The following is a 144179-nucleotide window of genomic DNA, read 5'->3' as shown; positions in this document are numbered from 1 at the left end:
AATCGGCCTCAAGTTTTGTGGGTTCAAAAATATGCCTACTCCTAAATGTTCCGACAATCTAAATTTAGTAGGAGTCGGTGCATTGTTTGCTGACTCCGACTCCAGGTGCCCAAAATTTCCTCTGACTCCACAGCCCTGTTTAAATGGAAACCAATGGGGGTTATTTACTAAAGGCAAAGTGCACTTGGAAGTGCAGTCGCTGTAGATCCGAGGGGGACATACAAGAAAAATAAACAGCATTTTGGCTTGCCCATGATTGGATAATAAAATCAGCAGAGCTTCCCCTCATTTCAGAGATACCCCTCAGATCTACAGCTACTGCACTTCAGTGTAATTTGCACTTGTAGTGCAAAGTGGATTTGTCTTTCGTAAATAACCCCCCATGTTTATGAACTGAAACAGGTTTAGCTAAACCAGCTACTGCTGAGACCTGTGACTGGTAGAACAACTAAAAATACTATTAACTATTAAGTTAATGTACATCGTTTTCCATTGCAAGCCATAATGAATGCGTCTTTTCTTGGACCTACGAAACGCATTGGCTTCCCCTTTTGACCTTTTTATCTGGCACTATACTAGAATAGAATGGTATCTGGACTATCAATCGGATGTAGCACTTTAATTTTAGATCTGCTGAAATACAAAAAAAAAGCACCATAGATGAGCGTGACACGCCACTCGTTGTCTGTGGTCTGTTTCTGCTTTAGTCAGGTGTTCAGTGGTGACAGTCTTTCTTATAAGTAACGTTTTTTTTATCGAAAACCTACTCTGTACTGCATCTTTCTCCTTTTTTTTTTTTTTTTTTTCTTATATACATAAAGAGCAGCAGTGGGAGAACAAAAACCACCATATATGTATCTGGTAATCTCCTTCTTTTGAAAAATATTTGCAAAGAAAATAAATCCTTTCAATACCTTTTTATGTATAACACTTGCAAACCAGACATTGATCCCAGTGCCTTTTTTCACTACATATATTGTCCTACCATACTGGATAAGATTTTTTTATTTAAACTGAAGTTAAACACAAATTGTAACTATTATTATTATAAACCGATACCAAGAGCCTATGAACTGTAAATCCAGAAGTGTGTGTGTATGTTGAAAGGCCGCTAAATGAAAAACCTAAAATTTTAACATTCATTTTTTTTTTTTTTTTTTTTTACTTGAACTATTGTTTACTCTTGTTGTTGTGTTATGTTGGCATCATAGGAGTCGGCAAGCTATCTGAAGAATCCAGGAGTCCAATCTAGGAGGCAGTAAGCAGTTTTTAAAAGCCAAGTTCACGTTTGTGGTGTTACACCTACTCCCTTTCTTACCTGAATATCGGGGTGCTTCCTTCTAGATTTTAGAAAAAAAAATCTGCTTTTTTTTTTTTAATTTTAAACTCTGTTCACGTTTTTTTTTTTTTTTTTTTCTTGGACACCGCGCCGGTCCTAAGTTTTTAGGTGATCCTGGGTAAGGGCCTATGCCGAAGCCACGGCCTCGCCTAAAAAAACCCTGCTCGCCGCGATCCTGGAAAAGGCTGCGAGCGGCGTCTGGCCTCGCGCCCTTTTTCCAGGTGAGCTGCGGGCAGGATTTTTTAGGCGAGGCCCCGGCTTCGGCCTAGTCCGCTGCCATCCTGTGAAAAGGCAGCAGACTAGGCCGAAGCCACAGCCTCGCCTAAAAAATCCTGCCTGCCGCGATCCTGGAAAAGGCTGCGAGCGGCGTCTGGCCTCGCGCCCTTTTTCCAGGATCGCGGTGAGCTGCGGGCAGCATTTTTTAGGCGAGGCCCCGGCTTTGGCCTATTTCGCTGCGATCCTGGGAAAAGGCAGCGGACTAGGCCAAAGCCACAGCCTTGCCTAAAAAATCCTGCCCGCCACAATCCTGGGAAAAGGCCGCAAGCAGCCTTTTCCCAGGAACGTGGCAAGCTGCGGGCAGGATTTTTAGGCGAGCCCGCGGCTTCGGGTCTAGTCCGCGGAGCGCCGACTTATGGAAACAAATCGATTTGATCAAAATTTGAATAGATTTGCCCTCGCATTTGCAAATAGATTTTTTTCCCAGCCCTACTTTCTCCTGCAGAAGTCGCACACGGTCGTATTGTCCAGCCTGGGATTGTAAACTGTTATTGCAAGTGCCACTACAGTAGAGGGACTATGCACAATGTGCTCCGATTCCTACTGCATTAAAGTGTATTTGTACTGTCTTCCCTCAGGTTGTAAAGCTCTGCATAAACTGTTGGTGCTATATAAATCCTGTGTAATAATAATGTGCTGGCAATCCCACCTCCCTTTTCCATGGTTTTAGCTGCACTTCCTCCAGCATGTACCTACCTCTATTCAGATCTGAGGCTGGGGGAAGACTTTAAAAAAAAACTGCAACCATGAGGTGCTGATCGTAGGGCAACACCCTTCTGGCTTCATTGCACCAAATTGGTAAATGCACACTGATAGTTCACATTTGCTGCAGTGTTTTTTTTTTTCAAAGATTTAAGGTAACCAATCGCAGCCTGGACGCTGTAGCTGCGGCCTCGCCTAAAAACTCCTGGCCGCAGCCCCTCGAGACTGGCGCGGTGTCAGCGCAAGTCCTGGTGAAAAAAAAATCGAACAAATCGTGTGGTTTTTTTTTGTTTTTTTGTTTTTTTAAATATGAATCGATTTGACCTACCAACTCGATTTTAAAATCAAATCGATTTTTTTTCCAGCCCTAAGTAAACCACCAAAAAAGTCATACTGTACTAGTCAACGCAGACATGGCTTCCACCTTCACCTGGGAATTGCATGACCTGAAGACATTTAAAAAAGGAAAGTTAAACACAAAAAGCATCTGGGGGGAACCTGGAATTTTGCTTTTATCTTGCTTTTTATATTTTTTGGGCTGTAGTTTTCTAAAAACAGGACTGCCCATAATTACAAACTTATGCAGGAGGCATTCACATCTTTCATTTCCTTGGCACTTAAAGTGGCTGTAAACCCTCCAAGTGAACAGCCTCAGATGATACACAGCGATAAACCAAATCTCCCTACATTTACATTTATATCTATCTTCACATTTATATACTGTTTAGAAAGTTCAGATTGTGTTAGGAAATGTTCTCTTCCTGCTGAACAGAGTGTGATTTCTGGGCACCCGAGGTGGCTAACATTGCTGATTAGAGGAAAGGCACACACCCCCTCTTATCATAGGCAGAGACTCTCAGAGGTGTTTTATTATAGGGCCAGCTCCCTGCTAATCTATTTTAGCAACCTCCCCTGATAGAAATGTCGGGCTGCTTTTATCTGATGTGTCTTGAGAATTTGTCAGGAGTTATCAGGCTGATAACAGAGGAACAGTTCAGGAGAGAGCTAAGGGACTTGGCTCTTTGAAGAGAGATAACAAAACACTGCAGATATATGTGCTCAGCTCAAATGTCATAAATTGGAGTTAAATCCACTTTAATATTAGCCATTCTTATTGATGGAGATGCCTGTATGTTTAATCAGGTAGTGGTCATACAAAACAATAATGCATGTTACAGGTGTTGCAATGCCGATCATTCTGAAAGGAACTCCAGTGAGGCAACACACCTGCAGTACAGTGCCCTGCGTTGCACGGTAAGTAGTGCGTTTAACATGTTTTAGCCCCAAAAATGTAATTCAAGAGGTTGTAAAGGCAGAAGTTTTTTTTTTTTTTATCTTAATGCATTAAGATAAAATTCCTTCTGAGTGCACCACCCCTCCCCACCACCTGAGGCCCCTCTCTGTCCAGCAATGTCCACAAGTGTCTCAACCATCCAGATTCTCCTTCCTGATTAGCTGAGACACATCAAAGTCAACTAGCCAACCAGGGGAGAGGGGGGCGTGGTGTGTGGGCACAGGGAGCTGTGACTTAACTCGGGTGCCCCCATAGCAAGGTGCTTGCTGTGTGGACACTGAATAGGAGGGATTGGCCAGGAGCAGCGAAGAGGGACCTGAGAAGTGGAAGATCCGGGCTGCTCTGTGCAAATCCATTGCAACAGGGCAGGTAAGTATAACATGTTTATTTTTAAAGGGAAAAAAATAGATTTTACAATCACTTTAAGCCCTCAAAAAGCTTTTAATCAGGTGGATGAAGCAACAAAAATAAGAATTGTACTTAGGGTGGTGCTGGATCATAAACTATCAGAATTCAATATCCCTGAAGTATGAGGGACAACATGCCGTTTGGCTCCTGGATTCTTCAGTAGGCTTCCCATTTCCAACAAATTGGTAGAAAGGTCTTGAAAACGTAAACTGACTTAAACTTAGTGTTAACTTATGTTTTGGTTTATGTCTTTTTCTGCTCAGATTTCAATTGACCATTACAGATCTTCCCATTGTTTTTATTTACAGGGGTTGACTTGTTCTTATATTTTTGAAGGTTTTGATTGTATTTCCTATTTGGCAGCCCTGCTTACATTGTACGCCTGGGAGAAGTGGATCTGGTTCTCGTTGAGTGTACCAAAACATTTCTATAGGACCCTCTACTGATATTTCTTTAGTCTTTTCTAAGCCAGTAACGGGCTGTTTGCCATAATCTTTCAGTTTATTTTGCTGTTGTATCTATTCTTTTTGATATGGAATTTAAAAGCGAAACTACGCCCAAAACATTCTTTTTGCAGTAAGGTTGGGTTGCTCCATTGGGGATCTCTCTTGCTGTCCTGGGAGGTGACGTCTTGGTGTCCCTGATTCTACCCTGAAAGCCTTGCCTCTGTCTTTTATGAGTTAATCCTCTTTGCTGCCTCATCGAGTCCACATACCAGTGGGCCAGCTCTGACTCCTTAAGACATCCCTTTCCTAGGGTGAAATAACCCTCATTCCTTGTGTTCCTATCTGAAATCATGATGGGACATTTAGGGAAGGTAAAATTTGCTGAAGGGAGAACCCGGGACAGAAATTATGTCAGGTGCCACCTAGGAAAACCAGAAGTACCCTGCGCTCATGTACAGTGGATCTTAATACCAAGTTGGAGAGCAGAGGGGGGAGTGACTGTAGTAATGGGATATAACAGGACTGCCATACTTGGAGGAACAAAGCAGAGGGGCAAGAGACAGACGTAATAAAGATTTATCACCCTCCTTCTGTGTTGCTTTTTTTCTGTGTTGATAGAAAAACTTTTGATAAAATATTCCGCCCTACAGTATTCCCCCCCATCATGTGTGTTGCTCACCTGAGTGAAAGACCTGGTAGGTAATAGTAAATCTCCTTGATCCAGGGTGCCCTCTATGTGCTGGGGTGGTGAACACAAGCCTGACCTCAAATGGTGGCCAATGGTTGCATGCATGTCATGATGGCTCCAGTATATAACCTTTGCCTCTTCTCTCTTTCTCTAAGACTTTTCAGCTTTGGTCAGTCTTGGTATATCTCCATTACCAGGGTGCTTTCCAGCTTTGTTCCTTGAAGTATGGCGGCTCTGGTATATTATCATTGCCCCATCTTCTCTCTTTGCTCTCCAGCTTTGTACCCTGAAGTATGGCAGCCCTGGTATATTATCATTGCACTGTCTACTTCTCTCTGCTATCCAGCTTTGTTCCCTGAAGTATGGCAGCCCTGGTATATTATCATTGCCCTGTCTACTTCTCTCTGCTCTCCAGCTTTGTTCCCTGAAGTATGGCAGCCCTGGTATATTATCATTGCCCTGTCTACTTCTCTCTGCTCTCCAGCTTTGTTCCCTGAAGTATGGCAGCCCTGGTATATTATCATTGCACTGTCTACTTCTCTCTGCTCTCCAGCTTTGTTCCCTGAAGTATGGCAGCCCTATTATATTATCATTGCCCTGTCTACTTCTCTCTGCTCTCCAGCTTTGTACCCTGAAGTATGGCAGCCCTGGTATATTATCATTGCCCTGTCTACTTCTCTCTGCTCTCCAGCTTTGTTCCCTGAAGTATGGCAGCCCTATTATATTATCATTGCCCTGTCTACTTCTCTCTGCTCTCCAGCTTTGTACCCTGAAGTATGGCAGCCCTGGTATATTATCATTGCCTTGTCTACTTCTCTCTGCTCTCCAGCTTTGTACCCTGAAGTATGGTGGCTTTGGTATATTATCATTGCCCCATCTTTTCCCCCTCTGCTTTCCAGCTTTGTTCCCTGAAGTAATGGCGGTCCTGGTATATTATCATTGCCCCGTCGTCTTCCTCTCTGCTCTCCAGCTTGGTGCGCAGGCTTTTCTGTTCTCAGGAGGAATCGACATTTGTTTCTGCCTCACCTCAGGTCAGCATAATTTATTTTTTTTACCCTTCCTGACTTGTCTTCTCATAATTCCAGATGGGAACACAGGGAAGGAAAGTGATTATTTTATTTTTTACCTCTTTTATAGTCTAAGAAATGTTTGTCCTAAGGGGACGGGATGGAGCTGAACCATTGGTATGCAAACAAGGATAGAATGGATCCACAAGGGTAAAAAGATCTCCTCGTCCAGGGTGATGGACCGTATTAGACCCTGGAGGGTTCAGTCCAACCTCACATGACTCCAAAATTAAAAAAAAAATAATGTTTTGGGTTGAGTTTCATTTTAAGGATGGTCTTTGCAATGTCCAAAGTATTTCAGTGTTTGAGGTAGCTGCTACTAGTTCTACATATAAAGTATCTCCCCTTTTTACTATCCATGGAAGCAGTATACGTTGTATATCTCATTTTGTTCTGTCGGAGCTTCAGTGCCGGGACAATGCTTTTAAATATGGCTTAATATGAATTCAAAAAAGAACTCTACTATGGACAGAATGTTACATTGCCGAGTTTCAGTATGTTGCCCGCCTGCCGCCTGGGCTGCAACAGTTCTCGTCATTGGCTTCACGGGTTGCTATGTAACCGAACTTTCACTGTAAGAGCTAATGTATAAAATGTCATCCAAAATAAAGAGTGAACAACTTCTTATATGTAACGGTTCTGAGTGTTCTGGTGTTCCGAGTTATTGGTTGTATCTTTGCCTACTGTGGGCTCACCCAGCACATGTTGGTACCTGTCTCTTAAAGGGGACCTGTAAGGCATTGCTGACTCCTTTTTAATAAGTGTAAAAGCAGAGATCTTCATTAGGCAATACACAAAACTGAACTCCGGGCTGAATACAATGCACTAAGAAATACATTTAAGGGAGCGGTTTTACCTGACAAAGGATTTGAGTTTCTGACATGCAGAGCTCTGCCCCACAGACCTGATTTTCTCTGCTGCATTTCAGTAACAATTACAGATCTTGTCCCTCTTTCAGCCTGTTAATGGACAGTAAAAGTAAACCTAGCAGTTGAATGAGCTTCTCTCTCTCCCACTCTCCTTGTTTTTAAGTTTTTTTTTTTTTTCCTTAATGCATTCTCTGCATTGGTGATAAAAAAAAACCTTCTGTGTCCAGGATTCCCAGCCCTGAGCCAGATCTCAATCCGACGCTGTGCATGAAAGCAATGGCGCTCTCCCAGGGCAGATTGACGGCAGCGGGTGGCATTGTCTCCTGCTGCTGTCAATCGAATTCTTTGACGGGGGCGGGGGTTCGAGAATGAGCCCACACGAGTACCCCCTCTTAGAGGAAGGAACCAGAAGTGGCAACAAAGTTTCGGGGCTGCTCTGTGCAAAATCATTTTACACATTAGTTAGAAATAACATGTTTGACTTTGCATTTAAAAAAAAGTTTAAAATCACTTTTTTTTTCTTTGAACCACGTGGCTTCTGGAGGATTTACCCCCAAAAATAACCAGGCCATTTTTTGGCTATACAGCACTGACAATTGCGCGGTCCTTTCTCCACGCTGTCACATCCTGATGAGAGTTGAGCTTGCACCCAGTCAGTGTTGACGGGACATCTACACTGATAATCGGGGGTCTGATGATCAATTCAGCCTCATAAGTGCAGTGAAGGAGAAAAATTACTTGTTTGCAAAATGTTATAGCAGAAACTAAGAAAGATGCGTTTGTTTTTTTTTTTTTCCTGCAAAAAAAAAAAAATGGTATCTGAATACCACCAAAAGAAAGCGCTATTTACAATAACAATTTCATATGAGTACAGTGTTGCTTGACCATGCAATTGTCATTCAAAAGTGTGACGTGCTTAATAGATTTTACCACCTATCTGACCAGAGCACTTTTTACAATTTGGCACTACATGACTTTAACGGACAATTGCGCAGTCGTGCAATGCTGTACCCAAGTTGAAAATTTTCTCCACAAATTGAGCTTTCTTTGATATTTGATCACCTCTACGGTTTTTATTTTATGCGCTATAAACAAAAAAAGCATACATTTTGAAAGCACAATTATTTTGTACTTTTTGCTATAATATCCCAAAAAAGTTTTAAAAAAATCGCAATAAGCATATATTGATTGGTTTGCGCAAAAGTTTAAGCATCTACAAAATAGGGGATAGATTTATAGCATTTTTATAAAAAGAAAAAAATGTATTACTAGTAATGGCGGTGATCAAGGATTTTTATCGGACACTATTGACAAATTTTGGGACCATTAACATTTTACACGGTGATCAGAGCTAAAAAATAGCCACTGATTACTGTATAAATGTCATTGGCAGGGAGGGGACTGTGTTCCCTAAGTGTGTTCTAACTGTACGGGGGTGGAACGGACTAGGGGAGAAGACTGATCAGTGTTCCTACTTAGGAATCTGTCTCCTCTCCCTTGAGAGAACAGGGATTTGTGTGTTTGCTGTCACGACCGCTTGCGGGTTCCCGGCGGTCATTGCGCCCGCCTGGCACATGCATTGGCGCTGAGGTCACGCTGCGGCTGAAAGAGTCAACATACAGCCAAGACAGCTCGTGCAGGGGAGCCATCCTGCCGCAGTATAACTGCGGCGGCTGGTCCGGAAACGGTTAAAGCTATAAATTGGCCTGGGCAGGAAGGGAGTAAAAGTGATGGTTAAATTTAACAAATTGAAGCCAAACCCCAAGCTCCCGCCTGTTACAGTAAAGGTTTTTTCTCCTTTTTTAGGATAAAGGTTTTACATAAATAGCTGGTCATTGTAAGCACCCCTATGAGTGGTAAAAGGTTTGTCTCATCCCTGTTAACCAATGTTTCTGGAACAGAGCTTGTCCTTTTGAAAAGCAGACCTACTTGCTGGATCACCAGGTGAAAAAAGGAAGGGGAAAAGGGCCTAAAAAAGAACAAATTCAGCCATCACATCTAAGAATTGGTAAGCGGCCAAATAATAAATATTTACTTTTGGGTTTAATACTGCTTTAAAGAGGATCTTCAGTCTTAAAAAAAAAAGTAAAGTTAGCAGCTACAAATACTGTAGCTGTTAACATTTAAAAAAAAGGCAAACACCTGTCCAAAGATGCAGTGCTGTCCTCATCGGGCCGCTATTTTGCCAGTCTTTAGTAAACATGCCAGCACCAGGGACCTAAAAGAAGCTGGCTGTGACTTCTTGCAGCCGGCTTCCTAGTGCCTCTCTGTGTGCCGCATTGCACTGAATGAATGGTCCTGTGACGTGTCTCAGAAGGTTGTGTTTGGGGGAGAACTTCCTTTCCCCTCTGATTGCCTAGGTGTTGGGAGCGGGTACCTGCTAAAACAAAGTACCCGCTCTCCCTAGAAAAAAAAGGGTGAGGAGGTGTGAAGTTTCACTTTGAGTATATAGGCTGCCCCCAGGCTAAGCTGTTTGTCAGGATTTGTGCAGTAAAAATCACATGAAAGGAATATCCACTAGAGGGCATGCTTACTCCTTTGAGCTTCTTTTTTGGTACGTCTTGTATTTTGAGTTCATTCTTTGATTCTGCTGTTCCTATTACTCTATGGAACCTAGGCTATGGATAATCATGCCTTAGTATGTCCCATCCTCTATATACTGTATTAATGTGGGCTTCCTAAGTAACCAGACAAGGCCGCGCAATGTAAAATTATGGCATTTATGTAGAAATATTTAATTCTGATGGTAATGACTATATTCTACAAAATATACTTCTTTATTAACATCTCTTGTATAGGATGAATACAAATTCTTATCGGATCTTAAATTCTTCCTATGTACATAATTGTAGGTGACCTGAGGCTACAGATGAAGTGAACAGCTTGCATTTCCCTCTGTCCCCTATTTTTCCTTTTTCTTTTTCTTTTTCTTTTTCTTTTTGGATTTCATGAGGGAGGTTAGAACATGCCCATAAAGGGATCATGTCATCAGCAATAATACAAAGCTAATTAGTGGAAATCTAAATGTTTGGTTTTAACGTCAGCGTAACTCGAAGCTGCACCCCTAAGAAAGGGATTGTGGAAAATTAAATCAAAGCTGTTACTCCAGGCCTTTATAAATTACACAAATTATTGCAGTTTTGTAATGTATCATTAAGGCCTCATGCCCACGGACATTTTTACAGCCGCTTTTATGAGCGTTTTTTGCAGCTTAAAAATGCCTCTCCATGTTGGCCTATGGCCTCATGCCCACCATGATGTTTTTGAACTGCCCTGGACCATACCAAGCCACATGCCGTCACAATGGGCGGTTGGTGCTTTGAGGCAGGGGGGCACTGTGCCCCTACCCCAAAGCAGCTTGCCCCCCATGTTGATGAGGATAAGGGCCTCTTCCCGACAACCCTGGCCGTTGGTTGTCGGGGTCTGCAGGCGGGGGCTTATCGGAATAAGGGGCCCCCAGATCCCGGACCCCCACCCTATGTGAGTATGGGGTACATCGTAGCCCTACCAATTCACCTAGGGGGAAAGAAAGTGTCAAAACACACTACAAAGTAATTTATTAGGCAGCTTAGGGGGTCTCTTCCGACTTTGGGGGTCTCTCCGGCCTCTTCTCCGCTGTCCTCTGCAGGGCTGTTCTGCTATCTCCTGCTCTTTTGCTAGCGGTTGCCCGGTCTTTTCCGTCTTCTCTTCTTCCGATGTTCACTTGACGCTCTCCCGCTGTAATGCCGTGTGCGTGGAGCACAATGACTTTTATATAGGCATGGGGCATGGTCACTGGGTGATGTCATCTGGTGACCCCACCCCTTGTAACATCACCATCCCATCATGCCTCTGGATGGTGACGTCATAAGGGGTGGGGTCACTGGATGACATCACCCGGTGACCCCGCCCCTTATGACATCGCCATCCTATCATGCCCCAGGATGGCGACATAAGGGGCGGGGTCACCGGATGACATCACCTGGTGACTGCGCCCCATGCCTATATAACTTGTTGCGCACAGGGCATTGCCGCGGAAGAGGATGATGGAGAAGACCGGGCACAAGAGCAGAAGATAGCGGAGGAGCCCAGCAGAAGACACCGGATAGCGGGAGAAGAGACCGGGGAATGTGGAGAAGAGGCCGGAGAGACCCCCCGGAGCTGCCTAATAAATTACTTTAAAAAACCTTTTGCAGTGTGTTTTATTTTATACACTTTTTTTCCCCAGGTAATTGGGTGGGGGGACCTCATGCCAATTTTTTTTTTTTTTTTTTTTGTGGAGTTCCCCCTCAAGAGTCTCAGCACACAAGTCGCAGTGGGATCCTCTTGATCTAAATTCTGGTGCGACTTCTATTCAAGTCAATGGACTCCCATAGGGATCCATTGATTTTTGAATAGAGACAGAGAAACGTGACTGAAAGCCGGTGCGGCTAAACGTGCATTGAATTCAATGCAAAACGTGGATAAAATCGCATTTTTTAATGTCGCTTTTTTCCTGGTGTCTGTACTAGCTTTACAGCCTGTTTTTTTTAAAAAACGGCCATGGGCATGAGGCCTAAATGTAAAAACAAAAAAAGTGATCTGACCTGGTATTGCAGTTCCTGTACAGCAGAGCTTGGACTATAGAAGGAAGAAGCAGCACAAGGAGCCAATCGGGTGTTCTGCAGTGCTCATGGGCTAACATGGGACATGCTGATGGGTGGGAAGGGCAGGGTGAGACAGAAAGGCAAATCTATCTGCTACTTCTCCCTGCAGTGTCTATTCACAGGCTGGGGAAGGGCAAGACCTGTGAGGCTCCATTCACACTAACGTGTGTTTTTCATGCTTGTTGTAGAAATGCAGGACATTTTTTTTAACATGGGTTCCTATGGAAAATGTTCCCATCGATGCATTTTTGTACCTCTGTGTTTCTGGAAAGGGTCAGGGAATTTTTTTTTAAATACAAAACTGTGTTTTTTTTTTTTTGGTTCAATAGTCCTCAGTGGAGAAGCTGCAGAAAAGCATGTAGTGCGTTTTTACCACGATTTGCGTTTTTATGTTTTTTTGGGGGGGAAATTTGTTGTTGGGCAGGTTTAAAAAATGCAAATCAACAAATTTTCCCCCTAAAAAATGCTAATCTTGGTAAAAAAATGCGGAAAGCGCAGCAAAAAGCACTGCAGAAATGCTCAAAAGCTACATGCATAGATGTAAATCAAGCCTGAGTTGTACAGCAGAGAAAACTCGGGTCTCCTGCCCAGCCTGGGCACGGGCATTGTGTAAATGTCAGGACAGGATGAACAGAGGGAGATTTTATATTTTTCCCTTGATCTAGGGATATCAAGTAATAGAATAGCCGTCGGTCCGTCTTCTAGAGACACTCCTGTTATTGTTTTCAAAGTTTCTATCACCGTTCTCCAGAACTCCTTAACCACTTAAGACCCGGACCAAAATGCAGCTAAAGGACCTTGCCCCTTTTTGCGATTCGGCTCTGCGTCGCTTTAACTTACAATTGCGCGGTCATGCGACGTGGCTCCCAAACAAAATTGGCGTCCTTTTTTCCCCACAAAAATAGAGCGACAATTTTCAAAAAAATTCAATATTTTTTACTTTTTGCTATAATAAATATCCCCCCAAAAATATATAAAAAAAAAATTTCCTCGGTTTAGGCCGATACGTATTCTTCTACCTAATTTTGGTAAAAAAAATCGCAATAAGCGTTTATCGATTGGTTTGTGCAAAATGTATAGCGTTTACAAAATAGGGGATAGTTTTATTGCATTTTTATTAATTTTTTTTTTTTTACTACTAATGGTGGCGATCAGCGATTTTTTTCGTGACTGAGACATTATGGTGGACACATTTTTGGGACCATTGTCATTTTCACAGCAAAAAATGCATTTAAAAAGCATTGTTTATTGTGAAAATGACAATTGCAGTTTGGGAGTTAAGGGCGCTGATGGGGTTAAGTGTGACCTCAAGCGTGTTTACAACTGTAGGGGGGTGTGGCTGTAGGTGTGACATCATCGATTGTGTCTCCCTATAAAAGGGAACACACGATCGATGATGCCGCCACAGTGAAGAACGGGGAAGCCGTGTTTACACACAGCTGTCCCCGTTCTTCAGCTCCGGGGACTGATCGCCAGTCCCACAGCCGAGGTCACGGAGCTTCGGACTGGGTCGCGGGGGCGCTCCCGCGACCCACAGCTGGGCATTATACAATCACGTACAGGTACGTGATTGTGCCCAGCAGTGCCATTCTGCCGACGTATATCGGCAGTAGGCGGTCCTTAAGTGGTTAACAACCATACTTTCTGTGCCACGGGCCCAAAATAAGCTTGCTGATGTTCAAAGGTGCCTTCACTGGCTGCATGCTTGTGTCTAACAAATGTTATGCCGCGTACTCACGATCGGAAATTCTGACAACAAATGTTCGATGTGAGTAGTGTAGACTCCACCGGACATTTGCTGTCATAATTTCTGACAAAGATTTGAGAGCTGGTTCTCAATTTTTCCGACAGCAAAAGTTCTTGTCGGAAATTCCGATCGTCTGCATGCAATTCCGCCGCACAAAAATCCTACGCATGCTCGGAATCAATTCCACGCATGCTCGGAATCATTGAACTTAGTTTTTCTCGGCTCCTCGTAGTGTTGTACGTCACCTCGTTCGCGACGTTCGGAATTTCTGACAACATTCTTGTGACCGTATGTATGCAAGACAAGTTTAATCCAAAATTGCGTCGGGGGGTAAAAAATCCACAGTTTTGTTGTCGGAATTTCCGATCGTGTGTACGCGGCATTCGATCATATCGAAGCATTTCCATTTTTTTAGTTCATAAAATGTTTCTTGATGGGCAGCTAATCACACAACAGAAGCGAGGGACTGCTGCACGCAGGATAGCGATCTCCAGCTTGGGTGCAGGTCACAAGGGGGCCCCTAAGGAACAATGTAGGGGGTCACAAGGGGGCCCCTAAGGAACAATGCAGGGGGTCACAAGGGGGCCCCTAAGGGACAATGCAGGGGGTCACAAGGGGGCCCCTAAGGAACAATGCAGGGGGTCACAAGGGGGCCCCTAAGGAACAATGCAGGGGGTCACAAGGGGGCCCCTAAGGAACAATGCAGGGGGTCACAAGGGGGCCCCTAAGGAACAATGAAGGGGGTCACAAGGGGGCCCCTAGGAACAATGTAGGGGGTCACAAGGGGGCCCCTAAGGAACAATGTAGGGGGTCACAAGGGGGCCCCTAAGGAACAATGCAGGGGGTCACAAGGGGGCCCCTAAGGAACAATGTAGGGGGTCACAAGGGGGCCCCTAGGAACAATGTAGGGGGTCACAAGGGGGCCCCTAGGAACAATGTAGGGGGTCACAAGGGGGACCCTAAGGAACAATGCAGGGGGTCACAAGGGGGACCCTAAGGAACAATGCAGGGGTCACAAGTTGTCAGACTTCCAGCTTTCTGTAATGTCCAGAAATAAATCCAGTAATCTGGAACGTTCTCCGATTTGGCTGTTACATGGGTAAAATTGATGCCTCTGTCAGGCCTATAAAACACTTTCTGTGTAGCTGTTATCTTGACAAATGTAACGCTGAATATATTACAGCTCTGTCTTCAGTCTACTGATGACCTCCATATGAAATGCTTTAATAGTCCGCTCTGGTTTTAAAGCTGAAGTTTAATCTGCTTATATTTTACCTTCCCTGATTTCCTCCCATTAACAGGCTGAGATTTTTAAACAAAACTGTTGTGTTTTTATTACATAATTTATTTTGAATCCAGTGACATTACTGGCTCTTTTTGCTTCTCTATGCAAAGCAGGCAGATCATGTCTGGTGGGCGGGGCCAGCAGAGTGCTGTACATGTCTTCCTGAAAACATCCCAGAATCCTGCCTCAGTACTCCTCAAGAGCCCTCGGCACTGATGCAAGCAGTGGTTGGCTCTGAGGAGGAGTTATGCAAATATCTTGATGGGTGGGTATCAGTCTGGAGGAGTAGGTGTTTTCTAAGCAGGCTGGAGTTGGGCTTTAACCACTTCAGCCCCGGACCATTTGGCTGGCCAAAGACCAGAGCACTTTTTGCGATTCGGCACGGCGTCGCTTTAACTGACAATTGCGTGTCTCCCAAAGAAAATTGACATCCTTTCTTTTGGTGGTATTTGATCACCTCTGCGTTTTTTTTTTTTTTGTTTTTTTTGCGCTATAAACAAAAAAAAGCAACAATTTTGGGGGAAAAAGCAATATTTTTGCTATAATAAATATCCCCCAAAAATATATAAAACATTATTTTTTCCTCAGTTTAGGCCGATACGTATTCTTCTACATATTTTTGGTAAAAAAAATCACTAAGTGTATATTGATTGGTTTGGGCAAAAGTTATAGCGTCTACAAAATAGGGGATAGTTTTATGGCATTTTTATTATTATTATTATTATTATTTTTTTATTTTTTTTTACTAGTAATGGCGTCAATCAGAGATTTTTATTGTGACTGCGACATTATGGCGGGCACATGGGACACTTGGCGCTATTTTGGGACCATTGTCATTTGCACAGCGATATGAATATGCACTTATTACTGTGTAAATGTGACTGGCAGTGAAGGGAGTTAACCAGGAGGGGGCACTGAAGGGGTTAAGTGTGTCTTAGGGATGTGTTCTAACTGTAGGGGGGATGTGTGACACAACACTGATCACCGAATAACTTATACAGTGAATTAATAATAATCCAGTGATTAAAACCAGTGAAAACGTAAAATCGCCACTAAGTGCCCATTCACACCTGAGTGTTTTGTCGCCTGAAGCGCGACGCCCCAAAGCGCTAGAGGGGAAAAAATACATTATTCTCTATGGAGATGGTTCACATCTCCACTACAAAACGCTGAACGCCTGAAGCCCAAACAAGTTCCGGACCCTTTTTTGTCGCTCGAATTGAGCGTATTTGGGCGTATTTTTATATTGGTGACCCTAGACCTGTACAAAATCGCGGTAAAAAACGCTGCGTTTTGTTGCGGCAAATCGCGGTAAAAAACGTTGCGTTTTGTTGCGGTAAAAACGCCGCAAAACGCTACGCTCGGTGTGAATGCAGCCTTGGTGAATTCATTCAAGCAAATGTCCACAAATGTGAAAAACTTAGGAGATGCTTGAGATGACACTTTAAGTAGTGGAATCAAGTGAGGTTAGCCGTCGAAACGCCAGAAATAACATATCTTCCACCAAAAGAATATAGATGTATACTGTTACCGAACACAGCGGACACGCATGCCCAGCGGGAGTGGGTCAATCGAGCTTGTATCAGCCAAAGCCTGGGACTCCAAAGCTGCACAGAACTTGATGGAATTGGAAGCCGGTTATTGATCAATCCAGAGTTGGGTAAAAGGTGTTCTCATCCCAACCAGTATAAGAGTGATGGAAAACAAGAAGGGCTCTGTATGGTTCAGGTCAAAAAGGGGGATTTCTTGTAAAAAGTACATACATCAAGTCACAGATGTGTGCAAAAATGTGATCACAATGTTAAAAAGCAATGTGGGGAGCAATAAAAATGCAATACCGACGCGTTTCGTCTCAAATGGACTTCAACTGGGGCATAGACTAATGATATTTTTGGGTGGTATTCTGACCAACACTGTAAGGAGTGTAAGAGGGTCTTCTCCATTGTTTTTTTTGTACACCAAACCTTCATCTGTGTTCTATAGAGTGAGCGGTTGCAACTTTATATGTAAAGCTGCTTTGGTTATAGGGATATCTTTGTTTTTAATATTTATGTATAAATAAGTTTTTCACTTTAAAAAAAAATATATTTCTCTTCCGTTCATGGACGGACACAGCATCCTTTGACCTTAGGGTTATGTCCGCTTCCTTAAGGTCAAAGGCTGCTGTGTCCGTCCATGAACAGAAGAGAAATGGATTTTACGGTGAGTACAAAAATCCTATTTTTTCAGCCTGTACGCTAGAGCTGCACGATTAATCGTCAATCGTTATCGTGATTTTTTTTTTTTTTTTTTACCCGTTGCAATCTTGACAAAGGGTTTCCCGATCTTCCCAATATTTGGTATGCAGAGAATTTTCTCTCTGCTCTCAGCCATCAAAAGTCAAAGTCTGGGCAGTCTGCCAAGTTTTAAACATTCTATCAGTGGAGTGTTAAGTCTAAACATTGTATCAATTTGACTTTTACATCAAAGGAGTAGACTTCTGCATGTAAATTAGGAACGGTTAACCACTTAAGCACCAAACCTTTTTCTGACAATTGTTGTTTTCAAGTTAAAATCATTATTTTTTTGCTAGAAAATTACTTAGAACCCCCAAACATTATATATATATATTTTTAGTAGAGACCCTAGAGAATAAAATGGTGGTTGTTGCAATATTTTTTCAATTTTTTTTCGGAACAAAATTACTTTAATGAATAATACAAAAAAAATAACCAGTGAAGCTAGCCCAATTTTTTTTTTGTATAATGTGAAAGATTTTACGCCGCGAGAATCGTGATCTTTATTCTAAGCAAAAAATTTGGGATTCTCATTTTGGTCAGAATCGTGCAGCTCTACTGTCAGCATAGTCCCACAACAAAGAGGGTTTTTCCAAATACAATTGCATATTGGGATGATGGCACCTTCAAACGCCATACCAGTATCCACTGTAAGGAGAGGGACATTTTCCCCACTGGCCACCAATGTGTGGGATATTTTTCCCAATGACCCTCAATAAATTGGTAGGCCTGAACATTATTTAACCACTTAAGGACCGCCTCCTGCACATATACATCGGCAGAATGGCACGGCTGGGCACATGCACGTACAGGTACGTCCTCTTTAAGTGCCCAGCTGTGGGTCGTGGGCACGCGACCCACCAGCTGTGGGTCCGAAGCCGCGGGATCCACGGACCCGATCGCCGCTGGAGTCCCGCGATTGGTCCCCGGAGCTGAAGAACGGGGAGAGCTGTGTGTAAACACATACAGCTTCCCCGTTCTTCCATGTGGCGCCGTCATCGATCGTGTGTTCCCTAATATAGGGAACCACAATCAATGACGTCACACCTACAGCCACACCCCCCTACAGTTAGAAACACAGATGAGGTCACACTTAACCCCTTCAGCGCCCCCTTGTGGTTAACTCCCAAACTGCAATTGTCATTTTCACAGTAAACGATGCATTTTTAATGCATTTTTTTCTGTGAAAATGACAATGGTAAAAATGTGTCAAAATTGTCCGAAGTGTCCGCCATAATGTCGCAGTCACGAAAAAAATCGCTGATCGCCGCCATTAGTAGTAAAAAAAAAAATTATAAAAATGCAATAAAACTATCCCCCATTTTGTAAACGCTATAAATTGTGCGCAAACCAATCGATAAATGCTTATTGCGATTTTTTTTTTTTTACCAAAAATAGTTTTTTCAAAATTGTCACTCTATTTTTGTTTATAACGCAAAAAATAAAAACTGCAGAGGTGATGAAATACCACCAAAAGAAAGCTCTATTTGTGGGGAAAAAAGGACGCCAATTTTGTTTGGGAGCCACGTCGCACGACCGCTCAATTGTCCGTTAAAGCGACGCAGTGCCGAATCGCAAAAACTGGCCAGGTCCTTTACCTGCCTAAAGGCCCGGGTCTTAAGCGGTTAAATGGTTCCTGAGGGACAAAGGTTGAAAAAAGCTCCAAATTTGATGAATCCTTTGAAATGTGTGCCTGTTAGGATTACGGAGCCCCCATCGGAAATGAGCGTTGTCCAGAAAGTGTTTTTCTGGAATTACATCAGGTTTTCCTTTTGTCAGATGCAAATAATTCTGCTTAGCTGAGCTGTTTAAAAATAAACCCTCCTCGGGGAACAAGAGGCTTTTAAAAACTATTCCTCTCAATTGCAACAAAAGGAAGAGTCCAATCAGAATGGGTCTCATTTTTTTTCGTAGTTCACTTTCTACATCAGACTGTAAAATAACCTCCCTCTGTGGGGTCCTTTAGTCCGATCAAATTATTTTCATGCAAGATTATCCCTAACGAGCTGCAGATTTCATATCGTGTCTCCCGTGCTCATACTGTGCCGCTTTTCTGGAACCTCTTTCAAGGAGACGTCCTCTGCTTCTTCCTCAGAGGCAACTTCTGCTTCCACACTCAACTCCTTCCTTCCAGGCCCCTCGCTCGCTCGCTGCACGCATGGCTGCTCACCTAAATATAATCAGGCGGTATTTAGGCATGGGAAATTGGGTTATTATGTGCTCTTTTTTGCTTCTTTTTTAAAATCCTGGACACTTTGCAGAAATTCTTTGCTGACATTTAGCCATAGAGTCACGTAGAGATCTTAGTATAGCTGGTGATCAAATATTAGGTCTTCTTGTTGCAATTTTGTGACTTTTTTGAAAGTTGATCATAAGGGATACTATCTTCATGAAGTTTTGTATTCTGTCCGTAGAATCCTTCCTACAACCTAAAAACACGTAGACACCCACTCAAACTGGAGTCATTACAAAATAAGCGATAAACATCTGTTTTCAATGATGCCAATAGAACCTCTGTGTGAGACAGCAGAGAGTTCTTCCTTAATAGGTAGCTCCACTTTTATGGGGAAAAAATAGCAATTACCGTATTTATCGGCGTATACCGCGCACTTTTTCCCCCTTAAAATAAGTGGAAAATCATGGGTGCGTGATATACACGGATCACCGCTTCCCACGCTGTGTTTGACCGCTGCCGCCGCCGACATATGCCAAGCGCAGTACACGCGGGTACACTTGGCCAGGCTCGGCTCCCCTCGCGGTCACGCCCTGTGCCGCCTCCTAGCCTTTATGCGAGAGGAGCCGGGCGTAGCCGAGCGTTCCAGAGTGTACTGCGATCGGGATATGTCGGCGGCGGCGTTCAAACACAGCACGGGAAGCGGGGATCGACTCAGAAACAGCGCGGGAGAAGCGGGGAGGACACCACCAGGGCCGCAGACGGACGCCGGACCGGACAAGGCCGCAGATGGACGCCGGGCAAAACACCGACGAGGGGCATTCAAACTGTAAGTATTTTCTTTTTTTCAGGAAATTTCCCTTCCAGGTTGGGGGTGCGCACTATACGAAGATAAATACGATAATACAAATGATATAGCATATATAATTGCTACAAGTCATATTGTAATTAAATGTTATTACCTTTCTTCTTCAATCTGCAGCTGTTATTTTCTATAAAATGCACTGCAATATGGCAACCCAGAAATGTAATTTCCTGCTTGCGTGATTGGCTCACTGATTTTCCCAGAAGTCTGCGTGAAGATACAAGTCAGATTTTGGGCATCCTCTGCAGGTAAAGGTAAATCATCTCTAAAGGAATGCCACTTTCCTCATTAGAGCCCTGCAAGTGCAGCAGCTGCTTAATAATTATAAAACCACTCCCATTAGATTCACTAAGAACATGGACAAACAGCTATTTCTTCAGAATAACAAAAGGTAGGAATCTGTTTTTTTTTTTTTAACCACTTGCCGACCAGCTCCTATACATATACGGCGGCAGGTTGGCTTTCCATCGCAAACCGTTGTATATGTATGGCGGCTTTTTTAAGAGCCATAGCAGTCGCGTTGGACGCCGGGGGACCCAATGCGTGTGGCCGGCGGATGCGATCACCGCTGATCACCCGTGATTGCGGGCACAGCAGCAAGATCGGAAATTTGTGTATGTAAACACACAAATCCTTGTTCTGACAGGGGAGCAGAGACAGATCTGCTGTTTGCAGTAATTGCGAACAGCGATATGTCTCCTGCATTTTTTTATAGCACTGATCACTGTATAAATGTCAATGGTCCCAAAAATGTGTCAAGTGTCTGTCCGCCGCAATGTCGCAGTCCTCCTAAAAATCACAGATCACTGCCATTACTAGGCTCCATTCACACCTAGGCGTTTTCACGCCCGCCGCTATTGCAGCCTGCAATACGCTGGAGGGGTGATTTTACATTGTCGGCTATGGAGATGGTTCACATCTCCACGCCGAACGCCGAAACGCTTGAAGCTCAAAACAAGTCCCGGACCCTTTTTTTCGGGCGGCTTCGGCGTTCGGGCATAGCCGACAATGTTAAAATCACCCCTCCAGCAAAAAACAAGGCTCAAAAACGACGCGTTTTGTCGCCGCAAATCGCGGGACAAAACGCCTATTTTATGTCGTCGCAATACGCCGCATATCGCCTACGCAAAGGTGTGAATGCAGCCTAAGAAAGAGCAGCAGTGACTGGTCTTCATTACAGGAAGCTCAGCACAGAGGCCATAATTCACACTGGATTACTGCACAGATCTAGGGAAGATTACACATGACTCTTGTATAAAGAATATTTACTTATCCCGAAGTTCAGCTTTAAATCCATTGAAAACATACCTCTATTCTGTAATTTTTTTGCCATTCACCTTCCCCTATCTCTGCGCTCACCTCGCTGCTCTTCAGTTAATTCTCTTTCGGCTGATTTGAATTTGTACCTAAACAAATATTGACAGAAGTGATTTTCTCCTGTAGACAAGACGTGTTGTTCTCTAAACATTGGAGGGTAATTTGAGACTCAATCGGCGTAATGAAACGTCTATTAGTTTGTAATGAGTCGGAATAATCTTCCCAACTGTATTTGTTGGGCGTTATGGAGATAATTCTCTTATGGGAGACATAAGCACTTTGGAAAGTGGCTGCTTTTTTTTTAGCAAACCCTTTTATACTGTAACTTATAAATGCTTCAATCACCTATTCATGGAATCCACAAAGTTAAAGCTTGTGGCGTTAAAATTCAATGCCGATCTAGCTTTATTTTTTCAGGAAACACTATCATGGAGTTCCTCCCTGGGACTTCCTGCTATGATGCGTTTCACCCAAAAGACTGGACCTAAAGCGGAACTTTACCAAAAAAAAATAAAGGAAATTCCACATTCCCACCTGCTCCCCCCTCCTTTACTACTTTTGGAAAGTTGTATTTTTTTCTGGGAGTGGGCACCTAGTTTTGACAGGTACTCGCTCCCACTTCGTCTCGGATCGCCTACAATCCAAGCGGGAGGTCATGCCCCTCCCTCCCAACCCACAACCTTCCAGGGCACATCACAGATCCCAGGAGGCTGTGGGTCCATTCACAAAGCACAGTGTGACTCACACATTAGCAGTGGGATGCTAGCTGTGAAGCCACAGGATGTTACATTCAGCATCCCACAAGCAAAATGGTGGTGTCGGGACCCAAAGGCCGCGCTAATTCCCTACACTGGTAAGCGTACATTTCTTAAAAGTCAGCAGCTTTTAGAAACTACTCCTAGCACCTCATTAAGTTGGCCATAAATGGATTGATATGGATTAAAATGTATCTGGTTTAGCAGGGACTGGCCAAATTTCAATTTATCTATGGCTGTTCCTGCTCTAGAGAAGTCCATCTAAAAAATTAGACTGTTGTAAAATTGTTCTCAATGTGTATTCTGACAGTGGAGGAGTTACACTGTCAGAGGAATCCTCCCCGCTGTGCCATTAAATTATATTACCCAACATGTGAGTATGGGGGAATCCATGATTTTTAAAAATTTTTCTCTGTCCTCTGTGTGGTTGAAAAAAAACGAGGCATCTGTGGGCAGCCTTAAAGCTTCCTTTACCTTACTGCAGTCCTGGTTTCATGTCCTCATTGTTCGTTTTTGCTTTGATGTTGCTGTAATTCCTCTCTGTTCTGGACACTTCCTGGTTGTCTCGCGACCGGGTCTGAAGCACCGTGACCACGCCTGCGGGACCCACGGACCCGATCGCCGCTGGTGTCCAGCGATCGGTCACAGAAGCTGAAGAACAGGGAGAGGTGTATGTAAACAAACCTTCCCTGTTCTTCTCTGTGGTAGTGTCAGTGATCGTCTTTTCCCTGATATAGGGAACGACTATCAGTGACGTCACACGTCCAGCCCCACCCCCCTACAGTAAGAAACGCAAATTAGGTCACACTTAACCCCTACAGCGCCCCCTAGTGGTTAACCCCTTCACTGCCATTGTCATTTTCACAGTGTGTCAAAAATGTGTCAAAAGTGTCCGATGTGTCCGCCATAATGTCGCAGTCATGAAAAAAAACGCTGATCGCCGCCATTAGTAGTAAAAAAAAAATTATTAATAAAAATGCCATAAAACTATCCCCTATTTTGTAAACGCGATAAATTTTGCGCAAACCAATCGATAAACGCTTATTGCGATTTTTTTTTTTTTTTACCAAAAATAGGTAGAAGAATACGTATCGGCCTAAACTGAGGGAAAAAAAATTTTTTAGATCTTTTTTGGGGATATTTATTATAGCAAAAAGTAAAAAAATATTGCATTTTTTTTCAAACTTGTCGCTTTATTTTTTATAGTGCAAAAAATAAAAACCGCAGAGGTGATCAAATACCAAAAGAAAGCTCTATTTGTGGGAAAAAAGGATGCCAATTTTGTTTGGGAGCCACGTCGCACGACCGCGCAATTGGCAGTTAAAGCGACACAGTGCCGAATCGCAAAAAGGAGCAAGGTCCTTAACCTGCATAATGGTCCGGGTCTTAACTGGTTAAAATGCTCCTCAGATTCTTGAAAAAAATGATACCATTTGTGAAGTGAACACACAATGTGCCACACACACCGCCCACCAATGCAGCTCACCTCCCACTTTGACCTATGAGTAATAGGACATATGCACTTGGGGGTTAAAAACATGCATGCATCTTACATACTAGGAGGAAAAGAGCTGGGGGAGTCAATGGCGGAGAAGGGTCTGGGTGTTCTGGTAGGTCATAAGCCTAATAATGGCATGCAGTGCCAAGCTACGGTCATCTGGAACATGCAGTTCAGTTTTGGGCCCCAGTTCTCAAAAAGGATATCGGGGAACTGGAGAAAGTGCAGAGAAGAGCAACCAAACTGATAAGAGGCATGGAGGAGCTCAGCTATGAGGAAAGATTAGAGGATCTGAATTTATTCCCTCTTGAGAAGAGGAGATTAAGGGGGGATATGATCAACATGTATAAATACATAAAGGGTCCATATAAGTGACCTTAGTGTTGAGTTCTTCACGTTAAGGTCATCACAGAGGACAAGGGGGCACTCTTTAGGAGGAAAAAAGATTTGGCCTTCACATATGGAAAGTAAGAGACGTGGAATAGATTTCCTCAACATCTGGTTCTGGCCAGCTCAGTAAAAAAGAGCTGGATGCATTCCTACATACACGAAATAGAACTAATTACTAATATTGAGAAGTAATCACTGCTAGTGGTAGTTGATCCAGAGAATATCCAATTGCCTGTTAGGGGATCGGGAAGGGATAGTTTTCCTCCACTGGAGCAAATTGGATCATGCTTTGCTTTTTTTTTTTTTTTTGTCTTCTTCTGTAACAACTGTGGGTATAGGATTGTGTATATGAAGGTTTTCTATTTATGTTTTGAGAAGTGTTGAGAATGCTCCTTATATTAGGGATAAGTGGGAATAACACACTTTACATTGGTGGTCAGTGGGAAGATCACTCCTTACATTGGTGGTCAGTGGGAAGAATGCTCCTTATATTAGGGATAAGTGGGAATAACGCACTTTACATTGGTGGTCAGTGGGAAGAATGCTCTTTATGTTGGTGGTCAGTGGGAAGAATGATCTTTATATTGGTGGTTAGTGGGAAGAATGTTCCTTACATTGGTCATCAGTGAGAAGAATGATCCTTACATTGGTGGTCAGTGGGAAGAATGATCCTTACATTGGTGGTCAGTGGGAAGAATGTTCCTTACATTGGTGGTCAGTGGGAAGAATGTCCCTTACATTGGTCATCAGTGAGAAGAATGATCCTTACATTGGTGGTCAGTGGGAAGAATGCTCTTATATTGGTGGTCAGTGGGAAGAATGCTCTTTATATTGGTGGTTAGTGGGAAGAATTCCCCTTACATTGGTGGTCAGTGGGAAGAATGCTCTTTATATTGGTGGTCAGTGGGAAGAATGCTCTTTATGTTGGTGGTCAGTGGGAAGAATGCTCTTTATATTGGTGGTTAGTGGGAAGAATTCCCCTTACATTGGTGGTCAGTGGGGAAAATGCTCTTTATATTGGTGGTCAGTGGGAAGAATGCTCCTTATATTAGGGATAAGTGGGAATAACGCACTTTACATTGGTGGTCAGTGAGAAGAATGCTCCTTACATTGGTGGTCAGTGGGAAGAATGCTCCTTACATTGGTGGTCAGTGGGAAGAATGCTCCTTACATTAGGGGTCAGTGGGAATAACGCTTTTTATATTGGTGATCAGTGGGAAGAATACTTGTTACACTGGTGATCAGTGGCAAGAATGCTCATTAGGTTGGGGGTCAATGAGAAGAATGCTCCCTTCATTGGTGGTCAGTGGGAAAAATGCTCTTTATATTGGTGGTCAGTGGGAAGAATTCCCCTTACATTTGTGGTCAGTGGGAAGAATGCTCCTTATATTAGGGATAAGTGGGAATAACGCACTTTACATTGGTGGTCAGTGGGAAGAATGTTCCTTACATTAGGGGTCAGTGGGAATAACGCTTTTTATATTGGTGATCAGTGGGAAGAATGCTCATTAGGTTGGGGGTCAATGAGAAGAATGCTTCTTACATTAGCTACCCCAGTGGGAAGATCGGTGGTCAGTGGGAAGAATGCTCCCCTTGCAGACAACTAAAAAGCTAATTGGAGCTGGCTCTGACAAAAGACTTTGGCCCCAGAACTACGGAGCTGAGAGGTCAATCAGTACAAGGAATCCCTATGAGCCTCTGGAGGAACCCTGGTTGATTATGACTATTTTAGAGTAACTCAGATTTACATGAAATAATCCTTTTCCCTGAAATCTGAATACAATCTAATATTTCTGAGCCTATCGGCGTGTAGAACTTGCTCACATTTCAGTCTATTTCCATCTCAAGGACTGCAGATTGACTTCCTGCGAGGAATATTCGCTCTGGGAGAGGCAGCCTGTGCGTTCAATGGAAGGAAACCGTCTTGGAGGAAGTCACGGCGCTTGAGATAAGAATTATTTAAGCACCAGACTCATTTCCAAGGCGGTTCCTGTTTTGTTCTCAAGACAAACATGTCTTTCCTAATAATAAAAGATTTCCTGTGTTTTTCTCACATGAATGGGCAACTTATACAGGGAAAGAATCATTTTAAGTTTAAAAAAAAATAAAAATAAACCAAAGAAAATTCATAAAATAACTGAAATGTTCTTCCCATGATCATATATATTGAGACACGGTGATGTAGAAACGGTTCGGAGCAGTCGATTTCTCAGTGGTTAGCAGTGTTGCTTTCAGTGTTGGAGTCTCACCCAGTCTGTGCTCACTGCTTCATAAAATCCCAAAACATGCCGGTAGGTTAATGCAGTTCCACTTTAAGTCCATTTAACCCAATCAGTAAAATATCATAGAAGTTTTATCATTTTTAAAGCAACTTTGAAATTCATCTTTAATATTGCAGCTTTCAACTAAATCATCCCTGGTCATCCTCCCATGAAGGTCCTTCTTCAGACACCTCTTGTTTTTGGGAAGTCTCTGTCCCAGTGCCCCAAGCATGCTCTTGCATCGTCGCACTGGCTTCTAATTACAAGTGGCCTTGCCAACTCACTGTTATTGTCATCAGGAAACCCACCCTGAGAAATACCATGCAGCCATCATGTAGACAGGAAGGGCCAGATTCTCGTAGACTGGCGTATCTTAGCGGCGGCGTAACGTATCCGATTTACATTACGCTGCCACAAGTTTTTCAGGCAAGTGCTTTATTCACAAAGCACTTGCCTGTAAAGTTGTGGCGGCGTAGCGTAAATCACGTGGCGTTATTCAAATTTGGCGGGTAGGGGGCGTGTATCATTTAAATGAAGCGCGTCCCCGCGCCGGACGAACTGCGCATGCGCCGTCCGTAAAATATCCCAGGGTGCATTGCTCCAAATGACGTCGCAAGGATGTCATTGGTTTCGATGTGAACGTAAATGACGTCCAGCCCCATTCACGGACGACTTACGCAAACGACGTAACTTTTTAAATTTTGGCGCAGGAACGACAGCCATACTTAACATCGGCTGCGCCTCATAGAGCAGGGGCAACTTTACGCCGGGAAAAGCCTAACGTAAACGTCGTAACTTTACTGCGTCGGCCGCGCGTACGTTCGGGAATTCGCGTATCTAGTTAATTTGCATACTCGACGGGGAATCCGACGGAAGCACCACCTAGCGGTCAAAAAAAAATTGCAGTTAAGATCCGACGGCATAAGAGACTTACGCCTGTTGGATCTAATGGATATCTATGCGTAACTAATTCAAAGAATCAGTTACACATAGATACGACGGGTCAGATTAGGACTTACGACGGCGTACATGGCGCTGCGCCGTCGTAAGTCCTTTGAGAATCTGGGCCGAAGTTTCTGCATAGGGGCGGCTGAAAATTGGCATCATTGAGATGTAAAAGGTAAGAACAAGGGGCCAGATTCACGAACAATTACGGCGGCGTAACGTATCCCCTTTACGTTACTCCGCCGCAAGTTTTCATCGTAAGTGCTTGTTTCACAAAGCACTTGCGTGTAAACTTGCGGCGGCGTAGCGTAAAGCCGTCCGGCGCAAGCCCGCTTAATTCAAATGAGGCGCGTTTCCGCGCCGAACGTTCTGCGCATGCTCCATTAGGAAACTTCCCGCCGTGCTTTGCGCAAAAAATTACGGCGCCCCGACGTGTTTTTTGAACGCCGACGTGCGTTACGTCCTTTCGTATTCCCGGACGTCTTACGCAAAAAAAAAAAATTGAAATTCGACGCGGGAACGACGGCCATACTTTAACATGGCTGGTCTAAATCGAAGCCATGAAATAGCAGGCGTAAGTTTGCGACGGGAAAAAACGACTAGCGACGACGTAAGTGAATAGTTTAGATTATCACAGACCAATGCATTACTGTGTGTTGTGTTCTGCATTGCCAAAAATAGTGCAAATACATTATTTTGGATGTTTTTTTTTTTTACCTTAAAGTGGATGTAAACCTGAAATGTTTTTTTTTTTTATGTCACAATGTACAGTATAAGATTTCCTATCATCTGTGCCCAGTCTTGCCACACAGAGTTAATCCAGCTCGGCAGAGGCGGCTCTTTAAATAGGCAAATTAGGCGGTCACCTAAGGCCTCTCAGGGGCCTCTCAGCCGCCTAACTTACCCAATGCATTACCCCAGTTTTGAGGGACAGGGGACCTTACTGCTGCTGTGCTCAGGCAGCATTAAGAGCCCTGACTAATTTTTCTCATTTACTGATGTGTGCTGATGAGGCTGCGCTGATGGGCACTGATGAGGTGGCACTAATGAGCATTGATGAGGCTGCACTGATGAGCACTGATAGGTGACACTGATGAGGAGGCACTGATTAGCACCCTGCTTCTCAACTCGCTGGCTGCATGGGAGAAGAGGTAAGAAGTCAGCACCCCCCGCTTCTCACTTTAATGTAAGATATAATTTCTGACAGCAGAACACCCCCTCCCCCCCCCGCAGCAGCGGAGCCACCAGCGTCCCTAACGTCCAGTAAATATCGGTGACACCACCCCTTGTGATGTCAATGACCCAGCATGCCCTCAGTCAATGACGTCACAAGGGGGCGGGTTCACCAGGTGACATCACTTGGTGGCCCCTGCCCCTTAGTTATTAAAGTGCAGGATCTGGGGGGCCGCCTTGTTAAAGGGGTCTTTTAGATTCTGATAAGCCCCCTGCCCACAGACCCCCACAACCACTGGCCTGGGTTGTGGGGAGGAGGCTCTTGTCCTTGAATTATTTTCCCATCATGGGCGTGAGTGGGGCCCCATGTCAGGGTTTGCCTAAGGCCTCACAAAGCCTAGAGCCGCCTCTGCAGCTCGGAGCAATCCTCTTTTATTGTTCAGTGAAATAAAACAGACTTACAGAGAAAAACCTTAGTCTGTTCTGCCCCCTTGCTGTGAGTGACAGGTTATTTACATATCTCATGCACTAGCCTGGAGACAGGCATTTTTTAATTCCCACCCCCACTCATTTTCTGAAGTCATGTGGTTACTTTTCTGGATTTTTACTGGATGTTGGTGATCATAGCAGAATTTAGTGTAAGGAATACACAGGAAAAAATGCATGTTGACAAGGGGAGTGTAGAGGAGGGCGGGAAGTCTACTGACATCACGACTCCACCCACAGAGCTCCAGACAACAGATCCACCCACAGAATCTTCAGTTTTTTCAGTTCTTATAACAGATAGGGGGAGACATTTGACAGGTAAGGATACATGGAGGAGGCGTCTATATCCTTATAGATCAGCACTATGGCAGTAGTTTAGAAAGGATGAGAGTGGCTTTACATCCACTTTAAAGCATTATCTGCATTAAGATAAAAAAAAATCTGCATGCAATCCCCTTTTATACTCACCTGAGTTATCAATCCAATCCTGTGCACGAGAGCAGCAGCTCTCTCCCTCCTTATAGGCTCAGAGACAGCAGCGGGAGCGATTGGGTCCCACTGCTGTCAATCACAGCCAATGAGGAGGGAGCAGGGGTGGGGCCAAGCCACACTGTGTATCAATGGACACACAGAGCCGGCTCAGGAGTGAGCCCGCATGAGTGCCCCTATAGCAAGCGGCGTAGAGGGAGTAGGATCGGGGCTTCTCTGTGCAAAACCATCACACAGAGCAGGTAAGTATGACATGTTTATGCCCTTTACCATGTGATTAGCTGTGTCCAATGTGTACTTTTTTCCTTTTTTTTTTTTATAATGTCACCCATAGGAAACCAGCCCTTACATTGCCATCGCTGCAGTGTTGCCAACCTACCAGATTGAAATTTACTGACATGACACCCAAAATTTACTGGCACAGCCAATTTTTTACCGCCATTTCCAAAAGTTGCCAAATTACAGTTGTAAGTGCAAATGTCAGTATTTCGGCTACAAATAAATACAATACGCATTTAGCAATGTGATTTGAGGTAAAAAGCATATTTCTTATTTGATTCTCAATATAGTACCGTATTTATCGGCGTATACCACGCACTATTTTGCCCTGAAAATCAGGGCAAAATCGTGGGTGCGCTGTATACGCCAATACCCGCTTTCCCGCCACGAGTTTGAATACTGCGCCGGCATATACCGAGCGCAGTACACTCGTGTATCTTCAGGCAGTCTCGGCGCCTCTCGCGCTGACGTCCTGAGCGTACAGGACGTCAGCGCGAGAGTTGCCGAGTCTGCCCGACGATACACGAGTGTACTGCGCTCGGTATATGTCGGCGCAGTATTCAAACTCGGCGCTGGAAACGAGCGGGGAGGACGCGAGGACGCCGCAGAAGGACGCCGGACCCGACGAAGAGGACACCCGAAGCCGCAGACGGACGCGGGACCCGACGATGCCGGCGATGGACGCCGCACAAGACACCAAAACTGTAAGTACAAAAAAAAACTTTTTTTCCACAGGATTCGGGCAACTTTAGGGGTGCGCGGTATACGCGGGAGCGCGTTATACCGTGATAAATACGGTAAGTGGCTCAGGGACTTGCTCCTGTCCCACAGACCTGCACACCAGGCTCTGCCCGCTCCGCTTGGCTCCCTTGCCCCATGACATCATACGGCACCGTCTCCACCAGACCCGCCCCCCCCCCCCCGCCGGTACCACCCAAACACACTGTAGCAGGCACTTGGATGGTCCCGGCTGTCTCCGGACACGTGCTGCGCATGCCTAGTTCCGACCCAAGCGTCGCAGCCATTTTTTTTACTGGCAACCTTTTTCTCTTACTGGCAGGAGAAAAGTGACGTTTTTTTTACTGGCTGTCAGTAAAAATACTGACGGTTGGCAACACGGCATCGCTGGAGTGCACATAGACAGGGTATGGCTGCAAAGAGGTTGCAGTAGATGTAACAAAGGGCAAATCCTTATGATTCACGGCACACAGAACAAATGAAATGTATGTAGGGTTTATATCTACCGTATTTATCGGGGTATTTCGCGCTCCGGCGTATAGCGCGCACCCCTAAAGTGGACCCGCATTCCTGTAAAAAAAAACATTTTAGTAGTTTTGGTGTCTTGCGCGGCGTCCATCGGCGGCCTCGTCGGGTCCGGCGTCCGTCTGCGGCTTCGGTGGTGTCCTCCTAGTCGGGTCCGGCGTCCTTCTGCGGTGTCCTCCTCGCTTCCCGCGCTGAGTTTGAACTACTGCGCCGGCATATACCGAGTGCAGTACACTCGTGTATAGTCGGGCAGGCGCGGCTCCTCTCGCGGTCACGTCCTGTACGTCCAGGACGTGACTGCGAGAGGAGCCGAGCCTCCCAGATTATACACGAGTGTACTGCGCTCGGTATATGCCGGCGCAGTAGTTCAAACTCGGCACGGGTATCGGCGTATATCGCGCACCCACGATTTTGCCCTGAATTTCAGGGCAAAAAAGTGCGCGGTATACGCCGATAAATACGGTATCTACTTTATTGCTTATTGCTTGTATAGCGTAGAATCACCCTAAGGTATCGAAACGCTTCCAGACCTTAACAATTCACAACAAGACTGAGTGTTACAGGCATAAATTAACATAATAACAATATAAAATATGTACCACAGTTAAAATCAACTAATAAAACAACAATATAACACCATAAAACCAACCAATAGACACACATTTCAATACATGACTACAACAGACATAAAAAGAAAAATCTAAAAACCATTTCAACTCAACCACACTACTGTTTTTTCTTTCTGCTATCATTTGCAAAATAAGTAATGCAATCATTTAAAGGCTGGATGCAAAGCCTAGAGCACAAATAGTAGATTTCTACAGATCTCTGCTATGAGAGATGGGGGGAGGTGGGAGTCCCAGAGTCATTGTGAGAGCTGCAATGCATGAGACACTCTGTGCCTTATGCCTCCTCAGTGGTCCTCTTGTTGCAGATAGGCTGGAGATGAGCTCAGGATCAAGGCTGGGGTTAACTGGAGTGGGCGTCACCCAGCATATAAATGGCATTTTGCATATGAGGCACAGGAAGCTTGAAGGATCTCAGCAGTGTCTGAGTGGGATTTGCTTCTTCCTCTGCGCTGCAGGCTCCACATTCAGCACCTGCTCCCTGTCCCCCCTGCACTGCCCTCTTCATCCTCCAGGTGGAGCCAGCACTCCCCTCTCAGTGCAGGTAAGGCTCCAAGCCCCATAGACTTGGCCAGACTCTGGTCTGAGTTGAGCCATTGAGTTCACAGCAGTGCTGGGTGTGACCTGCAGAGCTGACACTGTGTGCTGCTGGATCTATACCCTGAAGCTGCTCAGCCAGTGCAGTGTGCATGCTGCAGGTGTCCCCTTACCCCTCCACCCACTGGCCCACTTTGGATTACATTACAGCAGCTGTACAGAAAGAAGAATTACTCCAGAGGAGCTGACAGCGCAGCCTGGGAATCCAGCATGAGGAGTACAGTGACAGCAGGGGGACGCTGGCTGGTGGCGCTGGGCACTCTTCTCCTTCTGGGTGAGTACCAATCATACCGTAATATAATCTAGATCACTAAGGAGGATTAGACTGGGAATGAAAGGTCAACGTTGGACCAAAACTGATACAATAATTTTTTTTTATTTTATTAAAGTTACGTGATCGAGAGCGAAACGGACAATATGACCGTCCTTAAATGTTACATTATCGCTCTAAGGGCACCAATTTATTGTAAAGTGCTGCGTAAACTGTTGGCGCTATATAAATCCTGTATGATAATTTACCGATTTCAGATACAGAAGAAAATAAACTCATATATGATGGAACTACTTGTTTACTTATGTAAGATTTCAAAAAGATACATTTGATTTGCATAGGATGCAATCTGTTTCATTGTATCTATTCTAGGAGTGATCTCTGTTTTTACTGGTCGGAGAAACACGTTACAATCGAACCCAGTCCTTCTCAAACCTTTTACCCCAGAGGAACCCTTGAAATCATTTTTGTATCTTAGGGAACCCCTGACAAGATTAGTCCATTGAAGATCTCTAGGAAAAAGCCCCTTATATTGGCGGTCAGTGGGAGGAATGCCCCCCCCCCCCAGGGGTCCCCAAACTTTCTAAACAAAGGGCCAGTTTACTGTCCTTCAGACTTTAAGGGGTCGGATGTTGGTTTCAGTGGGAGGAATAGTTCCCTGTTTTAGGTGTCAGTGGGAGCTAAAGTACCTAATCCCTGTTAGTGGGAGGAATAGTGCCCCATCGGTGGTGTCAGTGGAAAGAAAAAGTACCCCATCATTGGTGTCAGTAGGAAGACTAGTGTGCCCTCTTTGGTGTTAGTAGGAAGAATAGTACCCCGTCATTGCTGTCATTGGGAAGAATAGTACCCCGTCATGTGTCAGTAGGAAGAATAGTGCACCCTCTTTGGTGTCAGTAGGAAGAATAGTACCCCATCATTGGTGTCAGTAGGAAGAATAGTGCTCCATCATTGGTGTTAGTAGGAAGAATAGTACCCCATCATTGCTGTCAGTAGGAAGAATAGTACCCCATCATGTGTCAGTAGGAAGACTAGTGCACCCTCTTTGGTGTCAGTAGGAAGAATAGTACCCCATCATTGCTGTCAGTAGGAAGAATAGTACCCCATCATGTGTCAGTAGGAAGACTAGTGCACCCTCTTTGGTGTCAGTAGGAAGAATAGTACCCCATCATTGGTGTCAGTAGGAAGAATAGTACCCCGTCATTGCTGTCAGTAGAAAGAATAGTACCCCGTCATTGCTGTCAGTAGGAAGAATAGTACCCCGTCATTGCTGTCAGTAGGAAGAATAGTACCCCGTCATTTGTGTCAGTAGGAAGAATAGTACCCCATCATTTGTGTCAGTAGGAAGAATAGTACCCCATCATTTGTGTCAGTAGGAAGAATAGTACCCCGTCATTTGTGTCAGTAGGAAGAATAGTACCCCGTCATTTGTGTCAGTAGGAAGAATAGTACCCTGTCATTTGTGTCAGTAGGAAGAATAGTACCCCGTCATTTGTGTCAGTAGGAAGAATAGTACCCCATCATTTGTGTCAGTAGGAAGAACAGTGCCCCGTCATTGCTGTCAGTAGGAAGAATAGTACCCCATCATTGCTGTCAGTAGGAAGAATAGTACCCCGTCATTGCTGTCAGTAGGAAGAATAGTACCCCGTCATTGGTGTCAGTAGGAAGAATAGTACCCCATCATTGGTGTCAGTAGGAAGAATAGTACCCTGTCATTTGTGTCAGCAGGAAGAATATTACCCCGTCATTGGTGTCAGTAGGAAGAATAGTACCCCGTCATTGGTGTCAGTAGGAAGAATAGTACCCTGTCATTGGTGTCAGTAGGAAGAATATTACCCCGTCATTGGTGTCAGTAGGAAGAATATTACCCCGTCATTGGTGTCAGTAGGAAGAATAGTACCCCGTCATTGGTGTCAGTAGGAAGAATAGTACCCCATCATTGGTGTCAGTAGGAAGAATAGTACCCCATCATTGCTGTCAGTAGGAAGAATAGTACCCTGTCACTGGTGTCAGTAGGAAGAATAGTACCCCATCATTGCTGTCAGTAGGAAGAATAGTACCCCATCATTTGTGTCAGTAGGAAGAATAGTACCCCATTATTGGTGTCAGTAGGAAGAATAGTGCCCCGTCATTTCTGTCATTAGGAAGAATAGTACCCCATCATTTGTGTCAGTAGGAAGAATAGTACCCCATCATTGCTGTCAGTAGGAAGAAAAGTACTCCATCATTGCCATCAGTAGGAAGAATAGTACCCCATCATTTGTGTCAGTAGGAAGAATAGTACCCCATCATTGGTGTCAGTAGGAAGAATAGTACCCCATCAGTCCTATTATCACCATTCAATGTTCAGATCCTGGAAAGAGAAAATACATTATTAGAAGGGCGCTCTCATTCCTCTTGTACCAAATTGTATTGTACCTGTATAGTCTGCCTTCGTTTTGTAAAGTGCTGAGCAAACTGTTGGCACTATATAAATCCTGTATAATAATAATAATTATTATTATCAGTAGAACCTATGTATTCCAATGCCTTGCACTGCCGTTTTTGGTGAAAAGGCACATTGACCCGTATTTGACCATTCAAGCCAAATAAACGAAGTCCCTAAAGTGATTGTAAAGGATCACAACTCATTCAGTTTAAATAGAAGTGAAAGGCAAAATATTTGTGTATAGATATAAAAACACTATAAATACCTTTTTTCCCTTTTTCAGAAGTAATCACATTCCCTTTGTTCTCAGTTGCATAAGAGCTGGGGAAAGAGAAACTACAGCAAACTGAGCTTCCCAGTGAATGGCTGTGCAAAGGGGGGGGGGGGGGGTATCCTGTCATGAAGGTCATTTTTAAAGCACTTCCTGTTATAGGGTGACAACACTTTGTCCCTGCCTTCCAGCATGCTGCTTCTGATGGAGATTGTAAGTGATTGTTTCACCACACATGACACAGGCATGGCCCACTGTTGTCACCCACCCTGAGAATCGCCATTGCTGGAGTGCATGTAGAAGGCAAGTGACTGCAGGAGATCAGCAGCTCTGAGATATAAGAAAGGATAAAAAAAAAAAAGCTTACTAGTTCTATAAACACTCAGCAGGTGACTCTAAAGCTGTTAGAAACAAACTTAAATCCAACTTTAGAGTCTTAGTTATGATCATTATAAGCAGCTAGGGAGGTAAATGAGGGTTTGTTTTAAAGCCCAACTCCGGGCAAAAAAAAAAAAAGTTTTCCTCATGCAGTGGGGCTGTGCCCGCTCTGCACGGGTCAACTGCTCCTTTTAGTCTAGGGGATTGGAGAAAGCTTCTACTCACCTGATCCTCCGCTCCACCTGCAAATGACACTCCCCCACGATCCAGGAGTGGACTGTTCCAGACATGCTCATGATCAGAGCGGGTCTACGGACGTGATGATGTCAGGAACAGTCTATTGCACAAGACTGCTAGACCACAGGGGCAGGAGCCATAGGGACCAGTCTTGTGGGGGGGTTATAGGAGATGGGAGGGTTAGATGCGGAGGATGTGTTATAGGAGATGGGGATGTAGGTAAAGAGTAGGGGTTATAAGAGATGGGGTATCAGGAGCAGGGCCGTCATCAGGAATTATGGGGCCCCTTACACAGCTTCAGGCATGGGCCCCCTGGGGCAGAGAACTGGGGGGGGGGGGGTGCTGCTGCGGGAGAGGGGGCCCTTTACAAAAAAAGAAGAAAGAAAAATATATATAAAAAAAAGGGGGGTAGCAATCCGGGGCCTTGGGGACCTCTGGGCCCTTTAATAAAAAATAAATAAAAACAAATATATAAAAAATACAAATAAACATTTATATAAAAAAAAAGGGGGAGTTTCCATCCAGGGCCCTTTAATAAAAAAATATATATATATAAAAGGAAAAAAAAATGATATAAAAAAAAATATTTTTTATAAAAAAAAGGGGGGTTGCCATCTGGGGCCCTTTAATAATAACAATTATATATATATATATATATATATATATATATATATATATATATATATATATATATATATATATATATATGTGTATATAAATATATATGTAAAAAATAAAAGAAATAAAAAAATAAAAAATGTTCATATAAATTTTTTTTTTTTCATAAAAAAAAGGGGGGTTATCATCCGGGGCCCTGGGGATCTCTGGGGACCTCCGGACCCCTAAAAAAAAAAAATTGGTCCTTTAATAAAAAATAAAATAAAAATATATTAAAAGATTTAAAAAAATAATAAAAAAAGGGGGGGGTTGCCATCTGGGGCCCTGTGGGCCTCCGGGCCCCTGGGGACCTCCGGACCCCTTTTTTAAAGGGGGTTGCCATCCGGGCCCTTTACAGGTGTACTGCCTGTACCCCCCTGATGGCGGCCCTGATCAGGAGTAGAAGAGGGGTTATAGGAGATGAGAGGGTTAGATGCGGAGGAAAGGCCATTGGAGCTGTAGGGAGGTCAGGTATGGAGGAGGATTTCTAGGAGCTAGGAGGGAAGCTAAGGGTGTGTTAGGGGGTGTTGGGGGGTCATAGTAGTTGTGGAAAGGAAGTTTAGGTACAGAGGTCCTCCTCTCAGGACGGTACGTAGGATTGGATATTTTTGGATTGTGACTCCTTGTTTTCCAGTTTGATCTCATAGTTTGTGTTTGTAATTTTATAAAATGCAGCCCCATGAATATCACCTTAGCATAGAAACGCAACACTATCCACAGACTATAGATAAGCTCAGTTATTATGCCATTATAATTACACAATCAATCCACTTTATTTCTAATTATGCTAATTAATTATCAACCATGTTTCTGGTTCCACAAGACGGGCACTTGGAATTTTCTGGAGCGTTCTATTCACCGGTAATAAATCGGACGTTACTGCCTTGTTATGCAAACATAAATTTGGTTAATGTGTTTTTTATTGTGAGGAATGGAGCAGTTTGTACGCAGGTTTTACCTCTATAACCTTTCTGAACTGTTTGTCTATGGGCCAGAGAGGTGAACAGCGCATGTGGATGTACAGCGGCGTCAATGAACAAGGCATCGCTTTTCTCTCTACATGAGGTGTATATCAGTCTTCAATCTGTAAATCGCTTTACTGCCAAAGTGCACCAGAAGAGGAACAAGCTAAAAGTGAACCGATTGCATGTAATCTGATTCTGCTCCTGATGATACTATTGGTTGCAGTTGTTTTTACTCCCTTCTCTTCATAGACTGGCGTACGCTTCTGCACAGATTTTTGTAGAGGTGCTCTCTGTTTTATCTGCTTTTGGGGCTCCTCTCCCACACATGCAACCCTCAACACTCCTCCACTGCACATACTGCCCACCAATACATCCTCCCTACTCCACCCTTGTACATACTGCCCACCAATGCACCCTTCCTACTCCACCCTTGTACATACTGCCCACCAATACACCCTTCCTACTCCACCCTTGTACATACTGCCCATCAATACACCCTCCCTACTCCACCCTTGTGCATACTGCCCACCAATACACCCTCCCCACTCCACCCTTGTACATACTGCCCACCAATACACCCTCCCCACTCCACCCTTGTACATACTGCCCACCAATACACCCTCCCCACTCCACCCTTGTACATACTGCCCACCAATACACCCTCCCCACTCCACCCTTGTACATACTGCCCACCAATACACCCTCCCCACTCCACCCTTGTACATACTGCCCACCAATACACCCTCCCCACTCCACCCTTGTACATACTGCCCACCAATACACCCTTCCTACTCCATCCTTGTACATACTGCCCACCAATACACCCTTCCTACTCCACCCTTGTACATACTGCCCACCAATACACCCTCCCCACTCCACCCTTTTACATACTGTCCACTATCATACTCTTCACACTCCTTTCTTGCACATACTGTCCCACCATACCCTCTACACTCCATCTCTGTAAATACTGCCCACTGTTGTACCCTCCACACTCCTCTTCTACATCTACTGCCCTCCATTTTACCCTCTCCACTGCTCTCCTACACAAACTTCCTACAGTCGTACCCTCTGCACTCCTATCCTGCATGGGCTGCCCAGTGTTGTACCATACACACTCATCTCCTGTGTATACAGCCCCCTGTCATACCCTCCACACTTCTCTCCTACACATGCTGCCCACCATCATTCATACCCTCTCCACTGTTATACCTTCCACAAGCTCCTGCACATACTGACAACCATTATACCTTCTACACTCCTCTCCTGCACGTACTACCTACTGTCATACCCTCCACACTCCTCTTCTACATATTGTACCCTCCACACTCCTCTCCTACACAAACTTCCCACAGTCATATTCTCTGCACTCCTCTTTTGCATATATTGCCCACTATTATACCTTCGGCTATTTTCTACACATACGGCCCACCATCATACCCTTCACGCTCCTCTCCTTTTCATACTGCCCACCATCATAACCTTCACGCTCCTCTCCTATACATACTGCCCACCATCATACCCCTCACACTCCTCGTCTACACATACTCCCCACTACTATACCTTCTGCACTCTTCTGCCACAGTCATACCCTCTGCACTCTTCTTTTGCACACACTGCCCGCTATTATACTTTCCACTATCTTCTACACATATTGCCCACCGTCATAGTTACATAGTAGTGGCGTTTGAAATAAGACACAAGTCCATCAAGTCCAACCTATGTGTGTGATTATATGTCAGTATTACCTTGTATATCCCTTTATGTTGTGGTTGTTCAGGTGCTTGCCCTTCACACACCTCCTATACATACTGTCCACTAATAAACCTTTCACACTTCTCTCCTACACATACTATACCTTACCATCATACCCTTCGCACTCTTTTCCTATACATACTGCCCACCATCATACCCTTCACACTTCTTCCCTATACATACTGCCCACCTTCATACCCTTCACACTCCTTCCCTATACATACTGCCCACCATCATACCCTTCACACTCCTTTCCTATACATACTGCCCACCATCATACCCTTTGCACTCCTTTCCTATACATACTGCCCACCATCATACCCTTCACACTCCTTTCCTATACATACTGCCCACCATCATACCCTTCACACTCCTTCCCCGTAGATACTGCCCACCATCATACCCTTCACACTCCTTTCCTATACATACTGCCCACCATCATACCCTTCACACTCCTTTCCTATACATACTGCCCACCATCATACCCTTCACACTCCTTCCCCATAGATACCGCCCACCGTCATACCCTTCACACGCCTTTCCCATACATACTGCCCACCATGATACCCTTCACACTCCTTCCCTATACATACTGACCACCATCATACCCTTCACACTCCTTTCCTATACATACTGACCACCATCATTCCCTTCACACTCCTTTCCTATACATACTGACCACCATCATACTCTTCACACGCCTCTCCTACACATACTGCCCACCATCATACCCTTCACACGCCTCTCCTACACATGCTGACCACTATTAAACCTTCCGCACTCCTCTCCTACACATACTGCCCATTGTCATTCCCTTTCCATTCCTCTCCTACACATTTTGGCTGCTAGGAAAACTTTTTCAGCATGGTTAGTGATATCTCTAATCTGTTCAGCACATGTTTGCTGGTTATGTTTATGGTTCAGCTAAATTTTGCGATGAAGAAGGTCATTATGGGAAAGTGCGTTGTGTGATGTCACAGTATATGTCAGTGTTACCATGTACCGCTCTGTGGAATGTTGTTGTAGGTTTATTTTGGGTCTTTGTTGACTCAAGGACATGCTTGTTATTTATGAGGATGCTATTCTCATCTTTCTTTCAGGCTCCGACAATGTAACGTTTTCTGGGTTTCATTTTTCGATTTGTAATTTTTGGATAAAGTTTGTAAACCGTTGTGATTCTTGTCCCGTACCTCCACACTACCTGCTTATAGCCACCAATGAGCCAACCATGGCTTAAAGCAGTAAGAAAAACAGTTACTAATATCTGATCTAAGCTTTACCTTAGTAATGTTATTTTAATTGTAATTTGAAATCTTGAAATAATCCCTGGTAGTCCTCCTGTGAAGATCTTTCTTAAAGTGTTACTGAAACCCAGGATCCTTCATTCACTATATCTGGTCTCCCACATTACACAGAATATGGAAATTAAATCGTTTTAGTAAATATAAACTGCTAAATAACTTTTCTTATCAGCCGTATATAGCAGTCTTGTGACATTTATTAGTGTCTGGTTAAAGCTTGTAGGAGGAGTATTCATTCTTCTCTGTCAATAAATTCAAGATTAATCACTGTGGTAGTATTACAGAATGCAGCTGGCATAAATTGTATGGTGACAATAAAAAAGCATAAAAAAATTGGGTGGATGCAGCGCTGCATACACCCATTTTTTATTCATTCTTCTCTGACTGCCCTATGAGGATGCAGGGCCCGACCGTTTGCCTGAGCAGTGCTGATTGGCCCTGTGCTGATCATATGCACTCTCTAGCAATAAAAATTAAGAATGTTCAGCTTGTCCCCTATGTCCTGTTCTATCAGGAGATAGATTGGGGACAGTGGAAGAAGGGGAGAATCAGAGAAGACAGGACCAAACAGCCTTTTTGCACAATGCAGAGGATTTAATGTAATGGCAGTGATCAGCGATTTTTAGCAGGACTGCGACATTGTGGTGGACAAATTGGACACTAACAGACCAGTGACACCAATACAGTAATCGGTGCTAAAAAAAATGCACTGACACTGTATAAATGACACTGGCAGGGAAACGGTTAACGTCAGGGGCCATTAAAAGGTTAAATGGTTCTTTCTAACTGTGTGGGGGATGCTGACACAAGACAAAGAGAGAGATCTGTGTTCCTGATTAGAAGGAGTCACAGATCTCTCTCTTCCTCTGTGACAGAATGATGGTCTGCCTTGTTTACAAAGGCAGATCGCCGTTCTGTCATTCCCCCAATGATCGTGGGTGGCTGGTGGCCACTGGGCTCGCTGATTGTGTCCAATCACAGCCGGAGTGTGTCGCCGACGGCACTAGCACGCGCCTCAGACAATGTATAGGTGCATTGTGACGCGCAGCTGGGCCACCCCGCCGCAGTATATGTGCGGTGGGCGGTCCGGAAGTACTTAACAATGTATATAGTTTGTTGTTGAGGGGAACAATGGAAGGCAAAACAGAAGAAGATTAATCTACTATTTAGCAGTGTGACACCCTTAGAGATTTGGTGTCTGTGAGGCTCTTCTCTTGTGTTAGGATGACTGACAGCAGCTCGGGGAAGCGTTGCACACAGCAGGGAAGCTTGGCGCTTTTCTTTTAATCCCCAGCATCCCTGTAACATCTAATATCTGTCTGATGGAGTCTGAGCTGGAAAACAGGCAGTCATTGCAGTGGAGAGGGACTGGAACCCTTGTCAGTTTTTATTGCTGTCTGTGTCCCTGTTAGGGAGATCCACCCTCCTGTTTACCATTGTCATTGAAACTGAAAGAACATTTAACATTTTGGGTTGTCACCAGAAAAGTAACAGAGGAGAAATCTTATCATAGGGACACTAGTTCTGGTGACACCCCGGGATTACCTTACTTTGGAGAGATTTCCTCTCACTTCCTGTTTGACTATGAGACAGGAAGTGAAGGAAATTCTCCCTAACGGGACACAGAGATAACCCTCCCTTTAAAAGCTTTGGGCCAGATCCTCAAAGGAGTTACACTGGCGTATCTATTGTATCTATTGGCTGGCGTATCTATTGTCCCCCACTCGCAGCTCTCTCCTCCGTTTGTGGCTCTCTCCCAGACATCTGTGCTCGGTGGTGCAGGCTGTGCTCTCTCTCCTACTCATCCTTTCTTCTAGTGCAGCTCCTGTGTGACTGTGAACAGCGCCACCTACTTGTTAATACAGGAGCACTGCACTGGAAGGAAGGAGAACACAGCCCACACCGCCTCCCAGCTCTCTCTTTGATCCTCCCAGCGCTGGTCTGACAGGAGTAGTGAATCTGTTGTCATTACTTCTGTCAGCCTTGTAACTGAAGGAAGGCGCCCCCATCCCTATAATAAACCAGCCGTCCCTTCTGCCCACACCTTGTCCCAGCCCTGCGACCAGTTTGCATGGAAGCTGATTATCCATTTGTTTTTTGTTTGTAGAAGGCAACTTGAAAACACAGGGGGATCATACAGACTCCATGCAGATAGGGGGCTTAGAAGAATATCAATCCAGGATTCTGGTACTGTAAAACATGAGTAATCCCTTATGCTGCGTACACACGATCGGAATTTCCAACAACAAATGTTCGATGTGAGCTTTTGGTCGGATTTTCCGACCGTGTGTAGGCTCCATCGGACATTTGCTGTCGGAATTTTTGACAACCAAAATTTAAGAGCTGGTTCTCAATTTTTTCCGATCATCTGTATGCAATTTCGATACACAAAAATCGTACGCATGCTCGGAACCAATTTGACGCATGCTTGGAATCATTGAACTTAATTTTTCTCGGCTCGTCGTAGTGTTGTACGTCTCCGCGTTCTTGACGTTCGGAATTCCCGACAACATTTGTGTGACCGTGTGTATGCAACACAAGTTTGAGCGAACAATCCGTCTGAAAAAGATCCATGGTTTTGTTGTCGGAATGTCCGATCGTGTGTACGCGGCATTAGTCTGTATTTTACAACATCAGCTGTCCGACTTCACCCAACATGTCGGATCTCCTGGCCCCAGTTCTATGGCAGGCCTGGGTAATGGCCCCTTATTGATGGAGATGCCGCCAGGGGCACCGCCTGGTCTGGGAGTACCCCTGTTCCCTATGAGTTGCAGTGTTGTGTTATGTCACACGAGAAATCACTGACCTTTCAGCTTTGAATCGGCAGTAAGGAGATAAATGCAGGGAGGAGGGAATTTCATTAAGGACTTGAGCCGGAGGACATCAGTGTCCGAGTAATGAGCAGCTTAGTCCGGCCAACTGTTTACAGGAACTTCGGAGTTAATGACCCCTAATCTTAAGACATCGCTCTAATTCGCTCGTTTTCTACTGAGCGCTGCTTATTGGCCGCCGTGACACGCTGAGGATAGGATGCGGCTGTGTGGAATCTCTAGGCTCAGTATGACAAAGATCTAGTTACAATGTAGAGGAACAGACAACCAGAGTCACTGAGATGTCTCTGTCAGGGGTAGGCAACCTGGGGCCCTCCAGCTGTTGTGGAACTACATTTCCCATGAGGCATTGCAAGGCTGGCAGTTATAATTACTCCCAGAGGCATGATGGGACTTGTAGTTCTGTAACAGCTGGAGGGCCCCAGGTTGCCTACTCTGCTCTAGATCCTCCTGAAACTGAGACCTACACGGACGGGAGTCCAGAGCACCTAATGACCCTAACATGTCTTATCAACTGATATAGATATCTTTTTGTTTTATCGATTAATTGACTAATTTCGATTAATTATAACGCACATACAGATCCAACTTCTTTTAGCTGATCTTCTTGCAGGCTGATTCCCAGTGCAGCTCCCAACCACTGGAAAAATGGATAGCGGGATACAAAAAACACACAAAGGCAACGCTCGATGGGAATAGCATTAAAACTTTAAGGCTTAATTTCCATGGACGTTTTTACAGCCACTTTTTTTAGCCTTTTTTACAGCTTAAAAACGCCTGTCCATGTTTTTTTTTTTTTATATATATATTTTTTATATATATATATATATATATAGCGGTAGCGTTTTTTGCGCGTTTTTGAGCGTTTTTTAACGTCTGGCGTTTTTACAGCTCTAACGCTGGAGCTTCGGAACGCACTGGTCCTGTTTTTTTTTTTTTTGCAGCTAAAAAACGGCTCAGCCATCTACAGCTCAAAAACGTCATGGTGGGCATGAGGCCATAGACTAACATGGAGAGCCGTTTTTAAGCTGCAAAAAACGCTCAGAAAAGTGGCTGTAACAACGTCCATGGAAATGAAGCCTAAGTCTTCAAGTAGGTAACAAAATAAATATTGCACTGGAGATAAAATCGATATAGCTACATAAACTGTAAAAATGGTGCGAGTAATACCAAACAGTAGCAAAAGCAGTCATAAAAACATGTAGCTAAGTATGATACTGGTATAAAAATGTGTACAACGATACCACTGCTGAATCCAGATGAGGAGGGGTTAACATCAGTCCATTGGCATGTAGATGTCCCATGAAGGGAACTATCACAACTCCCAGTGGATGGCTGTTGAATCCCAGGTTGATAGAGGGAAGTTTAACAGCCCTTGCGCGTGGCAGATAGTAAGGTCCCGCCAGCATGCAGATATGAAGGCACAGCAAAGGAGCCCTTCAGATGGACACGGCAAGACCCGCCGGTGTCTGTGACATTACTGGAACTTCGATGGAACTCCCTGAATTTTTTTTGATGTCACAATGTAGAGTATAAGATTTCCTATCACCTGTGCCCAGTCTTGCCACACAGAGTTAATCCAGCTCTGAGCAATCCTCTTTTATTGTTCAGTGAAAATTAACAGACTTCCAGATAAAAACCTGTCTAAATAAAAAGTCCTTTCCTCTCTCCTTGCTTTGAGTGACAGGTTATTTACATATCTAACTTGGACATGTTTATCATATGTTATGTTAATCATAATATGAGGTGATCCACAGGTCATTGTATATTACCAGGATGTGTTATGTGGGGGAGGGGTGGATTTCTCACTTTTTATACTGCGGATCACCTCATATTATGATAAACATAACATAACATATGATAAATATGTCCAAGCGAGATATGTAAATAACCCGTCACTCAAAGCAAGGAGAGAGGAACGGACTTTTTATTTAGACAGGTTTGTATCTGGAAGTCTGTTAAATTTCACTGAACAATAAAAGAGGATTGCTCAGAGCTGGATTAACTCTGTGTGGCAAGACTGGGCACAGATAATAGGAAATCTTATTCTCTACATTGTGACATAAAAAAAATATATATATATTTGGGTTTACATCCACTTTAATATCTCTGCTTTGCAGGGATAAGAAACATAGCGATCATTCCCTTTGTACTAAGCCCTGTGTTGACTGTCTACACAGGGCTCTGGGCTGTGATTGGACACAGCTGATCAACAGGTCCCGGCCATGAATCATTGGCCAGGATGTGCGGACTAAGTCCCACTGTGTTCAATAACAGCAGAACCTGGCAGGCGGGGCGCACATCCTGGGCCTGAGAGAATGCCGCAATGTACAGGTATGTTACAGTGAATGTACAAGTGGCCCCGCTGAAGTATATGTACTGCCGGCGGGTCAGGAAGCAATTAAAGAAGCCATATTTGAGCTCCAAGCCAGTGACTTTGCCTAGGCTAAGATGATGTCATCAGTCTGTTGCAGGCTGGAGGAAGCATTTTACTCAGTCTCCTCTCCCCCCTCCAGTGACCAAACATTGTACATTGTAAGTTTGTTCTTGGAGCTCCGCAGGGAGTTGCTCAGCCAGGGCCAAACCTAGGGTCACAGACGCCTGGGTGCAGAAATATTTCTGGCGACCCCCATATGGGCGTGGTCATCTTACTAACTCCTCCCCTTTACAAATGTTTCTATGGCTACAATTAAAACACAGAGATGCTCCCCTAAGAAGTCTTCATTAGTGTCCCCCATCAGAGTCCCCCCAGCAGGTGACCCCCATCAGAGCCCCCCAGCAGGTGTCCCTCATCAGAGCCCCCCACATCAGGTGTCCCCATAGTTCAGTACTTGTCCAGCAGATCCATGTAGCTCGGGCGCGCTGGGAGAAAAAGCACATTACAGGGGGCGGGGGCATATGTGGCATCTTTGGTTACTTGGAGGGTGGCACTCGGAGAGCATTTCTGGGAGTGCACAGGATGATTGGCAGCAGCTCCGGCCAACCCAGAAGCCACTCGTCACACCCCCTATGGGAAAAGAGCCGACACACGCAGAGGGGGTGGGGCAGACAGGAGACTGCTCCGCGCACACTGGACAGAATTAATTAGTGGAGCCTAGTGCTGGAATGTGTTCCGGTACTAGGCTCTGCTGTGGTACCCAGCCCGGATTCCGGGGACAGTGGGAGGTATGCGCTCTTGTCAGTTGCCAGCGGAGAGAGCATACGGGATAGGGAACCGCAGCACCCGCTACATGCGCTCCGCCTCTGGACACAGACAAGGAGGAGGGAGGGGAGCACTTTGGAGCTTTGGCTCCCCCACCTCTGCGGCGCCTGGGTGCGGAGCACCCTGTGCACCCTGCCTAGGATCGGCCCTGTGCTCAGCCGTCCGGTTAAAGTCCCCTACATGTTGCAGGCTGGAGGAAGCTTTTTACTCCTCTCCCCTCTCCAGTGATCACTTTTCTGAAATCTATCTTGTGACAGGTCCTCTTTAGTGCAGTGGATCTCACAGTTTCCAAGGCGGAGGGCTGGAAGAAGATCCTTTATTAGTTATGATGGGAAGTATTGTGGATCTAACACGGGACAGAATAAAACTCACTTTGCTCTTAGTCCTCTGAGACTTGCGGGTTACTGAAGTGGGAAATTTCATTTAGCGGATTTCTCTCGCCTGTCTGATCAAAGTTTGTTGGCGGCTCTGTGTGGGCATGTGTGCAACGGGCAGCGATCTGGGGTGGCGCTGCTTTCAGCTTTCTGTCCTGGACTTTGCTGTTTGTGAGAGATTAGTTACCAGGGTGATACGTGTATGAGAGGATTATCTTCAGAATAAGTTCATGTCACCTGGGGCTGTCCAGCTGTTTGGTGACTGCACAGGGCATGCTGGGACTTGTGGTGCTGCCCAAAAAGTACACTGATCATATATGTTGGAGCCAGCATAGGAAGCGCTGGATCTCCTATTCTTCATGTCCAAAGTTGGGTGTGACCGTCCTATTAATGTATTTATATAGCACAGCACTTTATATTCACATCAGTTCCTTGTCTCAGGGAGCTTACAATCTAAGGTCCTTATGTCAGATGTATACCAGGGCCAGTTTAGACTGGAGACAATTTTCCTACCAGAAAGTCTTTGGAGTGAGCGAGGAAACACATGCAAGTAGAAGGAGAACATGCAAACTCCATGCAGATCCCAGTGCTGATAACTGGTTTCTGTTAGGGCTCTTTTTACAGTTTTTTAGGCGGACCTGAACGGGCGCTCCGTGCTCCTCTATGGAGCCACGGATGTCAGCGGTGACATGCCTGCTGACATCCGACCCGCTCCGATCTGCCAAAGTGTGACAGAGGAAAAACCTACTTTTCCATCCGTCTGGCGGATCGGATGAACCACGGACAGACGGTCCGTGTTCATCTGATCCTCCCATAGGGGAGAGCGGAGAAAAGACAGGGCGGTCCCTGCACAGTGTGGGGGGACCGCCCTGTCATCCGCCGGCTCAGCAGGGATTAACGGAGCGATCCCCGCTGAGCAAGCGGAGGTTCACGGGGCGGATCATTACTGAACTTTAGACCTACCAACTCGATTAAAAAATAATGTTCTGTAGCATGGAACATACATTGCACATTAATAATTACGCTACCAAAATGTGTGTGTGCTGTAAAAGTGCCTCCAGTATTGCTCCTGTTTCTTTTTGCTATAGGTTGCCATTTTACTGAAGCCCAAAGCCTCTGAGCAGCAGTAAATCTTTAAGCTGTCAGCAGATCGGCCTCTACAAATTCGGTACAGTGCCTAAAAATAGAGAGCAACTGAGCATGTGCAGTGCAGAGACAATGTATTATTGGATTTTAAACAGTCTAGGAACTTTTTTTTTTTTTTTTTTTTTTACATAGCTACTGTATACCTGCAAAATGGGCCAGCATTAGGATTCTAGCAGGACTTAAATTACTGACTATGGGGCAGATCCACAGAGCAAGTAGATACGCCGGTGTATTTTCAAATTTCCCGCAACGTATCTTTAGTTTGAATCCTCAAACCAAGATACAACGGCTTCTGGGTTCGATCCGACAGGCGTACGGCTTCGTACGCCTTCGGATCGTAGGTGCAATACTTTGGCGCCCGATGGGTGGAGTTTGCATAGTTTTCAGCATCGGGTATGCAAATTAGCGAATAACGACGATCCACGAACGTAGGCGTGGCCGTCGCATTTTCTTACGTCGTCTGTAGTCGGCTTTTTCCGGCGTATAGTTAAAGCTGCTATTTTGCGGCGTATAGAAAGACTTGCCATGTTAAGTATGGCCGTCGTCCCCGCGTCAAAATTTGAATTTTTTTTTTTTTGCGTAAGTCGTCCGTGAATAGGGATGGACGTAACTCACGTCTAAGTTAAAAAAATGACGTCCTAGTGATGTCATTTAGCGCAATGCGCGGCGGGAAATTTCGGGACGACGCATGCACAGTTCATTCGGCGCGGATAGATTGGATATGTTTTATAGCAGAAAGTAAAAAATATAATTTTTTTCAAAGTTGTCGGTCTTTTTTTTTGGCAAAAAAATAAAATAAACTGTGGTGATCAAATGCCACCAAAAGAAAGCTCTATTGATGGGAAAAAAAGGACATACATTTTATTTGTGTACAGCGTGGCACGACCGCGCAATTGTCAGTTAAACTAACGCAGTGCCCTATCGCAAAAAATGGCCTAGTCATGAAGGGGGGTACATTTTACGGAGGTCAAAGTGGTTGAAGAATACAACGTGTAATATGTGATGGTCCAGCTGCAAATATCTTGTCTCCTCCATCGGATTCCTGCGACGTTCAGATGGCGTTGAGGATGTAATGAAACATTTGTGCGATGACAATCCATAAACGGGTTCCATTTCCCCCCAGCTTGGTACAACGGCCTCTGTAACTCAGCCAAATAGCGCTGCAGAAATGTCACATCTCCAGATTCCTAATCCCAGGAGGATGGAGCTGCTTTTGGCCCTGGGGGTCGTGAGAAAGGCGATGGGAGATTTTCTCAACACGCGCTGCTCTGCCTATACGCTCTTCCAGCCTATATTTCCCCATTTCAGATAAATATTTTATATCATCTGTCACCAAGGAGAGCCACGCGATTCACGGCGACGGATTAATGCTCATTGGCGGTTGGCAGCGCTCTGCGTACTTTATAGTAGCTGTACAACAATGTCGTATAGTAGGATTGAAGGACACTGATTTTTTTTTAAATCATGGTTCTTTTTTTTTTTTTTTTTTGTGGATCTTTTATACCAATAATATACTTTATCCTAGTGGAATCAACCCCCCCCCCCTCCCCCCCCAACACACACCACCTTGCAAAAAAATGTTTTTCTATTACCTACTTACCTCTTTTTAAAAAATACTTACAGCTTGGTCAGTGTGATGAGTATGTGCAGTGGGCACGCTCTCCGCTATGGCATCCGTGGACGCATATGTGTTACATCTGAGTGGTAAAGCCCACCTTTCCTGCGCATTACGCAGCCTCTTTAAAGCAGAACTAATGACAAAACTTTTTTTTCCCTTTGGGATTATTTAACCACTTATAGCGGAGGTTCACCCTAAAAACATGTATATACTATTACATTCAGCATACTTCCAACATCTACAGTATGCAATTTTTTTTTTTCGCTGTACATACCGTATTATTGTTCTTTTCCACCAGGCTTCCGGGTTCTCACTCCCACGGGAGTAGGCGTTCCTATGCAGCGGCGCAATGTCACCTGGAACTTAGTCCACGTGATTGACGTGCTTGATAAAAACTTCCCCCCGGCTGATAAGGCGCGTCACGAGTTTCCGAAAATAGCCGAACTGGGAGTCGGCTCTATACGGCGCTATACGGCGCCTGTGCACCGACTAGGAGCCGTGTAGAGCTGACTGCGCAGGCGCCGTATAGAGCCGACTTCCAGTTCGGCAATTTTCGGAACTCGTGACGCGCCTTATCCGCCGGGGGGTAGTTTTTATCAAGCATAAGGGCCAGATCCACAAAGAGTTACGTTGGCGTATCTATTGATACGCCGCGTAAGTTCCATCGATGCGCCGTCGTATCTTTGTTTTGTATCCACAAAACAAGATACGCCTGAATGTGGGCTAGATCCGACTGACGTACGTCTTAGTACGTCATCAGATCTTAGGTGCATATTTACGCTAGCCTCTAGGTGGCGCTTCCGTCGATTTCCGCGTCGAGTATGCAAATTAGCTAGATACGCCGATCCTCAAACGTAGGTCCGCCCGGCGCATTTTTTTACGTCGTTTACCTAAGGCTTTTTCCGGCGTAAAGTTACCCCTGCCTCTATGAGGTGTACGGAATGTTAAGTATGGACGCCGGGACAGCGTCGAATTTTCCGTCGTTTGCGTAAATCGTTCGCGAATAGGGCTTTGCGTAAGTTACGTTCACGTCAAAAGCATTGACTATTTGCGATGTGATTTCGCGCATTGCACACTGGGATACGGCCACGGACGGCGCATGCGCCGTTCATAAAAAGCGTCAATTACGTGGGGTCATACTAGATTAGCATACAACAGGCCCACTCCAAGCCTACTTTGAATTACGCGGCCTTACGCCGGCATATTTACGTTTATGCCGGCGCACATATGGGAGCAAGTTCTTTGTGTATACCCTACGAGCCACTCAGATTTGCGCCTAAATATACACCCATATTTGTGGATCTGGCCCTAAGTTTGCAGCATTTGCCCATCCCTTTCAAAAGCTCATTATGTATCATATGTATGCCGCCATGTTGGCGTCAGGAAAATCGTATCAATTACTTACCGTAATTTTCCTTTCCTGACGCCAATACATGGGAGCATTCGAACCCTCCCTATGTTCTCTGTGCTTTATACGGAGAATGGGGGAGGAAGCTCTCAGTCAGACTTTTTTTAAAGCTAAACAGGTCCTGTGGGTGGATATAAGGGCGGAGCTATATCATATATATGCTGCCATGGATTCGCGTCGTGAAAGGAAAATTACGGTAAGTATTTGATAAAATTTTCCATTTTTTTGTCCTGTTTATTGAGTTAGTGAAAAAGAGAGAAAAAGTGATAAAAAAAACAACACATTTTTGGAGGTCACCAGAACAGGAACAGAGGGGAAATCTTCCAATGGGGATAGTTCTGGTGACAACGAGGGAGTCTCTTACTTTGGAGGGTTTTCCTCTCACTTCCTGCTCTGGCTATGAGACAGGAAGTGAAGGGAAATCTCTCCAATAGGACACAGATAGGGAAAAAAACCCACCTACTGTATCCAAAATGGAAAAAAAAAAAAAAGTTTTGCCTTTAGTTCTACTTTAAAAGAAGTCAACAGATTTTTGGTTGAGCAGGAACTACAAGTTCCATTGTTTCCTATAGTTCCTGAACAGCTGGACCCAAACTGTGTCAGCGACTGTTTCAAGATCATCTGCCGCGGTTTAATTTCCCTTCCGCCGTTACAGAGTTTAATCATTTTAATCTTACGGGGCGAAGTCATCGGATAAAATCAGCCCGGATCCCTTAATTCCTAAACAGATTATGGCGGCTAAGGCCGGCACAGCTCACAGCGGGCTCCTTAGCACTCTGGATGCCAATGGATGCCAGGCTGTTCTGAGAACTTACAGCATTAACACTCCAATATGTCCGACAAACCTCTTTTATGTGGTCACACAAGTTGTTTTCTTCCCAGTGGGGGGCGGGGGAGAATGTCTGTAATAATGATATAATAATGGCTTCACACTGGTTTTATGTTTCCATTCTGATTTTAATTGCTGCGTTTTTATTTATTTTCATTTCTCTGCACTTCTTTGGCTTCACACAGGTTAACAGGGGGAGGTAAAATCAGGTGGTTGATCCGCTCAGATGAGTATACATCACCACAATTTTAGTGCCGCATGCCAAGCTGGACAAGTGGCACACCTATCAAACTCTCCCATGTATGTGAATGGGGCCGCGCTGCAACCACATGCAAAACGATTGGCTTACTATTGTGGCGCAGTCCTACAATGCAAAATTATTTGGCACTAGAGCGGCATGTCCCGTATTCTCAAAGAACTTGCGCTTTAAGTTACGCCCGCGTAGTGTAACTGGGCCGGCGTAAGCCCGCCTAATTCAAATGTGAAAGTGGTGGGTGTGTTTTATGGAAATTAATCGTGACCCCACGTATTTGACGCTTTTTTCGAACGACGCATGCGCGCGCATGCTCAGTATCACGTCAAATTTTCAAATTAAATTGCGCCCGCTCATTGCCTAGTCGACGTGAACGTAACTTACGTTCAGCCCCATTCACGGACGACTTACGCGAACTACGTAAAACGTGAAAAATTCGACGCTGTTTCCCGACGTCCATACCTAACATTGGTACGCCTCATAGAGCAGGGGTAACCTTACGCCCAAAAAAGCCTAACGTAAACGACATAAAAAAATGCGCCGGCCGCACGTACGTTTTGAGATTCGGCGTATCTAGCTCATTACCATATTCAACGCGTAAATCGACGGAAGCGCCACCTAGCGGCAAGCGTAAATATGCAACTTAGATACTACGGCGTAAGAGACTTACGCGGGTCGGAACTAAGACAAATCTATGCGTAACTGATTCTAAGAATCAGGCGCATAGATACGACGCCTCAAACTCAGAGTTACGACGGCGTATCTGGAGATACGCCGGCGTAACTCCTACGGGAATCTGGGCCCTAGTTTATAAAACTATGTCCACACCGTTGTCATTTTGCTTGTGGGCATTGTGAAGCCCACAAGCACTTACTTCCTGGAAGTCTTGGATGGGGAGTGATAATTGGACAGCGCACTGCATCCTGGGAAATGATGACACACATTTCCCAGGAGCATTAGATTGAGATGATGTCAGGATCCTAGGTGATTCCAAAGGCAGATTTCCTGGGACTGCATAGCAACAGACATTTCCAGATGAGTAAAACTATGTTTTTTTTATTTTTTAGGTCGAATGAGCACAATAATGAATAAAAAAAATTTGGGATGGAAACTCCACTTTAACATTTTGTATTTCATTGTTTTTTGTATTCTTGGATTTATAAATAATGTTTTCCCAGTCCAGCTCACACGGGTGGCTGGAGGCAATAAAAACAGGCAGCTGAGCCAAAGTTTTTCCCACTCCTGACCGCCCAAAAGAGGAATATGCAGCCGCTTGGAGGTGTACACAAAAATAAGACCCTCTGTCATGTTTGGTGATCAGTACAGCCACTAAACGTGGCTCATTCAAGTGAATGGGGCCACACAGAACCACATGGTTGTGGCGTAGACCCCTTTCACACTGGGTCACCTTGTAGGCGCTATACCGCTAAAAATAGCACCTGCAAAGCGACCTGAAACAAACGCTGCTGTCTCTTCGGTGTGAAAGCCCCGAGGGCTTTCACACTGGAGCGGTGCGCTAGCAGGACAGTAAAAAAGTCCTGCTAGCAGCATCTTTGGAGCGGTGAAGGAGCGGTGTTTATACCGCTCCTCCACCGCTCCTGCCTATTGAAATCAATGGGCACTGCGGCTATACCGCCGGTAAAGCGTCTCTGCAGAGGTGCTTTGCTGTGGTTTTAACCCTTTCTCGGCCGCTAGCGGCGGGGTAAAAGCACCCCGCTATCGGCCGAATAGTGCCACGAAATTTATAGCGGTGACGGTAAGCAGCTAACATGTCTTATTCAAGACTTATAAGGGCTGGTTTACAATAGCGGGCTTGCATTAAAGTGGGGGTTCACCCAAAAAAAACATTTTTTAACATTACATTCAGCCGAGTTGTCAGAATGACAATCGGCTGTTTTTTTTTTATTTCATTGCCGTACATACCGTATTTTCACCGCCGCTTCCGGGTATGTCTTCTGCGGGACTGGGCGTTCCTAATTGATTGACATGCTTCCGACCGGCGCATTTACAGGCAAGTGCCGTATTCTCAAACAAAAGTTGCGGCGGCGTAGCGTAAATAGCCGGCGTAAGCGCGCTTAATTCAAATCTGGTAGATGTGGGCGTGTGTTATGTAAATTTTATGTGACCCCACGTAAATGACGCTTTTTACGAACGGCGCATGCGCCGTCCGTGAAAGTATCCCAGTGCGCATGCTCCAAATTAACCCTCAAGAAGCCAATGCTTTCGACGTGAACGTAAGTGACGCCCAGCCCTATTCGCGAATGACTTACACAAACGACGTAAAATTTTCAAAATTCGACGCGGGAACGACGTCCATACTTAACATTGGTACGCCTCATGTACGCCTCATATAGCAGGGGTAACGTTACGCCGGGAAAAGCCTAACGTAAACGGCGTATCTGTACTGCGTCGGCCGGGCGTACATTCGTGAATTTGCGTATCTAGCTGATTTACATATTTCTAGGCGTAAATCAGCGTACACGCCCCTAGCGGCCAGCGTAAATATGCAGTTAAGATACGACGGCGTAAGAGACTTCCGCTGGTCAGGTCTAATACAAATCTATGCGTAACTGATTCTAAGAATCAGGCGCCAAGATACGACGGCTCGGACTCAGAGTTACGACGACGTATCTGGAGATACGCCGGCGTAACTCGTACGAGAATCCGGGCCTCTGTGTTTAGTATCACTTTAATGCTATAACATTTATGCAGCAGCTGTAGTTATGACAACACTGGGCGCATGCTTGTTCGGGGACAATCACTCCTACTTTTCTGTGTGGAGACACAGGCTTCAGATCAGATCATACCATCACCTCCCATCTCACCACTGAAATTATAATAGCTTCCCTGCGGAAATGGATTACTCCACCTATTAAAGAAAATCTCTTTAGAGTCACTTCTGTCAGAGGGGAAGAGCCAGTCTTTACATTAGAGGATTAAAAAAGACAAGCTGAGGCCGGAGACAGACAGACAACTTATGTTTTCAGGTGGTCGATATGTTGGCTGACATATTGCTTGAGATTAGCACAAATTATCTAGGCCAGGGGTCTCCAAACATTCTAAACAAAGGGCCGGTTTATTGTCCTTCAGACTCTTGGAGGGCTGGACTTTTGCCAGTGGGGTTGGAAATTTTCCTGGCATCAGTGGGACTAAACATCTGGTATTAGGGGGAGGAATAGTGCCCCATCGTTGGTATCATAGGGAGGAATAGTGCCCTATTAGTGGTGTTAGTGGGAGAAATGGTGCTCCACTGTCGGTGTCAGATGGCAGAATAGTGTCTTGTATCAGTGGGAGGGATAGTGCCCCAAGGGCCGGATAAAGGCAAGTAAAGGGCCATATCCGGCCCTCGGGCCGCAGTTTGGAGACCACTGATCTAGGCTATAGTTCCATCCCTAAAACCCCCAGCGTTAGCTGGAAAGAGGGAATGGGGTTCCAAAGAGGGTAGCAGGAAGATCAAGTCAGCCATAACCAGATTCCAGAGCGATCACATGCACATGTGCATAGTTCTGCCTACAGAATGGTTATGCATCTGTGAGCATGCGTGGGGGAGTCCATGTGCAGTGTGCACATTGCAGTGTGCATACATGTACACTTATTGTCAATAGTAGTGCCCATACCTAGGAACTTGCCAGAACTGATCCAGGATTGCCCGAATTTTGATCCAGTTGCCAGGTCATTGTGGGAATCGGTAAATCTCCAGAATTCCTATTCTGGAGACTTAACTGCACGCGGGCGTGGTTTGTGTCAAATAATGGGGTGTGCTCGGGTCTAAAGATGTGCTGATGGTCAGAGACTCCATACTGCTGTTCCCAGTAGGAGTCGTATGTTTAATGATGGGAGCAGAAGGAGCCAATGGGAGATGTTTGAGAAGAGGTTGAGGGCCAGAATTGTTTTGATTCCTCTGGACTTTAGTGTTTAGGACCCTGGAGCTGCGGCTGAGATACATGTCACTGAAAGCTAAAGGAGTTATTGCTAGATGTCCACTTTTCCTGGAAGTTCCATAGTGTTCGAGCCCCCATAGTCCTGGTCTGGGTTTACAAAGTAGCTGCGATTGGTACTTCTGGTCACATGTTACCATTGGTTGCATTAATTTGCTAATTCCCTCTAGCGTTCTCTAGAATGGTTACATTGTATCTTGTATTTACAACATATGTATTTCCTATGCCCTTCAGCTATGGCTAGTGGCCATAGTCAGGGCTGGGACAAGGGGTGGGCAGAAATCCTGGGTGCAGCGTGTATTGTAGGGGACGGGGGTGCCGCAAGTTCCTTTTACTATAAGGTAGGGAAGAGTAGTGACAGCATCACTTCATCTGTTAGCCCAGTGTTGGAAGTGGCAAGGAGAAGAGGGAGCCGGGATGGATGCGGGCTGTGCTCTCTCTCCCCCTCCTCCTCATGGAGTGGCACATAATGATGGGGGGGGGGGCAATTTGGCATCCTCGCCCTGGGCACTGAATGATCTTGTCCCGGCACTGGCCATAATGCAATATGTTACTGTGACGGGAGTCACTTTGGGCAGGGGACATGTGGAAACTGGATGATCTTGTGCCGGCACTGGCCACAATGCAATATGTTACTGTGACAGGAGTCACTTTGGGCAGGGGACATGTGGAAACTGGATGATTTTGTCCCGGCACTGGCCATAATGCAATATGTTACTGTGACGGGAGTCACTTTGGGCAGGGGACATGTGGAATCTGGATGATCTTGTCCTGGGACTGGCCATAATGTAATATGTTACTGTGACGGGAGTCACTTTGGGCAGGGGGCATGTGGAAACTGGATGATCTTGTCCTGGGACTGGCCATAATGTAATATGTTACTGTGACGGGAGTCACTTTGGGCAGGGGACCCGTGGAAACTGGATGATCTTGTCCCAACACTGGCCATAATGCAATATGTTACTGTGACGGGAGTCACTTTGGGCAGGGGACCCGTGGAAACTGGATGATCTTGTCCCAACACTGGCCATAATGCAATATGTTACTGTGACGGGAGTCACTTTGGGCAGGGGACCCGTGGAAACTGGATGATCTTGTCCCGACACTGGCCATAATGCAATATGTTACTGTGGCGGGAGTCACTTTGGGCAGGGGACATGTGGAAACTGGATGATCTTGTCCCGACACTGGCCATAATGCAATATGTTACTGTGACGGGAGTCACTTTGGGCAGGGGACATGTGGAAACTGGATGATCTTGTGCCGGCACTGGCCACAATGCAATATGTTACTGTGACAGGAGTCACTTTGGGCAGGGGACATGTGGAAACTGGATGATTTTGTCCCGGCACTGGCCATAATGCAATATGTTACTGTGACGGGAGTCACTTTGGGCAGGGGACATGTGGAATCTGGATGATCTTGTCCCAACACTGGCCATAATGCAATATGTTACTGTGAAGGGAGTCACTTTGGGCAGGGGACCCGTGGAAACTGGATTATCTTGTCCCGGCACTGGCCATAATGCAATATGTTACTGTGACGGGAGTCACTTTGGGCAGGGGACCCGTGGAAACTGGATGATCTTGTCCCGACACTGGCCATAATGCAATATGTTACTGTGACGGGAGTCACTTTGGGCAGGGGGCATGTGGAAACTAGATGATCTTGTCCCAGCACTGGCCATAATGCAATAAGTTACTACTGTCCATAATAAACATTTGTTAGTTTTTTGTCGTTTTTTGCCAAGTTCACACCGAATGTACATGCAGATTCACTGGACAAATGTCTATGCAATTTTTTTAATAAATATCACTGAATTGGTGGCTATATGGTATCCAGGTGCTTGGCACCACCAAGTTGCTGAGTTGGCCTGTCCATGATTACATCCCTGCCCAATGCCCACCATATTGAAACTGTCTTGCCCAGCTTTTGCTGACCCCAGCTTTTTCCTGGCCTACTTCCTGTCAGTGAATCGCATCTTTTGTCACCTTTGTGATGACGGCCCTCTAGAGTTTCAGTGACATCACTGGCATCACCATCCACTGGCACGCCTTCCACTCCTTTTGTCACCCCACTTTCTGTCCCACCACCCCATTGTGCTTGGACTGGAGCAGTAATAGAGGCCTGCTTCATCATCACGTCACGAGGACCTGTCTGTCTACAAGATGGTCTCTTCTCTCTTGTTGCTATGTTTGAACACAAGTGATGTTTGTCCTGACAGTGAGGGAGCCAAGAGACGAAGGACTCCGCGAAGAATGAAGAAGTTCCTTGTGTGTGTCAAGAACTTTCTATTTTTAGATCTATCCGATTACACGCCTGTATTATTAATAGGATCCAGTCTCTATTTCTAGGCAGCCGGGAACAATATACATCCTTCGCTGCCAGGTGAAAAGAAAAACTTGGATGGCGTACAACCGGGACTATCAGTGTCACAGACTGAGGGGGTCATTAAAAATACACCACACAAGACTGCAGTCTTCTTGATAGAAACACTTTACCTGGTCAGCTGAATACTTTAAAAGGATTGCAGATTCTCACCTGCTTCTATCCTGTAGATTATAAGATAGCATTCAGTTCTCTGGGATGACCTAAGTGGGAAGTTTTACACCTATGCTATGTGATCAGTTTGTAATTAGCAACACCCCACCACTTCCCTCAATTCAGACATTCTGTGAAAGGTTCTCACCAGTTGAAGTTTTATCTGCTTATATTTTGCCTTCCCTCCTGGGGATGCCACATTACATGCAACAGACTTTTCATATCACGTCTGTACAAATTTCTGGGTGAAACGCGTTGAGACGATTACAGGAACCATAGTTGGAAGAAGGAGAAATATGATTTTTTGGTCAGTTTTCAAAAATCATGTCTGAAATGGAGTCATGTCTAATAACATTATGCGATTCTCACCCAGCCTGATGTACAATGACAGCTGGGCGGGACCGCTCTGGTTCTGGCGAGGACATCATATACCGTCCTCCCATTCTTTCCGCGTATGTGAACCAGCGCGGCAATCAGTGGTGAGCCGTGTCCCTCAGACACAGCTCGTCACTGATCAGGGGAAAGAGCCAATGACGTTGGTTCCTTACCATGTGATCAGCTGTATCCAATCATGGCTGATCACAGGTACACAATTTTGGTTATCTGCGTTTCTTTTCCTCAGCATTGTTGCTGTCTGAGGAAAGGATAGCTGATAACCAGCATTCCTGTGATGGGATATTTACACTGATAATCAGGGCACTGGTCATTAGTGCCCTGATTATCAGTGCAGCCCAATAAGTGTTCATCAGTGCAACATATCAGTACAACATATCAGTGCCCATCAGTGCAACATACCAGTGCCCATCAGTGCAACATATCAGTGCCCATCAGTGCAGCTTATCAGTGCTCATCAATGCAACATATCAGTGCCCATTAGTGCAGCATATGAGTGCATCAGGGGCCATGAGTGCAGCCTAATCAGCACACATCAGTGAAAAAGAAAAATTACTTATTAGCAAAACAGAAACAAAGAAAAAGCATTTTTTTCCCTAAACATTTTGGCCCAGATTCTCATAGAATCGCGCAAAACTGCGGCAGCGTAACGTATGTCATTTACGTTACGCCGCCGCAAGTTTTACAGGCAAGTGCTTTATTCACAAAGAAATTGCCTGTAAAGTTGCGGCGGCGTAGTGTAAATCCCCCGGCGCAAGCCCGCCTAATTCAAATGATCCGGGTAGGGGGCGTGGAGCATTTAAATTAGGCGCGTTCCCGCGCCGAACGTACTGCACATGCACCGTCCCTAAAATTTCCCGACGGGCATTGCGCTAAATGACGTCACAAGGACGTCATTGGTTTCGACGTGAACGTAAATGGCGTCCAGCCCCATTCATGGACGACTTACGCAAATGACGTAAACTTTTTAATTTCGACGCGGGAACGACGGCCATACTTAACATTGGTTGCCCCTCATATAGCAGGGGCAACTTTACGCGTCGCAAATCTAATGTAAACGTCGTAACTTCACTGCGTCGACCGCGCGTACGTTCGGGAATTCGCGTATTTTGCTAATTTGCATACTCGACGGGGAAAACTACGGAGGCGACACCTAGCGGCGAAAAAAAAATTGCATTTAAGATCCGACAGCGTAAGAGCCTTACGCCTGTCGGATCTAATGGTTATCTATGCGTAACTGATTCTAAGAATCAGTCGCATAGATACGACGGCCCAGATTAGGACTTACGACGGCGCACATTGCGTTGTGCCGTCGTAAGCCCTTTAAGAATCTGGGCCTTTCAGTCTGTTTGTTTAGCCAAATATATATATATAAAAAAAAAACAGTGGTGATTAAATACCACCAAAAGAAAGCTCTATCTGTCTCAATAAATGCTTAAAATTTCATATGGGTACAGTGTTGCATGACCGCGCAATTGTCATTCAAAGAGCAACAGTACTAAAAGCTGAACATTGGCCTGGGCAAGAAGGGTGTAAAATGGCCCTGTATTGAAGTGGTTAAAGTGATTGTAAACCCATAAAAATAAAATAAAAAACACTGCAAGACAAAGGCATAATGACTAGTATGCATCGCATACTAGCTCATTATGAAATACTTACCTTAGATCGAAGCTGGTGCAGCGGTCCCCGTACACCGCTGTGACTGGCGACATGTCTCCTCTGAGTTATTTCTGGGTTCGCGGCTCTGGAGCCGTGATTGGCAAAAAGCCACAATGACGTCACTCCCGCGTGCATGGAGCTGAAGAAATGGCATGAGTGAGCCGATGACGTAGACACATGTGGATAAATTGAATATCTCCTACAAGGTGCAGGTTTAGGAGATATTCATGGTACCTACAGGTAAGCCTTATTATAGGCTTATCTGTAGGGAAAAGTGGTGTGTAAGGGTTTACAACTACTTTAACCCCTTCCTTACCGGGCCATTATAAAATGACGCCAGCAGGAACCCTCCCTCGATCCGGGCGGACGTCATATGAAGTCCTTTCTTCCCGGCAATCTAGGGCGCGCGCGCGCTCCGCCGGCAGCGCACGCGACCGCGTCAACGCTTGTGTCCTGACACGCGCGCGGCGGCCGCGATGTCCCCCAAGCACCCTCGATTGCCGGTGATCACGGCAGGAGTGTGGATCTGGGTGTGTAAACACACAGATCCACCTCCTGTCAGAGGTGAGGAGACCGATGCTGTGTTCCCAGTACAGAGGAACACACATCGGTCTCCTCCCCTTGTGAGTCCCCTCCCCCCTACAGTTAGAACACACTTTAGGGAACATATTAACCCCTTCAGCGCCCCCTAGTGTTAACCCCTTCCCTGCCAGTCACATTTACACAGTAATCAGCGCTTTTTTTTTAGCACTAATCGCTGTATAAATGTGAATGGTCCCAAAAAAGTATCCGATGTGTCCGCCGCAATGTCACGGTCACAATAAAAATCGCAGATCGCCGCCATTACTAGTAAAAAAAAAATAATAATAAATAAAAATGCCATAAATCTATCACCTATTTTGTAGACGCTATAACTTTTGCGCAAACCAATCAATATACGTTTATTGCGATTTTTTTACCAAAAATATGTAGAAGAATACGTATCGGTCTAAACTGAGGAAAAATTTTTTTTTTAAAAAATTGTGTGATTTATTAAATCAAAAAGTATATATATATATTTTTTTAAATTGTCGCTCTTCTTTTGTTTATAGCGCAAAAAATAAAAACCGCAGAGATGATCAAATACCACCAAACGAAAGCTCTATTTGTGGGGAAAAAAACATAAAGATTTCATTTGGGTACAGTGTTGCATGACCGCGCAATTGTCATTCAAAATGCAACAGTGCTGAAAACTAAAAATTGGTCTGGGCAGGAAGGGGGTGAAAATGCCCTGTATGGAAGGGGTTAAAGAGCAGAATGGCTCACACATGGACTGTATATGTTGCATCACATTTCTAAGAAACAAAACTGGATTTTTCCCTATAAAGGGTCATACACACTTTCCCCCATGGGACTGTCTGGTTGGTCTACAATTGAAAAGCAGGCAAGCACAGAAGAACCTCCAAACAGCAGAACAATCAGAATGTTCAGAGAAGTGTAGAGTATTAAAGGAGATGATGAGTACATCATCCTATATGGGCGGTGAGCGGGCGGTAATATGACTAGGGATGGTTAATAGAAGAACATTTAGAAAAGAAGGACAGCAAGTTCCATTGGAAAGACCTACAGCAGTGCAGAGTATTTCAGAAGATGATATCCTCTCCCTGCATTCACTGTTCAGTCATGTGATGTTGTGATGTCATATGAGAATTCATTGTTAAATAAAGGTGTACATATATTCCCACAGGGCCAGTTCCTTTCTCAGAGGCATCCATCCGCCCCGTCCCTTTGTGCTTTTCTTGCTGTCATGCTGCGGCTTTTTATTATTTCTGCGTGCAGCCCGTCCCTCCATCCTGTGTTCATCGCACAGGGCCGATGTAAGGAAATGTAAAGTGCATTGTGCCCTAATATAGACATGAAATACCAGTTCTCATTTCTTTATGTTTGTTTTTCCTTTGTGATACCCATTGGTATTTCCACTATCAGTCACAGCCAGAGAACTGCAACATTAATACATTTCTTTCTCTTTCTTTCTCTCTTTCTTTCATTCTTTCTTTCTTTCTCTCTCTCTACTCTCTTCTCTCTTGTTCTTTCTCTCTCTCTCCTTTACTCTCTCTCTCTCTCTCTCTCTCTGTACCTACACTCTCTCTGCCCCCTACTCTCTCTCTGTACCTACACTCTCTCTCTCTCCCCTACTCTCTCTCTCTCCCCCTACTCTCTCTCTGTACCTACACTCTCTCCCCCCCTACTCTCTCTCTCTCTGTACCTACACTCTCTCCCCCCCCTACTCTCTCTCTCTCTCCCTACTATCTCTCTCTCTGTACCTACACTCTCTCTCCCCCTACTCTCTCTCTCCCCCTACTCTCTCTCTCTCTGTACCTACACTCTCTCTCCCCCTACTCTCTCTCTCTCTCCCTACTATCTCTCTCTCTCTCTGTACCTACACTCTCTCTCTCCCCTACTCTCTCTCTCTCTGTACCTACACTCTCTCTCTCTCTCTCCTTTAGTTCTCTCTCCCTATTCTCTCACCCCCCTCTACCTGCTAATTGTTCTCTCTCTCCTCTATTTCTCTCTCCCTACTCTCTCATCCCCAATCTACTTGCTGATTGTTCTCTCTCTCTCTCTCTCTCTCTCTCTCTATTTCTCTCTACGTGTTCTCTCTTCTTTATTTCTCTCTACCTACTCTCTCACCCGCCATCTACCTGCTAATTGTTCTCTCTCTCTCTCCTCTATTTCTCTCTACCTGTTATCTCTCCTTTATTTCTCTCTACCTACTCTCTCACCCCCATCTACCTGCTAATGGTTTTCTCTCTCTCTATCTCCCTCTTCTTTATTTCTCTCTACCTGTTCTCTCTCCTTTATTTATCTCTCCCTACTCTCTCAGCCCCCATCTACCTGCTAATTGTTTTCTCTCTCTATCTTTATCTCCTTTATTTCTCTCTACCTGTTCTTTCTCTGTCTCCTGGTCCTCTCCTTTTTTTTCTCCCAGTTCTGCATTGGCTCTGGGTTTGGTGGAGGTACATCCTAGGATTCTCTGACAGCACTATGAATATAAATATTTCTCACACCATATAACGGATCGGAGTTACTCTGCAATTCCTTTTAGTGACATCTCTATAGAGTTCCCATCTAACCTGGAGGCGCAGACTGTACAGGAGCAGAATTCTGTCCGCAGAGCAATAAGCAGACCTGACAGAGTGAAGTGAGCGGACGGGTATGACGGCGCAGTCTTATGGAATGAAGAGCAGGAGATGTCGGGGTCATACAGCGGGGGCTATGGGTACATAAAGCACAACGTGGAAATCTGAGCAATTCCACCAAAATATCCTACAATGCTGTCACTTTTCTGAATATTACAAAACAGTTGTATTTATTACTGTTCAATAGGGATGAGCGAGTGATTTTAAGATTTGGATTTTGTGGCAAAATCCCCAGCTTTATTAAAATTTCACAGAGGGACATTTAATTCATGTTTGTTAACTGCAGTGGGCTGCAATGTGGTGTACTGAAAAAGTGCAACACCTTCTACAGCAGGGCAGTGATGTGAACTGAACTCATTGGACTAGTGGCGGCTGGTGCTCAAAGTTTTTGGGGGGGTGCAAGCAAACTGGAAAAAAAACATTAATTGCAGCCACTGTGCCCATCTAACGCAGCTACTGTGCCCAGGGCCGCCATCAGGAATTACGGGGCCCCTTACACAGCTTCAGGCATGGGCCCCCTGGAGCAGAGAACCGGGGGGGGGATTGCTGCCGCCACCCGAAATTGAGAAGCGGGGTGGGGGGCTGCCGCGAATTGAGAAGCGGGGGCGGGGGGCCCTTTACAAAAAAAAAGAAGAAATAAAGAAAAATGTATATAAAAAAGGGGGGTAGCCATCCGGGGCCTTGGGGACCTCTGGGCCCTTTAATAAAAAGAAAAAAATAAATAAAAAATACATATTGATTTTTATTTTTATTTTAAAAGGGGGGTTGCCATCTGGGGGCCCTGGGGACCTCTGGGCCCTTTAATACTTTTTTTTTTTTAAAGAAATTACAAAAATTACAGAATTTACAAAAAAAAGGGGGGTTGTCATCCGGGGGCCCTGGGGATCTTTTTTTTTAAAGGGGGTTGCCATCCGGGCCCCTTACAGGTGTACTGCCTGTACCCCCCTGATGGCGGCCCTGACTGTGCCCATCAAGTGCAGCCATTGTGCCCATAAAACCCAGCCACTGTACCCATAAATTGCCACCACTGCACCCTCAAACGCAGCTACTGTACCCATCACTTGCTGCCAGTGTGCCCATCGATTGCTGCCACTGTGCCCATCAGTTGCTATCAGTGTGCCCCATCAATTACTGCCAGTATTCCCCAATCAATTGCCGCCAGTGTACCCACGCATGTAGGACACCCAGCTTTAGAGGTGAATTTTTCTTCCAAAGGAAATACACTTTTGAAAACTGGTACTGACTGGTATTTCAATGTTTCTCTTCTCCCTCAAATTTTTCTCTATCACTTAGCTAATGTGCCCTCAAGAAGGTTGTAATGGTGCCCAATAAAAACCTGTGGCTTTGTGTAACTAAAAGGCAGGCTTTATCCACACGCCAACTTGTATACAATTTTGGGGCAATTTTTAGGCATTTTGGCAAGGCACCGCCTGAAGAAATCTCAAGGCCCCCTGGTAAAAAAGGCTAGTCTAGTGCAACTCAATGCAAATGATATAAACAGACCTTAAGGCTGGGTTCACACCATTGCCACATGTGTCTCCCAGCAGGGGTCTGGTGCGTCCTTGTTCACCATTTCAGGTCCGATTTTAGCCCAAATTTTTGGCTGAATTTGGACCTGAAACAGACCAGAGGACGCCCCCTGAAGACGTTCAATAACGAAATGTACGTCGGCGGCGGTACCTGGTCACGTGGCGTGCTCTCCGACCTGTGGAGCTAGCAGCCCAGAACCTGTGCTTTCGCCACGGAGGTGGTGACGATCTCAGACGATCCACTACAAATCGCACACTAGCGGTGAAGTGTCTGTAGCCCCAGTGCCGTGAGGCACTTTTACAGTAAGAGGCCATTTGGCTTTCCTTTGTGTTTTTAATAGTTTTAATAAAACAATATTACGCTATTGGCTTTTCCCTCCTAGTTTTTTCACATATCCCTATTTGGAACGCCGGGAATGAGGTACACAACCATTATCCTGTCAGCATGTGTGCAGGCACAATCCTGCTAAAGCTAATTTGACTATCTTTTTCACTAAAGTAGTCAAATCGTTCTGGTAAGCGCATCCATTTTCTTCAGAACATTTTGGGTGAAAGAAGATATAAGTGTGGTGGTGGCACTTTTTCATTTTAATCAAGATCACAGCAGATAAGAAAAGCGGATCACTTAACATACTGCATTTATTATTGGGACTTTATGTCATTGAGACATTTTATGGCACAGAGACACTTTATATAATTTATTGTTAAGAATAGCAATATAAGTATATTTTTTGTATGATTGTTATAGTAATCATTTTAGTATTATTATTAATATTCAATCCACGATTATAGGGGTTACTTTTATATGTTTCACTTGTAGTCTAGCGCCCTCTATATATTTATTCCTCCGCTTTAACATGCTAACAGCCTGGCTGTCATACTGATCCAATGGCTTCAGTTTATTCTGTATCTCTATCCCAGGACAAGTAGTCAGACCAGTTGTCCAATTTTGCTTGCCGCATGCTTGCTTCTCATCAGTAGCCAGAGACATCCAGACAATTAGCACTTTTAGAGGGAGGGTGACTATAGAAGTGTGTTTGCCTCATTACAGAGTTCCATTAAATATGTCAGTTCTCGGGGGGTTTATCCCTCACACGGACAATCTGTGAAAATGTCACCAGATTTCGATACATTTCTCTCCTGTGAAGAATTAATTACACAATAAAATGTCGCCGTGTACAAACTCACAGTTTGCTCTCAGAAGCTTTTTACAGCTTTTATTCTCCGGTGTCGGATATGATCAGCCAGTTTGGGTATCTGTCCATGCTTACATTGTGGGTGTCGCACTTTCTGCGTTCCCCGGGGGACTTTTAGCGAGTTGCGCCACAGCTGTACCTGCGTTACGCTTTGTCTTCTTCTCAGACCGGCGAGGTGTTACAATTTAACAAATTCTTTATGCGTGAAATATTCACTTCTGTTTGCACGGTGGGCTTTAGTTTTATTATTTCCACTACATGTAATGTCCATTGTGCCTATTTCCTTCAGACTTTCGGGAGAAGGGAGGAGCCAATCCACAGAAAGTTCTTTTAAATATGCTTGGAATAAACATAGGTCTGTCCTTAGGCTCCATTTACACCTAGGCGTTTTAACGCCTGAAGCGCGACGCTACAATACGCCGGAGGGTCGAAATTACATTAGTCTCTATGGAGACTGTTCACATCTCAACGCCGAACGCTAAAACGACGATCGCCTGAAGCTCAAACAAGTCCCGGACCCTTTTTTGTCGCGCGTATCGGGCGGTTTGGGCGTGTTTGAGCGTTTCCATTTCCCATAGAAAGTAATGGAAACGCTCGATTCAAGCGACTTGCGCGACAACGAGCGTTTGCTACGGGCGTTTCGTCACTTTAATCAATAGAACTTGTCGCCCATGCAGAAGATTAAAAAAATCTACCAACATAGCAACAAGTGATGAAAAGATTATAATTTTTCCTATTGGCTAAAATAAAAAACGTCGAAGTACAAAAACGTCGGACAACGCTGTATGCAAACGCGCAAATAAGCATGAATACGCGCGACAAAACGCCGGAAAAAAACGCCGAAAAAAACGACCGACGCTCAGGTGTGAATGCAGCCTAAGACAGACGCAAAAAAGGGGCAAACGCTCGCTACACAGCCGTTTTCTACCATCAATCTTCTTAGGCCTCGTACAGACGAGGGGACAGTCCGCTGAAAACGGTCCGCCGGACCGTTTTCAGTGGACATGTCCCCTCGGAGATTTCTGTCTGATGGTTGTACACACCATCAGACAGAAATCCGCGCGGACAGACAGCGCGGTGACGTTGACGCGGCGACGCTGGAAGGTCAATGCTTCCACGCATGCGTCGAAGTCATTCGACGCATGCGAGGGATGGCGGCCGCTCGGACATGTACGGTAAGTCTGTACAGACGACCGAACATGTCCGACGGACAGGATTCCAGAGGGCATGTTTCTAAACAAGTTTAGAAATATTTGCCCGCTCGAAAAAGGCCCGGCGGGCAAATCTACGCTGGAATCCTGTCCGCTCGGCTGTACAGACGACCGAACATGTCTGCTGAAACTGGTCCGCGGACCAGTTTCAGCAGACATGTTCGGTCGTGTGTACGGGGCCTTAGATTCTATGGGTCAGACTTATCCTTAAAGGATCACTAAAGGAATTTTTTTTTAGCTAAATAGCTTCCTTTACCTTACTGCAGTACTGGTTTCATGTCCTTATTGTTTGTTTTTGCTTTGATGTTGCTGTAAAACTGCTCTGATCTCCACACTTCCTGGTTGCCTGTTTCCTTATAACCATCATACTGGGAGCTTTTCACGATGGTCTAAGCTGTCATTACTGTGTGTCTAAAACTTAACAGAACCAATCAGATTCATTTTAAAAACAAAACACTGCCCTGGATTTGTTTGTTTTTGTTCTGTGGGTCTCTTTACTTCACATAAACATGAAACCAGTTTAAAAACGAAAGTGAAACTAAAGGCACATTATATGATTGAATTTAATCTATTTTTAATCATTTTTAAAAGGAATCAGTTAACTTTTATGTCTCTATACCCTGTAAACAGTCATTTCAGCAAAAAAAATGTTTTCCTTTAGTGACCCTTTAAAGAATATGTAAACCCACTAGAGCTGCACGATTCTGGGAAGAATGAGAATCACAATTTTTTTTAAATAAAGAATACGATTCTCGCGGTGTAACTTCATCTTTCACATTATACAAAAAAATTGGGCTGACTTTACTGTTTATTTTTCTTTTTACATTCATTAAAGTGTATTTTTTTTCCATAAAAATAGCATTTGAAAGACCACTGTACAAATACAGTGTGACATAAAATATTACAACAACCACCATTTTATAAGTAATTTTCTAGCAAAAAATAATGATTTTAACTTCCCTTATTTACAGACTGAAGTTTATTCCTTGAGCTAAAGAACAAAACGTTACAATGTTTATAGTTAGCTCAGCGAATGTGGTGAAACTTGAAAGACTGCTTGTGGGAGGGGCATAGACACAAACTACTGCAGGAAATCTCACCATTGTGGGAGGGGCAGAGACACAAACTACTGCAGGAACTCTCACCATTGTGGGAGGGCAGAGACACAAACTACTGCAGGAACTCTCACCATTGTGGGTGGGGCAGAGACACAAACTACTGCAGGAACTCTCACCATTGTGGGAGTGGCATAGACACAAACTACTGCAGGAAATCTCACCATTGTGAGAGGGGCAGAGACACAAACTACTGCAGGAAATCTCACCATTGTGAGAGGGGCAGAGACACAAACTACTGCAGGAAATCTCACCATTGTGGGAGGGACAGAGACACAAACTACTGCAGGAAATCTCCCCATTGTGGGAGGGGCAGAGACACAAACTACTACAGGAAATATCACCATTGTGGGAGTGGCAGAGACACAAACTACTGCAGCAACTCTCACTGTTGTGGGAGGGGCAGAGACACAAACTACTGCTGGAACTCTCACCATTGTGGGAGGGGCAGAGATACAAACTACTGCAGCAACTCTCACCATTGTGGGTGGGGCAGAGACACAAACTACTGCAGGAAATCTCCCCATTGTGGGACGGCAGAGACACAAACTACTACAGGAAATCTCACCATTGTGGGAGGGGCAGAGACACAAACTACTGCAGGAACTCTCACCATTGTGGGAGGGCAGAGACACAAACTACTGCAGGAACTCTCACCATTGTGGGTGGGGCAGAGACACAAACTACTGCAGGAACTCTCACCATTGTGGGAGTGGCATAGACACAAACTACTGCAGGAACTCTCACCATTGTGGGAGGGGCAGAGACACAAACTACTGCTGGAACTCTCACCATTGTGGGAGGGGCAGAGATACAAACTACTGCAGCAACTCTCACCATTGTGGGTGGGGCAGAGACACAAACTACTGCAGGAAATCTCCCCATTGTGGGACGGCAGAGACACAAACTACTACAGGAAATCTCACCATTGTGGGAGGGGCAGAGACACAAACTACTGCAGGAACTCTCACCATTGTGGGAGGGCAGAGACACAAACTACTGCAGGAACTCTCACCATTGTGGGTGGGGCAGAGACACAAACTACTGCAGGAACTCTCACCATTGTGGGAGTGGCATAGACACAAACTACTGCAGGAACTCTCACCATTGTGGGAGGGGCAGAGACACAAACTACTACAGGAAATATCACTGTTGTGGGAGGGGCAGAGACACAAACTACTGCAGGGAAATTTCACCATTGTGGGAGGGGCAGAGACACAAACTACTACAGGAAATCTCACCATTGTGGGAGGGGCAGAGACACAAACTACTGCTGGAACTCTCACCATTGTGGGAGGGGCAGAGACACAACCAACTACGATATCTTGCTACTGAAGAAGCTGGGCAGTTCTTGTGAACCCAAAAGAAAAATCATATTTGGAAGGAGTTGGCCTTATTTCTGGCCCATCAAACATTTTGTAGGGCAGCCGTCTACCCCTTCTGTTGCTAATACCATCTCAGTCTTTTCCTGGACATCTCACAATCTCCTCTCAGCCCATCTGTCTGCGTTTTACAGCTAAGAAATATTCAATGGTGGCGACTGTCTGGAATCAGGTCAGCGATACGATAAAATCTTACAGCTAATTCTCAGCTAATGTGATCCGTGTATCTCTTGAGAACAGCAGCTGCCCCCAGCAATCTCCTCTATTTGTGTTTATCCTTTCTTGCTAATGTGCAAGTCTCAAGATTCCCCGAACTCCATACGTTCCATGTATACGTCCAACACTGAAATCAGATCTTCTATAAAATATAAACCACGTTTCATGTGATCCATGGATACGCTCATCGCAAAATCTTATTTTTAACGGTGCTGCCTGCAGTCACCAGTTGTAATCCTATTTTATATTAAACCTTTATCCTCCCTACACACTGTATGACATTTCATATATCAAGGCTGACGGTGGGTGTGCCTACACTGGCTATTAAAGCAAAGTTCCACCCAAAAATGGAACTTCCGCTTTTGGGAACCCTCCGGTGCCACATTTGACACCTTTCAGGGGGGAGCAGATACCTGTGTAATACAGGTATTTTGCACCCACTCCTGGGCATAGATACCCGAGCCACTCCACTTCCCGTCCCCTCCGCTGTCTTCTGGGAGACACACGGGTCCCAGAAGACAGCAGGGACCAGTGGCATTACGCAGCGCGACTCGCGCATGTGTAGGAAGGAACCAGGCAGTGAAGCCGCAAGACTTCACTTCCTGATTCCCTTACCGAAGATGGCGGCAGCAGCATTCGACAGCCGAGGGATCAATTGGATTCAGATGCAGACATCGCGGGTGCCCAGGACAGGTAAGTGTCCTTATTTTAAAAGTCAGCAGCTGCAGTGTTTGTAGGAAATACCGACCTAGTGTGCCCCACCGGAGAAATTTCATCGGAAATTCCGATGAATTCCATCGGAGTTTAAATATAGAACATGTTCCATTTTACTCCGATGAAATTCGTCGGAATTCCGATGAGCTTTTGGTCGGGCAAAAGCCCGATCGTGTTTACGCGGCATTAAGCGTATTGATTGGTTTGAGCAAATGTTATAGCGTCCATAAATGAGATAGTAATGGCGACGACCAGCGATTTTTAGCGGGACTGCGACATTGCGTCGGGAAAATCGGACACCTAACTGAAACTTTTGACACATTTTGGGGACCAGTGACATTATTACAGTGATCAGCGCTAAAAACAAAATGCACTGTCACTGTAATAATGACACTGGCAGGGAAGGGGTTAACATCAGGGTCGATCAAAGGTGTGTCCCTAGGGGGTGCTTTCTAACTGTGGGGGGGGAGCTGCTTTGACTGGGGGAAACAGAGATCTATGTTTCTGCTTAGCAAACACACAAGATCTCCATGTTCCCCTCTGGCAGAACGGCGATGTGCCTTGTTTACATAGGCAGACCACAGTTCGGCCTCTCTTTAGAATGACTGGCGGGGGCCCAGCGGACATCGCATCTACAACACCCGTTTATTGGCTCCCGCTGTGTCCAATCACAGCGGGAGTGGGTCACCAGTGGCTCACGCGCACCCCAGACCCTGTGCAGGAAATCACGTTCGGGTATGTGATTTCACGCAGGAGGGCTGCCCTGCCGCAGTATTTCTACATGGGGGCGATCCAGACCGGTTAAAGAGAACTAGTCATTCGTTTACATATCGCTTTTAGAAAAGAAATACAACCAGGTGCCTATCGTATCATGCCTCCATCCCGATATATAACATATATATGTAACATACATACACACAATATTGGCCCATGGAACTTTAAATGAGGCATATGGCAAAAGTCATAAAATATCAATTTATTGTACAAGGATTTGACACATAAATGTATATTGTACACATAAATAAATATTTGGCATATCAAGCCAATAGGTTACATGTAACGATATATAATGTACATCAAGCTGGTATATTTTCAAATGCATGCTTTACACAACAAAGATAAATGCAATATAGAAGAGGCATGCGTCTTGTAACTTGACGCGTTTCGTGACTACTTTCCCTTCTTCAGGAGTAGATGCCTCCAACAACAGAACTTTATGCTAAAAAACAGATACATAAATTGTATTAAAGCACTCCCTAGAATAGCGGGGGGTGCCAACACCCTGCATATTGATGTTCTAAAAAAGAACTTACAAACCAGCTTGGAACTTGATAAAACATAGCGCCTCCAGATGGCGACTTCTGCTCAGTGTCTGACACAGGAGTAGTGGAAGGGGTCTAAGACATCCAATTGGAAAACCAATGGGGTGGCACAAGAGAGTGCATGACTGTGGTAGGGAAGTATCAAAAACCAACCTAAAAAAAGGGAAGAAATTGGTGAAATGGAATTAGAAGTGTACTAAGTACCTACAGGTACTAGCAATGTAAACAAGAACTTTTTTTAATGTGTTATAATGTGGTTGATGATATGTATGCTGAAGAGGTACTATAGTAAATGGGTATTGAAAATGAAATGTTTGTAGTCCTATTCTAGGGTGCCAACTTATAGATAAGGTTCCCTCCATAGCAGCCCTGCCCCCCGGCTGAATACACGATCGGTTCAGCTTTGCTCGGAAAGCTCCGGAATTGCTCAAGCGCAGTTCTAAACCATCCCAGTCATGGCTATTTTTTACTGATACTTTTAGCCTATTACGGGCATTTACGGGCAGGAAGAAAAGTGCTTTGTTTTTATGGGCTGCTCGTAAAAATACGGGCAGTTGGCAACACTGGATACAGTACTGTGAGCGTTGTTACCATAGGACAGGACATGTGTTACTGGCAGGATCACCAGGTGATAATCATGAAAAAATAAAACTTATGTAGTCACCACATCTAAGGACTGTTAAGCATATATTACATTTGTGTTCTCGGTTTAAGATATGCTTTAAATACCTTGGGAACCACGTGTTAAATTATTGACACTTTCCAGCCAAGAACTGCGCTTACTTTATGGGCGGTAATCCATACGGATTCTTAGAATATCCTGCCAAAAGATCCTTACACCACGCTCACACATATTAACCCGTGGTAACCTAACCTTTAATTAACCTCCATTTAATCGTTAGTCTCCAGCCCTTAATGAGCCCTCGGCCGAGCTGGTAGGCAGCCGCAGTGACAAACCGACTCATTAAACTCGGTCGGCAATATAAAGAGATGTCACTCAGAATTAATCACAGGCCAACGATCTCACAGTCAACGTAATTTTCTTTTCCTGGGAAAAAAAGGCGAAAGAGGACGACAGGAGCTGAGCCTGACTACAATGTGTTACTGTTTTCCCTGTCAGTGGGATGTGCGTTGTTTGGTGGCGTTGTTGTCCATTATGTAAGGATTTGTTCTGATACAATGGGAACCAGTGACAGATATTCTTCACCAAAGCGACAAAAAAATTCTGTGCTAAATTATTTGTGTCGTCAATAAAACTCCACTTTGCAGAATCTCATTTAATAAGTTACAAACTTGGCATTTCTAAAGAATTCCTGATTTTATTGTTTTTACTAACAGTCACATTACACCATTGGTGGTCAACTCACATTGCCAAAAGGTCCAGACATATTTAGGTAGATTCAGAAAGAGTTAGGCCGGCTTATCAGTAGATAAGCCGACCTAACTCAGAATCTACGCCGACTTATGTTTAAGTGTATTCTCAAACAGAGATACGCTTAAACATATCTAAGATACGACGGCTTGCGCCGTCCTATCTTAGGTTGCAATATTGAGGCTGGCCGCTAGGTGGCGCTTCCATTGCGGTCGACGTAGAATATATAAATTAGTAGATACGCCGATTCACGAACGTACGCCCGGCCGACGCAGTACATTTACGCCGTTTACGTAAGAGATAGGCCGCCTAAAGTTAGAGCTAGGCCCTAGGTGGCGTAGCCAATGTTAAGTATGGCCGCCGTTCCTGCGCCGAAATTCGAAATTTTTACGTCGTTTGCGTAAGTCGTCCGTGAATAGGGATTTACGTTGTTTACGTCCACGTCAAAATCAATAGGCTGTACGGCGTACTTAGCCGCAATGCACACTGGGAAATGTAGGCGCCCGGCGCATGCGCAGTTGAAAAAAAACGCCAAAAACGTAAGGTCAAGCTCATTAACATAAAACACGCCCCCTTACACACATTTGAATTAGGCGCCCTTACGCCCGCCTGCTTTAGGCTACGCCGCCGTAACTTAGCAGGCAAGTACTTTGAGAATCAAGTACTTGCCCCGCTATCTTACGGCGGCGTAGCCTAAACACGCTAAGCTACGCTGCCGCAAGTTTACACCAATGTCTCTGAATCTACCTATCTATGTGTATTAATTGCTATAGGAAGTTGTAAGAGACTGCAGCTACACAACAGGAGATGGTCAGAGAATTGGGGTATTCTAAAAAAGATGGTCAGAGACTAGCGACCTACAGGAGATAGAGACTGCAGGCATAAAACAGGAGACATCAGAGACTACAGACCAACAGGAGATAGAGACTGCAGGCATAAAACAGGAGACATCAGAGACTACAGACCTACAGGAGATAGAGACTGCAGACATGCAACAGGAGACATCAGAGACTACAGACCTACAGGAGATAGAGACTGCAGACATGCAACAGGAGACATCAGAGACTACAGACCTACAGGAGATAGAGACTGCAGACATGCAACAGGAGACATCAGAGACTGCAGACACAAAACAGGAGATGGTCAGAGACTAGGGAAATGCTACAAGAGATGGTTAGAGACATCTGACATACTACAGGAGATGGTCAGAGACTGGGCACATGCTACAAGAGATGGTCAGAGACTGCAGCCATAATACAGGAGACGGTCAGAGACTGTGAACATGCTGCAGGAGATGGTCAGAGATTATTAACATACACGCGGTGGTCAGAGTCTGCACACACGCAACATGTTCAGAGACTGGTGAAATGCTACAGGAGATGGTTAGAGGCTACAGACGTGCTACAAAAGATGGTGAGAGACTGCACACAGGAGGTGTTTAGGCATACTACAAGAGATAGAGACCACAGACATGCTACAAAGATGGTCAGGCTACAAGAGATGGTCAGACTGCACAAAGGAGGTGTTTAGAGACTATGGGCATACTACAAGAGATTGTTAGAGACCACAGACATGCTAAGAAGATGGTCAGTGACTGCAGACATGATACAGGAGATGGTCAGAGACTGCAGACATGATACAGGAGATGGTCAGAGACTGCAGACATGATACAGGAGATGGTCAGAGACTGCAGACATGCTACAGGAGATGGTCAGAGACTACGGATATGATACAGGAGATGGTCAGAGAATGCAGATGTTCTCTTCGTAGATGTACCGGAGAGCTTCCGGGTCATGAGAGCCCTGTCATACATCTGTGCTTTCCCCCGAACATTCATAAAGGCAGAAGTCCCATCTGCGCATGTGAAGGAAATATCCTGTAAATGGGCAGATGTGTCAAAGGGCTCTGTCAAGATGTGACAGGTGGGCAAAGCACTTCAGCCCGTGTGTATGTCGGTCTTTCCATTTGGGCCGGTTTCTGTTGGACGTGTATGCTGGAAAACCAGCACCCGGCCGACTCTCGCTTAGCGCTCTCTGCCAATGGCAGGAAGTGCTGATTGGAGCGTTCTGGCAGGGGGGGGGGGGTCTATAATAACGTAGCAAAAAAGCGTCAGCACGCGTTTGCAGCATGTTGAGGTTAGTTCATTTTAAATGCACATTCAATGCATGTCAAACTGAACGAAAAAACTTGCAAAAGCTAGAGGTGCGTTTGTTAAGCGTCAGTAATTGTGTGAACAAGCCCTAAGTGAAAAGTATAAATCTGACATTGTGCATCCTTTAATGCGCAAGGAATGAGGAGAAATCCACATGTGAAAGAGAAACAGTTTCTAAATAGACTAGTTTGTGTGTTTCATGTGTGCCGAGTCTGTGCTGCCGGTGACCCCGCCGTGTTTGGCAGTTCAGTGGCCCCTGGGGATCTGCACCCAGCAGTAGCAGGGGCCGGTCCGACTGATCTTTGGATTAGTGACCCTTCTTGCTGACTAAGCAGATTCCCTGTTTTTATGTGATAAACTCCTGAACCGTCTAATAATATACTTTTCCCAATGACTGCGGTATGTGCTTCCATCTTCTGCCTGATGACGTCCAGGCCTGCACTCTCCATTCAGACTAGGCCGCCACTCAGGGTTGGAAAATGTGGAGTCACCTGGATGGTGGAGGAAACCCCCTGGGATTGCTTTGAGGCCAAAATGTAATGGCCCAGGTTCACAAAGCACTTACGCCGACTTATCTCGAGATACGCCGCGTAAGTGTAAATATGCGCTGTCGTATCTATGCGCCGTGCACACAAACGGAGATACACCTAAAAATAGGCTTCATCCGACCGACGTAACTTGCCTACACCGGCGTATAGTAGGCGCATATTTACGCTGGGCGCATTTGCCGCTCCCATGGATTTTCTATGCACATATGCAAATGAGGGAGATACGCCGATTCACAAACGTACTTGCGCCCGGCGCATAATATACGTGGTTTGCGTAAGTCGTACGTCCGGCGTAAAGTTATTCCCCATATATGAGGCGCAACCCATGCAAAGGTATGGACCAGGGAACTCAAGCCGTCGTATTTTACGTTGTTTATGTTGGACGTGAATATGGCTGGGCGTAGGTTACGTTCACGCCGTAGGCAGTGATCCGTCGTATCTTAGGGAGTAGATCCGACGTGATTCTGAGCATGCGCACTGGGATGCGTCCACGGGACGGCGCATGCGCCGTTTATTATACGTATCTGTCTGAGACTCAGCACATGATTTGCATGGGGTCACGCCTCATTTGCATGGCTCACGCCCACTTCCACATACGCTGGCTTACGTCTAGGAAACCCATCGCAGATTTGGCAGCACTGGCTTTGTGAATCCAGTGCTTGCCTCTCTGCGCTGCGTCGGCGTAGCGTAAAGAAGATACGCTACGGCGGCATAAATATGCGCCGATGTATGTGAATCCGGGCCTTAGTGTGTATCTTTTAAGGAAATCTGTGCTGTGACAAAGATGTAGGCTGCTGCCATCTTTCTGGAAATGCCTGTTCTCTGGCTAGCCTGCTGATTACTGCCAAGATTTCATCAATCGTGTACACCGCTGGATCGGAGGGGGCTCAGGTAAGGATTGGGGGGGGGGGGAAGGCTCATCATACAGAAGTTTTTTTATCTTCATACATAGAATGCATGAAGTTAAAAAAATCTTCAGCTTTTAGGCTGCATTCACACCTAGGCGTAGGCAATAGCGTCGTTTTCCGGCGTTTTTTTTAGGCGTTTTTTTCGCGCGTATTCATGCTAATATGCGCGTTTGCATACAGCGTTGTCCGACGTTTTTGTACTTAGACGTTTTTTTTTTAGCCAATAGGAAAAACTATCATCTTTTCATCACTTGTTGCTATGTTGGTAGATTTTTTAAATCTTCTGCATGGGCGACAAGTTCTATTGACAAAACGCCTGTAGCAAACGCTTGTTGTCGCGCAATACGCGCGTATCTGGCGTTTTACATTGATTTCAATGGAAAACCAAAAACGCTCAAATACGCGCATATCGCGCGTATTGCGCGACAGAAAAGGGTCCAGAACTTCTTTTGACTACAGGCGATGCGCGTCAGGCGCATCAGCGTTCAGATGTGAACCATCCCCATTGACTTTCATTGCTTTTCGTCCCTCTGGCGTTTGTTCGCGTCGCGCTACATGCGACAAAACGCGAAGGTGTGAATGGGGTCTTAGAACCACTTTAAGGTAAAGAAAAAACTTCTGTATGCAGCCCCCCCCCTTATACTTACCTGAGCCCCTTCTCAATCCAGCGATGTGCATGAGAGCAGCGGGTCCCTCTCTCCTCATTGGCTCCTGCTGCTGTCAATTACAGCCAGTGAGCCAGTAAGGAGAGAGTGGGGGTGGGGCCTAGCCACACTTTGGCCCGGATTCACAAAGCACTTGCGCCGGCGTATCTCGAGATATGCGGCGTAAGTGCAAATATGCGCCGTTGTATCTATGCGCCGGACTCAGAAACTAAGCTACGCCTGAAAATAGGCTTCATCCGACCGACGAAACTTGCCTACGCCGGCGTAGAGTGGGCGCATATTTACGCTGGACGTATTTGGCGCTCCCATTGATTTTCTATTCACATATGCAAATGAGGGAGATACGCCGATTCACGAACGTACGTCCATCCGACGCAGTGCGCGTAAAGTCATACGTCCGGCGTAAAGTTATGCCCCATAAAGGAGGTGTAACTCAGCAGCATCCATGCAAAAGGCTGCACCAGGGAACACAAGCCGAAGTATATTACGTAGTTTACGTAGGACGTGAATATGACTAGGCGTAGGTTACGTTCACGCCGTAGGCAGTGATCTGACGTATCTTAGGCAGTTTTTTCCGACGTGATTGTGAGCATGCCCACTGAGATGCGCCCACGGGACGGCGCATGCGCAGTTGGCGATACGTATCTGTCTGGTGCTCGGCCCATCATTTGCATGGGGTCACCCCTCATTAGCATGGCTCACGCCCACTTCCACTTACGCCGACTTACGCCTGAGAAACCCAGCGCAGATTTGGGACTAAGCACTGACGCCAGTGCGAAACGTTGGCCATACTGATTTTTGTGGGCTTGCAGTGACTGTATGCACAGTTGAAAATAAAGACATCTCTTTTAAAGAAAATTTTGGAGTGCGGCTGTCCAGCTTTTGTTCTTTTGTTTTTTTGCTATTACCGCATTGCCAGCACCCTGGTGGTTCAACAACCCCTGATCATCACGAGGCTCACCTGGAGCGGTGAGAATTCTGTCTGCAGATTTGGGAGGAAGTGCTTTGTGAATTCAGTGCTTGCCTCTCTGCGCTGCGTCGGCATAGCGTAAAGGAGATACGCTACGGCGGCATAAATATGCGCAAGTGTCTGTGAATCTGGGCCTTTGTGTGCAAATGCACAATGACCATTCACAAGAGCGGGGCTCAGGAACGAGCCTGCTGAAGTGCCTCCATGACAAGCGGCAGGGGAGAGTAGCCAGGACTGCCAGTGGGGGAACCCAAAAAGAAGAGGATTGGGGCTGCTCTGTGCAAAACCATTACACAGAGAAGTATAACCTCTTTGTTATTTAAAAAAAATACAACCTTTAGAACCACTTTATTGCAACACACGTTAATGCATGTTAACGCAACGGAATAAAGCTAATGAGCCCGTAAAGATGACAGCCAGGCAGCTAGCATTCTCCAGAAGAAAATCAGAAATGTCTGCGCTGGATTCTTCGCAGCATTTTCTTTAATGCCTGGAACTCAGACCGTGTCTTTGCCGGTGATTTCCACAGGAGGATTTCATGGTGCACCGGCTCCCCGCAGCGTCATCCTTGCGGCATGGCCTCCCTCCGTCCCTCACCCATCCCTGTCTCATCACATCTTGTTAGCGGAGCAGGAAAGGGCGAAGACAATGCTCAGGAGGAGCAGGAAGCGTCTGAAGAAAGTCCTTGACATCCCCCAGGGACCTGACATCCTCAAACACCAACTTCACTCCGAGTCTGAGGACAATCGCCTCCCTGGAGCCCGGCATTGAAATCCACAGCGGGAAGGGTCAGCGCAGGAGAAGGGGCCGCCAAGGCTGGAGGATGGCCAGACATCTCCACATGTATACCAACTACAAACAATACCGCTGGACTTCACATATTTGTTAAAAAGTTGGAAAAAGTTAATAAACAAAGATAAACCAAAATTACAAGCCATTGTGAAAAATGTTAGTTTTGGTTTTGTCTCTTATAACGGGTGCAGGAGGCCTAATAGGATGAATGAGACTGGAAGGTTTTGCCAAAGTCCCATGAAAAATCACCACATTTTGGTAATATGTGACAGGTAAAGTTAAAGGGGTTGTAAAGGTACAATTTTTTTTGCCTAAATAGCTTCACTTACCTCATCCTTCCATTTTGCTTTTAAATGTCCTTATTTCTTCTGAGAAATCCTCACTTCCTGTTCTTCTGTCTGTAACTACACACAGTAATGCGAGGCTTTCTCCCTGGTGTGGAGTGTCGTGCTCGCCCCCCCCCCCTCCCTTGGACTTCAGGAGAGTCAGGATGCTCTCTACATAGAGAAAGGAGCTGTGTGTTAGTTATCCACAAAAAAAAGCATGCACTACTAGTGCAGATTACCTGGGAGACTGGGAACTGGTGCTCTGGGCCAAATGCCTTTAAAATGTAGCAATAATCCTCTGATACAGTGAAAATGGATACTCTGTAACATCCATTGGAACAATTCTTTATTGGCTACATAGCAGGATACAGCAGTAACATGCTCATGCATTTTTACCGAGGCCTTACTGCTGTGTCCTGCTATGTAGCCAGTGAAGAATTGTTCCAATGGATGTTACCATGTGGTCGTCTTCAGAGGATTATTGGTATTTTTTTAGCATTGTCTGGGGACAGGTATTAAAGCCTGAGAAGAAAAAAAATACTGCTTACAGCTGTTTACTTTTATTATAAGGGCACTTACCTGTCCAGGGAGCCTGCGATGTCCTCACCCCCGACCCTTCCCTCGGCTCCAGGTGCAGGCATCGACACCCTTACTAAAGGGAAGAGGAAGTGGAGCCTTGCGGCCATAGGCGTGCGCACAGGGTGTGCCAGGGTGTGCCTGGGCACACCCTAATCACCTTGTATGCTGCAGATGGTCCCCTGTTTAGATCCATGATATTTCACCAAAGCCCTAAAAAAAAAAATACTTTTTTTTTATAAATAATAATAATAAAAAAAAAAATTTTTAAAACAAAAATGTAATTGTAAAAAATAATAAAAAATAAAATAGTAAAAATAAAAACACAGTCCGCTTCCCCACTGACACGAAACTCTGCCCTACTGACATAACTGGGCTCCTAAAAAAAGCAAAAAATTATTAAAAAAATAAAATTATAAATAATAATAAAAAAATTGTAAAAAAAATAAAAATGTAATTGTAAAGAATAATAAAAAACACCAAACTCTGCCCTACTGACATCGTCCACTGCTCTACTGACACCAAACTCTGCCCTACTGACATCGTCCACTGCGCTACTGACACCAAACTCTGCCTACTGACATAATGGGCCTTCTACAATTTAAATTATTTTTTTTATAAATAATAGTAAAAAAAATTGTTAAAAAAATGTAATTGTAAAGAATAATAAAAAATAAAATTGTAAAAATAAAAACTACCGACACTGTCCACTGCCCCACTGACACCAAACTCTGCCCTACTGACATTATGGGGCTCCTACAATAATAAAATAAAAAAAAATTATAAATAATATTAAAAAAATGTAATTGTAAAAAATATTACAAAATTAAATAGTAGAAATAAAAACTACTGACGCCACTGACACCAAACTCTGCCCTAATGACATTATGGGGCTCCTACAATAATTTTTTCTTTTTTTTTAAATAATAATAAAAAAAATGTAATTGTAAAAAATAATACAAAATTAAATAGTAAAAATAAAAACTACTGACACCGTCCACTGCCCCACTGACACCAAACTCTGCCCTACTGACATCGTCCACTGCTCTACTGAAACCGGCAGTATATACTGTATACACATGCATATGTGTTTGAGTTTTGGGGTGCACACCCTAATGCCATAGGCTGCGCACACCTATGCTTGCGGCTATACAGCCTCTTTCCTACTTTGCATGCGTGAGTCATGCTGCGCGATCTGAATGGTCCCTGCTGTCTTCTGGGACCCGCGTGTCTCCCAGAAGACAGCGGGGGAGGAGGGGCCGGACATTGCGTAGTTCACAGCAAACAATGCCCGAAAGTTGGAGCTGATACCTGGATTTGACAGGTATCTGCTCCCCCCTCCCCCAAAAGGTGCCAAAGCTGTCACCGGAGGGGCGGAGGAATCCAATCAGCAGAAGTTCCATTTCTCAGTGGAACTCCACTTTAAAGCAATGTATTTATATATACCGTAACATCCTTTGCCGATATCTATAGAAACAGCTGCCCAGTATGAATTATTCAGGTTATAAACATCTCATCAGTATATAATCAGCGAACAAAACTTTGCTTCATTCACTTTCAAGACACCCAACTTCAGCCCCATTGGGTGCCACCATACTGGCTCTCTGACAACATAGAGAAGGTGGAGCTAGGATGTCAAGTATAGCCCACGTGTTATATGTCCTCAGCAGTAACAGGTTCCGCCGCTTGATCGCTCTTATAGGTGGCGGTAAGGGACATTCCCCCCTCCCGCCGACATCTGGTGCTTCTCCGGGCTCTCCCGTAAGTCAACAAAGCCGCAATCGCGGCTGAAAGCATGTGATCAGTGAATTTTTTTCCCGATCTCATGCTTTCCAGCCTGGAGGAGAAATGTGGGGTCTTATTGACCCAGCATCTCTCCATAAAGAGGACCTGTCACACACTATTCCTATTACAAGGGATGTTTACAATAAAAGTGATAAAAAAAATAAAAAAAAATTGTAAAGAAAAAGTGTAAAATTTAAAAAATGAAGTAAAATAAAAAATAATAATAAAAAAAAAATGTAAAAAGCCCCTGTCCCCAGTAGCTCGCTCCCAGAAGCGAACGCGCACGTAAGTCCCGCCCACATATATAAACGCCATTCAAACCACACATGTGAGGTATCGCCTCGTGCGTTAGAGCGAGAGCAATAATTATAGCACTGAAACTCCTCTGTAACTATAAACTGGTAACCTGTAAAAAAATAAGTATCAAAGTTTGGCACCATTCCATGAGTGTGCGCAATTTTAAAGTGTGACATGTTAGGTATCTATTTACTCTGCGTAGCATCATCTTTCTTTTTATAAAAAAAAAATTGGGCTAACTTTACTGTTTTGTTATTTTTTTTATTTGTGAAACTGTTTTTTTCCAAAAAAAAGGCTTTTGAAAAATTATTGCGCAAATACCGTGCGCGATAAACAGTTGCATTGACCGCCACTTTATTCCCTAGGGTGTCTGCTAATATATATATATATATATATATATATATATATATATATATATATATATATATATATATATATATATATATAATGTTTTGGGGTTCTGAGTAATTTTCTAGCAAACAAATTATGATTTTTCACATGAAGGAGAGACGTGCCAGAATAGGCGCGGTATGGAAGTGGTTAAATTCCCCATAAAATAGTTATTTTTTTCCATAGAAAGTGATATTGTTGTCCAAATGATTACAGAGTTGTGTTCAGCGTCCATTAACATACAAAGACTGCTTAGAGGAATTCTGTCATTTTTCCTTCCTGGGAAATTCTCACAGATTCTTGTAGCGGGATGAGAATGAGACGGCGTGGTGACGTCATTAATGCTGAGAACATTTTTGTTACTATTCCTGGACAACATGAAGAGCTCCTTCTGATATTTGATGTTGTTTTGTTGTATTTTGCAAAATTCCACCCCCCCCCCCAAATGATTGCCCCCTATTTAATTGCCTTTAACGATTTCTTATCGCCGGTACAACTGTGCAATACAGAAGGGAAGGCTGGAGATCGGCTTTAACGTTTTTTGGGGGTGCACAGTGAGGATAGAGGGGCCGCCTAAAAACATATCCTTTATATATAGTCTATGATTAGTGATATCACTGGAATTCTATGCGCTGTTTGTTTAGCTGGACAGTCAATTGTTCTGACTTCTCGTACAGATGTGACAAACTTCTGTGAAGTTGACGAGCGCGCCTATCTGTAGGAGCAAGGCTTCCTGAGCGGAGCGCGATAAGGAAATGACAGGAAATGGTCCTCTGTTTTAAAGGACATTGCTGTGTAAGATCTCTGAGACCATTTTTATCACATATATAGGAAAACAATGATCGGCGGAAAGTTAAGATTCTTTCATGCAGCTATTTGTAACATATGCCACTCCAGCTGTTGCGGAACTGAAAGTCCCAACATGGACACGAGCTGCGCTGTCACAGGTTGAAAACTGTGTCACCTACACAAGGATCAGTAGTTGTGTTCAGCGGGTCTTGTGCTAGTGAGACAGCACAGCTGAGCCGAAGACCTCACTTTTTCTTTTTGCAGTAAAGTGATACAGCTTGGTCCAGGACACACCCCCTGCCTGCAGGATAAGGGAGCTGCTGCACTTTGATGAGGTCATCCCTCTGCTCTTTCCTCCTGTAAACGTTCAGCCAGCACTTTGCAAAGCAATAGATCCCTAAGTGCTCACCCTTTCCCCTTCCAGAGGCAAGAGCTAAAAGAGATATTGGTACTTTACATTACATGCTGTTGTTCTTTTCCAGCAGTACTTATACTACCTGGATTTTAAAATACATTTAATCATGTATACCAGGGGTGCTCGACATGTGGCCTTTGGAGCACTCTGATGTGGTTCACGACCTCAAACCAGGAAAGCGCATTCCCATTAGGGCAGTGTTTCTCAATTCCAGTCCTCAGGCCCCCCCAACAGGTCAGGTTTTCAGGATTTCCCTCAGATGAAAAGGCTGTGGTGATTACTAAGGCAGTGAAACTGATTAAATCACCTGTGCAATATAATGGAAATCCTGAAAACCTGACCTGTTGGGGGGGGCCTGAGGACTGGAATTGAGAAACACTGCATTAGGGTGACCACATTTCCAAACTACCATTCAGGGACACCCTCCTATGCCAAAAATCAGCTTGTGTTGTAACGAATCACATCACATTGATTGGACACAAAAGGCGGGATTTATGATTTCTCCAATCACAAGCAGGGGGTGGGGATTGTGCTCCTCCAGGCATTCCCGGCCAGGACAAGTACTGTCATTGAGTAAAGTGGTGATGTGGCAGCCTTTTTTGGGGGCATCAGTGACTGTGTCAGTTTCATTCCGGGACACTGTATTGTCCTGGAACGAATGTGCCCGGGACAGACCTGCAAAATGCGGGACTGTCCCGGGCAATCTGGGACACGTGGTCACCCTAATGCCCATGCTCTGGGATGGCAAATCTTCAAGCCCAGATTGTGATTAAGGGGTTGCTGACCTGCCATCTCAGAGCATCATAGTGCATGGAGCCATCACAGGCAGCTTGAAGAAGCAGGCGACTGCGGAGAGTGACATTAACACATTAAAGATTAAAGTTGAGAAGCAGGGGGAGGGGGTGTTCTGTTGTCGGAAATTACATCTTACATTAAAGTGAGAAGTGGGGGGTGCTGACTTCTTACCTCTTCTCCCATGCAGCCAGCGAGTTGAGAAGCGGGGTGAGGGTCCGAAAATGACTTCTCACCAGGCAGGGCCTCTAGTAATTTGGGGGTCCCTCCGCAGCTTTGCGGGACCCTAAGCAGCTTGCATAGTGAGCCTATAGGGGGGATCGGCCCTGGGCCCACGACTGGTTACCAAATCACTTAAGTGTGCCTCGCTCTTCAAAAGGTTGAGCACCCCTGATGTATACTTTAATTAAACCTTTCCATTTAGATGTAAACAGTTTCCTATTCCTATAAACTGAGCGGTACCACGCAGTTTCATTCTTAGGCTGCATTCACACCTAGGCGACAAAACGCCTGAAGCGCGACGCTCGTGCCGCTGGAGGGGCGAATTTCCATTGATGTCTATGAGATGGTTCACATCTCACGCCGAACGCCGAAACGCCGTACGCCTGCCGCCTGAAAACAAGTCCCGGACCCTTTTTTTCAGGTGGCATTGGCGTTCGGGCATAGACATCAATGGAAATGATTTGTTAAAAAAAAAAAAGTAAACAATTCGCGGCAAAATACGCCGCGTACGCGGCGTTACAATGTGAATGCAGCCTTAGACTTCTCTTGTCGTTATTCTATACGTAGGGAGAGGAGGATATTATATTACAGCTGAAGTATCTCATAAAAGGCTTGTGCCAGTAAAAGTCCAGAAAAATCAACTTTAATCTGGCATGGAAGACCAACTCTGCCCAAAACTGATAGCTGTAGATGGGCAGATGGTGGGTTTGATCTACGGTGGTAAGTTTTCCTTGAGTCGTTTCTTTAGCCATGTGGTGTCTGCAGGGCCGTGACAAGGGGTGGGCAGAAGGGACGACTACCCTGGGCTCAAAGGGACGACTATCCTGGGCTCAAAGGGACGACTACCCTGGGCTCAAAGGTTTATTGAAGGGATGTGGGTGCCCTGACCCTAAGCCTAAAGGAAGGTGGCAAAGTTTGGCATTTTGCCCTGGGCGCTGGATGGCCTTGTCCTGGCACTGGGTATTTGCAGATATAAGCGGAGGGTGACATACTTTATACAGCATACTTTATACAGCAATACGATTGCTGTGTAAAGTTAAGGCAGGTCAAATAACGACTAACTTTGCGACGGGAAACTAGACTAGCGGCGACGTAGCGAACGTGAAAATCCGTTGTGAATCGCCGTAACTCCTAATTTGCATACCCGACGCTGGTTTACGATGCGAACTCCCCCCAGCGGCGGCCGCGGTACTGCATCCTAAGATCCGACAGTGTAAAACAATTACACCTGTCGGATCTTAGGGATATCTATGCGTAACTGATTCTATGAATCAGTCGCATAGATAGAAACAGAGATACGACGGCGTATCAGGAGAAACGCAGTCATATCTCATTTGTGAATCTGGCCCATAGTGCCAGTTGGAATATGACAACTTTGTTTTGTGTTTGTAACACCCCATTGTTTCCATTCGTCATGATTTCCCCGCACAGAATTATTTATTGTTTTCTACTCCATGTGGCTGTAGATTTGTCTGTCTGTTATAACCAAATTCCTGTGACCACATGTGTGTATCACAGAGGAAATGGGACAATCCAGATAAGGATTCCTCTTCTGTGATTGGCTGTTTAGATGAACATCTGTTAGGCAAACCGGTAAACCTAAAGACTAAAAACTCATGCCATGATCATGTCATTTCAAACATTGGTTTCAGTCATTTTAAAACTGGATCTTCCATTAAAATAATCCTTGATGATCCTGCCGTGACGGTCCTTGTTCAGGCACTTCCTGTGACAACGCTTTGACCCTCCATTTGATTGCTTTAGTGAGCTGACACGTTATTTCAATGCTGGCATGGTGAAAATGTGTCTATTGTTTCTGATTGACTAAAATATCTGTATGTTTGTCAGACAGCTGATTGTAATACAGATCGCATAAATGATTGTCTGCGATTATTAGCGGTATTTCAACATTGCGGCGAACAGGTCGGTCACTTTTGACACATTTTTGGGACCATTGACATTTACAGAGCAATCAGTGCTATAAAAATGCACTGATTACTATGTAAATGTCACTGGAAGGGAAGGGGTTAACACTAGGGGGCAATCAAGGTGTTAACTGTGTTCCCTATTGTGGGGGGATGGGACTAACTAGGAGAGATGACAGATCACTGTTTCTACTTTGTAGAAACACACGATCTGTGTTCTCTCCTCTGAAAGCATGGGGATTTGTTTACACACACAAACCCCCTGTGCTGCTGCGCGTGCACGCGATCACGCCCGCTGGCCATGCGCATCAGGTTCTCCGCTGTGCAGCAGGCGCGCAGGCTTGCCTCTGGCGGCGCTCGCACGCCCTCTGGTAGCTCTCCTGGGCAAAGCTGTATATGTACGGGATTTCGCTGAGGAGAGCCATTCTGCCGCAGTAAATCTGCGTGGACCGGTTTGGGAACCGGTTAATCAATGATGAATCACTCATACCTAGATCGATTGCAGATTGATACATGTTGCCATCTTTACATCTGCTTCCATTCTCTAATTTCATTTTCTAGCACCATGTTTTGCACAGCTGATGTGGTGCATTCTGGGGAATTGTGCGGTGCCCGCGGGCAGGGCGTCTGCTTTGTGTCAGTAAATGTCTGATTTTCATATGTTTTATATTTGATCAGTTTTATTCAGACATAAAAACTTTAACATATGAAGAAATAAAATATCTGCAGGACACAGCTAGTGTGACAGGTCTCCTTTGGTGCCAAGCCTGGACACCACCCTCTGCTAACTGCACGGGACCCCCACCTTCTCTACAATGGGTGGGTGGGGGGATTCTTCCCCCCCAGGGCAAATCTATGTATGCTAATGGCTGGATAATGGATGGCTGGCATTAGCCGGGGAATCGATCAATATAGTTATTATTTCCAATGTGTTAAAGGGCTGATTCACCCCCCAAACAAAACTATCAGCTTTAGGCCGATGTTGGACAGGTTAAAGGGTCACTCCATCTAAAAGTGATGTTTTAGGTATAGATGGTGCTTGGTGGGCTAAGTCAGTTCCTGATATGTTATATGTCTTGAATACTCCTGTCCATAATTCTTGATTCTGTGCCCACCTCGGATATTTGGGTGTCTCCACCAACCTTTGTGTGTTCTGGCTTGTAGGTAGGTGCAATCTATTTTCTCCACTGCAGGTGGCGCTTAACCACAGCAACATTGCAGATGGGGGGAGAAAGTCGAGAGGAACTTAGGGCCAGATTCACGTAGAATCGCGGCGGCAGAACGTATCGTATATACGTTACACCGCCGCAAGTTTTCATCGCATACAAAGAAGCAGGTTTCTAGAATGATGTAAATCAAGTTTCTGCGTTTCGGTCCTGGACAAGGGGTTGGAAAAGTGGTTGCCTAAAACAGAATCTCTTATATGAGATGGACCTCATAACAAATGTATCTCTGCAGCTGCTATAAGCGTTGTTTGCATTTACAGACCTGCCTGGAGCTGTGAAGCAGAAGTAGGGAAAGGGATAGAAAGGTATTTTATGATGTCCTGGGCCCGTAAAGGGCGATGGAATCATTAAACAGTAAGGAACACTTATGATATATTTATGTCATATTTTCACTGTACGTCTCCAGAGACCTGACCTGAGTGATTTGCACAGGGCGATGCTGTACACAATATACTCCCGGAGTTAATGTTTATTAGAAAAGACCTTGACGGAGTTCCACCTCGCCTGTCATGTGGAGTAAGTGAGTAAATAACATTACTGTCCAGGCTACGCGGGGGAACAGAAGGGTATACTCGTACAGTATATATACAGTATATTATTAACCACTTCAGCCCCTGAAGAATTTACCCCCTTCCTGACCAGAGCACTTTTTGCATTTCGGCCTTGTGTCACTTTAACTAACGTTGCACCCAAACACATTTAGCCAGATTCAGAGAGAGTTACGCCGGCGTATCAGTCATACTTGCCAACTGTCCCGTTTTTAAAGGGACAGTCCCGTCATTTGGGACCTAGTCCCTGCTAATTTAGCCTGCCGGGACTTGTCCCGGCTAGTGGAGAAAGCAGGTGCGGCTTTCAGAGTTGTAAAACAACAGTCAGAGCGGCCTGCTGGTGTCTGTCGTCCGATTGGCTAATTCGGATGGTGGGCGGCGCTGTCTGTGTGACATCACCAGCTCTGCCCCCTAGCCTCCTGTTGATTTCCTCCCTTCTCTGGACAATGTGGAGGTGACCCCTCCCCTCCTGTGCTCTTTCCCTCGGGTCCCCTCCTCTCCAGTTCTACTGCAAAGTGAGTGGCGTCTGTGCTGCTGAGGCTTCCACTACTCAGCTAACAGGTAACCTTTCAGGCATGATTACACAGTTCTAGCTGTGAAGACAACTGTTCTTCCTGATTCTTTTTTTTATTAAGGACTTCTTAAGATGAGGCACAGACATGTGGCTCCCATGCAGGGCTATCTTATCAGCATGGGGATGCATGAGCATTGTGTACATCCCTGTGCCAGCACCCCATTCATTTCTACTGGGACATGAGGTTGCATTCACATAGCCTCTGTATTCTAATATGACATGCAGGTTTGGGTCCCAAAAGAAATGAATAGAACACTGGCACAGGGATGCACACAATGCACAACAGAGCCTTGCACAGGGCACACATGTCTGAATGTGCCTAAACAACTCCTGTGCATGGAGGCTTAGTGTGTTCCCCAGCTCCCCAGGCATCAGAAAACAACAGGGATTTTACACATGAGCTACTAAGTCTGGACATGAATGGAAATCCAGCTGGTTCACCAAGGACTGGATGAGTTTCAATCCATCTATGGCCATTCCTGCTAAAGAGAAGTCACTATAATACGATCATTTTCTCTCAAACCAGCTTGTTGGAAATGTTTCCTTTGATCTGCAGCGCTAATCAATGTATTCTAACCACCATCAAAATGCAATGTCTCTGTGGAGAGGATTCCTTCATCCACCTTGCTTGTGTGGATGAGAAGATCTGCTCAGTTTTTTTTCAATCAGACACTAACTGATCAAAAAAAATCCATCTATGGCCAGCTTACCATTCACTATACAATCTGATTGTATAGTATCATTTGGATCTACCACAAACTATGTAGTACAAGGGCTTACCTGATTGGATACTACCAATTGGATAATGAATTGTTTAGGTTTGTCCTCATATTACAAAGTTTTGGTAAATTGAAGCGAGATTGTACAATTTCTGCACAATCAGATTGTAAAGTGTATGCTCACCTTTACTGTTCATGTGGAGGAGCACTAAGAATGACAAATGTTTTCGCTGACACATTGTCTAAAACTGGGTACACACTATTATTTTTTTTTTTTTTTTTGTTCAGCCTGCTGGAAGAAAAAACGAATAGATCCCTGCATGCACAAAAACAAGGTGGGTTCAGAAACCCCCCTCTCCACTCTGTGCTATTGTACTCTGACAGCAGGACTCCTCCACTGATCAGAATACAATGATCAGCGCTGCAGCCCGCTGATCAAAAGAGGATTTCCAGCCGGACCATTTGACAGAAGCCAAGGTCAGCTTCAGCTAGTTCTTAAGCTCCATTTACAAGCTTCAGAAATCACCCTTGGGAAGCTATTATTGCTATTACTCCTTATTGGCTGTAAACCAAGCCATCATCAAAGCAATTGAATTGGCTCTGTGTGTGTGTAATACTGGTGCACCCCGCACCAATACAAATGTTTTGGTGCGATGTACATGCTTTAACTAGCTCCGCCTGCGGAGGGCGGCATTGGAGAACCCGGCCTTGGGGCGGCAGAGGGAGTAAATCCAGGCCTGGGCGCATGCACGCGCCTGGAGCCTCCCCCCCCCCCCTCCTCAGCCGGGTCACGTGACGTCGTGACGAGCTCAGCCGAGACGACTCACACATCAGCCGCCCGCCCGCATATCTCCCCCGCAGATAACGCGGCGGTCCAGTCAGCCCAAGTACAGCGGCCTCAGCGGCACAGGCACTGTCTGGTGTGCACTGCCAGGTGAGCCGGCGCGTGTTTTGACTGAACTGAATTGGACCTCTATGCTGTGGGTGACTGAGGTGTCCTCCATGCTGACCTAGTATGTAACCCTTCACTGACTGATCTGGTTAATGTGTCCCATGTTCTATCACCCATAGCTTAAATCTGTCATTATAGGAATCTGAGCAATAGTCCAATTGTATTCATAACTCCAGATCAGTCCTATTCCCTCACCTATAATAACCTCCTCGCTGGGCTCACACGTGTGCGATCACAGACATCGCATGTGATTTGCACCGCATTGCTGTGCACATCATATGCAATGTCTTTGCGATGCAAATTCAGCCATTCAAACTGTATGCCTGAAATCGCATTTACACCAGAATGGTGCAGGACTCTTTTTTTGGTCCTCACTGAAATCAGATCTCATGGGTATGACACTTCTGGGTGTAAACACCCATGCGATCCGATTCCTGCACCATTTTACAGTTTACACAGCAATCTGAGAACCAATCGGGGGGTGTCATTGGCTTTCTATTGACACTAGCAGCGGTTCGCAGATGTCAGTATGAACTGTCTGGTGCAATTCGGGAACCTGCACAGGATTTGCAGGCTTTCTCACATCACACCAGTGTATACCCAGCCTTAATCATTTCACTAGATTTCTATTTTTTATTTGTTTATTTTTTTAGAATTTTTAAAACAGTTTTTCAATGGATATTGAGCCCAGGTTCACACTGACAGGAGGAATTAAATTGTGCACGTTCAGCTGAACTCACACCATTTCACTCCCATAGGTCAGTCCCAACTTCAGAGACGATTTCAGAGACATCTGTGTGGGTTGCGGCACAGATGTCTATGGAAATTGCACCCCGAAGTCGGCAAAAGTAAAGAAACGACTTTTAGGACTGGTGCAGCCAAATCGCTTCAATACGAATCTAGGCTGAATAATCATTAATCCTTGGGTAGCAGAAATGTTGCAAGTTATGTTGTGTTTGTGTCAGCTAATAATGCATTTAATGTATTTTTAGCAAAATATTGCTGCAATATTTTCTGTGGGGGATCCATCTGATGCTGCCATTCTTGCCTCGGCTCCTGTATGCTGGTAATCAAGATTATAGAAGATAAGTGTGCTATGTTTAATTAATTGGGATCTTTGCAGTTTAACTAATTCCTGAGCCTTGCACTCTGTACAACGCACTCCTGAGCCTTGCACTCTGTACAACGCACTCCTGAGCCTTGCACTCTGTACAACGCACTCCTGAGCCTTGCACTCTGTACAACGCACTCCTGAGCCTTGCACTCTGTACAACGCACTCCTGAGCCTTGCACTCTGTACAACGCACTCCTGAGCCTTGCACTCTGTGCATAGCAGGCACCTGAGCCTTGCACTCTGTGCATAGCAGGCGCCTGAGCCCTGCACTCTGTGCATAGCATCCCCCTGAATCCTGCACTCTGCGCATAGCATCCTCCTGGACCCTGCACGTAGCACCAGCATACATGGGGCACACTGACCACCAGCATACAGAGGGGACACACTGACCACCAATATGCTGGGCCAGTGGTTACCAGTATACAGAGGAAATAAATCAAGTAAAACAACCATACAACCCAAAAAAAAAACTCAAAAGCAATAAGAGAATCTTGTCAGCTAGTTCACTCATCTAACACGAATCAATAAAAAGCAAAAAAATGCAGCACTGCTCAACACTTCATCTATAAAATTGTACAAATGGACTTATAAGTGTAATGGTAAAACCTATAAATGAATATCCAGTGCAAATCAATCAATGTATTGCAATATAGTAGTGATGGTGTCACCCCCTCTGCAAATGGTAGAAAACATTGCAGAGATGCAATGTGCAAATAGTGGTGAAACCCCCTATATATAATCCTAATAAAATATGTACATCAATTGTACATTTTATTATGATTTTGCACATTGCAGCTCTGCAATAAGTCCTACCTTCTGCAGAGAGGGTGACACCATCACTACTATGTCCTAATACACGTATTGATTTGCATCTCTGTTATTATTGTATGTAGGGGGTTTCACAATTATTTGCACATTGAAGCTCTGCAATTTCTCTAAATATTTTTGCAGAGGGGGAGGGGTGACATCATCACTACTATATTGCAATACATTGGTTGATTTGCACTGGATATTATTTTATGGGTTTTACCATTGCACTTATAAGTATATTTGTAGAATTGTATAAAGGAAGTGTAGAGTTGTGTAGCGGCTTGCCAACCGCCGCACGACGAGAATGGCACGGCTGCGCACATGGGCGTCCAGGTATGTCCCCTTTAAGATGCAGAGCCATTGGTTGCGAGCGCGGCTGCATGTTCGCAAATTGGTTCGGGAGCTTGATAGCTGTGCTGCAAAGTGTCCCTGGAAATTTTTTTCAAATGTTGGCAACTATGGTATCAGTAGATACGCCGTGGTAACTCTAAATCTGCGCCGTCGTAAATTTAAGCATATTCTGGAAACCAGGGGCCAGATCCACAGCCCGGCAGCGCAACGTAACTTTTTAGATTTAAGTTACACTGCAGCAAATTTCCTAAGTTAGGTACCGATCCACAAAACACTTACCTGGAAATTTGCGGCGGTGTAACTCAAATCCGTCCGGCGCAAGGCGGGCCAATTCAAATGGGGCGAGTCCCATTTAAATTAGGCGCACTCCCACGCTGGACGTACTGCGCATGCTCCCGACGTTTTTTTCCCGACGTGCATTGCGCGACGTCATTTTTTGAACGGCGCGTAGCGTATTTTCGTATTCCCGTACGGCTTACGCAAACGACGTAAAATTAAAAAATTCGACGCGGGAAGGACGGCCATACTTTACACAGCAGAACGCCTGCTGTGTAAAAGTAGGGCTGCCTCACCAAAGTGTAACTAAGCGACGGGAAACTAACGTAGCAGCGACGTAGCGAACGCGAAAAAGCTTTGAGGATAGACGTAACTCCTCATTTGCATACCCGACACTGGATTACGACGCAAACTCCCCCTAGGGGCGGCCGCGGTACTGCATCCTAAGATCCGGCAGTGTAAAACAATTACACCTGCCGGATCTTAGAAATATCTATGCGTAATTGATTCTATGAATCAGTCGCATAGATAGAAACAGGGATACAACGGCGTATCAGTAGATACGCCGGCGTATCCCTTTTGTGGATCTGGCACCAGATACGCTTAAATTAGGCTAAGATACGAGCGGCGTAAGTCTCCTACGCCGTCGTATCTCAGGGTGCAATTTTTCTGCTTCCGTTGAGTTCGGCGTAGAATATGTAAATGACTAGATACGCGATTCACGAACGTACGTGCCCCCGTCGCAGTAAAGATACGCCGTTTCCGTAAGAGGTACGCCGGCGTAAAGATAAAGCTGCCCCTAGTTGGCCTAGTCAATGTTAAGTATGGCCATCGTTCCCGCGTCGAAATTTTAAAATTTTACGTAGTTTGCGTAAGTCGTCTGTGAATGGGGCTGGACGTAATTGACGTTCACGTCTAAACCAATACGTCCTTGCGGCGTAATTTGGAGCAATGCACACTGGGATATGTACACGGACGGCGCATGCGCCGTTCGTAAAAAATGTCAATCACGTCGGGTCACCAATCATTTACATAAAACACGCCCCCTCATCCTCATTTGAATTAGGCGCGCTTACGCTGGCCACATTTATGCTACGCCGCCGTAAGTTAGGAGGCAAGTGCTTTGTGAATACAGCACTTGCCTCTCTGATTTACGGCGGCGTAGCGTAAATACGATACACTATGCCGCCGGAAAGATGCGCCGCCGTACCTGAATCTAGGTAATTGACATCCTTTTTTTCCCACAAATACAGTAAAACCTTGGTTTGCAAGCATAATTTGGTCCAGAAACATACTTCAAAGCACTTGTATATCAAAGCATTGTTTTTTAAAAGAGAAGAGAGGCGCCACTCTAAGTGTAGCAATAAGGTGCTAAATGTTGTACCTTCATTAAATGTAACCATATTGCTACACTGATGCCGCGTACACACGATCATTTTTCAACATGAAAAAAAAACGTAGTTTTTCAGCATGTCGAAAAAACAAAGTTTTTCCCAACTTTATCATTAAAACGACATTGCCCACACACCATCGTTTTTAAAAAATGATCTAGCAAAGCGGGGTGACGTACAACACGTACAACGGCACTATAAGGGGGAAGTTCCATTCGCCTTTGAGCTGCTTTAGCTGATTCCGTGTTAGTAAAAGACGTAGGCATTGAACACGCCCCCTGCCACACCCCCTTAAATGAGAAATAACCCCAAAAAAGGTTAATTAAATCCACAAGTGTTTTTTTTTTTTTTTATCAATACAATTCCTTTGGATATTGGATCAAAGGTTTAGCACTGGAAAACACTTTCTGATAGATAAAAAGTGCATTTTATATACAACTATATAGATCAGACCAAAATGAGGGACAAATGAGGAGGAATGAGGGACAGAGGGACATTGCTCCAAATCAGGGACAGTTGGAAGCTATGTATACGTTAAGCGGTTGAAGGAAAGAAAAATCGCTCGATTCCCACATCAACACAGTTAGTTTTGATAGGGAAATCCTCCTGCTGCGTTATTGTATTGTGACAGGTTTCACCGCCATCAGAATACAATGATTACTGCTGGTGGCTATAGCCAATGGCAGTGATCACACTGCAAAAAAAAATAAAAAAATTACAGGCTGGTTGTACTGAAGTTGATCAATAGATAGACTTCAGTACAACCAGCCTGCCCATAGATGGATTGATATTCGTCTGATTCCTGCTGAACCAGCCAAATTTCGATCCCTCTATGGCCGGCATGAGTCAGATTCATGTACTTACACGTATTTAAAGATGTATTAATGATTACAGATCTGCAGTATTGCATGCCTTTTATATGTGCTTGGAGTTGAGTTTATATATATCTGGAATCAATGTCCACTCTCAGCTCAGTTTACATCCCCACACACTTCCTGTGTGCCATGATGGCTGCACACCTACCTGTGAATGCACGTGGCCACTCATAAGACACGTGGCCACTCATTAAAATTAGAAGAAAAGAGGTTTAACCTTAAACTTCGTAGGTTCTTTACTGTAAGAGCGGCAAGGTTGTTTTTTTTTTGTTTCAGTTATAAAACATTGTAAATAAGTATGTTTTCTCCTTCACTGATGGGCACTGATGGTACTGCACTGACAGGGAACTGATAAGGCGGCACTGATGAGCACAGATGAGGTGGCACTGATGTGGTGACATTGATGGGCACTGATGATGGGCACTAATATGCGACACTGATAGGCGGCACGATGGATGGGCACGGATAGGCGACACGGATGGGCACGGATAGCTGGCATGGATGAAGCAGATAGGCGGCATGGATGGGCACTGATAGGCGGCATGGATGGGCACTGATAGGCGGCATGGATGGGCACTGATAGGCAGCATGGATGGGCACTGATAGGTGGCACAAACGTACTAATAGTATGTGTTGTACTAATGGATGCCAATCAGTGCCAAACAATAATGCCTGCCAATCAGTGATGCCCATTGTGGGCACTGATTGGCATCCATTGTGGGCACTGATTGGCATCCATTTGTGATTGTCATCCCTGGTGGTCTAGGGTGGCATACCTGTGGTGGGCATCCCTGGTGGTCCAGTGTGGGCATCCTCGGGGGGGGGGGGCTGTGCTGATAATCGATCAGCACAAACCCCCCCTGTCAGAGGAGCAGCTGACCGGCTCTCCTCTACTCGCGTCTGACAGACGCGAGTGAGGAAAAGCCGGTTACCGGCTTTTCCTGTTTACATCGTGATCAGCCGTGATTGGACTCGGCTGATCACGTGGTAAAGAGTCTCCGTCGTATGTTGTCCACTCAGGATATTGAACCACTTTGCCGACGTCTTTTTGCATAAGTGGTTAAAGTGGATGTAAACCCGATTTTTTTTTTTTTTTTTTTTTTTTTTTTTTATGTCACAATGTAGAGTAAAAGATTTCCTATCATCTGTGTCAAGTCTTGCCACGCAGAGTTAATCCAGCTCTGAGCAATCCTCTTTTATTGTTCAGTGAAATAAAACGGGCTTACAGAGAAAAACCTTAGTCCGTTCCGTCCCCTTGCTGTGAAGTCATGTGGTTACTTTTCTAGATTTTGACTGGATGTTAGTGATCATAGCAGAATTTGGTGTAAAGAATACACAGGAGAAAATGCATGTTGACAAGAGGAGTTTAGAGGTGGGCGGGGAGACTACTGACATCACGACTCCACCCACAGAGCTCCAGACAACAGACCCACCCACAGAATCTGCAGTTTTTCAGTTCTTATAACAGACAGAGGGGAGACATGTGACAGGTAAGGATACATGCAGGAGGCATCTATATCCTTATAGATAAGCACTATGGCAGTAGTTTAGAAAGGATGAAAGTAGCTTTACATCCACTTTAAGGTATTTTTACCTTTAGTTCCGCTTTAATTATTTTCATGGAAAAAAGAAATGTTCCAGGACTGCCGCACTCTGATAGGCGATTTATTGAAACAAAATGAACAAAGGATAAAATCCAAAGCTGTATAACATCCAAAAGTTCATGCAACACTGCAATCAATGGTAGAAAGTGGACATAGGGGACAAAAAAGCTAACATGTTTCACATCATGGATAGATGCTTAGTCATGTATTTCACTATAATTTCATTTAGGATCTAGCACATTATTGGCATTTATTTTTCAATGTACCGTATTTATCGGCGTATACCGCACACTTTTTTCCCCTTAAAATAAGGGGAAAATCGTGGGTGCGCGATATACGCCGATACCCGCTTCCCGCGCTCAGTTTGAATACCTGCGCCGACATATACCGAGTGCAGTACATTTGGCTACATTCGGCCAGGCTCGGCTTCGCTCGTGCTCACGCATAAACATCACAGAGTGTGGGCACGAGCGAAGCCGAGCCTGGCGGAATGTAGCCGAGTGTACTTCACGACGGTATATGTCGGCGCAGGCATTCAAACTGAGCGCGGGAAGCGGCGATTCGACGGGTAACAGTGCAGGAGAAGCCGGGAGGACACCACCGAAGCCGCAGACGGACGCCGGACCCGACGAGGAGGACACCACCGAAGCCGCAGGCTGACGCCGGACCCGACGAGGAGGACACCACCGAAGCCGCAGACAGATGGCGGACCCGACGAGGAGGACACCACCCGACGAGGCCGCCGATGGACGCCGCGCAAGACAACAAAACAGTAAGTACTAAAATGTTTTTTTTACAGGAATCCACATTAGGGGTACGCGCTATACGCCGGAGCGCGCAATACCCCGATAAATACGGTAAATCTGCAGCTTTTATTACATGATCCTTCCATAAAGGTCCATGTCTAGACACATCGTTTTATATAGGGGGACAACATTGTGTCCCCATCTACCAATTGTCCTCCTGCGTAGCTGTTTCAACACACATTACACAGGCATGGTCCACTAATGTCACCTTCGGGAAGTCTGCCCTGAGAAATGCCATGCAGGCAGGAAGTGACTGCAAAGATCCTGCAGGAGATCAGTTATAAAGAATGAAATAAGGGCTAAACAAGGATTTTTAGCAAAATAAAAGGTCAATTATTCACAATACACATTGCACAGAGCAAACTGAAAGGTCATAATGTTGTTTTACATCTATTGTAACAATTCCGTGGAAAGCATTGTGTAAGCGGCAAATATGTTTCTAAATGAAAGTATAAAGTGAACATGCGCAGTGCAAATATTGGGGTGGATTCAGGTAGGGGCGCGCAATGATACGGCGGCGCAGCGTATCGTATTTACGCTACGCTGCCGTAACATACAGGAGAAAGTGCTGTATTCACAAAGCACCTGCTCCGTAAGTTGCGGCGGCGTAGCGTAAATGGGGCCGGCGTAAGCGTGCGTAATTCAAATGTGGAAGGGGGGCGTGTTTTATGTAAATGTATGATGACCTGACGTGATTGACGTTTTTTACGGAAGGCGCATGCGCCGTCCGTGTACATATCCCAGTGTGCATTGCTTCCAAGTACGGCGTAACGACGTATTGGTTTCGACGCGAACGTAAATTACGTCCAGCCCTATTCGCGAACGACTTACGCAAACGACGTAAATAATTCAAATTTCGAAGCGGGAACGACGTCCATACTTAACATTGGCTGTGCCTCCTAATAGCAGGAGCAGCCTTACGCCGAAAAAGCCTTAACGCAAACGACGTAAAAAACGAACGCCGGGCGCACGTACGTTTGTGAATCGGCGTATCTAGGAAATGAGCATATTCTACGCCGACAACAATGGAAGCGCCCCTAGTGGCCAAAATGATATTGCACACAATTCTACGCCGCCGCAATCAAGTTACGTCGGTGGAGGAAGCCTATTTTTTCAGCGTAACTGCCTTTGTGAATCGGTGTAACGAAACGCCGACGCAGATTTTAAATTATGGCGGCGTATCTGGAGATACGCCGCCGTAACAGGTACCTGAATCTACCCCATTGTAATCAAAGCACAGAGTGGTCAGGTGATTTGTGAGTATTGGAGGGTGTATGGGCGGCCTTGGTAATGTCATTGTGTCACATGTGTAGAGAGAAGGTTAAGCAGTGCCGTGTGCGCACTACATGGTCCCGTGTGCGGCCGGGCAGAATAAGCAATCATTGCTCTGCACTTGCCTAATCAACTTGATGGGAGTTTTCCAGCAGAGAGACTGAGCGCTGCGGGCGCAATCCCCGGCTCAGGGTCCTGTCTTTTCTCTAACTGTCATCATCCCAAATTACACACAGGAAAGATTTAATAAGAAACATTTTATCTATTGGCTATGGGCTACATCGGGTGAATAATTCACATTTACTGTACATTTCTCTACACATTGGGGCCAGGATTAATGCGCTTTGTTTGGGTTGTGGATATGGGATGTACCATTGTTTACTTACTGCACAGCCAGTATTCAAAGATAAAGAGATCATGGGGCTTTCCAAGAAGATTGTTACAGAGGGAAACCCAGACAGGTGTCTTCAAAATTCACTTTGTAAAGGGATAGGCTGCATTCTCAGTGATGTCACTGGTTTCTAGTCAAGGGATAGGCTGCATTCTCAGTGATGTCACTGGTTTCTAGTCAAGGGATAGGCTGCATTCTCAGTGGTGTCACTGGTCTCTAGTAATGGATAGGCTGCATTCACTGTGATGTCACTGGTCTCTAGTAAAGGATAGGCTGCATTCACTGTGATGTCAAGGGATAGGCTGCATTCTCAGTGATGTCACTGGTTTCTAGTCAAGGGATAGGCTGCATTCTCAGTGATGTCACTGGTTTATAGTCAAGGTGTAGGGCGCATTCTCATTGATGTCACTGGTCTCTAGTCAAGGGATAGACTGCATTCTCAGTGGTGTCACTGGTCTCTAGTAATGGATAGGCTGCATTCACTGTGATGTCACTGGTCTCTAGTAAAGGATAGGTTGTATTCTCAGTGATGTCACCGGTCTCTAGTGATGGATACACTGCATTGTCAGTGATGTCACTGGTCTCTAGTGATGGATAGGCTGCATTCTCTGTGATGTCACCGGTCTCTAGTCAAGGCATAGACTGCATTCTCAGTGATGTCACTGGTCTCTAGTGATGGATAGGCTGCATTCTCTGTGATGTCACCGGTCTCTAGTCAAGGCATAGACTGCATTCTCAGTGATGTCACTGGTCTCTAGTGATGGATAGGCTGCATTCACTGTGATGTCACCGGTCTCTAGTGATGGATAGGCTGCATTCACTGTGATGTCACTGGTCTCTAGTAAAGGATAGGTTGTATTCTCAGTGATGTCACCGGTCTCTGGTGAAGGGATGGGCTGCATTGTCAGTGATGTCACTGGTCTCTAGTCAAGGGATAGGCTGCATTCTCAGTGATGTCACTGGTCTCTGGTGAAGGGATGGGCTGCATTCTCAGTGATGTCACTGGTCTCTGGTGAAGGGATAGGCTGCATTCTCAGTGATGTCACTAGTCTCTAGTCAAGGCATAGGCTGCATTCTCTGTGATGTCACCTGTCTCTAATGAGGGTATAGGACAGTGTTTCTCAACTCCAGTCCTCAAGGCGCACCAACAGGTCTTGTTTTCAGGCTTTCCATTATTTTGCACTTTCACTGCCTTAGTAATTACCTCAGCAGTTTCATCTGAGGGAAATCCTGAAAACATGACCTGTTGGTGCGCACTGAGGACTGGAGTTGAGAAACGCTGGTATAGGATATTAGGATCTTGCAGGATTTCTTGTTATGATGAGAAATTTCATATTTTATTGCATAGCGTTGAAAATATGTCAGTTGAAAAAAGTCTGTTTATATCATTAACAATTTCCAAACAATACTGAATGTACTTAGGATGATTCCATGTAGAATTGTAAAGCCTTCATAGTCTCACTTCACATTCAGCACCTGCCTCTCCCCCCGGGGGAAGCACAGGGTGTGAGATAAAGAGATCATCATTTCATATGTACAATGCAATCTCAGGGCTCTTAGGTTTTGAATTTTCCAAAACAGAAAACATAAACCTGTCTCCGCGCCTCAGAAATCCCCAAGCTGGTGTCCTCATATTGTATTTACACAGGAAGGGTTAATAACTGGACGCTCTATCTACTCAGCCGGTAAAGCAGACTCATTAATGATTGATCCCCAGTTCATCATCATGTGACCTCTTACCCTGCGTTCAGTGTCAGCGATCGATGGCGATCCGTCTGCAGTGAAACAGGGAATCTCTGAGCGGGCTCCACACACAACGGAATCCGTGCCAGGGAGCGAGGGGCTGTTCTCCCAACAATAGAAATGTAAAAATAATTATATTTAAAGGAGAACAATCTTGGTTTATTATTGGTATTTTCAAGTTTATGAATTGAATATATAGGCCCGGATTCGCAAAGCACCTACGCCGACGTATAACAAGTTATGCCGACGTAAGTGCAAATAGTGCGCCGTCGTATCTGTGCGCAAGACCCACAAACAGAGATGCGCCTAAAACCAGGCTACACCCCGCCGACGTATCTTGCTTACGCCGGCGTAGAGTGGGCGCACATTTAGGCTGGGTGCATGGTGCCGCTCCCATTGATTAGTCATTCAAACATGCAAATGAGGGAAATACGGCGATTCACGAACCTGCGTGCGCCCGACGCAGGCTTTGAAAGGTGCACGTAAGTTGTACGTCCGGCGTAAAGTTAAGCCCCATAAAGGAGGTGTAACCCAGCAGCAAACATGCAAAGGTCTGCACCAGAGAACACAAGCCGGCCAAGCCGGCGTATTTTACGTTGGACGTGTGTCTGGCTGGGCGTAGGTTACGTTCATGGCGTACGCAGTGATCCGGCGTATCTTAGGCAGTTGTTCCAACGTGGTTGTTAGCATGCGCAGGGGGATGCGTCCACGTCACGGCGCATGTGCAGTTCGTTCAACGTACTTGTCTGGCGCTCGGACCATCATTTGCATGGGGTCACGCCTCATTTGCATGGGTCAAGCCCACTTGAACCTACGCCGACTTGCGCCTTTGAAACCTACGCCACGCCGACGCAGCGTGGGGAGCACTGGCTTCCTGAATTCCATGCTTGCCTCTCTGCGATGCGTCGGCGTGGCATACATTGGTTTGCGCTACGGCGGCGTAATGTGCACCCGCTCTCTGTGAATCTGGGCCATACTGTGTGTGTGTGTGCATGTGTATGTATATATATATATATATATATATATATATATATATATATATATATATATATATATATATATATATATATATATATATATATATATATATATATATATATATATATATATATATATATATATATATTATTATTATGAAGATACATGATTTATGTAGCGCCAACAGTTTGCACAGCTCTCTACAAAATAAGGGGAGATAGTACAGTTACAATACAATACAATACAGGAGAAATCAGAGGGTCCTGATAGTTAGAGCTTACAATCTAAGAGGAAGGATTAAGTGATACAAAAGGTAAAAACTTCTGGCTGATGGAGAAAGTAAAAAGACAGTTTATTAGTTAGAAGAAGGATAAGCTTCTCTAAAGAGATGAGTGTTCAGGGATTGCCTAAAGGAAGACAGAGTAGAAGATAGTCGGACAGATTGAGGTAGGGAGTTCCAGAGTATAGGAGAAGCTCTGGAGAAGTCCTGGAGGCAAACATGGGAAGAGGTGACGAGGGAGCTAGAGAGCAGGAGATCTTGTGAGGATATATACTGTATATATAATTCTAGAAAAAACACTAATGGTCATGTCTCCTCTGTCCTCGCAGATCTCACTTTGGCGTTGGTGGAGGTCCATGTGGAGCAGAAATCGGTGACGGCGGTGGAGGGACACGGTATTACTCTCCCCGTTTGGTACTCCAGCAGCTCTGAAGAAAAGCCATATGTAATATGGTTCATACAGCGTGATCAGATGGAGCAGGTGCAGGTATGTTGTGTTTGCCTGAAATAAAAGGTCCTTTAAACCTACAAATACATATAAGATACCTTCTGTGACATTCAGAGCTACATCTGTCAAGCTGCCCATGTACATTTCACCCCCAGAGAGTGTCCATTCTTTATAGCCAGTCTGAGCAAAACGAGATACGGAGGTGAACAGTAAAGTAGAGTCACTGCAGTTGCGCTGCATCTTTTAGATTGTTAACTCATTGTGAATCATGAACAATTGTAATGTTATTTATTATTATTATTATTATTTTTCCTTTTTACAAAATCCTTCTTTTCATCTTTTTTTTCATTCTTTGTTATATCTATGTGCTGCTGATCTTCTAAAACCTATTTGCAGCCACTTCCTATCTACAGGCACTCCAGTGATGGCTGTATGGCATTTCTAAGGGATGGTGACAATAGTGGACAATGTCTGTGCAATGTGTTAACCACTTAAGGGATCCCCTATAGTTTTACTGCTACAGGGCGGCACCTCTGCACCAAATCACATACATATATATATATATATATATATATATATATATATATATATATATATATATATATATATGTGATCCGGCTCTTCTGGGTAGGGAGCCGGTCAGCAGGTACGGCAGACTTGATGTTTTCTAGGCTCCCACCGATAATCAAGCAGAGAGGTAGAACGGTGACCTGCCTATGTAAACAAGGCAGATCCATGCCTTCTGTCAGTAGGAAAGGCATGGATCCTGTGTTCTTGTAAAGCAGTGACAAGGATCCATGCCTTCGCCTAGTAAAAGCACCTCCCACACTGTAGAAATACACAGGCTAGGCACACAGTTAACTCTTAGATCTCTCCTGATGTTAACCCCTTCCCAATCAGTGTCATTAGTACAGTGACAGTGTATATTTTTTAGCACTGATCGATGTGTTAGGCCTCGTACACACGATAGGTTAACCAGAGGACAACGGTCTGATGGACCATTTTCATCGGTCAAAACCGATCGTGTGTGGGCCCCATCGGTTATTTATCCCTAGGTTAAAAAAAAGCCAACTTGCTTTAAATTTAACCGATGGATTCCTAACCCATAGGTCAAAACCGATCGTTAGTAGGCACAACCATCGGTTAAAAATCCACGCATGCTCAGAATCAAGTCGACGCATGCTTGGAAGCATTGAACTTCGTTTTTTTTCAGCACGTCGTCGTGTTTTACGTCACCGCGTTCTGACACGATCGTTTTTTTAACCAATGGTGTGTAGGCGCGACCGATCATCAGTCAGCTTCATCAGTTAACCTATGACAACGGTCCTTCAGACCGTTCTCATCGGATGAACTGATCGTGTGTACAAGGCTTTAGTGTCACCGGTCCCCAAAATTTTTTAGTTAGTGTCCGAATGTCCGCTGCAATATCGCAGCCCTGCTATAAGCCCTGATCGCCACCATTACTAGTACAAAATAATTAATAAATTAAAATATCCCATAGTTTGTAGACGCTATAACCTTTGGGCAAACCAATCAATATATGCTTATTGGGATTTTTTTTTTACCAGAAATATGTAGAAGGATACATATTGGCCTAAACTGATGAAGAAATTTGTTTTAAAAAAAAAATATTGTTTTATAGCAGAAAGTAAAACATATATATATATATATATATATATATATATATATATATCGGTCTTTTTTTGTTTATAGCGCAAAAAATAAAAAACATAGAGGTGATCAAATTCCACCACAAGAAAGCTCTATTTGTGGGATTTTTTTTTACATAAATTGTATTTGGGTACAGCGTCGCACGACCGCGCAATAGTCATTTGAAGCAATGCAGTGCTGTATCGCAAAAAAATGGCCTGGTCAGGAGGTGGGGGGAGAATCTTCCAGAGATCAAGTGGTTAAAAAAGCCACTTGTAGTCTTGATTGGAAGCCTGTACTACAGGGTGACAACACAGAAGCATTGGAAGACAAGGACAGGAAGTTGTCACCCTTTAAGAGCCTAAACAGGGACTTTCACGGCTGTGGGCGGAGCCAGGCCCTGTGGGCGGAGAATGAACATTAGGTGGGGCGGAGAATGAACATTAGGTGGGGTGGTTCTAAAACAGGCATATATATTGTTACCCTAATGCAAAACTTTAACTAAACACCTATCACATGGATTATTTTATTGAATGCTGCAGATTTAAAATAATTGAAAATTGCTTTTAAAATAACAGTTTCTAGGAAAGTTTAGTGATAGGTTCAAATCCAGTATATAGAAGATCCTCTAGTTCAGTGTTCTCTAAACTGTGGCCCTGGGGCCGGATGTGGCCAACTGCTTTCTCCAACCTGCAGCCCTGGGGCCGGTTGTGGCCAACTGCTTTCTCCAACCTGCGGCCCTGGGGCCGGATTTGGCCCTCTTCTTTCCTCTATCCCGCCCTTGGGGCACTATTCCATTCACAACTAATGGTGGGGCACTAGGATAGGATGCCATTCCTCCCACTGCTATCAACAATTGGCCACTATTCCTTCCACTAAAACTAATGATGGGGCATTGTTTACTTCCACTGATGCTTAGGGCATTTTGTACTCCTACTGGCCACAGTCCGGCCCTCCTAAAGTCTGAAGAACAGTATAGAAAGTTTGGACACCCCTGCTCTAGTGTGTAGTAATTTGTATGGATCCTTGTCATTTTTTAGATCTTGAAATACATGGATGGAGAGACTTCCGTGGCTTCGGATTTTAAAAATCGCCTGAGCTTCGCCCATGCCATGCCGGTGAGGAACATCTCCATCGTCATCAATAGGACGTTGGCGACGGATGCGGGAAAGTACCAATGTTACGTCAATCTGAAAAACGACGAAAGCATCGGCAGCAGCAACATCGGGGTGGTGGATGTGTCCATCCTGGGTGAGTACGGCGCTGCGGTCTGAGAACACACATGGAATAGGGCAGGGAAGGGTTAATGAGGGACGCGTGGAAGGAATTTGGTTATATTCCAGAGGTCGGGACAGCGGCGGGTGGGCCCGGGCGGGACTCATTGTGGAAAATCTCATTGTAGGTGCGGCCGGGGGCACAATCTGTGATTATCATTAATATCACACACAGGGTCATACACCCAACAAGGGTTAAAGGGCAACTCTAGACTAATAGGAAAAGAAATCTAAATATATCATCCGTGCTAAGTGAGGTTTCCAGTTGTGTATGTGTGTCCCCATCCGAGCTCCTATTTTCTGCTTCCAAGCAATGCAGAAATGACAAAACTATCTAAACAAAGCTGTCACAGGTCCATTTACATGGCTGTCAGCAGGCTGGGACCCGTCCAATCTCTGATAGGAGCCACTATGGATCTTGTTATCAGCAGCAATACTGATTTATTGCAGCCCTGTGAGAGATAACATCACCATCAGTTGCTGTTTCTGCTGCTAAACCTTTAGGAATGAACTAAGAATGAAACCTGCTTGAGCTGCCCTCCCACCAGCATGCAGGAGCAACCTAAGCACTGGGGAGGGGGAAATGTTACAGGGTGTTATCGCTCAGGGAATTCCCAACTGTGGGTTATCTGATGGAAACATGGAGGAGAATTCTCATAGCAATGTTTTTGGTAAATAGATGCTTGCCACGTTAAACAGTGCCTTGCCTTGCAGCACTGGGACCCAAGATTCAATGACAACCAGGGGCATTATCTGCATGGAGTTTGTACACACTTTGGGCTCACTCAAGTGTTCTCGCACAGCCCAGTGGAGTTACTAGGAGTTTGGCTGCAATCGTTGTATTGCCTGTTTGTCTGACCTGCATGACCACGGTTGGAACATAAGGCTCCATTCACACCTAGGCGTTTTTACGCCCGATGCTATTGCAGCCTGAAATACGCTGGAGGGGTGATTTAACATTGTCGGCTATGGAGATGGTTCACATCTCCACGCCGAACGCCGAAACGCCGTACGCCTGAAGCTCAAAACAAGTCCTGGACCTTTTTTTCAGGCGGCTTCGGCGTTCGGCATAGCCGACAATGTGTAAATCACCCCTCCAGCAAAAACCGCGGTAAAAAACGCCGCGTTTTGTTGCAGCAAATCGCGGTACAAAACGCGGCGCTAAGGTGTGAATGCAGCCTAAGAGTGTGAGCTCCTGGAGGTGCAGCAGGGATCAGTGAGACTCAGTGGGGGCTGGTGCTCAAAATTTGATGTGAAAAAACACATCAAATGCAGCGACTGTTCCATCAATTGTAGCCACTGGGCCCATCAAATGCAGCCACTGTGCCCCGTCAAATGCAGCCACTGTGCCCCATCAAATGCAGCCACTGTGCCCCGTCAAATGCAGCCACTGTGCCCATCAAATGCAGCCACTGTGCCATTAATTGCAGCCACTGTGCCCCGTCAAATGCAGCCACTGTGCCCCATCAAATGCAGCCACTGTGCCCCGTCCAATGCAGCCACTGTGCCCCGTCAAATGCAGCCACTGTGCCCCATCAAATGCAGCCACTGTGCCCCGTCAAATGCAGCCACTGTGCCCCGTCAAATGCAGCCACTGTGCCCCATCAAATGCAGCCACTGTGCCCCATCAAATGCAGCCACTGTGCCCATCAATTGCAGCCACTGTGCCCGTCAATTGCAGCCACTGTGCCCGTCAATTGCAGCCACTGTGCCCGTCAATTGCAGCCACTGTGCCCGTCAAATGCAGCAACTGTGCCCGTCAAATGCAGCCACTGTGCCTGATCAAATGCAGCCACTGTGCCCGTCAAATGCAGCCACTGTGCCTCATCAAATGCAGCCACTGTGCCCATCAAATGTAGCCTCTGTGCTCATCAAATGCAGCCACTGTGCTCATCAAATGCAGCCACTGTGCTTGCTATGCATGAATCTATCCATTCTACATAGAGGGGGCTGCGCCCGAGCCCCACAAATGGACGGGCTGCCACTAGTGAGACTTATGTTACACATCCTGTAAAGTGCCATGTATCATGTCAGCAGTATATACAGTCAATAGAGGGTAAAAATAAGTCACTTATACTGTGTAACATTCTCCAGATAGTAGCTGGTAACAAGGGACTTTATCCTTTGCACTCTACCAAATTATCACTTTGCTCTATACGTAAGGACTCATGGACACAGGACGTTTTTACAGCTGCTGTTAGGGGCGTCTGACTTTTTTTTTAACTGCCTCTAAACGCCCCTCCATGTTAGCCTATGTGTCCATGCACACATAAACTTCAGAGGCATTTGGCGGCATAAGCCTTTAGAGGCAGTAGAAAAAAAAGCCAGCATGTGTGTCCAGGAACAGAGGCTATAAAAACAAAAAATGCCAAAAAACGCTGCTAAACCCGGCTAAACACCGTAACAAGCGTAAAGCCGTGTTTAGCCACATTCGGTGTTATTACACTATAGGGAGTGTTTTTACTGAAAAAACACGGGAAAACGCTATTCAAAAATGCGGCTAACAGCGCTTTTTTAACGCTGCTTTTTCCTGGCAGCAGCGCTGGCGTTTTTTCTAACGTCCTGTGCGCAAGGGGTCACTGACAAAATTTATATTTTTATCATCTGCAATACCCATCCTCATTTTTAGCTATTATTTAGTATAACATCAGGGAAAATAATAATAACAACAAATACAATAATACTTTATTTGGCAGCACTGTTGTCTGGTCTACATATGCCACCTAGTGGTCACTACTCAGTACTACATGAAAACTAGCCACAGCACTATTATAATCTCCCATGCTCAGTACTGCAGTATGAGGGGTATTTATAAAGTGGTCAGTAACTGACTGGGGGGCGGGCATTGCCATTCAAGACATTCCTGCCTTTTGTAGTAAGATTAAGACACTATGGGGCAGATCCACAAAAGAATTACGCCGGCGTATCTATTGATACGCCGGCGTAATTTTAAAGTTCCCACGTCATATCTTTGTTTTGTATCTACAAAACAAGATACAACGGCATCTGGGATCGATCCGACAGGCGTACGTCTTAGTACGCCGTCGGATCTTAGGTGCATTTTTTCTCGTCGGCCGCTAGGTGGCGTTTCCGTTGAATACCGCGTCGAGTATGCAAATTAGCTAGTTACAGCGATCCACGAACGTACGTCCGGCCGGCGCATTTTTTTACGTCGTTTGCGTTCGGCTTTTTCCGGTGTATAGTTACCCCTGCTATTATGAGGCGTACTCAATGTTAAGTATGGCCGTCGTTCTCGCGTCGAAATTTGAATTTTTTACGTCGCTTGCGTAAGTCGTTCGCGAATAGGGATTTGCGTAGAATGACGTCACCGTCAAAGATACACTACGCCGCCGTAACTTACGGCGCAAATTCTTTCAGGATTAAAAAAAAAATAAGTTACGGCGGCGTAGTGTATCTTAGATACGCTACGCCCGGCAGAGAGAATCGCCGATCTACGTGGATCTGCCCCTATATTTAAAACATTCCTGCCTATGTATTACCTTTTACCATTCTTTTATTAAACTGGCCATATTTTAGTGCAAGTTTTATAAAGGAATACTTTTTTTACATTCATCATCTGGACCATTTTGGTTGGAGTAGCTGTAGTAGAATGGCAATGCTGGGCACTCCTTGAGCCTTTTTATTTCCTGAAAAAATGACAGGATTATTTGCTAAATGCAGTAACCCATGGCAGCCAGACGTCTGACAATTCCTACCATCTGATCTGGGTGGTAGCACTTTGCACCCCGGCTCTGTTGTTCGCTCAGCCTCGTTGGTCGCATTCTGTGATCTCTAACCCCTTATCTGTCTGTTTTCTAGTTCCTCCTTCTAAACCCACCTGCCAACTAAATGGAAGTCCGTATATTGGTGCCAACATCACCCTCAGCTGCCGGTCATCGTCGGGGCAACCGAATCCCAACTACTCCTGGATAAAGAAAGCCACGACCAATGTGGTATTCTTCCCGCCAGCCCACGGTAATAAAAAAATAAAGGCACTAAGCTAAATTCACTAAACTATGATGTGATAGTTCTGATAAAGATTGTTGTAGCTTAGAAAACTGGGCCTGGACTTTCAGAGCTAGAAGATATACAACAAGTGTATTTAATAATGGTTACCCAGAGCATCCAATCAGAACCTGCTCGTCTGACTGCAGTGTGCTGAATTCTGATTGGTTGATTCAGGTTTCTGCTCCTTGAACTGTATGAATTTTTTTTTTTAATTTTTTATTTATGGTTTGTAGATTCTAAAAAATGGCACTGGCATGGAACAAAATTAAAAGGAAACAAAAACCACAATATATTAGTATACAGGGCCGGATTCAGATACCTGAGCGGACAGACAGAGCGTATCTGTCCGGCCGGACTCTCTTTCTGAATCTGGCCCACAGTGTTTAATGGATTGACATTTAGGCCCAGATTCTCAGAGGACTTACGATGGCGTAGCGCCATGTACGCCGTCGTAAGTCAGAATCCAAGCCGTCGTATCTATGCGCCTGATTCTTAGAATCAGTTTTGCATAGATATCCATTAGATCCGACAGGCGTAAGTCTCTTACGCCGTCGGATCTTAACTGCATTTTTTTTTTGGACCGCTAGGTGGCGCTTCCGTCTAATTCCGCATCGAGTATGCAAATTAGCTATATGCGCGAATTCCCGAACGTACGCGCGGCCGACGCAGTAAAGTTACGACGTTTACGTTAGGCTTTTCCCGGCGTAAAGTTGCCCCTGCTATATGAGGCGCAGCCAATGTTAAGTATGGCCGTCGTTCCCGCGTCAAAATGTTAAAAAGTTACGTCGTTTGCGTAAGTCGTCCATGAATGGGGCTGACGTCATTTACGTTCACGTCGAAACCAATGACGTCCTTGCAACGTCATTTGGAGCAATGCACACTGGGATATTTTATGGACGGCGCATGCGCCGTTCGTTCGGCGCGGGGACGTGCTTGATTTAAATGATACACGGCCCCTACCCGCCGAATTTGAATTCCGCCGGGTGATTTACGCTACGCCGACGCAACTTACGAAGCAAGTGCTTTGAGAATACAGCACTTGCCCGTGTAAGTTGCGGAGGCATAACGTAAATCAGATACCTTACGCCCGCACAATTTTGCGCGGCTGTACGTGAATCTGCCCCTTAGTAACCATTTTGCAAGTACTTGTTAATGAAAAAAAACAAAACAACCAGTAAGGGCCAATTTACAATATTGTGTTGCGGTAACACAGTGCACAGTACACAGTTTTGTTCCAGAAGAGTGTTCCATACCTTTCTCAAAGTGCAGAGGTCTCCAAACGTTCTAAATAAAGGGCTAGGTTAGTGTCCTTCAGGCTTTAGGGGGGTCGGACTGTGGCCAGTGGAAATTGAAAATGTCCCAGCATCAGTGCCCCATCATTGGTTACAATGGGAGGAATAGTCATACCTCCCAACTTTCTGAGATGGGAATGAGGGACACCTATCAGCAAAAGTATACAGGCATAGGACACACCCCTTACCACGCCCCCTTAAAGGAGAATTGTACAAAAAAAACAAGATTGGTTAAACCCACAAGTGCTTTTTTTCCACTACTATTACTTTATATTGGCTTTTGGAATTTACAAATGCAGCCATTTAGAAATCAGATGAAAGGTTTAGTGCTGGAAAACACTTTTTGATGGATAAAAAGTGCATTTTATATTCATCTATATAGATCAGACCAAAATGAGGGACAAATGAGGAGGAATGAGGGACAGAGGGACATTGCTCCAAATCAGGGACAGTCCTTCCAAATCAGGGACATTTGGGAGCTATGGGAATAGCCCCCCATTGATGGTGTCAGTAGAGGGAATGGTGCGCCATCATTGGTGTCAGTTGGTGAAATAGTGCTCTAAGAGCCAGATAAAGGCAAGCAAAGGGCCCCTGGGCCGCAGTTTGGAGACCACTGTCATAGTGATAAGGTGTGGGGAGACAGCAGCTGCAATATATCCTCCAACCTGAAGGTGGCAATGTGCTGTATCTTCAGACTGCAGGTACCCTTTGAGGACTAATTGGGCAAGATCCACGTAGATAGGCGTAAATATAAGCGGGCGTAGCGTATCGTAGTTATGCTACGCCGCCGCAACTTTGAGAGGTAAGTGCTGTATTCACAAAGCACTTGCGTCTAAAGTTACGGCGGCGTAGCGTAAATGTGCCGGCGTAAGCGCGCCTAAATTAAATGAGGAACAGGGGGGCGTGTTTTATGTAAACTAAGCATGACCCCACGTAAATGACGCTTTTTTCAAACAGCGCATGCGCACGCATGCTCAGTATCATGTCGAATTTTCAAATTAAATTACGCCCGCTCAATGCCTAGACGACGTGAACGTAACTTACGCAAAGCCCTATTCGCGAACGTTTTACGCAAACGACGGAAAATTCGACCCTGTCCCGACGTCCATACTTAACATTGCATACGCCTCATGAGGCAGGGGTAACGTTACACCGAAAAAAGCCTAACGTAAACGACGTAAAAAAATGCGCCGGGCGGACGTACGTTCTGAGAATCAGCGTATCTAGCTAATTTGCATACTCTACGTGGAAATCAACGGAAGCGCCACCTAGCGGCCAGCGGAAATATGCACCTAAGACCCGACGACGTACTAAGACGTGCGTCAGTCGGATCTAGCCCACATTCAGGCGTATCTTGTTTTGTGAATACAAAACAAAGATACGCCGGCGCATCGTAGAACTTACGCGGCGTATCAATAGATACGCCGCCGTAAGTTCTTCGTGGATCTGGGCCATTGTCTCCTGCTATGGGCTCCAGGCAGCCATCTTGGGGAGTACAGCATATCTTCTTGGACACTAAACTCCTCCAAGATTTGGGCAGCCATCTTGACAGAGAAGTATAAAAGTAAGAGATTTGGGGATCACATTGTTGAAGTGCTCCTCAATATTACAATTGGAAAGAAACTTGTTAATAAACAGCGTTCTCTTCTGCTGGAAGAAGTGTATAAACCTGCAACAAAAGGGGGATGCTTTTCCTGTCTATTGCTGTGTAATTTCTGGGAACACTCAATTTCTACAATATAGACAACTTTTTTTCTTGTTGTAGATTCTGTGAAGGGGACCTTAACTCTGACGAATATTACCAGTGAACACAGTGGAACTTATGTGTGTACATCCAAGAACACGGCCGGTGTGGCGGAGTGTAATATCACAATGGAGGTCACCTCAGGTGAGTGTGAAATGCTGCATATAACATAAATCAGCCACATTGACTAGTCTAATGTTATTTGTGCACCTCATCATGTCACCAGAGCTGATACTAAAACTATAGGACCTCTAGGAGGCCTGCACATGGTACATGTGTCTTCTGCTACTGTGGTCAATTGATGAGCTGCAGCCTAGTATTGGCTGAAAATACAAAACAGTTTCCCCAAGACAGGTACATTTAAAAAGCCGATTACAGAGTGACTTGTATGTCAAGAGAATCAGTTCTGACACAAATGGAAGTCCTTCGACACAGGCCCTCAGATCATTGGTGGAGCTATGCTGTTTATGGGGGAATAAGGGTCCTTTCACACAAGCATCACCAGGTCTGTTACAATCACTTTAGACTGTATGTACACTGGGGGCCTAGCTCCTGTGCGTCCAGTCCTGGTATTTTCATGCGCCAGGGAGGCACCAGTGCAGCATTTAGCCCCACTGCCTGCAACCTGTCAAAAAAGACGCACAGGGGCTGAACTCCCAGTGTGCATATAGACACAGGGGGAATAAGACACAGAGGGAATAAGACACAGGAGGAATAAGACACAGGGGATAAGACGCAGAAGGAATAAGAGGGTAACACAGGAGGAATAAGACACAGAGGGAATAAGACACAGGGGAAATAAGAGGGCAACACAGGAGGAATAAGACACAGGGGGAATATTACACAGGAGGCATAAGAGGGCAACACAGGGGGAATAAGACAAAAGAGACATAAGAGGGCCACATAGGAGGAATAAGACACAGGGGGAATAAGACACATGATGAATAAGACACAGGATGAATAAGACAGAGGAGGAATAAGACACAGGGGGAATAAGACACAGGAGGAAAAAGACACAGGAGGAAAAAGACACAGGGGGAATAAGACACAGGGGGAATAAGACACAGGATAATTAAGACACAGGATAATTAAGACACAGGGGGAATAAGACACATGGGGAATTAGACACAGGGGGAATAAGACACAGGGGGAATAAGACACAGGAGGAATAAGACACAGGGGGAATAAGACATAGGGGGAATAAGAGGGCCACATAGGGGGAATAAGACACAGGAGGAATAAGACACAGGATGAATAAGACACAGCGGGAATAAGACACAGTATGAATAAGACACAGGGGGAATAAGACATAGGGGGAATAAGACACAGGGGAATAAGACACAGGGGGAATAAGACACAGGAGGAATAAGACACATGATGAATAAGACACAGGGGGAATAAGACACAGGAGGAATAAGACACAGGGGGAATAAGACACAGGATGAATAAGACACAGGGGGAATAAGACACGGGGGGAATAAGACACGGGGGGAATAAGACATAGGGGGAATAAGACACAGGGGAATAAGACACAGGGGGAATAAGACACAGGAGGAATAAGACACATGATGAATAAGACACAGGGGGAATAAGACACAGGAGGAATAAGACACAGGGGGAATAAGACACAGGATGAATAAGACACAGGGGGAATAAGACACGGGGGGAATAAGACACGGGGGGAATAAGACACCGGGGGAATAAGACACAGGAGGAATAAGACACATGATGAATAAGACACAGGGGGAATAAGACACAGGGGGAATAAGACACAGGAGGAATAAGACACATGATGAATAAGACACAGGGGGAATAAGACACAGGAGGAATAAGACACAGGGGGAATAAGACACAGGATGAATAAGACACAGGGGGAATAAGACACGGGGGGAATAAGACACGGGGGGAATAAGACACGGGGGGAATAAGACACCGGGGGAATAAGAGGGCCACATAGGAGGAATAAGACACAGGGGAAATAAGAGGGCCACACAGGAGGAATAAGACACAGGGGGAATAAGACACGGGGGGAATAAGACACCGGGGGAATAAGAGGGCCACATAGGAGGAATAAGACACAGGGGAAATAAGAGGGCCACACAGGAGGAATAAGACACAGGGGGAATAAGACACAGGGGGAATAAGAGGGCCACACAGGAGGAATAAGACACAGGAAGAATAAGAGGGTCACACAGGAGGAACAAGGGGGCCAACAAAAACACCAATTTGTGAAGAATGGTTTAAGTGGAAATGTTTCCTGGCAGAGCTCTCTTAACACACACTCTTTTATATTCCAGCGTCCAGAGTGGCCATCATAGTCGGGGCTGTGGTCGGGTCGATTGTCGGTTTGTGCTGCCTGGCCATCTTGATAACTGTGTTGATCTATTTATACCGACGGCAGAAGAAGGAAGCTCAGGACGAGATAGAGAATGATATTAAGTAAGAATCATCAGCAAAAGCTGTTCTGGGAATGGTCACTAAGCACCTTCACAGACTTTGTTTCTGTACTTTATTTTGCTCCTGTACAGGTTAAGGTAATAGTGTAATAAGGATTTGCTCTTGTTTTTTTTTTTTTTATTCACAATTTCTGTTTTCTTTTCTTTATATTTAACAGTCACGTTAGAAATTCCTTCACAGCTGAACTTTAAAAAAAAAAAACACCCCCGAACTCCCCACCAGACTTAAAAAAAAAAAAATCAAACATCTCTTATTCTAAGGGCACTCTGTTTAGTGCATTAGCACAGTGCGTCCAGACTGTCTGGTCCATCAATGATGGACTGGGCTCAGAGGAAGTGGTTTGAATGATGTTGGATATTATTCAACCCAGAAGATTGAGGACATCTACTAACAAAAAAGAGTAACGTGTAAGACAACTCAAGATTAAATGGCAAAAAAAACCTGCCTTTTTTTATTTATTTTTCTAACGGGTTACTTATTTTTGTTTGCTTGAGTTCTGCTCAGTGAAAATACACAGCACTTTCCATGTAAGATGTATCCTTATCTGTTCAGGTACAGTAAAACCTTGGTTTGAGAGTAACTTGGTTTGAGAGCGTTTTGCAAAATGTTTTAATAAATTTTGCCTTGATATACAAGCGATGTCTTGATATAAGAGTAGCGCCATGTCACAACCGAGTATAAAAGAGAAGAGAGGCGCCTCTAAGTGTAGCAATATGGTTACATTTAATGAAGGTACAACATTTAGCAATTTATTGCTACACTTAGAGGCGCCTCTCTTCTCTTTTATACTCTGTAAAAAAAATGCTTTGATATACAAGTGCTTTGGATTACACGCATGTTTCTGGAACAAATTATGCTTGCAAACCAAGGTTTCACTGTATAATGAATTGAATTGCTCATTTTAATATCTCTGCTTTTATCTTCAGGGAGGACGCAGCGGCCCCGAAAACGCTCACCTGGGCCAAAGCAAATGGGTCAGAGCTTACTTTCAAAAACGGCACCCTATCCTCCATGAACAGCAACCGGGACCACAAGCCTTACCCTCCCAAATCCCCCTCTGACACCACCTCCATAAATACCGCAACAGGCAGCACTGCCGGCTACAGACCCCCCTATATCAGCGACAGAGTCCGAGTCACAACACCGACCCCTAGTATGTCCAGCCAGTCCCTGCCCTCGTACATGGCGCCAATAAATGGCAACTACTACACTACCGCCGTGCCAACAAACAGAAGCTCCACCCAGAAAACAAATGGCGTGGAACAGCAAGCTCCCAGGAAGGATTTAAACGTTTCGTCTGGGGTGACTGCGTCCAATCTGGTGCGCATGGGGGCCGTGCCCGTTATGGTTCCAGCTCAGAGTCAGGCGGGGTCCTTGGTGTGAACCGGATCAGTATTATTTATGACTGAATGTTTACAAGACTAAGCAGCCAACGTTGATCTAAAAAAAAATCTTCATTCCGCACCGATATGGGCGATGTATCCTACTGATTTCCCAAGACAAGCTGGATCTTAACGGCCAATGGGATCTTCCCTCTGTGTCCTTACAATGCATCCACATCTGTTCTGTCACCTGCAGACCCTCCCAGTTCTCACGTTTGTGAAATGACCCATCACTGTCCAAAGCACCGTTTTATATTCACAGACGAGCACTTAACTCGAGTCCTTACTTTTTTATATTTTGTAATTTTATCCTTTTTGCTGCAACATATTGACATTTGAGAAGAAACCGGCTCGTTGGAAAAGTCAAGTGTTTTTTTTTTCTACGGACAATCCTAAAAAAAAATTACAGCCTAACTAAATCAGCTAAATACATTCAGAGGCATCAAAACCTAAAATGTGTGTTTTGCTTTAAAAGGCATTCACAGCCTGAGTAGAAAAACCTGTCCCCTGCCAGCATGCTGCAGAGAAGGGCTCTTGCTCTCTTTATGGAAGCAGTGGTCTCTCTGCAAAGGGCTGACATGCCCCCTGCTGAGTCTGACCTATAGCTTTGCAATCAGTAAAATGCATAATTGGAGAGCGCTAGCTCTGACTCAGCAGGGGGTGTGTGGGAATTCTGCAGGGAGACCACTGTTTTCACATAGAGAGCAATAGCTCTCTAACTTTGCGGCGGCAGAGCGTATCGTGTTTACACTATGCCGCCGTTAGTTAGCAAGGCAAGTACATGATTCACAAAGCACTTGCCTGCTAAGTTACGGCGGCGTAGCTTAGATGCGGCGGGCGCAAGCGTGCCTAATTCAAATTCGGCTAAGGGGGCGTGTTTTATGTTAATGGAGCTTGACCTGACGTGATTGACGTTTTTTTGGAACGGCGCATGCGCCGTCCGCCTACATTTCCCAGTGTGCATTGCGGCAACGTACGCCGCACGGGCCTATTGATTTCGGCATGGAAGTAAATGACGTAAATCCCTATTCACGGACGACTTACACAAACGACGTAAAATTTTCGAATTTCGAAGCAGGAACGGCGGCCATACTTTAACATTACTATTCCAACTATTTGTTGGAATAACTTTAGGCCTGATAAAGCGTTACGTAAACGGTGTATCTGTACTGCGTCGGCCGGGCGTACGTTCGTGAATAGGCGTATCTAGTGATTTTCATATTCTACGCCGACCGCAAGGGAAGCGCCACCTAGCGGCCAGCCTAAATATTGCACCCTAAGATACGACAGCGCAAGCCGTCGTATCTTAGATAGGTTTAAGTGTATCTCTGTTTGAGAATACACTTAAACTTAGGTCGGCGCAGATTCAGAGTTAGGTCGGCGTATCTACTGATACGCCGACCTAACTCTACCTGAATCTAGCTACAAGGGTCCTTCTCTGCAGAATGCTGGCAGGTGACAGGCTTTTCTACTTTCTAAAAACTGTAAGACTTTGCACATACTTTGCTTGATGCCCCTGAAATTTATTTAGCTGGTTTAAACTGAAAGCTCAGTTAGGCTTTAAATGACCTCTAAGTATATTGGAATTTTCTGTATCTGTTTTTATACATTTTTTGAGCTTTATTTTAGTGTGAAAAGGAAGTAAGGAGTGAGATGTGTGTCTGGGGTTTGCAAAGACTGCTGGGATTTGTAGTTCCTCACTGTATGACCAATATCTTGCTTTATGAGTACAATCATTGCGTTCTTCCTGACCTCCTACTGGCCCATTCTGTATCTTCATTCAAATCTCTTTGGAGTCTCTAAACCCAAGAATATTGAAGTAAGCCACCATATATCACAGGGGCCCCACTGTAGATGTATATGTGATGATGTGAACGTTGGCCCACAGACGCACCAATCAGAAATGGTCTTCTAGTTATGCAAGACTTTGATTGGACGATGCAGATTGGCGCAGTGTTTAGAAGCGACCCTCCGCAGGCCCTAGGCTGTGGTTTGGGTTTCAGCAGTATTTTTGTGGTTCCGGAATGTGCAAATCTATTTCAGGACTGGACAGGGACATGGATTGGAATCTGGTTCTGTGTTTTGGGTTCTACAGGTCATTAGGCAGGTTTAATGATGGAGGACACAAATGTGGCACAGTGGAGGGTTGAGGGTGTTTAGGGGCATATAAAATAAAACTGGAGGTCTGCATACAGCTGAGGGCACTATGACAATCCGCTTGCATGTCCGTTGTTATTATTATTATTATTATTATTATACAGGATTTAGTGCCAACAGTTTGCTTTACAACATGAGGGCAGACAGTACAGTTACAATACAATTTAAAACAGGAGGAATCAGAGGGCTCTGCTCCTTAGAGCTTACAATCTAAGAGGTTATACAGAGTCACCATAATACTGGACATGGGAATGTGCGTACAAGGGTGGAGCTATCCATAACCTCCAATCAGAGCAGGGCAAGGATGTTTTATTTCTTGATTCATTTTTATCATTACCAGAAAGCGCAGTATTCTTCATCACATCTCTATCTGTAGAAGAGTCTCCTATATCACTCTGCAGCAGAGCTTCATCCTGTACAATGTTCTGCAGCCAGGCTTCATTATACACTGCCCTCTGTAGCAAATTTTGCATACTGTGTTTTGCAGCAGAGCTTCATACTACACCACATTCTGCAGTAGACAGACATCTCAAATTGCTTTCTGTAGCAGAGCCTCATTCTGCACCATGTTCTGTAGCAGAGCCTCATTCTGCACCATGTTCTGTAGCAGAGCCTCATCCTGAACTGTGTTTTATAGCAGAGCCTCATCCTGCACCACATTCTGCAGCAGAGCCTCATTCTGCACCACGTTCTGTAGCAGAGCCTCATCCTGAACCACATTCTCTAGCAGAGCCTCTTCCTGCACCACATTCTGCAGCAGAGCCTCATCCTGCATCACGTTCTGTAGCAGAGCCTCATCCTGAACCACATTCTGTAGCAGAGCCTCATCCTGAACCACATTCTGTAGCAGAGCCTCTTCCTGCATTACGTTCTGTAGCAGAGCCTTATGATGTATTGTGTTCTGTAGCAAAGCCTCGTTCTGCACCATGTTCTGTAGCAGAGCCTCATCCTGCACCACATTCTGTAGCAGAGCCTCTTCCTGCATCACGTTCTGTAGCAGAGCCTTATGATGTATTGTGTTCTGTAGCAAAGCCTCGTTCTGCACCATGTTCTGTAGCAGAGCCTCTTCCTGCATCACGTTCTGTAGCAGAGCCTTATGATGTATTGTGTTCTGTAGCAAAGCCTCGTTCTGCACCATGTTCTGTAGCAGAGCCTCTTCCTGCATCACGTTCTGTAGCAGAGCCTTATGATGTATTGTGTTCTGTAGCAGAGCCTCTTCCTGCATCACGTTCTGTAGCAGAGCCTTATGATGTATTGTGTTCTGTAGCAGAGCCTCATCCTGCATCACGTTCTGTAGCAGAGCCTTATGATGTATTGTGTTCTGTAGCAGAGCCTCATCCTGCATCACGTTCTGTAGCAGAGCCTCATGATGTACTGTGTTCTGTAGCAAAGCCTCATCCTGCACCACATTCTGTAGCAGAGTGTCATCCTTAGGATTGCTACCTGTCCAGGATTCCCCCGGACAGCCCGGGCTTTGAATCATGTGTCTGGGTTTCAGTCCACCTGACACCCGGACACATTAATCAAACAGGAACATGGCTCGGAACAGGGCTTGACAGGAGGGTGAGGGGGCTCTATGCACGCCGCATTACTCTTCTCTTTGGAGTGCCCAAAGGTGTCCCAGGTCTGTTACAATACTATAGTGTATACTAAAAAAAAAAAAATACTGTGCACCTCTAAAGTGTTCAGGTTTGGCTTGAAGAAAAGGTGGCAACCCTAGTCATCCTGCACCACATTTTGTAGCAGGGCCTCACCCTGCACCATGTTTTGCAGCAGAACCAACCTCATCCTGCACCATATTCTGTAGCAGAGCCTTATGCTGCACTGTGTTCTGTAGCAGAGCCTCATGTTGCACCATGTTCTGTAGCAGAGCCTCATCCTGCACCATGTTCTGTAGCAGAGCCTCATCCTGCACCATGTTCTGTAGCAGAGCCTCATGTTGCACCATGTTCTGTAGCAGAGCCTTATGCTGCACTGTGTTCTGTAGCAGAGCCTTATGCTGCACTGTGTTCTGTAGCAGAGCCTCATGTTGCACCATGTTCTGTAGCAGAGCCTCATCCTGCACCATGTTCTGCAGCAGAGCCTCATCCTGCACCACGTTCTGTAGCAGAGCCTTATGATGTATTGTGTTCTGTAGCAGAGCCTCATCCTGCACCATGTTCTGTAGCAGAGCCTCATGTTGCACCATGTTCTGTAGCAGAGCCTTATACTGCACTGTGTTCTGTAGCAGAGCCTCATCTTGCACCACATTCTGCAGCAGAGCCTCATCTTGCACCACATTCTGAAGCAGAGCCTCATCTTGCACCACATTCTGCAGCAGAGCCTCATCTTGCACCACATTCTGAAGCAGAGCCTCATGTTGCACCACATTCTGAAACAGAGCCTCATCTTGCACCACATTCTGCAGCAGGGCCTCATCTTGCACCACATTCTGAAGCAGAGCCTCATCTTGCACCACATTCTGCAGCAGGGCCCCATCTTGCACCACATTCTGAAGCAGGGCCTCATCTTGCACCACATTCTGAAGCAGAGCCTCATCTTGCACCACATTCTGAAACAGAGCCTCATCTTGCACCTCATTCTGAAGCAGAGCCTCATCTTGCACCACATTCTGAAGCAGAGCCTCATCTTGCACCACATTCTGAAACAGAGCCTCATCTTGCACCTCATTCTGAAGCAGAGCCTCATCTTGCACCACATTCTGCAGCAGAGCCTCATCTTGCACCACATTCTGCAGCAGAGCCTCATCTTGCACCACATTCTGAAGCACAGCTTTCCAAAAAACATCTTTTTTTACGTTATTTATGTTTTTTTTTTTTATCTGTTTGGAAATTGTACAGAGATGAAACCAAAGTAATTTTAGTCCTCCAGCCAGATATGAGGAGGATGAAGTGATTATTGTGTGAGGGTGACAGAGGCACCGAATGAGTTTTCTGCTTTTATTTTCTATTTTATGTGAAGACTATTCTAAAGTTTCTGAATACTATAAAGAATGCCAAGATATTCTGCTATACTATTTAAAGTACATTTTTCAATAAAAAGCTTAATTTTAACATAATACAATGTTCTATCTAATATTTAAATTGCAAATTATATGCAAAAGTTTATGAAGGATGCTAAAAATGTAATATTGCAAACCCGGGACTCTGCCCCCCCCCCCCAATGCAATATGACCAACACCATAGAGTTCTAACAAGGAGAAATTCTGCTTCCAAACCCGGAAGGTTCCCCCTGACATTCATCAGGTTGTCATTGGTGACTTCTTATTTATGTCACCCTTTTCTTGTATTACTAAGAAAATCACTGATTTGCACAAGTTTTTGGTTCAGAGAAGCATTAGGACTCCTGATACACCCTCACTTGCCATAGCTGTCGAGTGTGTCACTCGGCCCGCCCCCCGGCACGCGGAGTCATTGATTTGATTGACAGCAGCGGGAGCCAATGGCTGCTCTACTATCAATCAACCAATGAATGAGCCAAGAAGCTCAGCCGCGAAGCCAGGACGCGGGACTTTTGAGGGGTCAGGTAAGTAAACAGGGGCACAAGGGGGGGGGGCTCTAATCCTTGGATGTTTTTTCACCTTATTGCGTAGAATGAAAGTGAAAAAACATGAACCTTTACAACCCCTTTAATGGTTGGGTTTCATAGTGATTGGCTGGTGATATATACCGTATTTATCGGGGTATTGCGCGCTCCGGCGTATAGCGCGCACCCCTAAAGTGGACCCGCATTCCTGTGGAAAAAAGATTTATGTACTTACAGTTTTGGTGTCTTGCGCGGCGTCCATCGGCGGCCTCGTCGGGTCCGGCGTCCGTCTGCGGCTTCAGGTGTCCTCTTCGTCGGGTCCGGCGTCCTTCTGCGGAGTCCTTCCCGCTCGATCCCCGATTTCCCGCGCCGAGTTTGAATACTGCGCCAGCATATACCGAGCGCAGTACACTCGTGTATAGTCGGGCAGGCTCGGCTACTCTCGCGCTCACGTCCTGTAGGTCCAGGACTGACGTCTGTATTTCTGATCAGTTATACTTTTTCAATAGTACAAAAGGCAAAAGTAGAAAAAGAAAATCTTGGGCTAGATTCAGGTAGGGCGGCGCATTGTTACGGCGGCGTAGCGTATCCTATTTACACTACGCCGCCGTAAATCAGAGAGGCAAGTGCTGAATTCACAAAGCACTTGCCTCCTAAGTTACGGCGGCGTAGCGTAAATGGGGCCGGCGTAAGCGCGCCTAATTCAAATGAGTATGAGGGGGGCGTTTTTTATGTAAGTGGGTGGTGACCCGACGTGATTGACGTTTTTTTTACGAATGGCGCATGCACCGTCCGTGTACATATCCCAGTGTGCATTGCTCCAAAGTACGCCGCAAGGACGTATTGGTTTCGATGTGAACATAAATTCCATCCAGCCCTATTCGCGAACGACTTACGCAAACGACGTAAAAAATTCAAAATTAGACGCGGGAACGACGTCCATACTTAACATTGCGTGCGCCTCATAGAAGCAGGAGCAACGTTACGCCGGGAAAGCCTTACGCAAACGACGTCCAAAAATTCCGCCGGGCGCACGTACGTTTGTGAATCGGCGTATATAGGTCATTTGCATATTCTACACTGAAAACGAAGGAAGCGCCACCTAGCGGCCAGCGTAAATATGCACCCTAAGATACGACGGTGTAAGAGACTTACGCCAGTCGGATCTTAGCCTAATTCCGGCGTATCTTGCTTTCTGAATACAAAAAGAAGATACGCTGGCGCAGCTTTGAATTTACGTGGAGTATCTATAGATACGCCGGCGTAATTCAATGCTGAATCTAGCCCATCGTGTTTTATTTTTTAAATGTTGTCCAACCTCTGCCAAGTCAGATCTATTCTACAGAGAAAGTAATTTGATAATTACAATTGCTACTTCACGCTTATTGTATTATAAAATAACAAAAAAAAAATGTCACCATGGGGTGGCAGCAAAGAGCCAACTTGGCCAAGTCCATTGTGCTGATCTGTAAACTGTCCTGTGAGCAACAAGTCATTGCTGAGCTCCTCCTGAACATGCTAATTGCCTGGCTTCATCACTTCTATATACTGAACTGAAACAAGTGTATGGTTCAGGTAAGACAATGTACAGAAATATGCAACAATGGACTGATCTCTTATTTTTAATGTAACTTCTCATTGCTGGGTAACATCAGCACTTATGGAAACATTTATTTAACGCTGGATGCTGGATAGCTGCACTTTTTAGTGGCATCCTGTAGCTGGACACAAAGAATTATTCAACATGGCAACACCCAGATGAAAAAAAAAATATAAATAGATACATTGAAAAATGTACAGATATATATGGTTAGGGTTGGGGTTAGGGTTAGGGTTGTGTTAGTGGGTTATAGTATCTCACAAAAGTGAGTACACCCCTTAAATTTTTGTAAATATTTTATTATATCTTTTCATGTGACAACACTAAAGAAATGACACTTTGCTACAATGTAAAGTAGTGAGTGTACAGCTTGTATAACAGTGTACATTTGCTGTAACTCACACACATTATTGTCTAAACCACTGGCAACAAAAGTGAGTAACCCGTAAGTGAAAATATCCAAAATGGGCCCAAAGTGTCAATATTTTGTGTGGCCACCATTATTGTCCAGCACTGCCTTAACCCTCTTGGGCATGGAGTTCACCAGAGCATCACAGGTTGCCACTGAAGTCCTCTTCCACTCCTCCATTATGACATCACAGAGCTGGTGGATGTTAGAGACCTTGCGCTCTTTCACCTTCCGTTTGAGGATACCCCACAGATGCTCAATAGGGTTTAGGTCTGGAGACATGCTTGGCCAGTCCATGATCTGGGAGGTGTGTTTGGGGTCGTTATGTTGGAATACTGCCCTGCAGCCCAGTCTCTGAAGGGAGGGGATCATGCTCTGCTTCAGTATGTCACAGTACATGTTGGCATTCATGGTTCCCTCAATGAACTGTAGCTCCCCAGTGCCGGCAGCACTCATGCATCCCCAGACCATGACACTCCCACCACCATGCTTGACTGTAGGCAAGACACACTTGTCTTTGTACTCCTCACCTGGTTGCCGCCACACACGCTTCACACCATCTGAACCAAATAAGTTTATCTTGGTCTCATCAGACCACAGGACATGGTTCCAGTAATCCATGTCCTTAGTCTGCTTGTCTTCAGCAAACTGTTTGTGGGCGGTCTTGTGCATCATCTTTAGAAGAAGCTTCTTTCTGGGACCACAGCCGTGCAGACCAATTTGATGCAGTGTGGAGCGTATGGTCTGAGCACTGACAGGCTGACCCCCCACCCCTTCAACCTCTGCAGCAATGCTGGCAGCACTCATACGTCCATTTCCCAAAGACAACCTCTGGATATGACGCTGAGTACGTGCACTCAACTTCTATGGTTGATCATGGGAAGGCCTGTTCTGAGTGGAACCTGTCCTGTTAAACCGCTGTATGGTCTTGGCCACCGTGCTGCAGCTCAAGTTCAGGGTCTTGGCAATTTTCTTATAGCCTAGGCCATCTTTATGAAGAGCAACAATAATTTTTTTCAGATCCTCAGAGAGTTCTTTGCCGTGAGGTGTCATGTTGAACTTCCAATGACCAGAATGAGAGAGTAAGAGCGATAACACCAAATTTACCACACCTGCTCCCCATTCACACCTGAGACCTTGTATCACTAAGGCTGCATTCACACCTGAGCGTAGAGCGTTCGGTCGTTTTTTCGGGCGTTTTTTTCCGCGCGTATTCATGCTTATTTGCGCGTTTGCATACAGCGTCGTGCGACGTTTTTGTACTTCGGCGTTTCTTATTTTAGCCAATAGGAAAAATTATCATCTTTTCATCACTTGTTGCTATGTTGGTAGATTTTTTTTAATCTTCTGCATGGGCGACAAGTTCTATTGATTAAAGCGACGAAACGCCCATAGCAAACGCCCGTTGTCGCGCGATACGCTCAATACGCGCGTTTCCCATTACTTTCTATGGGGAAAAAAAACGCTCAAACGCCGCTGTCGCGCGACAAAAAAAGGTCCGGGACTTGTTTGAGCTTCGTGCGACAGGCGTTTGGGCGTTCAGGCGTTCAGGTGTGAACAGTCACCATAGGGAATAATGTTAATTCTCCCCTCTGGCGTTTGTGAGCAGTGCGCTTCAGGCGTAAAAACGCCTAGGTGTGAATGGGGCCTAAGGAGACACATGGCTGGAGGGAAAATGGCTAATTGGGCCCAATTTGGACATTTCCACTTAGGGGTGTACTCACTTTGGCCCGGATTCTCAAACGAGTTACGCCCACGTATCTCCAGATACGCAGTCGTAACTCTGAGTCAGAGCCGTCGTATCTATGCACCTGATTCTTAGAATCAGTTACGCATAGATTTGTATTAGATCCGACCGGCGTAAGTCTCTTACGCCGTCGTATCTTAACTGCATATTTACGCTGGCCGCTAGGGGCGTGTACGCTGATTTTCGCCTAGAAATATGTAAATCAGCTAGATACGCAAATTCACGAACATACGCCCGGCCGACGCAGTACAGATACGCCGTTTACGTTAGGCTTTTCCCGGCGTAAAGTTACCCCTGCTATATGAGACGTACATGCGGCGTACCAATGTTAAGTATGGACGTCGTTCCCGCATCGAATTTTGAAAATTTTAGGTTGTTTGCGTAAGTCATTTCGCGAATAGGGCTGGGCGTCATTTACGTTCACGTTGAAAGCATTGGCTTCTTGCGGGTTAATTTGGAGCATGCGCACTGGGATACTTTCACGGACGGCGCATGCACCATTCGTAAAAAGCGTCATTTACGTGGGGTCACATAAAATTAACATAACACACACCCACATCTACCACATTTGAATTAGGCGGGCTTACGCCGGCCTATTTACGCTACACCGACGCAACTTTCGTTTGAGAATACGGTACTTGCCTGTAAAAGTTGCAGAGGCGTAACGTAAATAGGATACGTTACGCCCGCACAAAGATACTCCATTCTACGTGAATCCGGGCCTTTGTTTCCAGCGGTTTAGACAGCGGTGTAGACATTATTGGCTGTGTGTTGAGTTATTTTGAGGGGACAGCCCTATTCGCGACTTACGCAAACAACGTAAAATTTTCAAAATTCGACGCGGGAACGACGTCCATACTTAACAATGGTACGTGATCGAAATCAAGTCTATATTGAACGGAGGGGAAGTGATGGCTATCAAAGTTTTAGTGAATTTGATTGAATCACACATCCTTCTAATAATAAAATCGAAGCGCGAGTCGAAATCTATCACCACCAATTTTCCGGTACTGTGCGAGTGTATGGACAACACCGGTTCACCGCTGATGTGTGAGAGATCTGGCAGAGCCCCCCTTTTAAGCAGCCGCCTCATTGGCATGAATAGCCCCCTCTCCGCCTCTCTCGGCAGGGTTGGCGTTGCCGTGGAAACGGGTTACAATGATTAAAAGCTTGCAATGTCTGCTCCCAGCATCCCTCCATACCGGGTGTTCAAGTGCTAATCATGATTAACATTATTTCGTATAAATACATCAGAGAAGGAAAAGCGTCCTTGCCTCTCCAGTCTCACATTCTGTTCACATTCCGCTGAAAAGATGGAGAGGGATCTGTCAACACATCCGCCCACTCGCCATGGTGTACCGAGCGTGCCAGAACAAACAGGCCCCTAATGACGCGACTCCATCATTTCATAACATGGAAACAAGGGTGGCGAAGGGAGCGATTTGTCAGCCCGAAGAGGGGAAGAAAACACGAAAATGTCAATTGTCATCGTCTACTAAAAAACAAAACATGAGTCGGAAGCATGAGGCGAAGCGTCATTGTAATGATGGTAATGTCACAATTACACAGTTCTGTCTCCATTCATCGTTGTGTAATTTGAGGGGGAAAAATGTGATTGTGGCCAATTTACTTTGGAATATAAAAACCAGGATGCATTAATCTTTGTCTGGAGGCGCTTGTCCGTTCCACGCAACAATGGCCGCCTGCTGGAATCGGCTACATTGTAATAAGTGCAATTGGCAGCGTATGATTGGAGACAAACTCATCACATTTATGGTATTTGTGTCCCTGAAATTGCACTAAATTTAAGTAGTAAAAATCTGTGAGCAGGCAGGAACGCACGTAAAATGATACACTTTTCTGCAACACTCAAAAACGCACTGGGCCTTTGCAGATGCATATTGGTGCCATTAATTCTTCAGTACCATGCAGTTTGGTGCGACACAATTTTGAAAATGGAGTTCATTTTGGGGATCTCACAGCACTGACGGGAAGTGTCAAAAGACCAGGCTGATCCTTTCCCCTGAGCAATGAGACTTGTTGGTTCTTCCCCACATTGATAGTACACTCGACAAGACTATAAAAGAAGGGTACATTTTACTTGCCACCTTCCCACGGAGCCAGACGAAATTCCGATGGAGCTGAAGCTAGTTGCTATGGGCGACTGCTGCGAGGATAAGCCTTTGCCCCACGTTGGGCGCCAAATGTAGCAAGGTCTCCCGCCTCATTCAGTCTAATGAGAACCTCCAGGGCCAGAGATAGCTGACATCTTTCAGTATGTGGTGTGTTGTGAGTCATAGTGGGTGCAAGGTGGAAGTTATTGGGCGCCAGACACTTCTTGAATGCAAAAGAGATGTTTATTTCTCTTACAAACTCTTATGGGGGAAAGAGGCTTAGGGCCAGGACACCCTTGAATAGTTGCAAGTTCAATTGGCAGACTCTGAGACTTCAATAAGAGGGCAGCCGTGCAGGGAAAAGCCGCAATCCCAACCCTGCGCTGCTCTCTTGCTTTTGGATAGGCCTCAGACAGCCAGATGCCCCCGGGATAGGCCCAATCTCAGGCCTAGCAGCCTGAGGCAACACGGCACAGAACACTGATCACCTGACTCCACCCGAATATATAGGCTCTTCCTGCAGACCAAGGAATCCAAGCAAACCCCTGCACATTGGCTGAGATACCCCATATATCCATAACCTGACCTTGGGTTGCCCTTCTCGTATCTAGTACCACCAAGTACCCGGCCACCCAGTGGTAGAAGAGAAAAGTGTAATAAAGCCAAACTTAGGGATAAATCAATAGATCTCTAACAATCAACCAGGATAACTACTTCTGGCGAGTAAATTTGTGAGGAGCATCCCTGCCTAAACGCCAGGCTTCCACACACAATTCTCACGCATAGCACAGCCCATTGAAATGAATAGGCTGCCATAAACGTGATGCATGGGAGCGTACGGAACGCACAAAAAAAACGTTCATGCTTGGTCACAACTCGTGGTAAGTACAAAGCATCATTACAGAAGCGACTTGTTAAGCCTCTTCTGTAATAATAAACACCTACCTGCCTACTTGTTCATTTTCTATTGAATGTGCACTGAGCTGCGCATGCGTGGCATGACATCACTCCCCCACTGACCAATCAAGAGGCCGAAATCCCGGCACCTGGAAGTGTCCCAGGAGAATATGACAGCAGCCAGTGAGGGGTGTAACCTCCACATAGATGGAAGGTGGTAGATATGAACCCAATTACTAAAATCTCATAGACGTTTAACCCCTTCTTACCCAGTCCTGGCATCCCTTTTAAAGCAGAAGTAAACCCATCCATTTAACAGTTTAAAAATAGTTACATTTCCGGCTGATTGTGCTTTCAGCCAAACTGTCAAACCATCTAATGGCTGGTGTCATAACTGATTACAAGAGCAGCATCATGGCAGTTGTAGACTAAACAGAGGCCAAGATCACAGCTTCCTTGATCACAATAGGAGGGTTTACTTCCACTAAGCCCTCGTTCACACCTAGGCGTATATACGCCTGTAGTGCGACGCCGCAGCCGCCCCTGAGAAGCTGGAGGGATGATTTCACATTGCCCTCTATGGAGATGGTTCACATCTCCACGCTGAACGCCGAACGCCGTACGCCTGCCGCCTGAAAACAAGTCCCGGACCTTTTTTTCAGGCGGCTTTCGGCGTTCGGCATAGGAGATGTGAACCATCTCCATAGAGGGGGTAAGGCTGCATTCACAATCGCTGCGTTTTGTCGCCGCAAATCGCGGTACAAAACGCTGCAATTTGTCGCCGCAATTCGCGGGACAAAACGCCGCGATTTTGTACGCCAAGGTGTGAATGCAGCCTTAAAGTGGAACTAAACTCTTAACTCTGCAATACTTACCTCTGCGACATCCTCCTATGTTTTTCCAGGAGTCCCTCTCCAGCCATCTTGATTGGCCAGAGCAGGATGATATCACTCCCACACATGCTCAGGAGGACAATCATTTCATCACACAGGCACTTTGCCAGTACAGCCAGTGATGGCTCCGCCCTTAGTGCCATTTGTGAGAGTGACATCCTGTTATTTGGGGGTTGCTGATGCCCAGTTTTTCATGTGGGACCTGAAAGAACCAGGCAGCCCCCCCCCCCAATAACACTAGGGGGCACAGGTCCTAATGCCACTCCATCCCTACAATCAGTCAGGACGGAGCCATCACAGGCTGTAGAAGGTTTTAGAAAGGCTTTTTTTGTGCGGTGCTTTTGACCTACTTTCTTTGCACAGATAGAGAGCACTGACTGGTAGGTAGGTTTTCTGCTTTCCTCCTGTCCAGCAGCCAGCACAGCTCTCCCTGGGGTGACTGAAGACCTCAGCCTTTTACTTGTGAGTACTGACTCTGCCACTATACAATTCTGTGCTGTAAACCTGCCCTGTACTTTGCAGGGCAAGTTTACAGAAAGTAAAATTCTTCAACAGGTTAGTCCCAGGAATTCCTAACCTATCAAAAAGCTTATCATAATAATACAGCCCAACTCCAGGACAGTAAAAAAAGTCCAGCCTTGGGGGGTGTGACCTCTTTCACTTACCTGATTCTTCACCCCAAAGCCATGACATCATCACATACCAAAGAGAGACATTAACCCAGTATGGTATGATGGGGAGGCTGGCGTGTGACTTAACACCCCTTCCACACTGGGGTATCTTTCAAGCGTTTTAGCGCCTATAAAACGACTGAAAAATACCTTCTCAGTGAAAGCCTGAGTGCTTTTACACTGGGGGCGGTGAGCTTGCAGGACGTTAGAAAAGGTCCTGCAAGCAGCATCTTTGGGGTGGTTTGGTAGCGCTGTATACACCGCTTCAAAAACCGCCACATGCTCATTGGAATGAATGAGCAGCACTGGCGAAGCGCCGCAACAGTTTTAACCCTTTCTTCAGCCGCTAGCGGGAATTAAAAGTGCCCAGCTAATCACCGCTCCTACAGCGCCTCGAAGATGCAGCTCGCAGGACTTTTCTAAACATCTTGCCAGTGCACCGCTCCAGTGTGAAAGCCCTCTGGCTTTCACACTGGAGTATAAAGAGAGACTCTTTCAGGGCTCTATAGCGCCTGCAAAGCACCTCAATGTGAAAGTACTGTAGTCTAAGTCATAGGAATCTGAGAATGTATAAACTACAAGTTCAATCCAACACTGCAGCTGGCACACTGATCAGCACACCTGTAATTCATTCACACTGCCTACAGCTCTGCAATGACCGCCATACAGAGGTATGGGCAACAGAACTGTAGGCAGTGTCTGCAGGTGCCTGACACTTCACCCGCACTCTGCTGATTGTGGGTGCAATACTTTTCAGTCTCCAGTTTTATTCTTTTTTTAATGCCCTAGAAAAAATCTATTCATTTATTACTCTTAAATAAAAAGGTGAACGAAGGCACTCGGGTCAGGCAGGCACATAAATGGGTGGTTTTATGTACATATATGAGTGTTTGTGTGTGTGTATATACAGTGTATATATATATATATATATATATATATATATATATATGTGCACGCATGTGTGTTTGCGTTTTGGGGTGCACACCCTAATGCAATAGGCTGCGCACGCCTATGGCTGTAACAAAAGAATGAAAGATGTCTCAGACATTTGTCACGGTTGTAGATCTGCTTAAATCTCTGTAAAGGTTCTACTGAGTGGTGCCTATGGGGTGGTGCCTAAGGGGGGTTGCCTATGGGGAAGCTCTTCCTGACGCTTCAGAAAACAACGTCCTCACTGACTTCCATCACATTTTGCATTTATTTGCTTCACTGAAATTCCCAGCTGGTAACATTACTTTATTTATTTATTTTTTAAGGAATAAATTCCTTAAAAAAATAAATAATTATTTGTGCTGGAAGGCTGCGGAGATCAGATGGTGTGTGGGAGCCCACAAAATAATATCTACCAACCAACACCATCGTGCCCAACTTCTCCTTACCTTGGCGGGCAGCGGTAGAGACAGAGACAAGGAGATAAACAGATCTGTACATCTTGCAAAATTCTGAGAAGCTTATAAGGCCTCATTTATATGGACATGATTAAAGCGGGGGTTCACCCCCAAAAAAAAAATTAACATTAGATTCAGGCGTTTAATAGATGATCCCTGTCGAGTAGGACATGCCACCCATCCGATTTTGGATATCCTATGCTCTCATTTAAGAGCCTCTCTCTGCCCCAGTTTTTAGTCCCCCGGTGGACTTTCCAGGGGGTTTTCCGTTACCCTGACTTATACCCCTCCCATGCCTGCCTCTCTATATATATGGATTTAAGTGCTCAATCGTTGACGTCATGAAATTGTCATCATAGACACACTTGGCCTGGACTATTGATGACCATTTCCGATATCATTAAAAGTGATTTGTAAACTATCTCACATTATCGGTAGATACTCTGTGTATGTTCGGAGTTTTCCTGGATCGTTGTACCCACCGTAGTGCATCAGATTGTGAAACAATATCTGCATATTAGCAAAAATCCTGTTTGTCTCGTCCTGAAGAAGCCCCCACGGTGAAACGCGTAGGCGACTTCAATAGGATTTATTCACTATCCATATATTTCTGATCCAGATGGTTTTTATTGTGACTGTATTTATTCACATTCCATTATACCACTGTTATTGTACATTATATATTTTTTCATATTTGTAACAAATAATATATTTTATACTTCCACGTGCCTCAAAGTCCGACTTTGCCCACTCTTTGGATTGGGTGCTTTTTCTATATTCTTGTTAGAATCACAATCGGGTGTTTTTTTTTAAAATCGTTGCCGTACATACCGTTTTATAGATATATGTTCACCGCGGCTTCCGGGTATAATCTGCGGGACTGGGCGTTCCTAATTGATTGACAGCCTTCCGACCGGTGCATACAGCGCGTCACGAGTTGCCGAAAGAAGCCGGACTGCGAGTCGGCTCTATAGGGGCGCCTGCGCACCGACGTTCGGCTTCTTTCGGCAACTCGTGACGCGCTGTATGCGACGGTCGGAAGCATGTCAATCCATTAGGAACGCCCAGTCCCGCAGATTATACCCGGAAGCCGCGGTGAACATATCTATAAAACGGTATGTACGCCAACGATTTAAAAAAACACCCGATTGTGATTCTAACAACTCGCCTGAATCTAATGTTAAAATTTTTTTTTTTGGGTGAACCCCCGCTTTAAGGGTACACCTGTGAGAAGGGTTGGCTCTGCCTACACTGGACGCATCAGTGTTCTGTAGATCCACATGCAAGTAGTCCCATTCATGTCTAAAGGCCCGGGTACACACTGGTATGACACAACAGATGTACTACTTTGGATCCGACTTTTCCCTGCGACTTGAAGTCCGACATGCGTCCGGCTTCAATGAACAGGGATCCGACTTCGATCCCCGACAATACCAGGCCCTTCGTTCTGGTATGGATTTTAAGGGGAACCCCCTACGCTTTTAAGGGGAACCCCCTACGCCAAAAAAAAATGTGGGGGTTCCCCCAAAATAAATACCAGACCCTTATCCGAGCACGCAGCCCAACAGGTCAGGAAAAGGGGATGGGGACGAGAAAGCGCCCTTCCCCCCCACCTCCTGAACTGTACCAGGCCGCATGCCCTCAACATGGGGGGGTGGAAGCCAGTGGCGGCTGGTGCTCAAAATTTTTGGGGGGGCGCAAACAAATGAAAAAAAAAATATGCCCATCAAATGCAGCCACTGTGCCCATCAAATGCAGCCACTGTGCCCATCAAATGCAGCCACTGTGCCCATCAAATGCAGTCACGTGCCCATCAAATGCAGCCACCGTGTCCATCAAATGCAGCCACTGTGCCCATCAAATGCAGCCACTGTGCCCATCAAATGCAGCCACTGTGCCCATCAAATGCAGCCACTGTGCCCATAAAATGCAGCCACTGTGCCATGCCATCAATCAGGTTTTTTGCAGAATACAGAAACGGGATCTCATAGTGACTGAGTGAGTATGGACAGCATGAAAAAAACAAAAAACGAGACTTTACAACCCCTTTAAGACCTGTTGCGTGCTAAAACCTGCATCTGTTTAAGCTCCTCTGAATGCTAGAACTGCTGGCAGGAAAAAGCTGCTTAAAAAACGCGGTAAATGCCGTGAATTACACACATGTTTAGACGTGTCTAGTGTTTGAGTGTCGATGCATTCTATTGGCCAGAATATAAATGTATTCTGGCCATTGGAATGCATTAACACTCAAACACTAGGGGCCAGATTCACCAAATAGATACAACGGCGTATCTCCTGATTCGCCGTCGTATCTCCTGATACGCCGTCGTATCTCTGTTTCTATCTATGCGACTGATTCATAGAATCAGTTACTCATAGATATCCATAAGATCCGACAGGTGTAATTGTTTTACACTGTCGGATCTTAGGATGCAGTACCGCGGCCGCCGCTGGGGGGAGTTAGCGTCGTAAACCAGCGTCGGATATGCAAATTAGGAGTTACGGCGATTCCCGACGGATTTTCGCATTCGCTACGTCGCTGCTAGTCTAGTTTCCCGTCGCAAAGTTAGTCGTCGTTTGACCTGCCCTAACTTTACTCAGCAAACGTATTGCTGTATAAAGTATGGCCGTCATTCCCGCGTCGAAATTTAAAAATGAACGTCGTTTGCGTAACATGTCCGGGAATACGGAAAGTACGCTACACGCGTCGCCGTGAATCAGGCACTTGCGATGAAAACTTGCGGCGGTGTAACGTATCTACGATACATTACGCCGCCGCTCACCTACGTGAATCTGGCCCTAGGCGCTTATGTGCAACTAAATGCATTTAGTCACGTTCGGATATTTTTTATGCTCTTCAGCTTCTTAGCTGTATGGTGTGTGGTTTTTTTTGGGGGGGGGGGGGGGTTCTGCCTGTAAGTGTTTCTGTCCTAATACACATGAATACACAAACGGGTTGATTTACTAAAGGAAAACAGACTGTGCTCTTTGTAAAGTGCAGTTCCCCTCTGTAAGTGCAGTTGCTCCAGAGTTTAGTAAGTGAGGTAAAGCTTTGCTTTGCAAAGAGTACACAATCGCGTGCAAGGAAAATAAAAAAAGTTGCATTTTTGCTTACACATGATTGGATGAGATGAGTCAGCAGAGCTTCTGTCATTTACTAAGCTCTGGAGCAACTGCACTTTGCAAAGTGCACAGGCTTTTTGCCTTTAGTAAATCCACCCCATAAGCTTACATAGAGGTGCTTGTACAGGCTGAAAGGAAACAAACACCTGAGGCCTGTAATGGCGGCTCTGTGTGCTTTAGGCCTAGAACTGGCACTACAAGCATTTCATATCTCTCCATCGTCCATCCCTTGGCTCTCCGACTGTTTACATTGAGCAGAAAGCTTCCATATTTTGTTTGTTAACAGATTTCTAAGTGCTGTCAGCCGGTCGCCTAATTATCTCTGTTAGAAGTGCAGCTTCTTAGCGGGATTTCCATATTTATATAACACTGCCCAATGCAATCAAGACGTATAATGACCAATAGCAACAATGGGCTAGATTCAGAGACAGTTACGCCGGCGCATCAGTAGATACGCCGTCGTAACTCTGAATCTACGCCGTCGTAAACTTAAGCGTATTCTGGAAACCAGATACGCTTAAATTAGGCTAAGATACGTAAGTCTTCTACGCGGTTGTATCCTAGGGTGCATATTTACGCTGGCCGCTAGGTGGCGCTTCCGTCGATTTCAGCGTAGAATATGCAAATGAGCTGGATACGTCGATTCAGAAACGTACGTGCGCCCGGCGGATTTTTTTACGTCGTTTGCGTAAGGCTTTTTCCGGCATAACGTTACTCCTGCTATATGAGGCATAGCCAATGTTAAGTATGGACGTTGGGCCAGCGTCGAATTTTGCGTCGTTTGCGTAAGTCGTTCGCGAATAGGGCTTTGCGTAACTTACGTTCACATCGAAAGCATTGACTATTTGCAATGTGATTAGGAGCATGCGCACTGAGATACGTTCACGGACGGCGCATGCGCCGTTCGTGAGAAACGTCATTTACGTGGGGTCATGTTTTATTTCCATAAAACACGCCCACCTCTTGACAATTTGAATTTAGCGCGCTTACGCCAGCAGATTTACGCTACACCGCCGCAACTTACGGAGCAAGTGCTTTGTGAATACTGCACTTGCCTCTCTAAATTGCGGCGGCGTAGCGTAAATAACATACGCTACGCCCGCACAAACTTACGTCCCCCTACCTGAATCTAGCCCATTGTATTATCTTACCTCATATTTGATTGGTAGGTAAGGGTTACTGCTTTTTCATTTTTGTATCTGTCCAGCAATATTTGTAGGTAGAAAGATTCGGGGAACTATGTCTCAATTTTTTTTAAACCAAGACCACAGTTGTAAGCCGCTGACAGTCTAGGTGACCACAAATTGTAAAAAAAGATGAAAGCTGTTCCTGTCATTTTGTATCTGCTCCTGCAGACTTATATGCCCCTCCCACATGATTAATATTCAAATAGAACTGAAGGCAACATGTTTTTGTTCATTTTGGATAGACTAAGCTAAGGTTATAACCGCTTTCAGTTTTATTTTAATTTTTTTTCACTTTCTGTGATAACAGGCATCAGTACAAATAGGGTGGGTAAAACAAACAGCAATAAAAACATGACAGGGGTTCCAATCCCTATCCCTATCGGGGCCGATACTAAACATTTGCGCGAGTACTTGAGAGCATGCGGAGAGCGGAGCAGAGCAGTCCTCGGGTATGTCACTAATGGAGGAGAGGAGAGCTGCTGCCGCTGCCGCCGTCTAGTCACCAGAGAGAAAAACAAGCCCTCCCCTGCCCCGCCGCCGCCGTCTAGTTGATCAGTGCTCGGGGAACATAACAGCTTTCATTTGAATAGCTGTGTGTTCCCCGCCGCGCGTCGTCATATATAGCCACTCCCCCTTGTCCGGGCACTTTGATAGACAGATCACCCATCCCAGTATTGGACGGGTGATCTGTCTATCAAAGTGCCTGGACAAGGGGGAGTGGCTATATATGACGACGCGCAGCGGGGAACACACAGCTATTCAAATGAAAACTGTTATGTTCCCCCGCGCGCTGATCAACTAGATGGCGGCGAACGGGGGGGGGGGGCTTGGCTTTCTCTTTGGGGACACAAGGCTGCATTTGGGGACAAGGCTGCATTTGGGAACAAGGCTGCATTTGGGGACACAAGGCTGCATTTGGGGACACAAGACTGCATTTGGGGACAAGGCTGCATTCGGGGACATGGCTGCATTTGGGGACAAGGCTGCATTTGGGGACACAAGTCTGCATTTGGGGACATGGTTGCATTTGGGACACAAGGCTGTATTTGGGGACACAAGGCTGCATTTGGGGACAAGGCTGCATTTGGGGACACAAGTCTGCATTTGGGGACATGGTTGCATTTGGGACACAAGGCTGTATTTGGGGACACAAGGCTGTATTTGGGGACACATGGCTGCATTTGGGGACACAAGGCTGCATTTGGGGACACATGGACACATTTAAAAAAAAAGAAGTATCGGTAATCGGTATCGGCGAGTACATGAAAAAAAGTGTCAGTACTTGTACTCGGTCCTAAAAAAGTGGATTTGGGACAACCCTAGTTTCTATGCACAGTTGCACTCTTCAGTTATAGTAAATAACCCCCACTTTATTTTCTATTTTTCTGGCACTGTACCTTTAAATGCAGGCAGCGCGGTTATGTAACGTTCAGATATTACACAGGATTTATAGAAGATAGATTTGCAGATATATATAACTTGTGTGGGATTCTCACCTCCTTTAATTCCCTTATTATCCGGGGACTATGCTCCTGCGAGAGAGACCTCAATTCTATAGCAATCTGTCACAGACGCGCCTCTCCGTATAATTAGCTGTGTCGCTGCTCGTGCGGTGGAAAATACACATTTTATTTCACCGTTCGCAACTATTTCTGAGTTCTTCTTCCAGAAAGTCTCTTTGTAGGAGAGAAGATGGAGAGACTGGAAAATGTATTTTTGCTCACACTGTGACCTACAGATTGAGCTGCCAAGATGACATTGCCTTTAGCTTTCCAGGGCATTGTGGATATTTCACCTCATTAGAGACTGCCGCCATTACTAGTAAAAAAAAACAAATAATAAAAATGTCATAAATCTATCCCCTATTTTGTAGATGCTATGGGCCAGATTCAGGTAGGAGAGCGGATCTTTAAATCGGCGTAACGTATGTCATTTACGTTACACCGCCGCAAGTTTTTCAGGCAAGTGCTTTATTCACAAAGCACTTGCCTGTAAAGTTGCGGCGGCGTAGCGTAAATCACCCGGCGGAATTCAAATTCGGCGGGTAGGGGGCGCGTATCATTTAAATGAAGTGAGTCCCCGCTCCGAAAGAAATGCGCATGCGCCGTCCGTAAAATATCCCAGTGTGCATTGCTCCAAATGACGTTGCAAGGACGTCATTGCTTTTGACGTGAACGTAAATTACGTAAAATTTTAAAATTTCGACGTGGGAACGACGGCCATACTTAACATTGGCTACGCCACCTAGGGGGCAGCTTTATCTTTACGCCGGCATACCTCTTACGGAAACGGCGTATCTTTACTGCGACGGGCAAGCGTACGTTCGTGAATCGGCGTATCTACTAATTTTCATATTCTACCCCGAACTCAATGGAAGCGCCACCTAGCGGCCAGCGGAAATATTGCACCCTAAGATACGACGGCCCAGGCTGTCGTATCTTAGGTAGGTTTAAGTGTATCTCAGTTTGAGCATACACTTAAACATATGACGGCCTTAGATTCCGAGTTACGTCGGCGTATCTACTGATACGCCGGCGTAACTCTTTGTGAATCTGGCCCAACAACTTTTGCGCAAACCAATTAATATACGCTTTTTGCTATTTTTTTTATTACCAAAAATATGTAGAGGAATACATATCTATCTGCCTAAAATGAGGGATTACCTTTTTTTACAAAATATTGTGTTTTTTTTTTTTTCAAAATTGTTGCTCTTTTTTTTTATAGCGCAAAAAATAAAAACCGCAGAGATGATGAAATACCACCAAAAGAAAGCTCTATTTGTGGGGGGAAAAAAATGTCAATTTTGTTTGGGTACAGCATCGCACGCCTGCGCAATTGTCAGTAAAAGCGACTCAGTGCCGTATCGTTAAAAATGATCCGGTCAATGAGCAGTCAATTCTTCCGGGTTGAAGCACTTAAAAAGACTTGAGGCTGTACTTAGTGCCAAAGCTGCTTCAACAAAGTAATAAGCAAAGGATGTGACTACTGATGTACATGGGATTTTTTTCATTTTTTTTTATAAATTTGCAAAGATTTCAAACAAACTTTTTCATGTTGTCATTGTAGCGCCTGTGTACTTTCGTACAGGTGCTATATTTAAATTTAGTGGGGGAATGAGAGAGTTATGTTACTCTCATTCTTTGATTTGTCAAATTTGTTTGTCGCCAAATCTGGATTGTCCTGTGGGTCAGTCTGTGCCCCAGAGATGCAGTCTCATCTCTGGGTGGCAGGTGGCGCCAGAGGGGGGCCAGGCGGAGCCGCTTCTTTTCAGCAGCCAATTAGAGGAGTTTTCCCTCGCGGGGCATGCTGGGGAGGGGTATTTCTGTGGCGGAGGCCGTGGTTCGGGGGTTCTTCGCAGGTTCCTGGTTCTGGGTGTGGCACCCACCTTTAGGGTGTGTGCACATCACGGGCCCCACCACTATGGACTACCAGGCTGGGGTCGCGTGCTACGCGGAGTTCCTGACTGATGCTGCCAGGGGACCCCAGTGACTTACTGGGTTCCCATACCTATTGAGGAGATCCCAAGCTGGGTGCTGTTCAGTGGGGAATTGGTCTGAGGAGAACCTGGAGGCAGGTGATCCAACAGGGCTTGAACGAACCATCGGGGATCTGGGCACCGGACACTGACAGGTCATGTTCAACCTGTCAGTCGGTGACCCCAAAGACATACTGGGAGGATTTGCTCTACCGTCCTAACTTCCAAGCACTAGGCCTGTGGCAGAGGTCTCATCTGGACATCCTAATCTAAATTAGAGCCAAGTCTGTGGCGGAGACTTGTTCCTCTCAGAAGCTCTAAGTGGCGCTCTGGAGCCAGGCCTGTGAGGGAGGTCTGTCCAGGGGCACTTCACCGACTCCGACTGGAGTGGCGACGAGACGAATACCATTGCTAAAGGGCAGGACTGCCTTTAATATCTATAGCCTGATACTGTGAAGTTGCTCTTCCTTCACCAACCTGTCCTGTTTACCTCAAGTTGACATGTTGGTCGTGTTTGACCAGAGAATAAAAGCATTGAAAATGTCAACCAATGATCTGGACATTCTGTTATTACTCTCATCACTACCATCACCCCTAGACACAGTATAGAGGTAACTTAAATACGCCGATCCCAAATCTAACCAGCTGCTCCTCTGGGGGTAGCGCTACATCATTATGGGATATTGTTTGTAGAATTTTGAGGAAAATCATGAATTTAATCCTTTTTGGAATAATGCTGTAACACCAAAATGTGGAAAAAGTGAAGTGCTGTGAATACTTTCTGAATGCACTCTACATGCTGTCACACCAGACAGGAATATGACAGAGATTACAATATGGTAGCATTCTTCATAGAGACAAGGATTCTTCTTCTTTAAAGAATTTAGAGAATCAGCCTAATGATTTTTAGATATAATTCGTCTCTTAGAGATAACGCTCAACATTTGCACAATAATTAAAAGGAAAACTGGGAGCTCCAAATGCCAATTCCAGCAGCTTTTTGTGGACTTACTGTCATTGAGCCCATTCAATCAAAGGCCGAGGGGTGTGGGGTAGAAGGGCTAAAGTGCACACAATACTTTAGCACAGGGGTCTCCAAACATTTTAAACAAAGGGCCGGTTTATTGTCCTTCAGACTTTAGAAGGGCCGGATTGTGGCCAGCAGGATTAGAAATTGTCTTGGCATCAGTGGGAGTAAACATCACCACATTTGGTATTGGGGGGGGGGGGGGGAATAGTGCCCCATTGTTGGTATCCTAGGGAAGAATAGAGCCCTCATTATTTGTGACAATGGGAGGAATGGTGCTCCATTTTTGGTGTCAGATGGCATTGTAGTGTCTTGTACCAGTAGGAGGAATAGTGCCCCAAGGGCCGGGTAAAGGCAAGCAAAGGGCCACATCCGGCCCTCGGGCCGCAGTTTGGAGACCACTGCTTTAGCAAAACCAACCAGATTTCTAATAGCATCCATACTTTCAGATGGTCAGGTTCTTCAACCAACAACCATATTATTGAAAAGAAGGACATTATAATTTGAAAGAGACCAAACATGATACACATTAAGGGGCAGATCCACAAAGATCTGCCTATCTTTAGGCAGGCGTAGCGTATCTAAGATACACTACGCCGCTGTAACTTACTTTTTCTTCTTGTGAATCCTCAAAGAGTCCGCGCGGTAAGTTACGGCGGCGTAGTGTATCTATTGCGGCGTAAGGGCGCGCAATTTCAAATGGGAGTGATGGGGGCGTGTTCTATGCAAATACGTTGTGACCCGACGCAAACAACGTTTTTTTTTAACTGCGCATGCGCCGTCCCTGGGGGTATCCCAGTGCACATGCTCGAAATTAAACCGGAACCCGCCAATGCTTACGACGGTAACGTCATTCTACGCAAATTCCTATTTGCGAACGACTTACGCAAACGATGTAAAAAATTCAAAATTGTACGCGGGAAGGACGGCCATACTTAACATTGAGTACGCCTCAGTATAGCAGCTTTAACTATATGCCGGAAAAAGCCGAACGGAAACGACGTAAAAAAATGCGACGGCCGCTCGTACGTTTGTGGATCGTCGGAAATAGCTAATTTGCATACTCAACGCGGATTACGACGGGAACGCCACCTAGCGGCCGCCGAAAAATTGCATCTAAGATCCGAAGGAGTACGAAGACGTACGCATGTCAGATCTAGCCGAGATGCCGTTGTATCTTGTTTTGAGGATTCAATACAAAGATACGACGCAGGAAATTTAAAATTACGCCGGCGTATTAGTAGATACGCCGCGTAATCCTTTTGTGGATCTGCCCCTAAATTTACGGATCTCATATGATATTTATTGTGACAAAATAGCCTCCAGTACAGGATAGCCTAGTTATGTTTGGTCTTTCATTTGTATTAATGTAATTTATTAGATAATACATTAATGATATCTTTTATGACTTTTGTATACACAGCCAAGAATAGCACAGGCACCAGGATTTCCATGCCTGTCTGAGCCGGCATCTCAGTCCTGGAAGTAGATGGTGGCCCTGGATGATGCTTGAACAATGGTGGTGCCATCTTTTTGGAGAGAAAAGCAGACAAAAGCATTGTCAGTGGGCATACTTTGACATCTGTAAGAAGTACGGTAATAAATGGCAGGAAGTGTTACAGTCACACATTGCTTAGTATGCATGGACTCAATATAAAGAAATCTGTCCCTTAAAAGTCACATTTAAGACACAACCAGAGAGCAGAGCCTAACTATGTAATGAGCATATATAGCTAAGCCCATAGATCACAGGTGTCAAACACAAGGCCCGCAGGCTGAAAGCGGCCCTCCAGGCCATTTATGTGGCCCTCACACCTCTTCTCCAGCCCTCCTCTGGTCCTCCTCCAGACCCGTACTTTTTGCTTTCAAGCAATGCATCCATCTTCTTCCCAGCAGCAGCATAAGGAAAGGGGGGTGCACTGTGATGTAAGGGAGGGTGGGGGACTCAACTTCTGATTGTGGATTGGCTCTTGACATCTAATGTATAGGGGTTGGGATGCGCTGGTCATCTAATCTTACATGCAACTGGTCCTTTTGAGGACAATCATAATGCTGATACGGCCCACAATGAAATTGAGTTTAACACCCCTGCCCTAGATTAATGGAAGAGTAAAGCAATGGATTTCAGGAAAGTTGCTGTAAAATACAAGTTTAAAGGGGTTGTAAAGGAAACTTTTTTTTCTCATAATAAGCATCCTTTACCTGCAGACATTCCTCTTTTCACTTCCTCATTGTTCGTTTTTGCTCAGAAGTTGCTCTATTTTTTCTCTGTTCTGTTCACTTCCTGCTTGTCTGATTTTACTGACCACCGTGACCAGGGGCGGACTGACAACTCATGGGGCCCCCGGGCACTAGGGAATCATTGGGGCCCCCAGGTTTAAAGATGGCCACCACACGGCAGCCATCTTTCTGATGCAACATT

The 144179-nt window shown here is 45.3% G+C and overlaps 2 protein-coding genes and 1 long non-coding RNA gene across 3 annotated transcripts; all 3 read left to right on the top strand.

Moving 5' to 3' along the window:
• Positions 1–31956: 31956 nt before the first annotated feature.
• Positions 31957–118249, top strand: ESAM (endothelial cell adhesion molecule). The gene is made up of 7 exons (XM_040326149.1): positions 31957–32413; positions 103619–103776; positions 106428–106638; positions 110481–110636; positions 113727–113849; positions 116003–116144; positions 117089–118249. The coding sequence occupies exons 1-7, from the start codon at positions 32350–32352 to the stop codon at positions 117543–117545; spliced, it is 1311 nt and encodes a 436-aa protein (XP_040182083.1). The 5' UTR covers positions 31957–32349; the 3' UTR covers positions 117546–118249.
• A 2987-nt stretch (positions 118250–121236) lies between these two features.
• On the top strand, positions 121237–122759 carry LOC120915863 (vegetative cell wall protein gp1-like). Its single transcript, XM_040326673.1, has 3 exons — positions 121237–121251; positions 121445–122429; positions 122460–122759. Exons 1-3 carry the CDS (start codon positions 121237–121239, stop codon positions 122594–122596), a joined length of 1137 nt encoding a protein of 378 aa, XP_040182607.1. The 3' UTR covers positions 122597–122759.
• Positions 122760–128144: 5385 nt separating this feature from the next.
• LOC120916105 lies at positions 128145–143380 on the top strand. Its single transcript, XR_005743961.1, has 2 exons — positions 128145–128531; positions 143181–143380. It is a non-coding gene; the product is annotated as an uncharacterized LOC120916105 (long non-coding RNA).
• The last annotated feature ends 799 nt before the right edge of the window (positions 143381–144179 follow it).

This window comes from Rana temporaria, chromosome 10 (genome assembly GCF_905171775.1).
Source record: "Rana temporaria chromosome 10, aRanTem1.1, whole genome shotgun sequence".
NCBI lineage: Eukaryota > Metazoa > Chordata > Amphibia > Anura > Ranidae > Rana > Rana temporaria.
Note: the sequence above shows the minus strand (reverse complement) of the source record. Positions and strands in the feature narration are given on the sequence as shown.

What these genes read in the sequence shown, in the direction of transcription:
- ESAM (XM_040326149.1), top strand. Translation starts at nt 32,350, where the DNA reads ATGAGGAGTACAGTGACAGCAGGGGGACGCTGGCTGGTGGCGCTGGGC. An exon ending in ATCAGATGGAGCAGGTGCAG is followed by an intron (nt 103,777 to 106,427) that starts GTATGTTGTGTT and finishes GTCATTTTTTAG; the next exon opens with ATCTTGAAATACATGGATGG. An exon ending in CACAATGGAGGTCACCTCAG is followed by an intron (nt 113,850 to 116,002) that starts GTGAGTGTGAAA and finishes TTTATATTCCAG; the next exon opens with CGTCCAGAGTGGCCATCATA.
- LOC120915863 (XM_040326673.1), top strand. An exon ending in AGAGCCTCATCTTGCACCAC is followed by an intron (nt 122,430 to 122,459) that starts ATTCTGCAGCAG and finishes ATCTTGCACCAC; the next exon opens with ATTCTGAAGCACAGCTTTCC.